The sequence below is a fragment of the Bufo gargarizans genome, chromosome 2 (assembly GCF_014858855.1).
Source record: "Bufo gargarizans isolate SCDJY-AF-19 chromosome 2, ASM1485885v1, whole genome shotgun sequence".
Lineage (NCBI taxonomy): Eukaryota > Metazoa > Chordata > Amphibia > Anura > Bufonidae > Bufo > Bufo gargarizans.
The window spans coordinates 100702975-100847153 of record NC_058081.1 but is presented as its reverse complement, the minus strand read 5'-3'; the positions used below and the strand labels follow the sequence as shown (position 1 = coordinate 100847153).

The 144179-nt window shown below is 44.8% G+C and overlaps 2 protein-coding genes across 2 annotated transcripts; both read right to left on the bottom strand.

Moving 5' to 3' along the window:
- Window positions 1-64212: 64212 nt before the first annotated feature.
- LOC122927458 (pyridoxal phosphate binding protein) lies at window positions 64213-87904 on the bottom strand. The gene is made up of 8 exons (XM_044279327.1): window positions 87768-87904; window positions 86338-86445; window positions 85014-85049; window positions 83213-83288; window positions 78978-79112; window positions 78743-78885; window positions 77735-77833; window positions 64213-65903 (listed from the first exon to the last, which is right to left on the bottom strand). Exons 1-8 carry the CDS (start codon window positions 87855-87857, stop codon window positions 65832-65834), a joined length of 759 nt encoding a protein of 252 aa, XP_044135262.1. The 5' UTR covers window positions 87858-87904; the 3' UTR covers window positions 64213-65831.
- A 5335-nt stretch (window positions 87905-93239) lies between these two features.
- On the bottom strand, window positions 93240-129228 carry ERLIN2 (ER lipid raft associated 2). The gene is made up of 12 exons (XM_044279326.1): window positions 129100-129228; window positions 122920-123037; window positions 118820-118901; window positions 117149-117195; window positions 115948-116009; window positions 114382-114507; window positions 112306-112379; window positions 104048-104106; window positions 103225-103316; window positions 101947-102036; window positions 100709-100788; window positions 93240-96877 (listed from the first exon to the last, which is right to left on the bottom strand). Exons 2-12 carry the CDS (start codon window positions 123024-123026, stop codon window positions 96677-96679), a joined length of 1020 nt encoding a protein of 339 aa, XP_044135261.1. The 5' UTR covers window positions 123027-123037; window positions 129100-129228; the 3' UTR covers window positions 93240-96676.
- Between the last annotated feature and the right edge of the window lie 14951 nt (window positions 129229-144179).

Sequence of the window (144179 nt, the reverse complement as noted above, 5' to 3'; positions counted from 1 at the left end):
GAGGTCTTCTTCCAATAGTGATAATATTTGACAAGGCTGCCACAAGATTTATGAGGGAGCTGCAAGCAATAAAGTGGAAGCTCAGTGAATGCACATGGACGTGGAGACAGATGGCGATGAAATAAGCCTATCCGGGGGCATACCGGTGCAGATATCCAGGATTCCAACCCCAGGACTGGAAGGTTTTACTTATGATTGGTGATTTCAAAGGAGCAGATTGTAAGGACCTGTCAGTGCTTCTGACATGCCTGTGTCAGTAAAGGAAGAAATGCAAATGCGCTCTTATGCCACCAGATGTAAGGCAGCTATCCTATAAGTCAATGTTCAGCTCTTAAAATAAGCCTTGAGACATGACTTGGATATTAAATAAGCCAGCACCTCATCTGCAGACAGCTGTTTCGGGGTGATTGCCCCTCATCAGTGCAGAGCAGAGAGTTTAAGAGCTGAACATTGACTTATAGGATAGCTGCCTTACATCTGGTGGCCTTAGAGGCAGAGCTTGTTAATAGCTCATTTGCATCCCTTTCCTCCCAGAATTCCAGAGGAGCATGTATGGCCTATAAGTCTCCTCACACTGATTAAGGTGCTCTCTCCCTAAGGAGAGTTAGTTCCCCCCCTTGCTCTGACACAGGCCTCTCACCTAGTTAAACCAGTACTCTCTGCTCTGCACTGATGAAGGGCAATCACCCCGAAACAGCTGTCTGCAGAGGTGCTGGCTTATTTAATATCCTACTTTTTCACATTTGCGGACAAGGATAGGCATTTATTACAGGGGATCTGTGGGGGAAAAAATGGATCCTCCAAAAAAAAGTTTTTTTTGCGGACGCACAATTTGCTGATGCAAAATGTGCATGAGGCCTAAAAGATCCAGTCAGCTGACAAATGAGCACTTACCCGATTCTCAGCTGATCATCCTCCCGGGGCACATGTCCTGCCTTTCTTTCTTAGCAATACCCTGGTATGACTGAATACAGATTTCCTTCTGTACAGAGTAAGGGCTCATGCACACGACCGTATGGCTTATCCATTGTTATGCGGTCCGTTTTTTACGGATCCGTTGTTCCGTTTCTTGTTTCCGTTGTGTTTCCGTTTCCGTTCCGTTTTTCCGTATGTGTTCCTGTTTTTGCGAACCACATTCACTTGAATGGAGCCAAGCACCGTGATTTGCGGACAAGAATAGGACATGTTATATCTTTTCACGGTACGGAAATACGGAAATACTGAAACGGAATGCACACGGAGACACTTCAGTTTTTTTTGCTGAACCATTGAAATGAATGGTTCAGTATATATACCGCATACTGAACTAAAACAACAGCCAGTATACTGAACGCAAAATACTGTTGTGTGCATGAGCCCTAAGAGTTTTCGTCCGCTTTCACACGGTCAGTATGTGCTCAGTATTTGGAAGGCACAACCAGGATCAGCAGGGGCATACACAGATCTCATAGGGCCCCACAGCAAAGCTTGGTATAGGTCTCGCTGCACCACCAGTTTCCCAATGTGCATGCGTCAAACATTCACAGGCAACGTCCTGATGTCTGATGAATTTACAGTCTTTTTCTTTATTAAAGGATGACATTTAAATATAAAAAATTGTAATAAGAACAAGTTGCCCTCAGCCTCACCCACGTTATCCGACTTCTATGTCAGTGAAGTATAACTTGTGCTTCAAAAATATGGTGCTCATTTTGAATATCATATTTTTCAATATATCTACACCAGACAACTGCAAATACAAAGATAAATCTCCTACTTCATCTATTACAAAGCTGTCTGCCTGCAGCCACCACTAGGGGGAGCTCAGTGCATGGAAATATATCATCTGTAAAGGAAGCTGTAATCATCTCTTTGCACTTAGCTCCCCCTAGTTGCAGCTAAATGCCAGTGGCATAGTTAAAAGATGTATTTTCTAGGAGATTTTTTTTTTTATTGGGTCAAATTGGGTTAAAAATAAATAAATAAGAATGTCACACAGGAAATGGATGAGATTGTAGCCAACGATTGGCTAAGCTGGCATGTCCATCCTTTGTGTTGAGGTGGGATCAAGAAGTGGAGACCAAGTAAGGCTAGCTATGGTTAATTTTAATTTTTAACCTATTTTAACCCCCCTCCAAAAATTGGGAACTTGCATAACTTTTCTTTATTCTTTATTATTTTTAACAGCATGGATGGATCTCTTGAAGGTAATCTTTCAGCTCCAAAACACCCTGCAAACTAGAGTAAGCTGTGTATAGTGTAAGTGGTACCGAGTCCGATTATGTAATTGTTATCTTCATACTCACTTGCAATCAGACACTGCGCTCCCACAAACAACAACCACAAATTTCAGGAAAAACTTGATTCGCAGTAAAGCTGAATATCCTTGTGCTCTATGGTAACAAATAGTTTTTTCCCCCTAAAATAACGGCTACACGTGTTATAAAGTGAAAGTAAGAAGCCCAGGAAAGCGATATGACCCATAATGCTGTGCAGCCAGCCTATCAGCAGATAGAAATCCCCTGTGATGTCACTGCTCTATAAAAGTCTCAACTTGCACAGTGAACGCCATTTCACTGCGAACATAGCATAGGGAGAGACGTTGCAAGCGCTAGGGACAGTGTTACAAAGCTTTTAATTGTAGAATATTAGATAGGGAGACTGCAGAGACAAGGTAGGGAGATCATAGGTAGAGTTTTCAGACACTGCAGGGAGAGCATAGGGAGACTGCAGGGACAGTGCAGGCTCAGTGTAATCGCCCTATGCATCTTGTTCATCTGCTCCACCATTTATTCTTAATTTGTTCTGTTTTCCATAGACTTAATGTGCATCAGACTCATTGTCAACAGGTGGTCTAATATATAGGCGCATTTATCTAGTTTAACTGCTGCACCATTCATACTTAATCTGTTCTGTTATACATACACTTACTGTGCATAAGACTCTGTGTCAACAGGCGGTCTAACATATAGGCACGTTTATCTAGTTCATCTGCTGCGCCATTTAACACATAATCTGTTCTGTTATACATAGACTTACTATGCATCGGACTCATTGTCACCAGGCGGTCTAACATACAGGCGTGTTTATAGAGTTCACTTGCTGCACCATCAATACTTAGTCTGTTCTGTTATAGATAGACACATTGATTAATAGATTAGCAATTCTATTAGGCCCTTAGTCACAAATTGGGACGATACACTTGTCTCATTCTATTGTTTGTGGTGTGTCCACATTGATTAATAGGTGAGCAATTCTATTAGTCCCTGATTCACTAATTTGGGGTGATACACCTGTCTCATTCTACTGTTTGTGGGGTGCCAACATTGATATTTAACTGCTTCTGTTATCCAGTTACTGTAATGTAGTGTTACAGAGCGGTCTTATTTAGCATCCTGTAGGCAGTCCAAATAAATTAATTCTTCACAGAGCAGCAAAGGGTAGACACACGACGATCCCTTCAGTGCAGCGTGTGTGCAGCCCCGGACATGTAAGGGCATCATAGAACAGTTAGTGGTGAATGCCACTTGGCATTCCAGGAAGTTGGACGCCTAGGGTCAAATAACTCCTTGTATTTTGGTTAAAACCAGATGGGCAGAAGTTGCTGAATCGATCAAACATGGCAGCTGGATTATTGCCCTACGAGAGGTGTGTCATTTGTTATCGGAATAAACCACACAAATCTCTCCACCCACTCAACCCAAATTCATCGTAGCTAATACATTCTTTTATTTAAAAAAATTGTCTGCATCGTAATTGCAATAGTTTATGGTCAGAACTACAGCGGTATTACCAGACAAATTGCTCCACCAACTGGACCCAAATTCATCATCCGTAGGCTACCACGTTCTGATTTGGAAAATTTTATTCTGCATCACTCTGACAGCCACGGCAAATTTTAAACTAATTCTACATCACTGTGCAGTGCAACAAATATTTGTAGAAGGGTCGTTGATTAAGGGAGTTATTCTGATTGCCTGATTTTTTTTACGCTTAAATGGAAAATGGACTTCTACCTCACAGTTTTTTTTTTTTTGCCTTCCTCTGGATCGTCCTGCAGGATAACAGGCTGAACCGGATGGACAAATGTCTTTTTTCAGCCTAACAAACGATGTTACTATGTAAAAGCTAGAACCAGTCCTGTACCATACATAGGTTTAGAGATCTCCACACTTATTGCTCCAACCACTCTGCTAGATCAGGGGTACTCAACTGGTGGACCGTGGTCCGAATCCGGACCTGGGACACCAGCTGTCCAGACCCACTGAGAAGAGAGAAGCAGCAGAGAAAGGACCTGCCATACAGCCAGTAAGGGGAAGAACAAGGACAGGACCTGTGAAGTGTTCCAGCCAATCGATGTGCTGCACACGGGCAGCTTTACCCAAACTACCAATCACTGGTCGGGAGGGAGGAGTTGGCTCCGCCTACAGAGTTTCTGCCCTGAATTAGTCTGTGATGGCAGTCTATGGATGTGCACAGTAGGTTTATTCAGCTCCTGCACTGGAGAAGTGGCTTCCACATGTAAGGAGGAGAGGTCTCCACCAGACTAGGGCTGAAGGGGAGAGGATGGCTGTCCAGCACTGGGAGGAGGAGGAGAAGTCAGTGTCTGCACCAGGTCAGGGCTGCAGGAAAGAAGATGGCTGTCCAGCACTGGGAGGAGGAAGAGAGGTCAGTGTCTGCACCAGGTCAGGGCTGCAGGAGAGAGGATGGCTGTTCAGCACTGGGAGGAGGAGAGGTCAGTGTCTGCACCAGGTCAGGGCTTCAGGAGAGAAGATGGCTGTCCAGCACTGGGAGGAGGAGGAGAAATCAGTGTCTGCACCAGGTCAGGGCTGCAGGAGAGAAGATGGCTGTCCAGCACTGGGAGGAGGAGGAGAGGTCAGTGTCTGCACCAGGTCAGGGCTGCAGGAGAGAAGATGGATGTCCAGCATTGGGAGGAGAAAGAGAGGTCAGTGTCTGCACCAGGTCAGGGCTGCAGGAGAGAAGATGGCTGTCCAGCACTGGGAGGAGGAGGAGAGGTCAGTGTCTGCACCAGGTCAGGGATGCAGGAGAGAAGATGGCTGTCCAGCACTGGGAGGAGGAGAGGTCAGTGTCTGCACCAGGTCAGGGCTGCAGGAAATAAGATGGCTGTCCAGCACTGGGAGGAAGAGGAGAGGTCAGTGTCTGCACCAGGTCAGGGCTACATGAGAGAAGATGGCTGTCCAGCACTGGGAGGAGGAGGAGAGATCAGGGCTGCAGGAGAGAGGATGGCTGTCCAGCACTGGGAGGAGGAGGAGGAGGAAGAGAGGTCAGTGTCTGCACCAGGTCAGGGATGCAGGAGAGAAGATGGCTGTCGAGCACTGGGAGGAGGAGGAGAGGTCAGTGTCTGCACCAGGTCAGGGCTACAGGGGAGAAGATGGCTATCCAGCACTTGGAGGAGGAAGAGAGGTCAGTGTCTGCACCAGGTCAGGGTTGCAGGAGAGAAGATGGCTGTCCAACACTGGGGTTAGGAGGAGAGGTCAGTGTCTGCACCAGGTCAGGGATGCAGGAGAGAAGATGGCTGTCCAGCACTGGGAGGAGGAGAGGTCAGTGTCTGCACCAGGTCAGGGCTGCAGGAAAGAAGATGGCTGTCCAGCACTGGGAGGAAGAGGAGAGGTCAGTGTCTGCACCAGGTCAGGGCTGCATGAGAGAAGATGGCTGTCTAGCACTGGGAGGAGGAGGAGAGATCAGGGCTGCAGGAGAGAGGATGGCTGTCCAGCACTGGGAGGAGGAGGAGGAGGAAGAGAGGTCAGTGTCTGCACCAGGTCAGGGATGCAGGAGAGAAGATGGCTGTCGAGCACTGGGAGGAGGAGGAGAGGTCAGTGTCTGTACCAGGTCAGGGCTACAGGGGAGAAGATGGCTATCCAGCACTTGGAGGAGGAAGAGAGGTCAGTGTCTGCACCAGGTCAGGGTTGCAGGAGAGAATATGGCTGTCCAACACTGGGGTTAGGAGGAGAAGTCAGTGTCTGCACCAGGTCAGGGATGCAGGAGAGAAGATAGCTGTCCAGCACTGGGGTTAGGAGGAGAAGTCAGTGTCTGCACCAGGTCAGGGCTACAGGGGAGAAGATGGCTATCCAGCACTTGGAGGAGGAAGAGAGGTCAGTGTCTGCACCAGGTCAGGGTTGCAGGAGAGAAGATGGCTGTCCAACACTGGGGTTAGGAGGAGAGGTCAGTGTCTGCACCAGGTCAGGGATGCAGGAGAGAAGATGGCTGTCCAGCACTGGGAGGAGGAGAGGTCAGTGTCTGCACCAGGTCAGGGCTGCAGGAAAGAAGATGGCTGTCCAGCACTGGGAGGAAGAGGAGAGGTCAGTGTCTGCACCAGGTCAGGGCTGCATGAGAGAAGATGGCTGTCTAGCACTGGGAGGAGGAGGAGAGATCAGGGCTGCAGGAGAGAGGATGGCTGTCCAGCACTGGGAGGAGGAGGAGGAAGAGAGGTCAGTGTCTGCACCAGGTCAGGGATGCAGGAGAGAAGATGGCTGTCGAGCACTGGGAGGAGGAGGAGAGGTCAGTGTCTGTACCAGGTCAGGGCTACAGGGGAGAAGATGGCTATCCAGCACTTGGAGGAGGAAGAGAGGTCAGTGTCTGCACCAGGTCAGGGTTGCAGGAGAGAAGATGGCTGTCCAACACTGGGGTTAGGAGGAGAAGTCAGTGTCTGCACCAGGTCAGGGATGCAGGAGAGAAGATAGCTGTCCAGCACTGGGGTTAGGAGGAGAAGTCAGTGTCTGCACCAGGTCAGGGCTGCAGGAGAGAAGATGGCTGTCCAGCACTGGGAGGAGGTGGAGAGGTCAGGGCTGCAGGAGAGAAGATGGCTGTCCAGCACTGGGAGGAGGAGGAGAGGTCAGTGTCTGCACCAGGTCAGGGCTGCAGGAGAGAAGATGGCTGTCCAGTACTGGGAGGAGGAGGAGAGGTCAGTGTCTGCACCAGGTCAGGGCTGCAGGAGAGAAGATGGCTGTCCAGTACTGGGAGGAGGAGGAGAGGTCAGTGTCTGCACCAGGTCAGGGCTGCAGGAGAGAAGATGGCTGTCCAGCACTGGGAGGAGGAGAGGTCAGTGTCTGCACCAGGTCAGGGCTGCAGGAGAGAAGATGGCTGTCCAGCACTGGGAGGAGGAGGAGGAGGAGAAAAAAATACGGAATTGAGCAATCAGCAGGTGGTGCTATACAGATACCTTTTATTAAATAGCTCATGGGTTATACAAAATTTTTAGTTAAATGCAATTACAAAAGTATTCAGATCCAGTTGCTGGTTTGAAAAGTGTAGAATATCTTTAATGACACGACGCCTTAAGTATAAATGTCCTTATTTTACTTTTACATTATTTTACTTTTTACTTTATTTTACTAAAATTTGAACGCCCCTTTAGACCTCATTCACACAACCATATTTTTGGTCTGCGTCCATTCTGCATTTTTTGTGGATAGGAGGCAGACCCCTTTATTTCTGCAGTCGTGCCAAAAAAATGTGGACGGCACTCCGTGTGCTGTCCACAACCGTATGCCCATTCGGCAAAAAAGATAGAACATGTCCTATTCTTGTCCATTTTGCAGACAATAACAGGCATTTTGAAAATAGAGTCCGCGAAAAGTACAGGATGCACACGGCCAGTATCCATATCTTAAAATACATAGGGTCTTGTGCATGAGGCCTTATTCTACACGAAAGGAGAAAGGTAAGGAAACGAGCAGATGCATCTGGAGACGACCAATGAGTGGCAGACAAATGCTTTGTCAAGTTTTTGCCTCCTCCTCCTAGGGCTATTCTTCTGCAATCTCTTCCCTGCTCCCTTGCAGTTCGTAAACTCTGAATTCAGTTTGTACAATCACTCGGCAATCCAGAAAGCCAACAATTTACTATTGGTAACAAGACACAAGTTGAGCCGAAGAGAGGAAACGTGAAAGTCAGCAGGAAGCACAAATGTACAGATTAAGAATTCACAGGAAACAAAAACACACAGATTGCTTGCAGGGTCAGCGCTGGTTCATAAGAAACCTCCTGCTATTTAGCAGCAGTTGGAAATATGTTGAATTCTTTATAAGAGCCTGATTGTTGTGGTGTGACAGGCAGAGATATGAGGTTAGTCTGGACATCAAGTGGTCGGTGAAAGCACTTCAGATGCCAGGCTATTAACACCCAGAGATCATAACAGAGGGAAAGCTGGGAATGACTCATTAACAAGATTAGCGATCAGGGGCGTAACTATCATTCATAGGGCCCCATAGCAAAATATGATGGGACCCCCATCATGTAGTGTAAGAAAATTAAAACAGCAGCATAAATCTGTATAATAACCTGCATTATAGCAAAAAGCTGCCCCATAAAAAGTTACAATGTTCTTGCACTTGATTGGGCCCCTTAACCTCTGGGCCCCATAGCTAGTGCTATGGCTAAAGTTATGGTTATATTTATAGGAGTTCATATACTGATTGCCAGTGATGCCACTAGGATGGACCACATGGGGCCTTTGCCTTTCATGCTAGAGTTGACCAATTTTGGGTAAAATTGCAGCTGTCCCTTCCAGTCAAGCTGGGGTTGTGTCATCTCAAGCATTGGTGGCATATCGGTAGGATATGCCACCAATGTCTGATAGGTGTGGGTCCCAACTCTGGAACCTGCAGTTATCCCTAAAACAGAGCCCAAAAAGTGAAGGAGAGTGGACCGCGCACTTGGCTAAGTCCCATAGAAATGAATGGAAAGTGCCCTGCGCAAGCGCGGCCACCGTTTCATTCATTTCCATAGGGATGACAGTCTCCTTCATTTTGAGGGCTCCATTCTAGAGATAGGGATGAGTGACAGAGGTTGGACCCGCACCTATCAGACATTGGTGGCATATCCTAGCGATATGCCACCAATGCTTGAGATGACACAACCCCTTTAAACTCATCATATTTGTGAATATATGATTTAGAAATACTGTCAGGAGTTGTTTATGCTATATGTGGCTATATGTGGTCGTGATGTGAATTGCAGCCCGTGGAGGCTTTTGCTCATGCATACGACCGTTGTTGTTTTGCGGTCGGTTAGCTTATTAATCACCAAACACATATGGGCAGGGCATTACATTTCTATAGTATGGATCCACAAAATACGGATGAAATACGGATGACATACGGATGTGTTCCGTGTGCGTTCCGTATTTTTTGCGGACCGATTGACTTGAATGGGGCCTCAGACCGTGATTTGCGGACAATAATAGGACATGCACTACTTTTTTGCGGAACGGAAATATGGAAACGGAATGCACACGGAGTACCTTCCGTTGTTTTTGCGGACTCAGTAAAGTGAATGGTTCCGCATACAGTCTGCAAAAAAAACGGAACGGAAGCGGTAAGAAAATACGTTCATGAGCCCTAATGGTGAGACATTGGAGTCCTTATTAAGGTTTGTGTGGGCATATCTGTAAAGCAGTACATGGAGCGGCACATAGTTTTTTATGTTATTATGTTAACATAGAACACACCTCCAGCACAGGGAGTTTATATTACAAATAGTGCTTATCACCCAAACATGAATGCTGACCAGACAAGACCCCAGACCAGATCCCCCTAAAGTAATACATAGCCTAACCCGATTAAATGCAGACATTATACCCCTAAATGAATAATAATAATAAAAAACAAGACCTAACAAAAATAAATCAAGATTCCAGGCCAGGCAGCCAAAACTAATACAGACCCCAGACAAAATTAACGCAACGGAACCACCAGGACACCATCTGCAACCAGGAGACCACTACAGGTACATCGGTCACTTACAGTAGACAGGAGGGGCTGTGAAGCTACCCCTATACTGAGCCTGATGTAGGGCAATCTGTAAGCCTGCCCCCAGTGCACTGGAGGAAGCAACGCCTGTGGCACTGACTGTCCATTTTTACAGTACTCCATTGATTAAAAGAAATTACCTCCTGCCCACTTCCCAAACCTATGTCTATTTTAACAAAACTGCTGACAGACTCCCTTTTCATGCGTAAAAACCATCTCAAAGAAACTGTCTTGTTGTCTTAGGCTTCGTTCACATCACCGTTCAGCCTTTCCATTCTCCTGCTCCGTTTAGACAATAATGGGGTCTGTTAGGTTTCTGCTCAGAAGAAGATTTTTGAAGCGGAGACAAAAGTCCTACATGCATAACTTTTGTCTCCGCTCCAAAATCATCTTCTGAGAGAAAACCTAACATTACAGTCTATGGGGTCCTTAGGTTCCGTTCAGCTCAGCTATGTGCCAAATCCGTCCTTTCCATTCTCCTGCTCCTAAATGGAGCAGGAGAACGGAAAGGCTAAACGGTGATGTGAACTCAGCCTAAGGCAAATGTCTCATTAAGCCAACCACTTTTTAGAACTGAAGCATGTACAACTGCTAGCCAGCCATTGGCTGGTGATGATTAGGGTGGGTGGCCAACTTGAGGTACTTAAGGCACCTAAGATATGTTTGCAGCAATCTAGACCAAAAACAAGAGGGTGTAAGGGGTTGGATACTGCTACAGTGGCAGCCTGTGGTCACCACTACTCTGCTCACCTGTGTGCCCAGTGTGAACCCTCCCCCTGTTCTCTTTTTCTTGCCGACAGACCAAGCTGCCAGGGTAGTTCTGTCCCTGCAAACAAGGATTTTCTTGCCACCACAGCCTGTGCCCATAGGCCAAACAGGGGTCAACAGACACCGGTGCAGATCAGTGAGTTATCAGGCAAAACCATAGTCAGAGACAGATTGAGTTCAGGTCAGGCAGGGGACATGCACTCCGATAAACAGTCCGAAGCCACAGTGGGCAGCTCAGGGTCAGTATGGAGATCAGTCAGAGGTCAGGTTAGGCAGCAAAGGGTCAAATCCAGAAAACAGGCAGAAGTTAGTACTTGGCCAGACAAATGTAATCAGCACACCTTAGCAGGAAGCTAAGAACAAGAATCCATTGCTCAGACACCTTGCCACAGGGGAAAGCGCCAAGGTTGCCAGCCATTGGCTGGTAAAGATTAGGGTGTGCTGGCCTTTTAAGAGCCAAGGGGAGTGGGTGCCCTATGGGCAGAGTGAGGCAGGCTAAGCTGGAAAACAGGTCTTTGTGGAGAGACAGAATCACCCCGGCAGCTGGGCCCACTGGGGAAAAGAGGAGAGTAGGAGGCAGGTTAGCACCTCCGGGACTCGGCACACAGGTGAGCAGAGCAGCAGTGGTCGCGGGCCACTACTGTACCACCATATGAATCTCTGGTTCTACAGTGTATATGTGAGGGACTATTTTGTATACAGGGGAGGAAGGGCTTAACAAGAGATAACTGGAAGGCCTCATAGGAGATGCAGGTACTTGATGAGCTGCTGCCCACCAAGAGAACAGAAAAAAAAATCCTCCAAATATGTGAGTAAAAAAAGAGTTTTAAAATGGTTGGATAACCCCTTTAATAATGTTTATACACAAATATTGAAAGGTTTAGTCTATAATAAATGTCCCCAAATGAAAGCTTGGAAATGATCCTGACTTGTGGGGTCCACAGGGTTATATACAGGGTGGCTAATGACAATGAATAGAATCTTGGAAATCACATCTTACTTACAGTACGCTCTGCTCTGGTGTGAGCACAGTGACCTAAACCCACAAAATACTCATCTCAATTTAGATTCTTAACCAGAATATAAGGTCAGGTTTACTCCACATCTAAATTCATATGTGGCACATGAAGAAATGCACAGATTTAATTACAGGGGATTTGTAGCACGTTAGACATTTGACATTTTGTCCAGGATTTTGTATTTTGGAAGCACATATTTAAAGTGTTTGTGGAAGCTTCCAAGGTCTTAACCCGTCTGTTGTCTTCAGATGTAATTACTTGGTCTATACCACTAACAGGCATATGTTAAAAGCAAAACACTGAAATAAGCTATGCAGACCGCATACTCCCATCTACGGATGCTGGTTGGCACAGTTAATATGGCCGCTTTATTCCCTGCACCAACCTCTGTGATATCCTTGTGTCATTAAAGGGGTTTAAATATTAAATATTGATGATTTGTCCTAAGAATAGGTCATTAATGTTAGATTGGTGGGGGTCTCACTCACAGCACAGCCACCAATAGCTGCTCGGAAAGGCCGTGATGCTTAGACGAGCGCTGCAGCCTCTTCATAGTATACTTAGCGCACTGCTATACATTGCAGAGCAGCTGGACTTGGTATTGCTGTTCAATCCCATTCACTTGAATGGAACTGAGCTGCACAAAGGTCATGTGACCAGTGGATGTGACATCACAGGCCAAGGAAAGGCTGCAGCGCTTGTTCAAGTGTCATGGCCCCCTCCAACAGCTGATCGGACCCCCACCAATCTGATATTGTTGACCTGTTTTGAGAATAGGTCATCAGTCTTTTGAGGAGCATTATTGTAGAATCTACTGGGGGCACTAAAAAGGGGCATTTTGAGCTGACACACATTATGGGGAGACTATAGGGACATTAGCTCAACTGGAGGCACTAAGAGGGGGTATTTTTTGTGCTGACACACATAAGGGGGCATTGACAGACATTATGGGAGCACTAAGAGGAGTTATTTTTGTAATGGAACACAGAAGAAGGGAATTCTTGTACTGGTATGTACCATAAAGGGTCTTTTTTTACAGGCACACATTTTAAGGAGGCATTTTTTGTACAATCACACATTATAAAGGGGCATTTTTTTGTACAGGCAGGATGTTCAGAAAGTGGGAGGATTATGGAAAAGCAGGAAACTAAGATGTCTTATTGTCAAACTCTGCAGAGACAAGAGATAGCTGAAAGAAATCATCATGGTGGTCTGGCCCGAATTGAGAAGATGAGGAAAAAGAACATCTACATCAGAGGAGACATCACTGGATGAAAGAGGTATGTGACACTGTATTAGCCTGTATGTTTGGTATTGCTGTATGTAATGTTAGGAGGGAATAGGTTAGGTTGAGGCGTAGTTTCAGTTTTCGCCTCAGGCAGCAGAAAGGCTAGGTGCTCCACTGCCTACAAGATTTCCCGATCAAGGCAAAAGGGCCTTCTGAAAAATATACTAACAAAAGTCCCAAAAATGGAGGAAAATAACTCCCAAAATACTAATAAATGATAACACTTTAACTGCTGTAATATCACAGAAAATGGGAACTGGGAACAGTGGAATGATGTGTTTGATGATAGGAAGTCCCAGCAGCTACGTGTTAAGCACTGAAGTTAGATTGTGTATACAGTGCGTTCTGAAAGTCTTCAGACCCTTTGTCTTTTTTCACATTTTATTGTGTTGTAGCCTTGTGTTATGGAAAATCAAGTTTTCCGCATCATTCTGCACTTAATACAACATAATGCAAAATGAAAACTGAATGTTAGAAATTTTTGCTAATTTATTCAAAATAAAAAGCTAAAATCTTGCATTGACATAACTATTCAGACCCTTTACTGAGTACTTGATGCATCTTTGGTAGCAGTTACAGCCTCCAGTCTTCTTGAATATGATGCCACAAGGTTTCTTCTCTGCAGATCCTCTCAAACTCTGTTAGGTTCGATGGGGACCGTCGGTGGACAGCCATTTTCAGGTCTCCCCAGAGATGTTTTTGGGGGTTTAAGTCAGGGCTCTGGCTGGGTGGGCCTTGCCATTCAAGGTCATTCACAGAGTTGTCCCTAAGACACTCTGTGTTTGTCTTGGCTGTCTGCTTAGGGTTTTTGTCTTGTTGAAAGGTGAATATATGGGCGCTTTCAACCGAGAGTATTGAGATCCATGCATTTTACACAAGCATAATACGCACGGATTCCGGGATGCATAGCATTCGATAGTTATCCAGATATGTTGCGTAAAGCATCCTTTCATTTTTGCGTATTTTTTTGCCTTTCAAACTATTGCGTGTTTTAAGCGTTTTTTTGTGTGGATGTTGTGTGATTTTTTTTATTTTTATTTAACATTGCTGTGAATGTGTTTCAAATCCGGAAGCAAGTTTTTGAAGTTGAAGCGTTAAATTGGTATTCTTTGAGTTAAAATATTCGGTCAACGCCTTAGTAATTGCATCACTTCCTCTATAGAAGCACACACCAGATTAAGTACTTTGTTTTGCATAATAAATATATTGCTTGTAAAGGTGTATATACATGTTCGAAATTTGGGTAATTACACAAATGACAACATATTTGTATAAAAACTTTATTTAGAAAAATATTTTTATTTTCAAATAAAAAATAAAAGAAAAACACACGTTAACAGTATACTGCTGATCTAAAGGTTTGGACCCATCTTACAATAAAACGCTTTATACTTATTTTGTTTAATGCTGTCTTTACATGCATCTGGTGTCACGACCGCTATCCCAGCAGCAGTCGTGTCGCACCAGACGGAGGGGAAGGGGGACCCTTATCTACGGATGGGAAATAGAACGGTCACCCCTGACTAACCCTAAGCTGGCACCTGTCTGCCCTGATACCCTAGACGGGGTGTGAACCCGTGCGGCGAGCAGGATGCCTAAACCCTCAGTCACCCTAACAAGACTAGACTGGGGAAAGGCAGATGGGAGCACTAGTCACCATCACTCACGTCTAGGAGAACAACAGGGGAAGACAGCAACAAACAAACAAACAATCAAACTTAGATAGACTTATCCAGTCACGAGCAGAGAAGGTGATCCCAATAACGACAGTCCACACCAGACCAGAGCTCCACGGCAATACCATCAAACGATCTCCTTCAAAGGTCAGAATAGCACTGGAAGTAAGGACTATATCTGGCAATGACTGCAAGTGAAACTGAAACTAATATAGTAGCTGGGAGTGGCAGACAGGACTCACCTGAGAAGGATGCCTACAAACTCCCAGTCAGGACAAAAAGGTTCACAAGGCAAAACCCGGATGACATACCCTGAACCACGGAGCAAACTCACAAGCTATCGCGAGTAGCAAGTCGCTGCGACCTTCTCCTCCCAGACCTGTCTGGATCAGTCACAGTCATGACAGTACCCCCCTTTCTACGAGGGGCCACCGGACCCTCAAGACCCGGCCTCTCCGGATGGGACCTATGAAAAGCCTGAATAAGTCTGTCCGCCTTTATCTCTGATGCTGGCACCCACATTCTCTCTTCGGGACCATAACCTCTCCAGTGCACCAGGTACTGAAGAGAGCGGCGAACATATCGTGAATCAACAATCTTTTCTACCTGAAACTCAAGACTGCCATCAACAACTACCGGTGGAGGCGGTAGTGGCAATGGTTCAGGAGGTTCTACATATCTCTTAAGCAGAGATCTGTGGAAGACATTATGGATCCTTAGAGTCTGAGGTTGCTCCAGACGAAAAGCCACCGGGTTAATGACCTTAATTACCCTATAAGGACCAATAAATCTCGGACCTAATTTCCACGAGGGAACCTTCAACTTGATATTTCTGGTAGACAACCACACCAAGTCATTCACCCCAAGGTCCGGACCTTCAGAGCGCTTCTTATCAGCCGCACGTTTGTATCTACCACCAATTCTCTTCAAACTTTCTTGCACACTCTGCCACACTGATGAAAGTGAAGACGGAAATCGTTCCTCCTCGGGAATCCCAGACGGCCCCCCCTCACTAAACGTACAAAACTGAGGATGGAAACCATACGCACCAAAAAATGGTGACTTATCTGTGGATTCTTGACGATGATTATTAATGGCAAACTCGGCTAACGGTAAATAAGATGACCATTCCTCCTGATTTTCGGAAACAAAGCATCTCAAATATGTCTCTAGGTTTTGATTGGTACGTTCAGTCTGACCGTTGGACTGTGGATGGAAAGATGAAGAAAACGACAGATGAACCCCTAAACGAGAACAAAAAGCTTTCCAAAATTTAGAAACAAACTGGGTACCACGATCCGAAACAATATCGGAAGGGACCCCGTGAAGCTTCACAATGTGGTCAATAAAAACCTGAGCCAGTGTATTAGCATTAGGCAATGCGGTAAGAGCAATAAAGTGCACCATTTTACTGAATCTGTCAACAACTACAAGAATAACAGTCTTCCCAGCTGATACTGGTAGATCCGTAATGAAATCCATTGATAGGTGCGTCCAAGGCCTGTTGGGGATGGCCAGAGGTAAAAGACGCCCTGCTGGACGAGTATGATCTACCTTAGAACGAGCACAGGTAGCACATGCCACTTAGGCCACCAGAACCGACGAGACACTAATTCAGAGGTTGCCTTACTACCTGGGTGTGCTGCCAGTGTGGAGTTATGGTGTTCTTTTAGTATCTCCAGGCGTAAATTTTCTGGCACAAACAGTTTACCCGAGGGGCAGGAGGCCGGGGCGTCCCCCTGAGCTTCCAACACCCTCCCCTCTAAACCTGAGTGTAATGCAGAGACCACCACCCCCTTTTGCAAAATAGGCTCTGGTACCTCAACATCACCCCCTCCAGGAAAACTTTGAGACAATGCATCCGCCTTAGTATTTTTTGCCCCCGGGAAATAGGTTATTACAAAATTAAACCAAGTAAAAAATAACGACCACCGAGCCTGTCTAGGGTTGAGACGTTTAGCAGACTCCAGATATAATAAGTTTTTGTGATCAGTAATCACTGTGACGGGATGAACCGCCCCCTCCAAAAAATGACGCCACTCCTCAAAGGCCAACTTAATAGCCAAAAGTTCCCTGTTGCCAATATCATAGTTCCTTTCTGCAGTAGACAATTTCTTCGAAAAGAAAGCACACGGACGCCATTCACCAGGGGACGGGCCCTGAGAAAGTACCGCTCCCACCCCCACCTCTGATGCATCAACCTCTACAATAAAAGGAAGCGAGACATCTGGCTGTACGAGAATAGGGGCCGAGGTGAATCTCTCCTTCAGAGATGTAAAGGCAGTTTTGGCTGCATGTGACCATTTGGAAAAATCGGATCCCTTTCGGGTCATGTCAGTCAGTGGTTTGACCACCAAGGAATAGTTCTTTATAAACTTTCTATAAAAATTGGCAAACCCCAGGAAACGTTGCAATGCCTTCAGGTTCTCAGGCAGATCCCAGTCCATAATCGCCCGGACTTTCTCTGGATCCATGCGGAAACCTGAATCTGACAACACATACCCCAGAAATTGCAGTTCTTTTACGGCGAACACACATTTCTCTAATTTAGCAAACAATTTGTTGGCCCTTAATATCTGCAGCACTTGTCTCACATGGATCTTATGTGTCTCCAAATCCGGAGAATAGACCAGGATGTCATCAAGATATATCACAACAAATCTCCCGATAAGGTGACTAAAAATATCGTTGACAAAATGTTGGAACACCGCAGGCGCATTAGTAAGACCAAATGGCATGACCAGATTTTCATAATGCCCTTCTGGAGTATTAAAAGCCGTCTTCCACTCATCCCCCTCTTTGATGCGAACCAGGTTATAGGCTCCTCTGAGATCCATTTTAGAGAACCATTTAGCACTAGCAACCTGATTAAAGAGGTCGGGAATGAGAGGAAGAGGATAGGGATCTCGGATAGTTATCCGGTTTATTTCCCGGAAATCCAGGCAAGGACGCAGGCCCCCATCTTTCTCCCACCTGCAGCCACGGGTGAAGAAGAGGGTCTGATGTGTCCCTTAGCCAAACTCACCGAAATATAATCTTTCATAGCCTTCCTCTCCGGGCCGGAAAGATTGTATAACCGGGTTTTAGGTAGTTTTGCCCCAGGTACAAGATTAATCGGGCAATCATATGGACGATGAGGTGGTAACCCCTGACAACCCTTCTCAGAAAACACATCCATAAAATCTGACAGAAAGGCAGGTAGAGATGTTACAGAGAGTGTAGAGAACCTACTACTCAAGCAGTTGTCCTTACAATGATCACTCCACTCTACAATCTCCCCGGCCTGCCAATCCACCACTGGATTGTGGGTCACCAGCCAGGGAAGCCCCAATACAATAGGAGCCGGAAGACCGTCCAGGACATAACAAGAGATATGTTCTTTATGGAGGTCCCCTACCTGCAGATGGATATTATGGATGAACTGAGTTAACTCTCTCTGAGTAAGAGGGGAAGAGTCGATGGCAAAAACAGGAATAGTTCTGCGTACCGGTTCCGGAGTAAAACCCAGAGCCTGAGCAAACCGTGAATCCACCAAGTTGACCCCTGCCCCACTGTCCAAAAAGACGGAACAGATCTCAGTCTTATTGCCCGCCTCAACGGTAGCGGACAACAAAAACTGAGACATGCGTATGGAGGAAACAAATACGCCCAGACTGTTATCCTCCGCACAATCTGGGGACTCTAGTTTTCCGGCGGCTCCTTTGTTTGTGGTCTCTTGGGTTCTGAGGGACATACCTTTACAAAATGACCCCTCCCCCCACAACGAAAACAAACCTCTGACCTACGGCGGACCTTAGGAGGATTCACCCGTCTAGTGGCGCCCCCTATTTGCATTGGTTCGACTGGATCATAACAAACCGATCCCTGCCCTATAGAGGCCTCTGTAGAATTTAATAGTCTCTCCCTGAGTCGTCTGTCGATTCTTATGGACAGAGACATAGCAGCCTCAAGAGACCCAGGGACCTCGTATACCGCCAGCGCGTCTTTTAATTTTTCAGACAACCCCTGGCAGAACTGACTCCTAAGGGCCGAGTCGTTCCATAATGTATCAGTAGCCCACCTACGGAATTCGGAACAATATAGTTCAGCAGACCGGTTCTCTTGCCGAAGTCTACGTAGCTTAGACTCAGCCAGTGAGACCCTGTCCGGGTCATCATATACGAGACCCAGGGCTTTAAAAAACTCCTCCACTGATCGTAAGACCGGAGAGTCTGATGGTAGGGAGAAAGCCCAAGCCTGCGGATCTCCTTGCAGGAGCGAAATTACAATGCCCACCCGTTGTTCCTCACCGCCGGAGGACCTAGGGCGTAACCTGAAGAACAATTTACAAGCTTCTCTGAAGGTTACAAATTGGTCTCTTCCTCCTGAGAACCTATCAGGTAAAGCCACTTTTGGCTCAGGAGTACCCTGGTTTCCCGTACAGCACAGTTGCTTTTAATCCTGCCACTTCAAGGGATAACCCCTGTAATTGTTTCGCCAAAACCGTAACCGGATCCATAGTGGAACAGAGAAATACAAAGCAAAACAGCAAGCAAAAAAAAAAAAAAAAGAAATTTTCACTTTTTTTTTTTTTTTTTTAAATGGCCAGATATACTGTCACGACCGCTATCCCAGCAGCAGTCGTGTCGCACCAGACGGAGGGGAAGGGGGACCCTTATCTACGGATGGGAAATAGAACGGTCACCCCTGACTAACCCTAAGCTGGCACCTGTCTGCCCTGATACCCTAGACGGGGTGTGAACCCGTGCGGTGAGCAGGATGCCTAAACCCTCAGTCACCCTAACAAGACTAGACTGGGGAAAGGCAGATGGGAGCACTAGTCACCATCACTCACGTCTAGGAGAACAACAGGGGAAGACAGCAACAAACAAACAAACAATCAAACTTAGATAGACTTATCCAGTCACGAGCAGAGAAGGTGATCCCAATAACGACAGTCCACACCAGACCAGAGCTCCACGGCAATACCATCAAACGATCTCCTTCAAAAGTCAGAATAGCACTGGAAGTAAGGACTATATCTGGCAATGACTGCAAGTGAAACTGAAACTAATATAGTAGCTGGGAGTGGCAGACAGGACTCACCTGAGAAGGATGCCTACAAACTCCCAGTCAGGACAAAAAGGTTCACAAGGCAAAACCCGGATGACATACCCTGAACCACGGAGCAAACTCACAAGCTATCGCGAGTAGCAAGTCGCTGCGACCTTCTCCTCCCAGACTTGTCTGGATCAGTCACAGTCGTGACATCTGGATACAACACTTCTTAAAGGGATTGTCTCACTTCTGTAAATAGCATTTATTATGTTGAAAAAAATAAGATAAGACACTTACTAATGTATTGTTATTATCCATATTGTGGCATTTGCTTTATGTTTTTTTTCCCCATCACATTATACACTGCTCGTTTCTATGGTCATTACCACCCTGCAATCTATCATTGGTGGTCATACATTAAGAAGTGCCTTGTATTAACAGTATCTACATTATAAAAGCCACTTCTTGAAATGAGACAACCCCTTTAAGTTACATATATTGTGTAACCAATACTATGCTGACAATACAGCAGATATATACAGCATGTTTATTGCATATGTATCTCAACATGTTTTTGTGTGAAGGGCATTGACACTAACCCAAAAAGGCTACATTGCGCTCTCTCAAGGTACCTTTATAGTTTGCACAGCATTAGCTTTAATAATCCAAATGAAAATAAAGTAAAAATAAAATAGCCGCGTAAAGGATGCTTTCAGAAATGCAAATAATATGAGGAGTTATGTTTCACTCTTAACATCCTAAATTTTTCTCTATTAAACATTAGAATAATGCGGCACAGGGCTAGCAAGTACTTGGACATTAGAAGACTTATCAGATCTACTTGGTTTAGAAGACTGTTGTTTGTGAAGCTTCTGGAGTAGTAGATCTGGAACAATTTGCAGATGCATACAGGGTATCTAATGCAGAATGTATGACACTTGCAAGATATGACTGAGGCGCATGTTGATTTGGATCCATACTCAAAGTACTTGACCCTGTGGGAACGTCTTGCCTTATGTTGAAAGATGGTCTGGGAACAAATGTGAACACACATTTATATTGAACTGTTGCGCTTGATATGAAGGAAAGGAAGTGTACATTGTTGTGTCCTGTATCTGTTATGTGTCTCCATGTTAGATGATGAATATCTCTCATCAGGTGGATTGTAATATGAGTGTCTTGCCATTTGTTGTGTATTTGTTACCCCAGAAAGATTTGATCTTGTGGATCTAAACATTTTTTCTACAATCTCTAGGTGGGTAGGATGTGTGATAGATCTTTGTGTAGTTGTTGTGTTTGTACAACTGTATTCACCAAGTGGTGGCACCCTTAAAGAATGCAAGTTTTGTTGTTGGCCATATGGTGTATGTTGTCTCATTACTTGAGCTGCAGTACAATCTGTGTATGGAGCAGAAGGTCCAAAAGTATATGGAGGGTGTTCAGGATCACTGTAAGGATGAGGGACAGGACTAAGTCTACTTTGTGGTCCAGAGTCACAATATGCCCTATTAGATGGAGCAGATAAATGTTGGGGTGTTAAATGTTGCACAGGAAAATTTGGCCTAACAAAATCATTTGGCTGTGTATCAGATTGCACACACATAGGTGGACGATTTAAATGCCATTGTATTACATAATCCAGTAGACCCATTGGAACGTTAGGAGGAAGGGAAATAATGGCACACTCCACACGTGGACGCAAACCATCAGGATTTTGCCTGATATATGAGGCTACACTACGGCAGAATACATCTGCGTGATCCTCCCTAGCAGAGTGGGCTATAAAAGTTGCTACCTGTCCATCAAATTCATCCCCAGTATCATGACCACATGACAATATGGGTGTTCTACGTGTGGGGCTTCGTGATGGTTGAGGTTGCATTGAGGTGGAAGGACGATCAGCCGCCGATAACATATAAGGTTTGTCATGATGGCAATAAACCAGGGCCAGGTTGTGTAACATTAGAGCCAGAAGCTTGTGTGGAGTCTTGGGAATCCCTCTGAGGTTGTTTCTTGGCCACGGTCAGATTCCTCAGTAGTTGGTGGTGGCACATTGCTGTCATGACTAAAATTGTATATATCATTATTACCAAAGCATTAACAATACAGGTTTAAAGTAAAACCAAAAAAACTTTCTCTTGTAACTCCATGCACAGTCTCAAAAACATCAGCTGCTGTAAACACATGTAAGGGCGCTTAGTTCATGGAGCGGAACCACTTCTTCCCTCTTGATTTAAAATTTCCTTGCAAAATTGATCGAGAACACTACGCCATCTCATCGTCACAAGTTTGGCTAAAAAAAATATATACATTTTATAATTACACCGATATATACTTACATGTGTACACTTGCAGTGGTGTACATAGAGAAGTAAGGGCTCCATTGCAAGGATCAAACCAGGCCCCCCCAGACAGGACAGAAAGATTTCCGCCAAGACCCCTTTCAATGCCATTTTTTCCACTCCTTAGTTTGCTAAAAGTTGTTCCTTTAGAGGGTAGAGTCCTGACCAAGTTTTCACCCCCAGTAGAAGAGGAGATGATCCCAACTGGGCCCCCTCTTGCCCTGGGCCCCATAGCAGTCGCATGGTTTGCCGCTATGGTAGTTATGCCCTTGTACACTTGTTCTTAACTATCACTTAAATCGTCCCACTCAGGATACATGTTTTTCAGTATGGCATCGCAGGCTGCATCTTTACGCAGGCGATCTAGGTAGAGAGAAGATAAGGAGTCCCATAACTCGGGATGACTCTGGACCTCATTTATCAGCTCCTCCACATTGATGTTCATCCTCCTGTGTTGTGCCATCTTCCTCCTGTGTATCGCAGAGGTGTATTTCCTGTTTCCTGCTTTGACAATAGACCCGCCCCACTTAAATACGCAGGTTTAAATCCAGATGAAATACGCTCTACATCCGGATTACAGACGTTACACACTTAGTGTAAAGTTGTCCCATTTACTATAATGGGCATATTTTCATTGAAATCAGCACTAAACTAGGACATGCTGCGGATTTTGAATACTGACAGAAATTATGAGCCCATGTGAATAACTCTATTCATTAATATTAGCAGCGGATTCTGGAACATAAAATCCGGACTATATATACATTGCAAATACGCTCGTCTGAAAGCGGCCTATCTCTGTACTCTGCTCCATTCAGCTTTCCCTCAACACTGACTAGACTCCCTGCCCCAGCCACTGAAAAAGACCCCACAGCATGATGCTGCCACCACCATGCTTCACTGTAGGGATAGTATTGGGCAGGCGATGGGCACTGCCTGGTTTTCTCCAGACAAGACACTTATAGTTGAGGCCAAACAGTTCCATCTTGGTTTCATCAGAGAACCTTGTTTCTCACAGTCTGAGATTCCTTTATCTTCTTTTTAGAAAACTCCAGGTGTGCTTTCATGTTTATCTTACTGAGGAAAGGATTCTTTCTGGCTACTCTGCCATAAAGTTTAGATTGGTGGTGTGCAGCAGTGATAATTAACATTCTGAAAGTTTCTCCCATCTGTGAAGCCCAGCCAGAGTGGCCATTGGGTTTTTAGATACCTGTCTTACCATGGCCATTTTCCCTAATTACTTAGTTTGGAGGGGCAGATAGCTCTAGGAAGAGTCCTGGTTCTTCAAAACATCTCCCATTTAAGAATTATGTGTTCTTGGGAACTTTCAGTGCAGCAGAAATTTTTTGTACCCTTCTCTAGATCTGCATCTACACACAACCCTGACTCTGAGCTCTACATCCAGTCCACTTTCCTTGGCTTGGTTTTTGCTCTGGTGAAAGAGTGAGGGGTGCTATGATTTTCATCATAGTATAATATGGCTGTGTTCAGAATGACTGTCCATGTAATACATGCCACGGCCAAGTCCACCAGAGTAAGTGGCACTACTTCTTATTGACTTTCTGGGGGTTCCAAGAAGGATGACCAAATGACCTAATAGAACATATGGACATAAGGTATCTATAGACCTGCTGAAAATTAGGCTGATCCTATAAGAATTAATCCAAATATTTTTTAAAGTGCTTAAGGCTGGGGAATCACAATGCTTTTTATGTATTGGATCTGTCGCACTTTGTGTTAATCACAGTGCAGGTTTTTGGCGCATTGACCCTAATATGTGGGGGACGAGCAAACAGCATGTGCAGTAGGAACGCCTTCATTCATTTGCGATCTTCCGTAGGTAGGAGCAGAGCTAACAGGCAGACATAGAGTGTTTGGCTGGAACGTGGTTGTGTAACGAGCAGCAGCCAGGGTACCCTGCTGACATGGAATGTCTGGTCACGCAGGATGGGCTGTGCTTTTTTTTTCTTAACCATGCCCAGGCCCTCCTCCTCTGAGGGCAACCCAATTAATCGTGGTTTGATAATGATTAGGCGAGAGCCAGCGTGTGTTTGTGTACAGGCTGGGCTCGCCATTCAGGGAATGAAATGTCCCCTTTGTTTATTTAAAGGATATTAAAACAAACAGCACATGGACAGAAGACCACCCATGGACGGAGAAGAAAACACCGACCCCAGAGGGAAGAAGCCGAGGAATAACACACCCAGGGCTCTGTGAGATGGACTAGTGGGTCAGAGTTAAACTTGTGTAAACTGAAGGTCTGCTAGAACAACATTCCAAGACACACATACATCCAGCAGAACACGCGTGTCAGGGCATTGACCCTCAATGTAAAACCACTGGTACACAGGGCACCCATCCAGGACCCATTCACATAGCGGAAACTGAAGATGAAATTTTGGTGTGCACACCACTCAAAATTCCCGTGGTAGCCATATTGTTTTCAGTGTTTGAGAAGGCGCAGTAGAACCACTACCGTCTCTCTTGTCACTAACCATAGCACCGTACATTGTATAGCGGCTGTCGCAGCTCAGCCCCATTCACTTCAATGAGGCTGAGCTGCGCCTAGGCCATGTGACCGATGAACATGACATCACATCGCTTAAGGAAAGCTCCGAGAAGGCGGCAATGCTACTGTGAGCTGCCGATGCCTTCTCAATCAGCTGATCAGCGGGAGTCCCGGGTGTCGGACCTCCACCGATTATATACTGATGACCTATCCTGAGGATAAGGCCATCAGTGTTAAACTCCAGGAAAACATCTTTAACTGCTTTTTTGGAATAGAATAAAAAAAAAAAATCCTTCTCATTAATAGGAGGTTGCAGTGTTACTCTATGGTGGGCTCTACATGTCACTGATGGCTATAAAGGGGCATTCCCATCAGGACATTATGGCATGTCCACATGTCTGATTGTCCTACCTCTACAACACACACACCTGTTTCAAGAACGGAAGCCCATCTCGTGCTGCCATGAATAGAGAGATGGCAACACATCCACAGCTCTCCCCATTTACTTTTATGTCAGTTCTGACTAGTGAATGGAGATTCTCCCTTCCCAACAGCCTGAAATGGGACTCCGTTCTGTGGGACCCACACTTATTAGACATTTATGGCCTGTCCCATGGATATATCATAAACGTCCAGATGGGAATACCCCTTTAAAGATGTTCTAACAAGTAGAACACTGGGGTTGAGATTTACTAATCTTGTAGATTGCGTAAGCTTAGACCTGCACCAAATATATCATGTCTAGACACCTGTCACGGAGGGTATTACAGAAAACTAGAAGACACAAATCAAGATCCGACTGACTTGATCCAAAACTAAGGAACAATAGGTAGAAAATTGCATACCCTCGTTCCTCGACTGTATGACACCTGAACACCCTATAATAGTGAGGGGACACGACCACCGGCTACCTACACTAAAGAAATAAAGAAAACAGACTTATCTTGTGGATGCAGCAGTAACAGCTTCTAGCATCAGCACACTCCAGGAAGTTGTATAAACCGCAAAGTGATGCAGTATGGGAGGGGATTTAAAGGGATGCAATCAGTGCAACTAGATGACAGCTGAGAGAGGGAAACGAGATGACAAAACAAAAGCAAAACAAAAGAACCTCAGGCAGGAGGTTCTGAAGAACATCTATCAGAGCTTCTCAGATGTCTGGCGGTGACAGTATCCCTCCTTCTACGAGTGGACTCCGGACACTCAGAGCCCACCTTCTCAGGATGGGACCTATGGAAAGCCCTGATGAGACTTGTGGCCTTAATGTCCGTCACTGGGACCCACATCCTCTCCTCAGGACCATAACCCTCCCAATGAACGAGGTACTGGAGAGAACCGCGGACAACATGGGAATCCACAATCCTAGAGACCTGAAATTCAAGATTACCATCAACCACAATCGGAGGAGGAGGCAAAGAGGAGGGTACAGTGGGTTGGACATAAGGTTTTAATAGGGACTTGTGAAAAACATTATGGATCTTCCAAGTCTGAGGAAGATCAAGACGGTAGGCAACGGGATTGATGACGGGCAAAATTTTGTAAGGCCCAATAAACTTAGGACCAAACTTCCAGGAGGGAACCTTCAATTTGATATTCTTAGTAGGCAACCATACCAGATCACCAACATTCAGGTCCGGACCAGGCACACGTCTCTTATCCGCCACACGCTTATATCTCTCACTCATGCTCTTTAGATTATCCTGAATCTTTTGCCAAATAGATGACAAAGACGAGGAGAATCTCTCCTCATCAGGTAAACCAGAAGCCCCCTCTCCAGAGAATGTCCCAAAAAGCGGATGAAACCCATATGCACCAAAAAATGGTGACCTATCAGAGGACTCCTGACGACGGTTATTTAAAGCAAACTCAGCAAGAGAGAGAAAAGAACACCAATCCTCCTGATTCTCCGCCACAAAACAACGCAGCTATGTCTCCAGATTCTGATTGACGCGCTCTGTCTGGCCATTCGACTGCGGGTGGAAAGCAGAAGAGAATGACAACCGAACCCCCAAGCGAGAAAAGAAGGCCTTCCAGAATCTGGAAACAAACTGCGTGCACCTATCAGAGACTATGTCTGAAGGGATACCATGCAGTTTGACAATGTGATCAATAAATGCCTGCGCCAGCGTTTTAGCATTGGGCAAGCCAGGAAAAGGAACAAAATGAGCCATTTTGCTAAAATGGTCCACCACCACCAGAATCACCGTCTTCCCCGAGGAGAGAGGCAGGTCTGTAATGAAATCCATGGACCCGATGGCCGTGAATGAGGGACTTTGGCACGAGCGCAGGTCTCGCAGGCTGCCACAAAACCCTCAACCGACTTACGAAGAGCCGGCCACCAGAATCTCCGAGCAATGAGATCCACTGTGGCTCTACCCCCCGGGTGCCCAGCAAGGACAGTATCGTGGTGCTCCTTAAAAACCTTGTGTCGTAAAGTGAGAGGCACAAACAACCTCCCAGGAGGACAAAGATCAGAAGCCTCTGCCTGGGCTGCCTGAACCTCTGCCTCCAATTCAGGATAAAGAGCAGACACAACCACCCCTTCAGCCAAAATCGGACCCGGGTCTTCAAAGTTCCCTCCTCCCGGAAAACAACGTGACAGGGCATCCGCCTTCACATTCTTAACCCCAGAGCGGAACGTGACATCAAAATTAAACCTTGAAAAGAACAAAGACCATCTGGCCTGTCTCGGGTTCAGACGCTTGGCTGACTCCAAGTAGGCCAGATTCTTATGGTCAGTAAACACGGTAATAGAGTGTCTGGCTCCCTCTAGCCAATGGCGCCATTCCTCAAAAGCTAACTTGATGGCCAACAACTCCCTATCTCCTACATCGTAATTTCTCTCTGCGGAGGAGAGTTTCTTTGAGAAAAAGGCACACGGTCGCCATTTGGCAGGAGAGGGACCTTGAGACAAGACCGCACCCACACCCACCTCAGAAGCGTCCACCTCAACTATGAAGGGCAGAGAGATATCAGGTTGTACCAAGATAGGAGCGGAAGCAAAACTCTCCTTGATACTAGAAAAGGCCTTACGCGCCTCTACCGACCAGGAGGAAAAATCTACCCCCTTTCTAGTCATATCAGTGAGTGGTTTAACAACAGAGGAATAATTCAAAATAAACTTCCTGTAATAATTGCCAAAACCCCAAAAACGCATCAGCGCCTTCTGATTCTCAGGAAGCTCCCACTCAAGCACAGCGCGGACCTTCTCGGGGTCTATGCGAAAACCAGAAGCGGAGAGAAGAAACCCCAGAAATTGAATTTCTGGAACCGCAAACACACATTTTTCCAGTTTAGCGTACAATTTATTCTCCCGCAGGATGAGCAAGACCTGACGTAGGTGGTCCTTATGAGTTTTGAAATCAGGAGAAAAAAATCAAAATGTCATCTAGATACACTAGTACAAATTTCCCCATTAAATGATAAAAAATGCTGTACACAAAATGCTGAAGGACGGCTGGAGCATTCATCAAACCAAAAGGCATAACCAAATTCTCAAAATGGCCCTCAGGGGTATTGAAGGCCGTCTTCCATTCGTCTCCTTCTCTGACCCTGACCAGGTTGTATGCCCCTCTTAAGTCCAACTTAGAAAAAACTTTAGCCCCAACAATCTGGTTAAACAGGTCTGGGATCAGAGGAAGCGGATAAGGGTCACGAATTGTGATACTGTTCAGCTCCCTGAAATCCAGACATGGTCTTAAAGAACCATCTTTTTTCTTAACAAAGAAAAAAACAGCGGCAACAGGTGACTTTGAGGGTCGTATGTGTCCCTTTCTCAGGCTCTCAAAGATATAAGCACGCATAGCGACCCTTTCAGGTTGGGAGAGATTGTATAAACGAGATTTAGGCAGCTTGGTGCCTGGGATAAGATTAATAGGGCAATCGTACTCCCTGTGAGGGGGCAGCTCCTGAACACCACTCTCATAAAACACATCCGAAAATTCAGGGAGAAAAGATGGTACAGTCTTAGTAGAAACCTCTGAAACAGATGTCGTGAGGAAATTCTCTCTGCAAAAGTCACTCCAATCATTTATTTGCCTTGCTTGCCAATCAATAGTGGGGTTATGTTTAGTGAGCCAGGGTAGCCCCAACACTAGAGGAGTAGGCAACCCGCTTGGGACGAAACATGACACATCCTCAACATGAGTATCACTCACAATCAAACGGATATTGTGAACTATGCCCTTTAACCATTTCTGAGAAAGTGGAGCGGAATCAATAGCAAAAACAGGAATATCCTTTCCCAAAGTACATACCTGGAAACCATGTGTTATAGCAAATTGATTATTAATGAGATTGACAGCTGCTCCACTATCTACAAAAATCTCACAAAAAATTTTCTTGCTCTCCAGTGCCACCCTGGCAGGTAGGACAAAACGAGAACTACAAGAAAACGGAAAACCTTCAATTTCCGCATCAACCTTGCCAATATGGAACGTTTTTAGAGGATTTTTTTTTTTTTGTTTCTTTATTACTCTCAAAAAACTGCCTGAATCTCCTAGAGGGACAAACATTTGCCAAATGATTTATACCTCCACAACAAAAACAAACCCTCCTCTGAGAGCTGAATCTTCTATTGTCAGAGGCAAGCAAACCCAGCTGCATGGGCTCCTGTTCAGAAGGGATTGAGAGAGACTGAGACCCCTGCACACTGAATGAGACCGCCGCACTGTCCTTGGACTGAGTATGACAGGAAGGAGTGATCTCTCCTCTCTCTCTAAGACGCCTGTCAATACGAACGGCCCGAGACATGGCAGACTCCAAAGAGATAGGTCTCTCATGAAAGGCAAATGCATCTTTCAATCCCTCTGAAAGACCATGGCAAAATTGACTTCGGAGTGCAGCATCATTCCAACCAGTATCAGCTGCCCATCTCCAAAATTCTGAACAGTAAATCTCTGCGGACTGTTTACCCTGGCATAAAAGACGTAGTCTAGACTCAGCCAGAGCAATACGATCTGGATCATCATATATCTAACCCAGGGCTAAAAAAAACTCATCCACTGAACGGAGGGGCCGTGCCCCCACCGGCAGCGAAAAGGCCCAAGACTGAGCGCCATCCCTGAGCAGCGAGATGATGATCCACACCCTCTGCTCCTCATCACCAGAGGAATGGGGAAGTAGGCAAAAATGGAGTTTGCAAGCCTCTCTAAAACGAACAAAATTCTCACTACCCCCGGAGAACGTATCCAGGAGCGAGATCTTAGGCTCAGAACAAACTCCATGAACGCAAGCTGAACCGGTCACCTGAAACTGATATACAGTTTTACGGAGATCTGCTACCTCCAATGAAAGACCCTGCATGCGTTCAGTCAAAAGTGAAACCGGATCCATGCTTGAGACGGTTTTGGCGGTTTATAATGTCACGGATGGTGTTACAGAAAACTAGAAGACACAAGTGAAGATCCGACTGACTTGATCCAAAACTAAGGAACAATAGGGTAAGCCCTGTAAGAGCCCTAGCTCTCTCCCTTACTGCTCAGCCAATGCAAAAATCTCAATGGTAGAAAATTGCATACCCTCGTTCCTCGACTGTATGACACCTGAACACCCTATAATAGTGAGGGGACACGACCACCGGCTCCCTACACTAAATACAGAGTGAGTCAGGGTCACCTAGGATCAAGCCCACAGGCAAACAGAAATAAAGAAAACTGACTTATCTTGTGGATGCAGCAGTAACAGCTTCTAGCATCAGCACACTCCAGGAAGTTGTATAAACCGCAAAGTGATGCAGTATGGGAGGGGATTTAAAGGGATGCAATCAGTGCAACTAGATGACAGCTGAGAGAGGGAAACGAGATGACAAAACAAAAGCAAAACAAAAGAACCTCAGGCAGGAGGTTCTGGAGAACGTCTGTCAGAGCTTCTCAGATGTCTGGCGGTGACAACACCTTTGTCTAACTTTATACCCACTTTTGGTTGGATCACTTTGCAACAGAACTTTTATCAAATAATATATATAAAATATATGTCCCACAGTAATAGTAATAATGACTGCATGGAGAAGAAAAACATACATAACTTTGCTCAGACGTAAATTCCTAGGTACTGCGTATATGCATGCAACACGTTGGTTTATGCATGTACATACGTAGTCCCATCGCATAAATATAATACAATGGTTTGACCACTTATTGTGATCCCCACTCACGGTTTGTTGATTGTGCCAGATGTGATCAGGATATTCCGGCCACTTGAGTGATCAGGGGGGTCTGTGGTGGTTACCGTTGTCTGCTGAAACAAATTGGTTCCAGGTAAAGTTCAGTTGCTGAATAGCTTGAGTCAGTAGGTCAGACAGGTAGGAGGATGTCCCTAATAGACTATTTTTCTCCTGCCTAAAAGCGGAGAGGTCTCCCGCCTAAATGCGGGAGAATCACCCCCTGCGGGGCGACCCCACTTCTCGGTGGCTGTCCCTGCTGTTCTGGCCCTGTTGCTGTCTCCTAAAGCTGGCCTGTTAGGATGTTTCTTCCAAACGTATTTTCCTTCTTTCAACGGTATTTCCCGACGCGTTTCCTCTGCCAGATAATGCTAACAGATTCATCAGGGGTGTAATGGATAGTTTAGGTGGTATAATAACCGTCAGCTCGATCGCTTATTTGGTGGTGTCCCAGCTAGATTGCAGTCCAGAATGAGGTCTGTGACTACCCCCTTATATATACCATTATATCAGGTCTAATTAATGTGTTTAATTGCTCACGTACCCTCTCGATGACCTTCCGCTGGCCAGAACTATGGCCGAACTCCTCGGAGAAGGAAATAAAAATATCGGGGAAGGCCCTTTCAGTAACTTGAAACCCAAAAGTATAAAATTTCCACCCCCAATCGAATCAAATACGATTGACCTTTTCCAGCATATAGTAACGAAAGAACTGGAAAAATTGGACCTAAAAACAATCCAGAGCAAAATGAACCTAAATAAACTTGAAACCGAGGCCATGATCAAAATACAGGAAGATCATGACATAATACTAAAACCCTCAGACAAAGGGGGGAATTTAGTGGTCATGGATCATGCCATATATCAACAGATGTGTAACTCGATTCTAAATGATAAAAATTGTTACAACATCCTCGAAAGGGACCCCACTATGGAATTCAATACTGACCTGGAGTCTTTACTTATACAAGCTCTTGATAACAAACTAATATCAATTGATGAACTCAAATTCATGCTTATCCCCTATCCTCAGACTGCTACCTTTTACACAATCCCCAAAATTCACAAAGGACTCACACCACTTAAGGGACGCCCCATAGTATCAGGGATAAACTCGATTACTCAAAACATCAGTGTATACGTTGATAAGATATTAAGGTCCTTTGTGACAGCACTCCCATCGTATATTAGGGACACCCCGGATTTACTAACCAAAATTGATGGGTTACAGCTAGAGGATGGGATACTACTAGCCTCAATAGACGTTGAGGCGCTCTATAGTAGTATCCCCCACGATCTGGGACTACATGCAGTCGAATATTTTTTAAAAACTAGGGGTACTCAATTTATAGCCCATAATGAGTTCACTTACAAGCTGACCGAGTTTGTTTTAAAACACAATTTTTTTCTCTTTAACTCCAGGTTCTTCCACCAGCTCAGGGGCACGGCAATGGGGAGCCCCTGTGCCCCTACTTATGCCAACCTGTTCCTGGGCTGGTGGGAGGATACCCTGGTATTCACGGAGGATAGCATTTGGACGTCGAGGATTGTCTTCTGGGGCCGCTATATCGACGACATTCTGATATTCTGGAGCGGCTCCAGAGGACAGTTCTCGGAATTTGTAGCTTACCTTAATAACAACAAAATAGGTATGCACTTTACCTCAGAGGCCAATGAGCACAGTTTGGCTTTCCTGGATTTACACATCTCCCTAAATAACGGAATGATTTCCACCAAAACATACAGGAAACCCACAGCTACAAACAATTTATTAAGATGGGAGAGTCATCACCCCACAAGTCTCAAATGCGGTATACCCAAGGGTCAATATCTTCGGATTAGAAGAAATTGTACCCGGAAGGCAGACTTTCACAATCAAGCCAATGACCTGAGAATCAGATTTAGCCAAAGAGGATATCCGTCCCAACCACTACAAAGAGCCTTTAAAACGGCATTAAATGCAGAAAGAACGGAACTATTGTCTCCTAAACAAAAATCCACAGTAGATCACAAATTCCGTATCATAGGTACTTACGATAACTATAATAGACAAGTCAGGGATATCCTTCAAAAATATTGGGATCTGCTACTCACTGACCCTGATATAGAGGATACCATTCCCCCTTACCCGGCAATCACATACCGTAGAGGAAGATCATTGGAGGACAGATTCGTACACAGCCACTACTCACCGATTAAAAAATCTGGAACCTGGTTAGACAGGAAACCCCTAGGCATGCATAAATGTGGGACCTGCATAGCCTGTCCACATATTATAAAGACAAAAACCTTCACCAGTAGTGTCACTAATAAAACATACACCATCAGGGATTTTGCAAACTGCAAAACCACGGGGGTGGTATACTTATGCACATGTACTTGTAATCTTCAGTACGTAGGCAAGACCAAAAGAGAACTCAGGAGGAGGATTGGAGATCATTTGGGAGATATCAGACACCAACGGGACACCCCAATTGCTAGACATATTCAGATCTGTCATGATGGAGACTCCAGGGTATTAAAATTTTGTGTCATAGAGGTGATTCGTCCATCTCCCAGAGGTGGCGACCTCAACAGAAAAATATTACAGAAAGAGACTGAGTGGACTTACAGGTTAAAGACAGTTAGTCCGCTCGGCCTAAATGAGATTTTGTCCTTTGGATGTTTTATTTAGGCCCGGCGCGTCCAGAAAACTCAAATCCACCTGACAAGTGTAAAGATAATAATAATAATACACATACGGAACAGGAACCATACTATATCTACCGAGATAGGTAATAGTCACAACTATCAAGAAGCAGGAGGGTTGGGAATCAATAAAGGCCCAGGATATATCATGAATTATGTTTATAATGTCTTAATTCCAGGACCGATTTCCCTCCCACTCCCATAAAAGTCCCCCATTTATGCACCAGTATACCCCTCAACATAGATATACCTGAGGCCTTGTGTGTATTTGTTGCTATATGTATATGTTGCTGTGTGTATGTGTGAGTACATGTATGTACACGGATATATGTATATATATGGATGTATGTATGTGTGTATACAGAAGTATATGTAAAAATAGACAACAAGAAGAAATTGAATTGGACCGGGATATAGAAAGATTGTTTGATATGGAACCAATATGACAGACCATATCATCTATATCTGGACTTTCTCCAATACTGCACATATACACAGATATAAACAAATATGCTTTGTTCACTACCGGGCATACTTGATGGAAGGAGTAAGATATACATCTCTCCTCTCCAATCACCTTGACGCTTTAATATGACGTCAATGCGCTCCACAGTAACATGGATCATTATCCAGCGACGCCGATGCGTCTCACACTAAACGCGTGGCGTCATAAGTATAAGTATCAGCTGACTGGACGCGCGACGTGCACGTGGTGCGCTCCACGGGGCCTGGTAAAACAATGCACAATGCGCATGCGTACAGTGACGTATTTCCGTATCCGCCTCTAACCCAAATGGAACGCACGCCGGAAACAAAAAGGGAAACGAGGAAAAAAGAAAAAAAGAAAGGGTACGTGAGCAATTAAACACATTAATTAGACCTGATATAATGGTATATATAAGGGGGCAGTCACAGACCTCATTCTGGACTGCAATCTAGCTGGGACACCACCAAATAAGCGATCGAGCTGACGGTTATTATACCACCTAAACTATCCATTACACCCCTGATGAATCTGTTAGTATTATCTGGCAGAGGAAACGCGTCGGGAAATACCTTTGAAAGAAGGAAAATACGTTTGGAAGAAACATCCTAACAGGCCAGCTTTAGGAGACAGCAACAGGGCCAGAACAGCAGGGACAGCCACCGAGAAGTGGGGTCGCCCCGCAGGGGGTGATTCTCCCGCATTTAGGCGGGAGACCTCTCCGCTTTTAGGCAGGAGAAAAATAGTCTATTAGGGACATCCTCCTACCTGTCTGACCTACTGACTCAAGCTATTCAGCAACTGAACTTTACCTGGAACCAATTTGTTTCAGCAGACAACGGTAACCACCACAGACCCCCCTGATCACTCAAGTGGCCGGAATATCCTGATCACATCTGGCACAATCAACAAACCGTGAGTGGGGATCACAATAAGTGGTCAAACCATTGTATTATATTTATGCGATGGGACTACGTATGTACATGCATAAACCAACGTGTTGCATGCATATACGCAGTACCTAGGAATTTACGTCTGAGCAAAGTTATGTATGTTTTTCTTCTCCATGCAGTCATTATTACTATTACTGTGGGACATATATTTTATATATATTATTTGATAAAAGTTAAGTTTTAAAGTAGGAAAAGAAATCAGTGATACAGTTTAATTGTTCCTACAACATATTTATCTTTAACCATTACTGTGAATTGCACTTTGCAACAGAATTTAACATAAGCATTGTGGTGCAATCTTCCATTAACCACTTCAGCCCCGCTAGCTGAAACCCCCTTCATGACCAGAGCACTTTTTACACTTCGGCACTACACTCCTTTCACCATTTATCGCTCGGTCATGCAACTTACCACCCAAATGAATTTTACCTCCTTTTCTTCTCACTAATGGAGCTTTCATTTGGTGGTATTTTATTGCTGCTGACATTTTTACTTTTTTTGTTATTAATCGAAATGTAACGATTTTTTTGCAAAAAAATGACATTTTTCACTTTCAGCTGTAAAATTTTGCAAAAAAAACGACATCCATATATAAATTTTTTGCAAAATTTATAGTTCTACATGTCTTTGATAAAAAAAAAAAATGTTTGGGCAAAAAAAAAAAATGATGGTTTGGGTAAAAGTTATAGCGTTTACAAACTATGGTACAAAAATGTGAATTTCCGCTTTTTGAAGCAGCTCTGACTTTCTGAGCACCTGTCATGATTCCTGAGGTTCTACAATGCCCAAACAGTAGAAAACCCACAAATGACCCCATTTCGGAAAGTAGACACCCTAAGGTATTCGCTGATGGGCATAGTGAGTTCATAGAACTTTTTTTTTGTCACAAGTTAGCGGAAAATGATGATGATTTTTTATTTTTATTTTTTTCTTACAAAGTCTCATTTTCCACTAACTTGCGACAAAAAATATAAAATTCTAGGAACTCGCCATGCCCCTCACAGAATACCTTGGGGTGTCTTCTTTCCAAAATGGGGTCACTTGTGGGGTAGTTATACTGCCCTGGCAATTTAGGGGCCCAAATGTGTGAGAAGAACTTTGCAATCGAAATGTGTAAAAAATGACCGGTGAAATCCGAAAGGTGCCCCTTTGCCCACCTTGGCTGCAAAAAAGTGTCACACATGTGGTATCGCCGTACTCAGGAGAAGTTGGGGAATGTGTTTTGGGGTGTCATTTTACATATAACCATGCTGGGTGAGAGAAATATCTTGGCAAAAGATAACTTTTCCCATTTTTTTATACAAAGTTGGCATTTGACCAAGATATTTTTCTCACCCAGCATGGCTATATGTAAAATGACACCCCAAAACACATTGCCCAACTTCTCCTGAGTACAGCGATACCACATGTGTGACACTTTTTTGCAGCCTAGATGCGCAAAGGGGCCCAAATTCCTTTTAGGAGGGCATTTTTAGACATTTGGATCCCAGACTTCTTCTCACACTTTCGGGCCCCTAAAAAGCCAGGGCAGTATAAATACCCCACATGTGACCCCACTTTGGAAAGAAGACACCCCAAGGTATTCAATGAGGGGCCTGGCGAGTTCCTAGAAATTTTTTTTTGCATAAGTTAGCGGATATTGATTTTTTTTGTTTTTTTCTCACAAAGTCTCACTTTCCGCTAACTTAGGACAAAAATTTCAATCTTTCATGGACTCAATATGCCCCTCAAGGAATACCTTGGGGTGTCTTCTTTCCGAAATGGGGTCACATGTGGGGTATTTATACTGCCCTGGCTTTTTAGGGGCCCTAAAGCGTGAGAAGAAGTCTGGAATATAAATGTCTAAAAATGTTTACGCATTTGGATTCCGTGAGGGGTATGGTGAGATCATGTGAGATTTTATTTTTTGACACAAGTTAGTGGAATATGAGACTTAGTAAGAAAAAACAAACACAAAAACAAACAAAAAATTTCCGCTAACTTGTGCCAAAAAAAATGTCTGAATGGAGCCTTACAGGGGGGTGATCAATGACAGGGGGGGTGATCAATGACAGGGGGGTGATCACCCATATAGACTCCCTGATCACCCCCCTGTCATTGATCACCCCCCTGGTAAGGCTCCATTCAGACGTCCGTATAATTTTTACGGATCCATGGATCGGATCTGCAAAACACATGCGGACGTCTGAATGGAGCCTTACAGGGGGGTGATCAATGACAGGGGGGTGATCACCCATATAGACTCCCTGATCACCCCCCTGTCATTGATCACCCCCCTGTAAGGCTCCATTCAGACGTCCGTATGATTTTTACGGATACATGGATCGGATCCGCAAAACACATGCGGACGTCTGAATGGAGCCTTACAGGGGGGTTATCAATGACAGGGGGTGATCAGGGTGATCACCCCCCTGTCACTGATCACCCCCCCTGTAAGGCTCCATTCAGACGTCCGCATGATTTTTACGGATCTATGGATCGGATCCGCAAAACACATGCGGACGTCTGAATGGAGCCTTACAGGGGGGTTATCAATGATAGGGGGTGATCAGGGTGATCACCCCCCTGTCACTGATCACCCCCCCTGTAAGGCTCCATTCAGACGTTCGCATGATTTTTACGGATCCATGGATACATGGATCGGATCCGCAAAACACATGCGGACGTCTGAATGAAGCCTTACAGGGGGTTATCAATGACAGGGGGTGATCAGGGTGATCACCCCCCTGTCACTGATCACCCCCCCTGTAAGGCTCCATTCAGACGTTCGCATGATTTTTACGGATCCATGGATACATGGATCGGATCCGCAAAACACATGCGGACGTCTGAATGGAGCCTTACAGGGGGGTGATCAATGACAGGGGGTGATCACCCCCCTGTCACTGATCACCCCCCCTGTAAGGCTCCATTCAGACGTCCGCATGATTTTTACGGATCCATGGATACATGGATCGGATCCACAAAACACATGCGGACGTCTGAATGGAGCCTTACAGGGGGGTGATCAATGACAGGGGGGTGATCAGGGAGCGTATATGGGTGATCACCCCCTGTAAGGCTCCATTCAGACGTCCGCATGTGTTTTGCGGATCCGATCCATGTATCCATGGATCCGTAAAAATCATGCGGACGTCTGAATGGAGCCTTACAGGGGGGTGATCAATGACAGGGGGTGATCAGGGAGTGTATATGCGTGATCACCCGCCTGTCATTGATCACCCCCCTGTAAGGCTCCATTCAGACGTCCGCATGTGTTTTGCGGATCCGATCCATGTATCCATGGATCCGTAAAAATCATGCGGACGTCTGAATGGAGCCTTACAGGGGGGTGATCAATGACAGGGGGTGATCAGGGAGTGTATATGGGTGATCACCCCCCTGTCATTGATCACCCCCCTGTAAGGCTCCATTCAGACGTCCGTATGATTTTTACGGATCCATGGATACATGGATCGGATCCGCAAAACACATGCGGACGTCTGAATGGAGCCTTACAGGGGGGTGATCAATGACAGGGGGGTGATCAATGACAGGGGGTGATCAGGGAGTGTATATGCGTGATCACCCGCCTGTCATTGATCACCCCCCTGTAAGGCTCCATTCAGACATCCGCATGTGTTTTGCGGATCCGATCCATGTATCCGTGGATCCATAAAAATCATACGGACGTCTGAACGGAGCCTGACAGGGGGGTGATCAATGACAGGGGGGTGATCAATGACAGGGGGGTGATCAGGGAGTTTATATGGGGTGATCATGGGTGATCAGGGGTTCATAAAGGGTTAATAAGTGACGGGGGGGGGGGTGTAGTGTAGTGTAGTGTTTGGTGCGACTTTACTGACCTACCTGTGTCCTCTGGTGGTCGATCCTAACAAAAGGGATCACCAGAGGACCAGGTAGGAGGTATATTAGACGCTGTTATCAAAACAGCGTCTAATATACCTGTTAGGGGTTAAAAAATTCGGATCTCCAGCCTGCCAGCGAGCGATCGCCGCTGGCATGCTGGAGATCCACTCGCTTACCTTCTGTTCCTGTGAGCGCGCGAGCCTGTGAGCGCGCGCGCCTGTGTGCGCGCGTTCACAGGAAATCTCGGCTCTCGCGGGAGGACGCGTATATGCGTCCACCCAGAAGAGCAGGGCCGCCGGCAGGATGCAATCCTGCGTACGGCGGTCCTGGAGTGGTTAAAGGGGTTCTCCGGGGATAAAGAAAATGAAAATATGTAAATATTACTTTATTAAAAATATATTCTCAAATACCTTTCATTAGTTATAATGGCTCGTTTTGTCTAGGGAGCAATGATTTGGAGAAACAAAATGGCCACTGTCCTATTAATACACACATAACCTGTCCTAATCACACAGGAGGACAAGTTACTTTACAACACTGAGCGAAAACATTAGTAGACTAATTTACATATCTATAAAATCACTTTTTTAACCATAAAAAGCACACAGAGCTATGGGGACTGGATATTGCGGATGTGCTAGCGGTGATCTAGCAGCCCATGTCCTCAGCTCTATACCCAAAATCCAGGTGACAGGTTCCCTTTAAGTATTTTAATTTTCTTATTTCCCAGAGAACCCCTTTAATCCAGACAGCTGGGTGAGTTGGAGACATTTTAGCGATATTTATGACAGTGTCTAGGTGCACGCACATTAATAAATGTATGCTATTGTGTTCATGGAATGCAAATACATCTAGGGGCTCATGCACACAAATGTATTTTTGGTTCGCATCTGAGTCGCATTTTTTGAGGGTCAGATGCAGACCAATTGACTACAATTGGGCTGCAAAAGATGCGGACAGCACACCGTATGTCCGTCCGCAAAAGAATAGAACATATTCAGGTAGGATAGACAAGGATAGGAAAGTTCTACAGAAGGTAGGACGTTCCTTTACACAAAATGTGGAAAACATGAGGCCGTTATCCGTTTTTTGCAGATCCGCAATTTGCTTTGTATATGAGCCCTAATACTGAGGTAAAGATTCATGCTGGTCCCGTTAATTGCAACACTTGCCAGACAGATCTCTGTCCCAACCGCCATACACATGTATGCCCGGCCCATTTGAGCATGCATGTGTTTTCAAAAGGAAGACTAAAGTAAGCCTGTGCTAGACACCTCTGGTGGGGGCTTATCTCCTAAAAATAAAAGAATGACTTGTTGAAATCCAACAGGCGATCCTTCATACAACCGGCATCTGCTGTTGGGAAGCATTACACACATTACACTGGTCCTGCCAAAATCACTGGGTGGGCTGACATACATGTAATGTGTAAAAAAAAAAAAAAAACATAACAGCTCTCCCAAAGCAGCAAATGCTAAATCCATACATAAACTAATACCACATTTCATATGATAAATAAACATGAGGTTCTTAGCTATTATATTGTGATCAAAACATATGTGTACCCACCCACTACGGAAAGGTGACCTCAGACCAGGCAGGAACCTACTCTATTTAATATCTATGCCGTATGGGCATCTAAATTCAAGAGACCAGGACCACATATATACTGTGTTTCTACAACTGTTACTGCTATATGCCATCAGGCATCCAATAAGAGGAAGATTCAGCAATATGTATCACACTAGTTAAAGGCAACCTGTGTAATAGATGGGAAAATAGGAGTGCATTCAGACTTGGAGGCGTCCACATGGCCTCAATTAAAGAAAAAAACATAACATAACACAGCATTCTCAAAGCACTAACTGCAAAATCTATATGTAGGGTATGTATTAATGTCTTAGTTATAGGTATTAAATAAAGTAGGTTCCCGCCTGGGCTGAGGTCACCTTGCCGTGGTGGGTGGGCACAGATATTATGCAATTAAAATATATTTGCTAAGAACCTGATGTTTATTTATCATATTAAATGTGGCATTAGTGTATATACAGGTTTTGCAGGTAGTGCTTTTAGTACAGTTAGCCCAGTAATGGGATGTTCTTTCTTTAATTGTGGGCATGTACATCCACGTATCTATTTATTATATTGGGCAGGATGTTTTTTTTATAATTTTTCTGTCTTTTTTTATACATATGTAAGGGTCATGCACCATGCGGATCAGATGCGGACCCATTCACTTCAAGGGGCTGCAAAAATGCAGACAACACACCGTGTGCTGTCTGCCTCCATATGTCTGTGGCATCCGCAAAAATATAGAACATGTCCTACTGTTGTCCGCATTACCAACAAGGAAAGGACTGTTCTATTATGGGCTGGACTTTGCCGGTATCCGTGTTTTGAGGATCCGCAATTTCCGGACTGCGAAACAGGCAACGGTTGTGTGCATGAGCCCTATGTATGGCCAGCTTAAAAGGTACTGGGGGATTATGTTTTCATATGAACTACTAATTCTGGACACAAAAAGGTGTCTCACAGGCAGGGGTTTGATTTGGCATCCAAACTACAGCAGCCTTGACTCATAAGAAAATTCTGACTGATGCCTATGTAAGCGGATGGTAAAATTCCCTTCCCCCCTTTCATGGCTTATGCTGCCCCGTCTGCTATTTTCTAGTCATGTCCAAAGCAGCTTATGACTGAAAATTACCGCTAATTGTTCCCAGGCATCTTTTTATGCTATTCCAACAATTCTGTCCTTCTATTTGCTCTAAGATGGTTCTCCCTATCTCGCTTCGTCCCCCTAGTGGTGGAAGAGGGCATTACATGTTCCATATAGCTATCATAAAGAAATGTTTATTAGGAAAACCACATTTTTGAGACATCTCACAGTCACAAACACTAATATTGGCCATCTGTAGCACGTAAACTGTAGGCTATTATACGTGATAAAAGGTAGCATATGTTAACATGACTGCTTGATGGCATGAAGTGCTTATGTGTCTTTTACTGTAGCACACTAATGTAGCAGAGCTGAAATTTTCAGTGAACCATTTCTTAATATTTCAAATGCCAAATGACTTACCGGGTGTGGGACCTCTGCCAATCAGATATTAATCGCGTTCTCAGGCATTGTTTACTAAATAAACAAAGAAAAGGCGCACCCTAGGGTAAAAACGTATGTGTAATTAGAGAAAGTACTCCAATTGGAGGCTCGCCTTAAGGTTGTGCGAATAATAGGCACAACACTACTGTAGACGTATTGGGAATAAATTTAGTCCCCAGAAAGCAGTCGATGTGCAGCCACGGATGTAGATCTCCTTAACGCCCTAAGGACCAGGCCATTTTTTGCAAATCTGACATGTGTCACTGTATGTGGTAATAACTTTAAAATGCTTTTACTTATCAAGGCCATTCTGAGATTGTTTTCTCGTCACATATTGTACTTCATATAAAGTAAAAGTGGGGCACTCTCTTAAGTAAAGGGATCTTTATTGTAATAATATATAATTAAAATTGCAGTAGGGTTAATATAACAATAGATGAGCAATAAAATTGATATTCAATAAAAATAGTACAAGTAGCAAGTGAAATTACAGTCCTATTAAAATTGTATTAAATAACAACATAAGTTGATCCCAAAAATTAATAAATTAATGAATAAATTAATCCATTGTTTTCCACTCTGGTAGTAGTTTATGCATATGACAAGTCAATTGATATTTGTAATTTGTTTGGATATCAAAGTTTCCAGATATATCAGTCTCTTCATATACTTCAGTCTATGACTGAATGCAAAGTTCTCCTAATAGGAAATAGTCACCTGCACTTCAATGAATCTGCAACGTTGTGTGCATAAGGTAACAAAAGTTCAAGATGATGTAGCTATTTGCTTGTTGCGAATGATGTTAAGAAGCTACTGATGCGTACAGCGGCGTCCCGCTGTAATGTTTCAACAAGCGATCGCTAAAATTCAGTATAATCTTACCCGGAGGTTTGCTGGACAGTGAGCCCTCGACTCGGCACGTTTGGTTGATGTAGTCCCGGTCTCAAGGGTTACTGCTTGGATTCAAAACTTGGCGCCACTTGGATTTGTTTGGTCCACGTGTTTCTGGCGTCTCTGATGTCGCAGTTAATACGTTTTGAAGAAAATCTTTTTCACAAAGCAGTGTCCAAATCTCCGGAGTTATACAAGCCTTGTTTCCTTTAAGGGGGAACTTGTACCAGACGCGTTTCGGGGATTTATAGTATTGACCCCTTCCTCAGTGGTTAACATCCCCCTTCTATTATCCCATTTTTATAGTGGTTACAGCATGTATGAAGGACTGGTCTGGAATATTACTTTTTCCAGGATTGGGATCCAAATGATAATTCTTTCCAGCTTAAAATTTAAATATGTCATTAAATATCACACTTCCAAACGATAGAATAAGAAATGCTTATATACAGTTAATCTCCATATAGTCAGGAATCGACCAGTAGAAAAAACGCACCGGTGCCGCATGCGGTTTCAGTGCGGTTCCGATGCGTTTTCTTCAAAATTTCGATTTTTCCAAATATTTCATTGAAATAGTTCACTTGGTACCTTCTATAACGAATTTAAAAGATAAAATACTTAAAACATTCAAGATTTATCAAAAAACATTCAAGATTTATCAAAAAACTTTAAATGGGCACTAATTCAACATTGACATAGTAGTACATGAGGACATTCATATATTATAAAACAAAAAACGCACCAGAATCGCAGAGGTCTTGAACATCCGTTAATGATGCGGTTTTTCTAAAAATGAATCCCCAAATTCTTCAACAGGTTTTACAAGGGTGGTTCACATCCGATTATTTTCAAACATTAAAGGAATACTAAAAAAGCGTAATCATAGATTTAAAGAGCATCAAAGCCATTAACACGTTCCAGACATATCGAAAGTGAATTGTTTTGTTCTTTCCTTTCTCTCAATGGTGGTAGAACAGTGGGGGTAAAGCAGTAGGGTAAATGCCAAGTGTAGAGGAGAAACTGGACCAATATATAATATAGTCCAGTTAGTCATCGACAGATGGCATCCACCCTATAGGAAACCAAATAGTTCAAAGTCTGCGTTCAATCCTAACGGTTGTAACGTGTTGAATTCATAAATTCGTTTTGTTTCCAACCGTGACATTTTTTCTAAATGGTTTCCCCCTCTCCAATCCTTTTGTACCCTATCGATGGCTGTAAATTTCAATCCTGAAGGGTCTTGATTGTGTACTGTTTTAAAATGGGATGATAATGAGTGAGTTTCAAATCCCTTTTTTATATTACTAATGTGTTCTGCAATACGCTTTTTGAGTGTCCTTTTAGTCCTTCCTACATATTGAAGCCCACACGGGCATTCGATTACGTATATCACATTTTCCGTGCTGCAGGTGAGGAATTCATCAATTTTATGGCTATAATTGTTTGTATTTGATATGACTACATTTGTTTTTTTAGGGAACGAAGTAATTTTACAATTATTGCATCTTCCGCAACGGAAAAATCCCTGAATATTTGCCCAAGATTGGACCGTGGTAATACATGGAATCTTTTTCTGAATAGTAGGGGCTATTTTGATATTTAAATTGGGCGCTTTAGTAAATACAATTTTCGGTTTGGATGGTATTATAGTATTTAATACTTTATCTTTTTTTAAAAGATGCCAATGTTTATGGATGATCGATCGGACCTTCCCAAACTCTCCATTGAAAGGTAAAATCAGACGTGAACTAGAATCGGTAGTTTCAATTTTTACAGCTTTTTTTTCTTCAAAAAATTTCTGCCTATCCATCTCTTTTACTTTATTAAGAGCAGCATCTAAAATTTCTATGGGATATTTTTTATCCAAAAATTGATCAGTCATAATTTTAGCTTCTTTTTTAAATTCCTCATCCTGTGTGCAATTACGTTTAGCTCTTCTCAATTGTCCTTGTGGGATGTTAATTAACCAATTAGGGAGATGACAGCTGTTAAATAAAATATAACTATTGCATGCTGTGGGTTTAACAAAGGTTGTGCATTGTAGTTTACCGTCTTTATTGGAGATTTTTAAGTCTAGGAATTCTAATGATGTTTTGCTAGTCTTTCCTGTGAAAGACAAGTTCCACTCATTATTATTAATATCATTTAAAAACTGATTTAAAGAGTCCCCGTCTTCCTGCCATATAAAAAATACATCGTCGATGTATCGTTGCCAGAGCACCAGATTCGTCCCCAGCTTGGGTTGGATATTTTCACATTCCCACTGTGCCATAAATAAATTTGCATAGCTGGGGGCGAACCTGGTGCCCATGGCTGTGCCCTGCATTTGTATATAAAAATCTTCAAAAAAATTAAAATAATTGTGTTTTAGAATAAAATCTATAGCGTCCACCACGTATTCTATTTGTTTTTGATTTAAGGTGCCTTCTAGTGATAGTTGGGATGTGACAGATTTTTTGCCCTGTTCGTGCCTAATTACGGTATATAATGATTGTACGTCAAGGGTACCCATAGTCCAATTATCTTTGAACTCCAAGGATTCTATAATTTTGATAATTTGAGTGGTGTCCTTGACGTATGAAGGGACTTGTTTTACTCTAGATTGTAGTGTCACGTCTACAAATCTAGATAAATTTGACGTCAAGGAGCCAATCCCGGATATAATTGGGCGGCCAGGTGGATTGGTTTTGTTTTTATGTACCTTTGGCAAACAATAAAAAACAGGAATACGTGGGGATATATTTGTTAAAAAGTTAAATTCATCTTCATTTAAAATACCTATGTCTTTACCTCTACTACAAAATTCTTTTAGTTCTGTTAAGAAAGTTTCCGTCGGATCATTCTGAAGTTTTCTGTATGTGCTACTGTCTGAGAGTTGACGTAGGCTTTCAGAATTGTATTTTTCTAAATCCTGTATCACTATTGCGCCCCCCTTATCAGCGGGGCGAATAACGATACTTTCTTCTTTTTGCAATTCTTTTAATGCTTTTACCTCTGCATTGGTTAAATTATTCAGTTTAAACCTGGTTTTTTCTTTTAATTTCCGTATGTCATATTCAACACATTTTTTGAAACTAGCCATCTCTTCGCTAGTTTCATTTCTGGGGTATTTTTTTGATGGTTTCTTAAGGTCAGTATGTTTAAATTCATTATTCACCATTTCCCGATTAATAGGGTTCTTAATAAAATATTTTTTTAGACAAAGACGTCTCATGAATTTTTCTACACCAATGAATGTTTCAAATTTATTAAGTTTATTAGTCGGAGCGAATTTAAGACCCTTATTTAGTAAAGTGACTTGTGCGTGTGTTAACATTTTTCCACTTAAATTGATGATAGAGTCAAATTTCATTTTTATTTATTAAAAAATACCAAATTTACCCAAAATGTGGAAAAGTAGCACATTTACAAATTTCAATTTCTCTACTTTTATAATAGATAATAAGCAAATCTAGAAATTTTTAAGAAAATTTCCAAAACCCACATTTTAAGGACCAATTCAGGCCTGAAGTCACTTTGTGAGGCTTACATAATAGAAACCACCCAAAAATGACCCCATTTTAGAAACTACACCCCTCAAGGTATTCAAAACTGATTTTACAAACTTTGTTAACCCTTTAGGTGTTCCACAAGAATGAATGGAAAATGGAGATGAAATCTCTGAATTTCACTGTTTTGGCAGATTTTCCATTTTAATCCATTTTTCCAGTAACAAAGCAAGGGTTAACAGCCAAACACAACTCAATATTTATTACCCTGATTCTGTAGTTTACAGAAACACCCCATATGTGGTTGTAAACTGCAGTACGGGCACATAAGGAAAGGAACACCATATGGTTTTTGGACGGCAGAATTCACTGGAATAATTTTAAGCTGCCATGTCGCATGTGAAGACCCCCTGATGCATCCCTAGAGTAGAAACTCCAGAAAAAGGCCCCATTTTGGAAACTACAGTTTTGTTTGTACTATTTTAGGGTACATATGATTTTTGGTTGCACTATATTACAGGCAAGGTAACAAAAAATAGCTGTTTTGGCACCGTTTTTATTTTTTTTATTTACAGTTTTCATCTAACAGGTTAGATCATGTGGTATTGTTATAGAGCAGGTTGTTACTGATGCGACAATCCCAAATATGACTTTTTTTGGTTGTTTGTTTTAGTTTTACATAAAGCATTTTTGGATTTTTTTTTGTGTCTCCATATTTTGAAAGCCATAGTTTTTATATATTTTGGGCGACTATCTTATGTAGGGGCTCATTTTTTTCAGTATGAGATGATGGTTTAATTGGTACTATTTTAGGGTGCATATGACTTTTTTATTGCTTGCTATTACACTTTTTGTGATGTAAGGTGACAAAAAATGGCTGATGACATTGTTTTTTTTAAAAAAATTTACGTTGTTCACCTGATGTGATATTTTTATAGAGCAGGTTGTTACGGATGCGGAGATACATAACATGTATACTTTTTTTATTTATTAAAGTTTTACACAATAATATCATTTTTTAAACAAAAAAAAAATCATGTTTTAGTGTCCCCATAGTCGGAGAGCCATAGTTTTTTTTTTTTTGGGGCGATTGTCTTAGGTAGGGTATCATTTTCTGCGGGATGAGATGAAGGTTTGATTGGTACTATTTTGGGGTGCATGTGACTTTTTGAATGCTTGCTATTACGCTTTTTGTGATGTAAGGTGACAAAAAATGGCTTTTGACACTGTTTTTTTTTTTTTTTTTCAGTGTTCACCTGAGGGGTTAAGTCATGTGATATTTTTATAGAGAAGGCTGTTATGGACGCGGCGATACCTAATATATATACTTGTTTTATTTATTTAAGTTTTACACAATAATATCATTTTTGAAACAAAAAAAAATCAGGTTTTACTGTCTCCATAGTGTGAGAGCCATTGTTTTTTGGGCGATTGTCTTAGGCATGGTATAATTTTTGGCGGGATGAGATGATTTTGAAACAAAAAAAAAATCATGTTTTAGTGTCTCCATAGTCTGAGAGCTATATATATATTTTTTTTTAAGTGATTGTCTTAGGTAGGGGCTAAATTTTTGCGGGATGACGTGACAGTTAGATTGGTACTATTTTGGGGGGCAAACGCCTTTTTGATCGCTTGGTGTTGCACTTTTAGTGAGGTATTGTGACAAAAAAATAGCCCTTTTAGTACAGGGGTTAGGTCATGTGATATTTTTATAGAGCAGGTGGATACAGACGCGGCGATACTTAATATGTCTACTTTTCTTTTTTTCCTTATTTTTTCCCAATTTTTTTACTTTATTTGGGGGAAAGGACGCTTTTTTTTTTGCTTGAAACTTTTTTTTTCACTTTATTATTTTTCCCACTCTGGGACTTCAACAATACAGGGTCTGATCCCTGTTTCAATGCAGCACAATAGATCTGTATTGTGCTGTATTGAACTGTTAGTGTCTTACATTTTAAATACATAAAGGGAATCAACAAGGTAAAAGAGGAGAGAATATTTAAAAGAAGAAAAACTGCTACAAGAGGACATCGTTTTAAATTAGAGGGGGAAAGGTTTAAAAGTAATATCAGGAAGTATTACTTTACTGAGAGAGTAGTGGATGCATGGAATAGCCTTCCTGCAAAAGTGGCAGCTGCAAATACAGTGGGGGAGTTTAAGCATGCATGGGATAGGCATAAGGCCATCCTTCATATAAGATAGGGCCAGGGGCTATCCATAGTATTTAGTATATTGGGCAGACTAGGTGGGCCAAATGGTTCTTATCTGCCGACACATTCTATGTTTCTATGTTTCTATTGTAAGACGCTAACAGTTGCCTAGGAGCCCCAGACTGGGGGCTGGGCCTCTTAGGCCTCCGTTAATGCCGAGCCCCAAGCCTTCGGAATGGCTTGGAGCTGCTATGGCAACCATCGAGTCCCCGCCACAGCAGGTCGGTGAGGGAGTGCAAACCGCGGCATATGAGGGGTTAATCCACCGGCATCAGTGTTATCACTGATGCTGGTGGATCTCTGCCGCTGATCTCGGCACCGCAAGCGGCGGGGGGGAGGAAGGACCGCAGGGCGAGAATGCTCGTCCTGGGGCACTAAGTACCGGCCTTTTAGGACGAGCATTCTTGTCCTGGGTCCTTAACGTGTTAAATAAGTGTGCCTGTGACCTCATGGATAATTATTATACAGATACAGGAGCAACCATCCTTCAGCACAAACTAACCGACCAGTTGCTTAGCATATGGGGCATACATGCAGCTATATATACACACAATAACAAAAAGGCACCTGAAACAGAGGTTAAAAAGGGGGGTAGGGGCGGTCCCAGGGTTCAGGAGCAACCCCAGGACAAAACCCTTGAAATCAACAAAAATTACATATTAAATAATAAAGATGGAAGTCTCCTGGACAATCAGATATTATATGTCTATTTGGGCGCGATTATTTCAAAGTTTAATAGGTGGAAACATCGTATTTTCAGCCCCTGCTATTACTGGGACATTTTTTCATAAAGCGAGGGTCACGTGATTGCACTTGTGGGTCACGTGAACACGATGCGATCACGTGATACCGCCAGCTCCATGGAAACATGAGGCTCGAACACCAGCAGGCACAGAGAACCCGGTGCTCGAGTGAAGCCAGCAGCAGAAGCTGCCGTAAGGACAGAACGTTCTAGGAAGCCATTATACAGCTAAAGTATATGCATCATTATTATTATGTGGAACTGGGGAAAATATAAAGAATATATAAAATAACACAGGGGTGACACCAGTTCCATATTAGAGCCCCTACATATTAAAATGCCACCACATATAATTGGGGCAAAAAAATTCCATACAACCATATTTTGACAAATTACAAAATGAATTATTATAAAAATATGATTGTATAAATAGACAACTGATGATTTAATTACATAAGTAGAAACATAAATAAATAAAATTACCTGAATAAAAAATACAGTACGTTTTTTTTTGTGTACTGCGACAGTACACCAAAAGTGATACCTTCTGGAGCAAGGACATGACCTCAGTAGATAGATATGAAATCTGTTATTAGTGAATGACAACGCGTTGTAGCGCTACAAGCTCCGTCACGGACCCCACAGACCTGAAAAAGGAGTATATTGACTCCGAAACGCATTGTCATTCACTAATAAAAGATTTCATATCTATCTACTAAAGTCATGTCCTTGCTCCAGAAGGTATCACTTTTAGTGTACTGTCGCAGTACACAAAATCCCCACTTACTGTGTTCCATATCATTCCTCTGGAGAATTGGCTACTCCACCTACGAGGATTGAGAGATACCGGCTGCACCGACCCCTTATTCTCACGAGTGTTGTGCCTACGTATGCACAACACCGAAAGGTGAGCGCAACCATTGATGTCTAATTTCCAAACATTTTTTAATAATCATACTACCCAATGAGCGCCTTCCCATCTTCTTTTGCCATATTTGCCGAATAAAAAATGGTATTAATAAATATATAGTAATGTCCATTAATTAGATGATAAATGAACAGATAAATAAGCACATGCATAGTAGAACAGATGCTTTCCGATGGGACACAGAATATACCACATAATATAAGGAATATAACAAATAATTAAAATCAAACATTTTTGGGGCATGGGACCCAAGGTATGTGACACATACTGAAACAAGTTATAACACCATTAAAAATCACCACTAAAGATCTAACGATTTTGGTAATATTTATTCATCCCGACCCCATTGTCACAAATTTATTTCAAAGGCTTCATTCAGGTCATTTGTTTTCAAACAATTCAGCTTGAAAATCCAAAACCTCTCACGTCTCTTTAGGGTTTGACTAATATTACGACAATTATTCACTATTTGTTCAATGGGCGTCACTATGAAACCCAAGAAACTCCCCTCATGTTGTTCAGCAGCGTGGCGAGAGACACTATGTTGTAGAAACTTTTTCTTGATGTTAGACCTGTGTTTGTTCAGCCTGTTTCTAAGGGTCTGTATCGTGCAGCCTACCGTATATATTGCAAACCCCATGGGCACTCCAATAAATATATTGTATTTTGTGACCCGCAATGAAGGTGATTTTTGATCGGGAAGGATTCTCCAGTGGAATTACTGAAAAAAGAAGGAGAAGAACTTATAGTAGTACAACAAAGACATCTGGATAGGTTGCATCTTAAAGAGAAAATTTGTGTAGCAGCACAATGATAGAAAAATAGGGTAAATACAACCTTTTAGTGGTGGTGCCAGCAGTGTTGGGTGCCAGTCTGAAGCTCCCCCAGCAATACGTAGAACTTGTAAGGAGACCACAGCACTCACTTGTCTTCTATAATCCAAACTTTATTCACCAACTTAGTGTGACGTTTCAACCGTCATGTTCTTTTTCAAGCAATGAACATTGTGAACAAAATCATATATATATACCCTCCCAGAGGGCCACATGACCAAATCAAGTAGGCTAATTACCAATTGAATATGCTAAATGTATACCGCCCAACCGTGCAATTCAATTTGCCTCGGTCAGAGTATACAAAACACCCATTCATTATAATATAAAGTGTAACCCATAATAGAAATCAAAACCATGTGCTTACTGCATTTCCCCATGCAATCCTGTGGAGCATATCCTAGAAGGTGCCATCCCGAACGCTTCCATGTGTTCAAAGTTCACGCTCTAACTTGCATCCCTCCGTTCAAGAACTGGAACCCAACACTGCTGGCACCACCACTAAAAGGTTGTATTTACCCTATTGCTGCTACACAAATTTTCTCTTTTCTATGACTATGACAGTCTGGTAGCGCGCACATGATACCACATTCGGACATTATTTTTATTGTGGCCTGAAGTGGGAGTCAATAATGGATTCACCAAGTAAGTCAATATATTCCAGTGAGGAGGTGACACGAATTCTGGACGCGCAGTGGGTGATGGTTCTTTTTTAAACAAACCTACTAAGGACCTAATCATAAGGAAATGGGGAATGGAGATTAAACAGTATATTAAATATGAACTGCACCTTTCCACCTTAAAAGAATATTATGTTGCTGAACGGATACCAAGAGGATTGAGAACACACCTGAGACCCCTCCTATTACCAAGGAACTCTGAATTTTGTGATAAATTTGCACAGATATCAAACTGCTATTCTATGGACATAATGTTATTAAACATGGAGTATCTCCAAAAGGAATTAATTAAGAACAAGAAAAGAACAGAGGTACTTGAACTCCAATAAAAGTCCATGATAACAGCTCAGGATTTTACTGCAATTAAACAGCAATCAGATAAGGACCTACAGGTGTATCGCACCAATATTGAGACCTCAAAAAGACAGAAATGGTTTCGGGATCAAGAGTATTATTTAAAGAGTGATATATACAAAAAATTCCCAAATGAAGGCGGACAAAGAAAAAAGATTCAGGGACGACAGAGATACACGAGACACCAGATGAAGAAGACCTACAATACAGATACAGAATCCTCTGGGGACATGAATGAGGAACAGCATTTTTTAGAACAGAGAATGAACCAAGGAGACAAAGATCAGCAAGGAGAGGAGGACGCAAACACCACAGGTACAAGAAACGACATTATGAGGATGACACGCTCAAGGAAACCACCACTGGACAACAGAAGTCCACTCTACAAGTGACTTCAAGGCAACAGGAGAAACAAGGAAAATGAAAGTAGTCAAAATTGGTGGTAAATATATCATCATTGACTTATCTAATGAGGAACTGTCTCTGTTACAAAAGGGACTGTCCTTCTGTCCAACTACTGAAATGGACTGGTTTAATTGTGAGATAGATCTATACAAATTATTTAGGTGCATTAAGTTGCGAGTTTTCTTTGGGAATCCTCCTAGTGGAGAGACATGTAGTAACACTCAAGAGGGCAGGGAGTCTAGCAAGATAAGATTTAAAGATATGGGTCTACATCTACAAAGTGATTTCCAACCCCCAGTATTTAAAGATGCTGTTAACACATATATAGATTTGGTAAAAAAAAAAAAGGTATAGAAGAAATTAAATCTGAGACTAACACACAGGACATAAAAAAAGAACATGAGTCAGAGGGAAAGTAGAGCTTTAAGAACACTATGCAATAGGAAAGATGTCACCATCAAGAAAGCAGATAAGGGTGGGGCTATGGTCATAATGGACACCAGACCCTCACCCCTAATGTTTTAGATGGTCAGCTCAGCAGCAGACCCTCACCCCTAATGTTTTAGAAGGTCAGATCAGCAGCAGACCCTCACCCCTAATGTTTTAGAAGGTCAGATCAGCAGCAGACCCTCACCCCTAATTTTTTAGATGGTCAGCTCAGCAGCAGACCCTCACCCCTAATGTTTTAGAAGGTCAGATCAGCAGAAGACCCTCACCCCTATTATTTTTAGATGGTCAGCTCAGCAGCAGATCCTCACCCCTAATTTTTTAGATGGTCAGATCAGCAGCAGACCCTCATCCCTAATGTTTTAGATGGTCAGATCAGCAGCAGACCCTCACCCCTAATTTTTTAGATGGTCAGCTCAGCAGCAGACCCTCACCCCTAATGTTTTAGATGGTCAGATCAGCAGCAGATCCTCACCCCTAATGTTTTAGATGGTCAGATCAGCAGCAGACCCTCACCCCCTAATGTTTTAGATGGTCAGCTTAGCAGCAGGCCCTCGCCCCTAATGTTTTTGAGGGTCACCAGCAGGCCCCTTTTCCTAATGTTTTTGAGGGTCACCAGAAGGCCATCAATTATAATTTTTAGGGTGTGTATGATGCCCTCCTTTATGTGTAATAAAGTGTGTATTGGAGTGCCGGTTCCTTGTAATTTTTGGCAGCCCTATTACTTAGCGCATAGGCTTTATAAGTGTAGGAGTCCCACTACCTGAACAATTGTACCACAATGTGAATGAGGCCCTCCTTTATGTGATATACAGATTGTATCGGAGTGCCTCTTCCTTGTAATTTTTGGCAGCACTTGCACTTTATATACTGTACAAGTAAATATAAGGAAAGAATGTTTCCTAACAATTTTTCTTCTAAAATCGATGTTATCTTCCGTTCTGTGCGTATTATTGTCAGTCTGTAAAAGTGGCGTACTACTTGGACAACATCGTTCCCAGCAGCGACCTGGGAGTCCAAGATGCATCCAGACATCCTCCCCATGCTGTTCCCGAACTATTTCAGTGGTGTTTCCATCAATTTCTGACCTTTTCATGTGAACCAGACACCCTCCCCTCTTCAGAGCAGGGGATGCCTGGTTTAATGCTCGGGTTCTCCCATTGACTTCCATTGTACTTGGGTGCTCGGTAGAGCACCTGAGCATCCTGAGGTGTTCTACTCTAGCACCTGAGCACTTTGGTGCTCGATCAACACTACTGGCCACCCCACCAAACTAAGTAACCAGTGGAGAAAGGCCTTGGTAAGAGAACTGACCAAGAACCCTATGGTCATCCTGGCTGAGCTCCAAAGACTCTTTGTGAAGATGGGAGAAACTTCCAGAAGGTCAGTCAACCACCACTACAGCACTCCACCAATTTGGGATTTATGGCAGAGTGGCCAGAAAGAAGCCTCTCCTCATTAAGGCTAAGGCTTTAATGTGTCTTTTAGGCTAGGGCTACACAATGACATCTGTCAGGCGACATTTTTTCACACCAATGTCTCGCAACATATTTTGTAATGCTAGTCTATGGTGCGACAAGACAGTCGCACAAAAATCCATCTTGGATGTATTTTAAGCAGTCATGTCGCAGTACGACACCATTGACTAGCATTACAAAAAAAAAGGTTGTGCGACACATGTCATTGTGTACCCCTAGCCTAAAAGACATTGACCCTAGGCACACAGCCAAGACAACACAGGAGTTGTTAAGGGACAACTTTGTGAATGTCCTTGAGTGGCCCAGCAGAGCCCTGACTGGAACGCAATCAAACTCCTCTGGAGAAATCTGAAAATGGCTGTCCACTGACGGCCCTTATCCAACCTGACAGAGCTTCAAAGGATCTGCAGGAAAGAATGGCAAAACAATCCTCAAATCCAGGTGTGCAAATCTTGTGACATCATACCCAAGAAGAGTGGAGGCAATCGCTGGCAAAGGTGCTTCAACTAGGTACTGAGTTAAGGGTCTGAATACTTATGTCAACGCAGGATTTTAGTTTTTCTGTTTTAATAAATGTTCAAAGATTGTGAACATTTAGTATTTTCTTGGGGTATTGAGTGCAGAATGATGGCTCACTGTTCAGCACTGGTGCCTTGCAGCGCTGGGATCCTAGGTTCAAATCTCTATGGAGTTTGTATGTTCTCCCCATGTTTGCGTGGGGTTCCTCTGGGTACTCCTGGCTTCCTCCCACACTCCAAAGACATAGTGATAGGGAACTTAGATTGTGAGCAAAATTGGAGACAGCAAGAAATTATAATGTCTATAAAGTGCTGTCATGTACTCTGGTCAGTGGCGTACATAGAGAAGTAAGGGCATCATAGCAAGGAAAAAAACAGGCCACCCACACAGGATACAAGAGTTTCCGCCTAAACCCCTTTCCATTTTTTTCCACTGCCTCATTTGCTAAAAGTTGTTCCTTTAGAGTGTAGAGTCCTGACCAAGTTTTCACTTCCAGTAGAAGAGGAGATGATCCCAACTAAGACTGGGCCCCCTCTTGCCCTGGGCCCCATAGCAGTCGCATGGTCTGCCGCTATGGTAGTTATGCCCCTGACTCTGGTCATATAATACAAATGTCCTTTTACTGTATATCTAAAGTGGTTTGGGTAATCTGTTGAGCATTTTATCCACAGTCTGGCAGAAATTGAAATTCTCAAATTCCCAACCATGGTATTTTCTTACTTGTCAATGGGTATAGCTACAGAGGTAGCCGTGGGTCCTGGTGACTTAGGGGACCCAAAGCGTCTTAAGACACCGATACCATAAATGAAACATGGTAGATGGGCCATCTGGAGGTTCAATGGAATGGACACTAAAACAAACAACGTTCGTGTGCATGTAGCCTAAGTCTGATCTAAGTCTGAGGTGGAAACACAAAGTAACAAATCCGTAATATTCTGCTTGAAGGTCAAGTGTGTCTGTGTGTGATTGCTCCATGAGCAGTGACGGGTAAGTGACGCCTTTCATTCCCCTCAGTGTATTTATATAGCTGGACCCTTAAGAATAGACCCTCTATACAAGATGAAGCAATGGCGGAAGAACAGAAGGGATCATTGTAACAGCTCAGGTCCACACTGGATAATTGGGGTTTTATTTTTGCCACTCCTGGGTGGCATGGTGCACAGTGCCTTATTCCACAGCCTTAGGCCCCTTTAACACGTCCGCAATTTCGTTCCGCGAATTTGGGACCCATTCATTTCTATGGGGCTGCAAGATGTGCTGCCCGGATACGGAATTGTGGACCCGCACTTCTGGGTCCACACTTCCGTTACCGAAAAAAATAGAACATGTCCTATTCTTGTCCGCAATTGTGGACAAGAATAGGCATATTCTATTAGTGGCGGCGATGTGCGGTCCGCAAAATGCGGAACGCACATTGCCACTGTCCGTGTTTTGTGGATCAGCAAAACACGCTACGGACGTGTGAATGGAGCCTTAATCACTGAAGAGACACAACTGTACATGGAGCCTTATGTATAATTCAGCTCCTCGTCAGTGGCTCAGGCTGCGTCTCTCCCATACTGAAAGGGGTGGTGACAAGTTTTAGACTGTGTTCACAAGTGACTGAATAGCTGGGGGTTTGCAGTCGCAGATTTTTGTGCGGCGAATACACAGCGTGGCACAGTACCAGCAAAGCCTGAGTTTTTTTTTTTTTTTACAGAACCTGCAGTGTAAATTGACCTGCAGTGTGAATTTGAAATCTCCAGCATGTCCATTGATGCTGCAGTTCTCCCCAGCGGATTTCACACTTTGCAATGGAGAGGGTGAAATCCGTAGCAAAAACCACTGGGGATTTTTCTGCTACAATTTCCGGTAGATGTGGACAGATCCTTAAAGAGAGAGCATTACTGAAGGGCTCCTGTTCCCCCATCCTAATGGAATCGACAGGTCAAGCATGCCCCCTAGCGCTCGATTCACTCTCTATGGGATTGCCGGAGACAGTCGAGTGCTATCTCCGGCAGTGCCATACAGAATTAATGGAGCAGCAGGGGGCATGCTTGACCTGCCATTCCATTACAGACCCCCCATTCTTGAGATCCATGGGGGCCCCAGTGTTGAGAACCTCACTGTCTTGTAGATAGAAGGTGGCACAATCCTTCGAACATTGCAACTTTTCTGACTTAGGCCCCTTTCACACGAGTGAGTATTCCGCGCGGGTGCAATGCGTGATGCAAATACATTGCGCCCGCACTGAATCCTGACCTATTCATTTCATTAGGGCTGTGTACAGAGCGTTGGTTTTCACGCATCACTTGTGCGTTGCCTGAAAATCGCAGCATGTTCTATATTCAGCGTTTTTCACGCAACGCTGGCCCAATAGAAGTGAATGAGGCCACGTGAAAAGTGCGGATGCGATGCATTTTTCACGGATGGTTGCTAAGAGATGTTGTTTGTAAACCTTCAGTTTGTTATCACGCGCGTAAAAAACGTATCGATGCGATAAACACTGAACGCGATCGCATACAAAATGGAATGAACTTGCTTGCGAAATTACACATTTTTCAGTGAACGCACCCGGACCTAATCCGCTCACGCTCGTCTGCAAGGGGCCTTAAACTGACTGGTGATAAAAGCACAAGTTCACTACAAAGTGCATGGAGAGCTAGGTCCAGTTTAAAAGCGCAAAATTATTTTACTGTGATTACTAAATGACTTGTATGAATCAGAACTGGGACCCGTTATTAAACGCAGTTGATTAAAAAAAGGTAACAATCACCTTGAAAAGATAAGCATCGCCATCTAGTGGCAGCCTTCGAGAATACATCTATCCTCTGAGTTGTAATACAAAATCTCAGTCAATGGTGGTGCGACTAATTGAGAGTTATGACCTCTTTGGGAGAAAAGCCCAGAAAAGAAAGGATGCGATCTATGGACAATAAACATTCTGTTCCTTCTACTGTAAAACCAGGCCTCATTCATTACTGAGAAGAGGGTCAGACAGATGCAGCGAGTCCCAGACAATTACATAGCAGCACACTGTTCCTACATTACAGGAAGAAGGGCGTACCGTACAAAACGCTATAAAATGCGTTATATTTTTTTTTCCTTTTTACAGTTCAGCAGACGCCGGATATTGGACGGCCGTGGAATGGAAAATGATTTTTAACTAAAAGGAATTCAAATAAGGGAATTTATTAAATTGGTTTTGTGAGATTTTTTAGGAAACTTCTGCAAACAAAATGACAATAAAAAATGATATATCTATAAAGCAATGATTGTATGCAAACTATTTGGCGCAGCTCACCCTTGTGTTATTACTGCATCATCTATGGTCTTCCTTCCTGTCTGCAAGTGTATGTACCGCACCAGAGCTCAATGATGAAGTCCCAGAAGGGGCATTCAGGACAAACGGCGCACATCTCCACAGAACATCTGGCGCTGCGAGTCTTCCTTCCTTTTTTATATACCAGTATTTTACTGTACTGTTCACCGGTACGCTGACCTGGACATCAGGGAAGCGGCGGATAACGCAACGAATACCTTCTGCGCCTTCTTGTGATGCTGTCATGCAGTAGATCATGAAGATGAGCATCAGTACAGACGCAGATACCATTTTCCTTCCGGTGCCCTTTAAAAAAAAACTGAAATGAGCAGAGGCAGATTTTTACATGTGCATTAGGCCTCATGCACACGACCGTGACGTGTTTTGCGGTCCGCAAATCGCGGATATGCAAAACACGGATGGTGTCCGTGCGCGTTTCTGCAATTTGCGGAACGGCACGGACAGCCTTCAATATAAATGCCTATTCTTGTCCGCAAAGCGCGGACAAGAATAGGACATGTTATATTTTTTGGGCGGGGCCACGGAACGGAGCAACGGATGCGGACAGCACACGGAGGTGCTATCTGCATCTTTTGCGGCCTCATTGCCCCCATTTTTGGCGGCTCGGATGCGGACCAAAACAATGGCCGTGTGCATGAGGCCTTAGGATGTAGTTATGGCATTTGGCTAGATGGCGTGAGATCAGCAGCAGAGACAGTTTTTGCAAGAGCAGGGGGGGATTAAACGCATTGTGTTTTTTTATATATATATATTTTAAAGCATTCCTTGCCCATTGAAAGAGTCATTTATATCCTGGACAACCCCTTTAAGGGTCCATTCAGACATCCGTAGGTGTTTTGTGGTCCGCAAAACATGGACACCGGCAATGTGCATTCCGCGGACCGCACATCCCCGGCACTAATAGAAAATGCCTTTTCTTGTCCGCAGTTGCGGAAAAAAATAGGACATGTTCTATTTTTTTCATGAACGGAATTGCAGATCCGGAAATGCGGAAAGCACAAAATTGCGGACGTGTGAATGGACCCTAAGCGTCTAACAGGTGTGACTTCATTAGTGTGTTCCTTTAGTGTCTCCAAATGCATCTGCTGAGACAGTGGCTATCCGATACCAGGGTGTCACGACCTATCGCTGACGGTGTTGTGCCTGGGGTTAAAAGGTCACAGCGGGTGGCTACTCGCTCGGTTTCAAGGGATCGCTCCATGACCTAGTGGTGGGAATGGATTCCGGTCCAGGTTTTCCTGCTTAGGTTTGCTATAGTCCCATTTAGGAATCTGTAGCTTTTCCTTTCAGCTATTCTCTGTCAGCCACTATATATTCTCCCTTTCTCCTTCCCTTGTTGCCAGATCTAGACCTTCCTTCCAGATCTTCTATTCTGGCCTCTGGTGGAGTTGGAGTTGCTGTGGAGCTGTTGGATCTCCGGTTCTCTCCTGTTGTTGTCTCCCTTCTGAGATTGCTTGTGGCGTTTGTCCTTTCGCTAGGTGTCAGTGGTGAGGACTAGTGCTCCCATCGCCCTACTCACTACCTAGGGCTTATTTCATTGTAAGCCAGGGACGAGGCACGTGATCGGCGTACGGGTTAGCAGCCCATCTAGGGACGTCAGGGCAGCCAGGTGCCAGTGCTAGGTGAGTTAGGGGTCACCACTCCTCCGTCTCCCTAGTGAAAGGGTACCCTCCACATCTGTTACCTGCCATATCAGACGCGATACAGGGATAATCAACCTGCGGTCCTCCAGCTGTTGCTAAACTACAACTCCCAGCATGCCCTAATAGCTGTAGGCTGTCCAAGCATGCTGAGAGATGTAGTTTTGCAACAACTGGAAGGCCGCAGGTTGGGCATCCCTGTACTATACAATGCACAGGAAAACATTACACGCAATGCTTCTCTGTCAAGTGCCAACGACACTGTACTAGCGTAGGTCACATATCACTCTGTGGTCAGATTCACTGACAGCTAACAGATATCTTAAAAACAGAAGAAACATATTACGGTATATATCCTGAGATGGTAACCCTTCCAGTACAATCAGACCTATACTTTCAAAGCTATATCCTTCAGAATACTCCACGGTAGGATACAGTCACTAAGGGTATATTCAGAATTGGCAGCTCCATAGATTTGAATATTCCTGTTCGGTGGCAACCATGTGGATTTTTTCAAGCCCCCTTTCAGCTGAATGGGATATTACAGACATTTCTGCAACAAATCTGGTGTGTATGTATCCCATGGACAAAAATCAACTAGAAGACAGACATGAAGGGGGTCTGTCAGCAATCTACAGCCAGGTCCATATGGATTTGGGCAGAGACAACATTTTCCTGATTTCTGTTCTGTACGTTACCACAATGGATTTTGAACACATTTCAGATGCCGGTGAAGTTCAGACTTTCAGCTTTAATTCAGTCGGTTGAACAAATCGATTTCAGAAAAATGTGAGGAACCAAAGGAATTTTTTAACGCAATCCCTTCATTTCAGGGGCTCAAAAGTAATTGGACGAATTAAATAATTGTAAATAAAATGTTAATTTCTAATACTTGGTTGAAAACCCTTTGTTGGCAATGACTGCCTGAAGTCTTGACCTCATGGACATCCCCAGACGCTGCATTTCCTCCTTTTTAATGCTCGGCCGGTCTTTACTGCCGCAGTTTTCAGTTGCTGTTTGTTTGTGGCCCTTTCTGTCTTTAACAAGTGAAATGCTCTATTGGGTTCAGATCCGGTGACTGACTCGGCCATTCTAGAATATTCCACTTCTGTGCTTTAATAAACTCCTGGGTGGCTTTGGCTTTATGTTTAGGGTCACTGTCCATCTGTATAATGAAACGCCGACCAATCAGTTTGGCTGGATTTGAGCGCACAGTATGTCTCTGAAAGCCCCAGAATTCATCCGGCTGCTTCTGTCCTGTGTCACATCATCAATAAACACTAGGGACTAGGGATCGACCGATTATCGGTTTTACCGATATTCAGGATTTTGAAAGTTATCAGTATCGGCATCTATTTTGCTGATATTCCGATAACGAATCGGGAACACGGATCGCGCTGCTGTCAGCCGATCCATGCTCCCTCAGCAGCACAGGGGAGAAGGAAGCAGTGTCTCCCTCCCCTCTGTACCGCTGCCACCAATGAAAGGAGGGAGGACAAGAGGAGAGGGGATCCTGTGGCCACTGCCACTAATGATTAATACAATGAAGATAACTCTCTCATTAATTCACATACAGGAGGCGGGAGCCGTCTCCCGACCTCTATGAGCGGTAGCTGCGAGGTTAACTGCCGGGGATCGCAGCTACCGCTCAGAGGTCAGGAGCCGGCTATGTGATTCTGCAGCCAGCTCCCGCTTCCTGTATGTGAATTAATGAGAGAGTTATCTTCATTGGTGGCGCAGTGCGCCCCCCCCCCAAGTATTAATCATTAGTGGCAGTGGCCACAGAATCCCCTCTCCTCCTCCTCAGTGGCAGTTCCCATCGGAGCCCCAGCAGTGTAATCCTGGGGCTCTGATCAGTTACCATGGCAGCCAGGATGCTATTGAAGCCCTGGCTGCTATGGTAAGCTCCCTGCTGCTGTGTGCACAAAGCACAGCACAGCAGGGACAGTGTGAAGTCCTATTCACCCTGATTGATCTCTATCAGGGTGAATAGGACAAGGGTTCTAATCCCTAAGGGGGCTAAAAGTTAGTAAAAAAAAAAAAAAAAAAAAAATATTAAGTATAAATGAAAAAGATTTACAAAAAAAAAAAACACATTAACAATAAACATTCATTTTCAGCAGATTTGTGTAGGATTCTTTATTTATTTTTTTTATGAAAATTGACAGAATATTGGTATAAATTATCGGCTATCGGCCTGAAAGTTCCCAGATTATCGGTTCTAAAAAAATCAATATCAATCGATCCCTACTAGGGACCCAGTGCCACCGGCAGCCATCACACTGCCTCCGCCATGTTTTACAGATGATGTGGCATGCTTTGGATCATGAGCTGTACCAGGCCTCGCCATACTTTTTTCTTTCCATCATTCTGGTAGAGGTTGATCTTGGTTTCATCTGTCCAAAGAATGTTCTTCCAGAAGTGTGCTGGTTTTTTAAGATGTTTTTTTTTTTTTTTTAGCAAAGTCCAATCTAACCTTCTTATTCTTCAGGCTGATGAGTGGCTTGTACCATGTAGTGAACCCTCGGTATTTACTTTCATGCAGTCCTCTCTTTATGGTAGATTTGGCTATTGATACACCTATATCCTGGAGAGTGTTGGTCACTTGGTTGGCTGTTGTGAAGGGGGTTCTCTTCACCATGGTAATTATTCTGCGATCATCCTCCACTTTTGTCTTCCGTGGGCGTCCAGGTCTGTTTGCATTGTTGAGGTCACCAGTGCTTTCTTTCTCAGGATGCACCAAACTGTAGATTTTACCACTCCTAATAGTGGATGGGTTTTTTCTGTTTTCACAGATAAAGGTTGGCTTGTTTCACCTGCATGGAGAGCTCCTTTGACCGCATGTTTACTTCTCAGCAAAATCTTCAAAATGCAAGCACCGTACCTTAAATCAACTCCAGGCCTTTTATGTGCTTAATTGAGAATGAAATAATGAAGAAATTGCCCACACCTGGCCATGAAACAGCCTTTGAGTCAATTGTCCAAATACTTTTGGTCCCTTTAAAAACAGATAAAGGAGCTAAAACTCCTAAACCCTTCATCCAATTTTAATGTGGATACCCTCAAATGAAAGCTAAAAGTCTAGACTTTATGTCCATTATATAATTATAACTTGAATATGTTTTAGTAAACGGGTAATGTGTGTCAGTGTCCAAATACATATGGACCTAACTGTATATAAAGATCTGTCCAGAATTAATTCATTAATTACTTATTTGTACAGCCACCTTACAGTGTACCCCCAGTTATAAACACTTTCATAAATTAATATTTATTTTCTATATCTTATTAAAAAATTGTACTTCCTTCTAGGCTTCTCAGGCTGCTTTCCTCCTCCTTCTCTTCACTCAGCCTCTTATTGCTAGTAGCACCGGCCTCACAAACAAATGTCTATGGAGAGAGGCAGAGGGATGAGGAGACTGCTGCCAGCTAGTAAGCGATTTATTACCTCACGCTGAACAGTGGTAGAGTGATATCTTACGAAAGTACTAATGCTGCATTTACGTGCAGCGATTGAGCACACAATTGCCTGCTTGTTGAGAAGGAGTGATGGCTACTGCTATTGCTTGTCCTCATACAGCTGCATTGTTTCTTTCAGCGCACTCTGCTTCCCAAAAACGATAATATAGGTGGCCGCATGATCGACTGTCTCACCCGATTAATGAGCAAAATTGATCTGCGGCAGCTTTAGGTGCGCAGATTATTGGGAATGAGCGTTTGTAGGAATGTTCGTCTCCAATAATCTGCCCAACAAGCAGGCAGAGTAAACACGCCCTAAGTTTAGCAGCCTCCTGCTCCTCTCTGCATAGATTTCAATGGTAAAAGAAGGAAAGAACAAAGCAGCATGATAAAAGCAGATGGAAGCCTTTTTCTTTAATAAGATATATTACAAAGTTTCTTATATTCACATGCACTATTCATTTATGAAAAGTTATATTTTAATTGGAGGTACACTTTAACAATCAACATAGTATCAACACTGGAGAATGAAAGCTGGAGCTCAAGAAAAGTGGAGCAGTTTGCTCACAGCAACCAGATTCCAGCTCTCATGTTTAAGGCTACTTTCACACTTGCGTTCGGGGTTCCGCTTGCGAGTTCCGTTTGAAGGCTCTCACAAGCGGCCCCGAACGGATCCGTACAGCCCAAATGCATTCTGAGTGGATGCGGATCCGCTCAGAATGTCTCAGTCTGGCTCCGTTCCGCTCAGCAGGCGGACACCCGAACGCAGCTTGCAGCGTTCGGGTGTCCACCTGGCCGTGCGGAGCCAAACGGATCCGTCCAGACTTACAATGCAAGTCATCGGGGACGGATCCGTTTGAAGTTGACACAATATGGTGCAATTTGAAACGGATCCGTCCCCCATTGACTTTCAATGCAAAGTCTGGACGGATCCGTCTGACTAACTTTCAGACTTAGAATTTTTTCTGAAAGATAATGTAGACGGATCCGTTCTGAACGGATCCCATCGTCTGCATTATAGGAGCGGATCCGTCTGTGCAGACACCAGACGGATCCGCTCCGAACACAAGTGTGAAAGTAGCCTTACTCTGACTGGATGCTATAGGCAACTGCTTCCCTTTTCCCATGCATCAACCTTTCACTATTGAAACCAAACAAGTAATAAACAACCTGACAAAAATAAAACAGGAGCTCCATAGTAAATGGACACTTTAATAAACAAAAATAGAGACTTTCGTGTTAGAAATTATTTGCCCACATAGAGAAACAACATTTAAGTCTGAGTTTTTACACACAATGGGGCAGATTTATTAAAGGGGTTGTGCAGTGCCAGGATATTTACAGCCTATACTTAGGAAAGGTCATCAATATCAGATCAGCAGGGGTCCGACGCCCAGCACACCTGCCAATCAGCTGGTTGAAGGGGTTGTAGCGCTCGCGTGAACACTGCGTCTTCTTCACTGTTTAACTGCATGCCGTGCTGTCTAGCGTGTAGCGGCGGTGCAGTATAACTACAACCGTTTCTTCCCTTCACTTGTGGGGTGAGCAGTTGTAATTACACGTGAGCATCCCCATAGTAACAGACTACAAATCAGCTCTGAGTAGTCTGACATTTATTCTTGTTTCCATCTGTATCCTGCCTCTTACTAACGTAACCTAGAGGACAGATGGAAGGCAGCACCAGACTACACTGGATTTATCTGTAGTCTGTTGCCACGGCGATGCACAAGTGCTGTAGACACACAACAGTAGGACTTTTTTATAACGACTATTTTTAAGTTGAATAAAGATTTCATTTTAGAAGCATTAGCGCAACAAAAAAAAAACTTGGACAATAGGCATGGTCACCACTAGTTTGTACAAATGTTGTTGTCCAGCTTTTCAGGACTCCTGAAAGGCAGCTCTAACTACTCATCATCTCCAGTCCCATGTGATTTCATAACTAGGCAGAACTAATATCCAGGTGTCTTCAAACACTGAGTGACAACCTATATAGGAACTGTAATGATGGCCACATGTAGTGCCACCCAGCACCCCCAGAAATCATTAGAGGAAAACAGAATGTCATAGCAACTCATTCAGTGAAGTTTTTTAAAATCATTTTATCATAAAGAGGGAATGCTCTGTGAGGGAACACATGACTTCTAGAAACTGCACCACACCGGTCCATGGGTTGTGTCCATTACTGTTGCTCAGCTCCAGTGAAATGAAAGGTCCTGAGCTGCAATACCACAAACAAACCTGTGGACATGTGCAGGGCTGTGTCCCGAAGATATTTTTTATAATGCAGGAGAACGCCTTGAATTTCTTTGGAGTACTGCAATGTTCCCGGTTCACTCTGCTACTGCGGATGCAGATTTTACTTTCTTAGTGCTTCCTAATATGTTAAAAAAGCAGAGAGATACATAGGCAGAGAGGTAGGACATAGGTCTATTGATGCTGCTCACATCTCCCAGATGATGAGGAGACTCAGTTACTATGATGATGGTTGGACTTTAATCAGACTTTGTACACACACCAATCCTCCCATGAGAAGACCACGTCTCAGAAGAACATCGATAAATTAATTCCTCCACAGCAATCAAGCACCTGGTGCTGCTCTGCTAAAAATTATGCAATGACAGATTTGATGACATCGTCAATATACATTCACAAAGCACATCACTACTACACAATCAATGTGTTCTCTGTGCACTATTACATAGCAAACAGTTAGATGCCCTGTACATAGCTGGTGCCATCGGCATCTCACTGCTCGCTGACAGAAAAGCTTTGGATTTTCTTGTCTGTGCTAGTGACTCTTGCTTCTCCTTTTAATGGTTTGGATAGACGCGTTCTCCAAAAATGGTGCTACCAACACGAACATTGGTGGAGCCCACCTCAATCTGAGAAATAAAAAGACATATAGTCAAAGACTTCATAAATAAATACAGTGTCCTTAGTATGGTTTGGGATTGTGTGGTGCCCACAACAAGGGAACCATTACCTCATAGGAGTAGACTATGGTCAGAGAGTCCTATTACTTGCCCCTCTCTGTCTATAAGGCAACTGGAACATTCTCCATCTGCTTGTCAGTCACCTAGTCACCTTAAGGCCTCTTTCACACGGGCGTTGAGGGAAAATGTGCAGGTGCGTTGCGGGAACAAGTGCGATTTTTCAGCGCAAGTGCAAAACATTGTAATGCGTTTTGCACTCGCGTGAGAAAAATCACGCATGTTTGGTACCCAAACCCGAACTTCTTCACAGAAGTTCGGGCTTGGGATCAGTGTTCTGTAGATTGTATGATTTTCCCTTATAACATGGTTATAAGGGAAAATAATAGCATTCTGAATACAGAATGCATAGTAAAATAGCGCTGGAGGGGTTAAAAAAATTAATAAATAAATTTAACTCACCTTAGTCCACTTGATCGCGAAGCCGGCATCTCCTTCTGTCTTCATCTTAGCTGTGTGGAGGAACAGGACCTGTGGTGACGTCACTCCGGTCATCACATGATCTTTTACCATGGTGATGGATCATGTGATGACCGGAGTGATGTCACCACAGGTCCTGTTCCTCCACACAGCACAGAAGACAGACAGAAGAGATGCCTGGCTGCGCGATCAAGTGGATTAAAGCGAGTTAATATTTTATTTTTAACCCCTCCAGCGCTATTGTACTATGCATTCTGTATTCAGAATGCTATTATTTTCCCTTATAACCATGTTATAAGGGAAAATGATAATGATCGGGTCTCCATCCCGATCGTCTCCTAGCAACCGTGCGTGAAAATCGCACCGCATCCGCACTTGCTTGCGATTTTCATGCAACCCTATTCATTTCTATGGGGCCTGCGTTACGTGAAAAACGCACAAAATAGAGCATGCTGCGATTTTCACGCAACGCATAAGTGATGCATGAAGATCACCGCTCATGTGAACAGCCCCATAGAAATAAATGGGTCGGGATTCAGTGCTAGTGCAATGCGTTCAACTCACGCATCCCATCCGCGCGGAATACTTGCCCGTGTGAAAGGGGCCTAAGTCTTCACAAAACCTCAGCACTCTTTCAGACCAATATGGATTGATCTCAATTAGCTCATATCCGCCAAACCAGAGGCTCGCCCAAAAGGAAGAGTGAACCAGTAGATGGCAGTTTTGGGGTTCTTGCTCCTCATCAGATACACCCGCTGGGTAGGGATGAGTGAACTTGTGTTTTACAAGTTCAGATTTTATTACAATCCCGATATGGATTCCGCTACCATGGGCCATAACGGAATTCTATCAAGGAATGCCTTTAACCCCTTAAGAACCAAGCCATTTTTCACCTTAAGGACTAGGCCATTTTTAGCAAATCTGACATGGGTCACTTTATAATGGTAATAACTTTAAAACACTTTTACTTATCCAGGCCATTCTGAGAATGTTTTCTCGTCACATATTATACTTCATGACACTGGTAAAATGGAGTTAATAAAAAAAAATACCAAATTTACCAAAAACTTTGAAAAATTAGCAATTTTCAATTTCTCTTTTATAGTAGATGGTAATAACTCCAAAAATAGTTATTACACATATGTCTACTTTACATTTGGATCATTTTGTGAATGCCATTTTATTTTTTGGGGACGTTAGAAGGCTTAGAAGTTTCGAAGCAAATCTTGAAATTTTTCCGAAAAAACAAGATTTTTGTATAACTTACCAGTAAAATCTCTTTCTCGCTCTTTCCTTGGGGGACACAGAAGACCTTGGGTATAGCTCATCTCCCTAGGAGGCGTGACACTAAGTGAAAACTGTTAAGCCCCTCCTCCATCAGCTATACCCTCAGCCTGGAGAGAGAGACTGCCAGTTGCGTGTCCAAGTAGTGAGAAAAGGCAAAGTCCAACAAGTGGAAACAACAAGCCAACTACCCAACGGGTAAACAAAACTCGGAAACCGTGCAGAAAAAAAACAATGAATGGGTGGGTGCTGTGTCCCCCAAGGAAAGAGCGAGAAAGAGATTTTACTGGTAAGTTATACAAAAATCTCGTTTTCTCGCCCAATTTCCTTGGGGGACACAGAAGACCTTTGGACGTTCAAAAGCAGTCCAAGAGGGGAGGGACCACAGCACCAAGGCGAAGCACCCGAAGGCAGCAAGGAAATGCCACCTGCAAAAAAACAGGCGGCCCAAGGCACTCAGGAGAACCTGGTAAAGAGTGCAAGGAAGACCGTGGCCACCCTGCACAATGACATGGCTGAAGCCCAATGCCTCCGGCCCCGGAGGCACCAACCGCTCTGGTGAAATGAACGGTGACACCAAAAAAACAGAACCCTGCCCTTGAGCAGTAACCACAGCAATAGCCATTTGGTTAAAGCGGAAGAAAGCACCCAGGAGCCGTTAACCTTGGCGCGGACCTCCTGGAAACAAGAGACCGAGCGTCGACAAGAGTCGGAGATGTCCAAGCAAAAAACTGCAGACACTTCAAGTAACAGAGTCCCAGTCGCAGGTCCAGGCCAGACTGCAGAAGACCGAATCATGGGAAGAGAAAGGCAGAATTGGGTGAATGCCCAGCTTCCTAAAGAACCCCAGGGAAGACCCTAAGTCAGACAACAGAACCTGGACGAAGCACGGCCGGGAGCGAACACTAGCGTGCTCGCTGGACTCGTCTGGGCAGACGGGAGGAAACCCAATGCGAGTAAGCGCAGATCAGTGACACGGGCAAAAAGGTTGGGAAAACTGGTCCCGTCAGCCCCCGAGCAACGCCGTCCCGAATCCACGCGGAGTGGGGGAGCAGATGGACAAACGGAAGGAACCGAAAGGGACCCGGCCAGTATCCAACAGACTCCAGGACAAGTCAGGCTAAAGTCCTTGTCGTTGTAGCCACCACAGGAAGGTGTTCTACAGTCCCGGTGTGGGGGCTTGAAGGGTAATCTTGACAGAAGAAAGTAGGCCCGCCAGTTTACCGAGAAGGTAAAGTCCAAGCAGGACCATCGCCCAGAATGGTAAAAGTAATCTGCACCCAGCGGGAGGACAGAATGCGGCAAACCCGGTAATAGGCACACAGCTAGTACAGCCAGTGTGAACAATGGAGACAGTACGAAGTCATAAGGAACACCGGGACCATCCATATGAACAACCATGGTCTCCCCAGGGGGGAGGGCAGTGAAGGAACAGCCCCTGAAGCCTGGCCGGGGCAGAAGCCACATCGGAGTAAAACTGACCCAGGAGAAGCCAAAACAGAGCCGTCAAGAGAAAAATAGCCGAGAAGACGGATGACACCCTCCAACCGCAAGGAGGAGTGGGCAACAGGGAAGCCACAGGACCGCTCAAAAGCAGAACTCCGCTACTCCGAGATGTCCGGCTCACCAATTCGCAGAAGGTGAATACCCTAATGAATCGAAAGTGGAGGTCCCTGAGACCTGGGTAATCGAGCAACCAAGAGAAGTTGGGCGACCTGCTCGAAAAGAGCGGCTAGAACCTGGTAGCAAAACAAACTGAAGCACGGAGGGTGCCAACAGGAAGGACTCAAACCAAAACGCATCCAAGAGGAGGAATGGCAACAGGCGAGGGAACCGTAATCCCGCCAGAGCCAACGTAGACTGTGAGGGACGCTGGAGACAGCACTCTCGACCATGTGACCGCTTGCGCTGGGAAGCAATGCCACAGGGTAACTAATGGGTACGCATCTAGGAACCACAAACACTCCCCAGGCGGAAGGGCCAACGAATATGGTGGATACCGTCACAACGGAACACCAAATATACCCTCCGAACAGAGAATGGATACCACCCAGCTCGCTGCAGTAGAGAGCAATAGAGCCCGTCCAGGCCAGGTGAACAGAAAGATCTCTTCAGAGAAGAGTGCCAGGCCGGCGGCAATCACTGTATCCCAAGAGAAAAACGTCAAGTCGCAGGAAGAATGGAGGCATACGTACAAGCAGCCCCATAAGCAGTGAGAAAGCCAACCCACCTACGGAAGGAGAAGGCATACACGGCCCAACAACGCACAGAGTGCACAAGAGTGTCCGCCCACTGCGAAATAGTCATACAGCAAGGAGGGCCAGCCACAGAGTCCCACAGAATCCACGGAAGTGCAAAGTGCAACCGGAAGGGGGGGACATACACAAGACTAGTATGGCATGCGACGGAACGCAAGCAGTCCGCCCAGAAGAGAGGGCAATGTACTTGGCAAACATTGCGGGCAGCAAGCGTGCAAAGCCCGCCCCACAAGGGGGTGATGCCCAAGACCAGTACCTACTTCAGAGAAGTAAGACATACCATATTCCGCCCAGAAGAGGGCCATGCACATGGCCACACCGCATCCAGCAGGACGTCCACCTAGTGAAAAGGGGACATGCACAGGGTTATCCTAGCATTAAGTGAGTGTGCAATAATCCACCAAACACCGAATTTTGTGAGAGTACAACTACTCCGCCAATGAATGGGGACAAGTACAAGTCCAGCACAGCATATACAAGGACAGTTGTGAGTCCTGTGAGCGTACAAAAGTCCACCCATGGAATGAGGGGTGGTCACGCACAAGGCCAGCACCGTATCCCATGGGAGTGCAAGCATTCCACCCATCTTAGAGGCCAGCAACGTATCTGGTGAGAGTGCAGTATGCTGCCCAGAAGGGGGAGCCATGCCCATGGCCAGTATTGCAACCAGGGAGAATGCGAGCACCCCGCCATGGATGGGGGTCAGGCACCTGGCCAGCAGCACACTGGCGAGAGAACAAACACAGTCAGTGAGAGTGTGTGTATGTTGCCTGAGGAAAGGAGACATGCCCATGGCCGGCAGCGAATCCAATAAGAGTGCCGTACACCGCCCATGGAAGGGGGAACATGTATATGGCCGGCAGTGGATTTAGTGAGTTGCAAGCATCCCACCATGGAAGGGGGTCATGCACGCGGCCAGCAACTTACCGGCGAGAGAACGACCCCAGTCAGTGAGGGTGTATGCATGGCGCTTGAGGGAAGAAGGCATGCCCAAGGCCGGCAGCGAATCCAATGAGAATGCAGCATACCGCCTATGGAAGGGGGTTATGCACATGGCCGGCTGCCCAGCACCATAACCAATGAAGTGCAGTATTCCGCCCCTGGAAGGGGGTCATGCACAAGACCGGCAGCGAATCCAGTGAGTGCAGCATTCCGCCTATGGAAGGGGGTCATGCACAAGACCGGCAGCGAATCCAGTGAGTGCAGCATTCCGCCTATGGAAGGGGGTCATGCACAAGACCGGCAGCGAATCCAGTGAGTGCAGCATTCCGCCTATGGAAGGGGGTCATGCACATGGCCGGTATCAAATCCAGTGAGTGCAGCGTTTCGCCTATGGAAAGGAATCACGCACATGTCCGGCAGTGAATCCAGTGAAAGTGCAGCGTTCCCCTATGGGAGGGGGTCGTGCACCAGACTAACACCGTATCTGGTGAGAGTGCAGATTCCACCTATGGAAGGAGGACATGCACAAGACCGGCAACGAATCCAGTGAGTGCAGCATTCCGCCTATGGAAGGGGGTTGTGCACATGGCCTGCAGCGAATCCAGTGAGTGCAGCGTTCTCGTGCACATGGCCAACACCGTATTCGGTGAGAGTGCAGTATTCCACCTAAGCGGGGGGGTCATGCACCAGGCAAGTCTGCAACCCGAGAGAGTGCAGTATCCCGCCTAGGAAGGGGTTGTCTGCACATGGCAGTTACCATAGCTGGAGGGTGACGAATTCTGCCTACAGAAAAAAAGAGAGCGCATGCACTTGGCCAGCGCTGTATCCCGGAGAGGGCAAGAACCACTTAGAAGGTAAACATGCACCAGCCGGGGAGTGCGACATCATGCCGCTCATGGAAGGAGCACGCATACAGGCGGCGCTACCGAGATAAGGCTGCAGCGTCCTGCGCAGCGCACAAGAAATCCATTAGTTAACCAATTTATGCATTTCTAAATAAAAAATAGCCTCACTGAGGCAGAAAGAAGTGCCACCATACAGGTGCCCAGCATAGAAGTAGAGGGGGGGGGGGGGGGGGGGGGGGCGCCAGCCATATAGGCCCATCGGGAGCCGCCGGTACCCGAAGGGTTAACAGCCAACCAACCTGGAAGGGAGGAGGAGGCGGCGCCGCGATCCCCTGGGGGCGGGGAACCTCCAGGCGGGAAGAATTCGCGCCTGAGAAGTTCCCGCCCCCTCCAACAGAGGCCGGAAGTTTGCGGCCTAGCAGGCCGTGAAGCCGGGGCCTAAATTTTCTGCGGCACCCGGCTGACTGGGGCCGCACAGGAAACCGGAGCGGACTGCCTGTACAAACCGGCCGCGGAAGCCCACCCCGCGGACCGGAAGTCAGGGGCCCGGGTGGAGCGCCGGAATGCGGCCCAGTAGGCCCGAAGCCTGGGCCAAAATTTGCGGCGCCCGGCCGACCGGAAGTCGCCGACGGCCGGCCGGAATCGTTGGAGCATCGTGCTCAAGCCAAATGCCGGCCGCGGGAGTCTACCCCGCAGGCCAGAACAGTCGGGGGCCGGGAAGGAGCGCCGGAGTGCGGCCCAGCTCGGAGGTGCGGCCCAGCAGGCCGGGAAGAAGCGCCGGAGGTGCGGCCGAGCAGGCCGGGAAGTAAAAACTCAAGCAGCACTGCCGTCAGGAAAAGGCCCCCGGTCCAGAGCAGCGCATCGGTGAGGGGATGGGGGGACCCTGAGACCGGGTGCCCGTGCGGATGCGAGCACAGCGTTCCCAGGAGGGACGCTGATAAGTGAAGGGAGGCGATGTGGCTGCCTATTCGCAGCATTCTGCTGCTAAAATGTCCCATGAGGGCCAGAAGGGAGGAGAGGGAGCAGGGAGTAGAATGTCGCCCCGCAGCACCCCAGGGGCCAGCCTAGGTCCAGCAGTGACAGAAGGGTCCAGAGGCCCAGTATGGGGGGTCAGGCACGCAGGAGACCAGGGTGGGGGGTGGGGGACGTAGGGCTGGAGAAGCCACTCTCTCACCATAGTCGTCTTCACCCTCGGTCCATTCCAGCAGGGTCGCCCCTTCAGCTACTGGCACCGTAGTGGCAGGACGCTGGGAGAGGGACTTGGCGTGCGGGCGACCCTTGCGCTGGCGGGATGTAGGGGAGCTGGGCTGCCCTGATCCACCTTGTCTTCTGTGGGGGAGGCAGCAGTGCGGGTGACTGGCACTGGCGCAGTTCAACCCCGGGAGAAACAGAGAGGTCTAGTGCGTCTCTGTTGTCCCTGATGACTGGAACAAAAAGAAAAGAAAAAAGTAAAAATCAAAATTTAAACAAGGAGAAAACAGCCCTGCAGAGCAGGGAGTGTCTTGCCTCCTTGGACACTAAGCAAAAACTGGCAGTCTCTCTCTCCAGGCTGAGGGTATAGCTGATGGAGGAGGGGCTTAACAGTTTTCACTTAGTGTCACGCCTCCTAGGGAGATGAGCTATACCCAAGGTCCAGTGGCGACTCTAGGAACAATATATAGGGGGGGCACAAAGATACCACAGTCAAAAATGGGGGGGCAAAAACAAAATAAGATTACAAAATACGAGAGAGTTGCGGTCTGCAGGGATACAGTTATAATAAAACAATTTACTTACAAAAGAAGCTATTCAGTCGTCTGCTGTGCTGTCCTCTGCTTGCTTCCACGGATTCTTTCCCCTTCTTTCTGTCTCTCGTCAGTGCACAGGCGCACTGTTATGGTGGATCTGTGGAAGACACACTGTTATGGGGGATCTGTGGATGACACATTATGCCTCTCATTAGCCCTCATTATGCCTCTCATCACTCCCATATCAGCCCCCATATAAGCCCTTATGCCTCATTAGCCCCCATTATTCTTCTTATTAGCCCCATTGGCCCCCATTATGCCTCATTAGCCCACATTATGCCTCTAATTAGCCCCCATTGTGCCTCTTATTAGCCCCCATATGCCTCCAATTAGCTCCATATGCCTCCAATTAGCCCCCATATGCCTTCAATTAGCCCCCATATGCCTCCTATTAGCCCCCATATGCCTCCTATTAGCCCCCATATGCCTCCTATTAGCCCCCATATGCCTCCTATTAGCCCCCATATGCCTCCAATTAACCCCATATGCCTCCAATTAGCCCCATAGACCCCATATGCCTCCAATTAGCCCCCATATGCCTCCAATTAGCCTCCATATGCCTCCAATTAGCCCCCATATGCCTCCTATTAGCCCCCAATTAGCCCCTATATGCCTCCAATTAGCCCCTATATGCCTCCAATTAGCCCCCATATGCCTCCAATTAGCCCCCATATGCCTCCTATTAGCCCCCATATGCCTCCTATTAGCCCCCATATGCCTCCTATTAGCCCCATAGACCCCATATGCCTCCAATTAGCCCCCATATGCCTCCTATTAGCCCCCATATGCCTCCTATTAGCCCCCAATTAGCCCCCATATGCCTCCTATTAGCCCCCATATGCCTCAAATTAACCCCATATGCCTCCAATTAGCCCCATAGACCCCATATGCCTCCAATTAGCCCCCATATGCCTCCAATTAGCCCCCATATGCCTCCAATTAGCCCCAATTAGCCCCCATATGCCTCCTATTAGCCCCCAATTAGCCCCTATATGCCTCCAATTAGCCCCTATATGCCTCCAATTAGCCCCCATATGCCTCCTATTAGCCCCCATATGCCTCCTATTAGCCCCCATATGCCTCCTATTAGCCCCCATATGCCTCCTATTAGCCCCATAGACCCCATATGCCTCCAATTAGCCCCCATATGCCTCCAATTAGCCCCCATATGCCTCCTATTAGCCCCCAATTAGCCCCCATATGCCTCCTATTAGCCCCCAATTAGCCCCCATATGCCTCAAATTAACCCCATATGCCTCCAATTAGCCCCATAGACCCCATATGCCTCCAATTAGCCCCCATATGCCTCCAATTAGCCCCCATATGCCTCCAATTAGCCCCCATATGCCTCCAATTAGCCCCCATATGCCTCCAATTAGCCCCCATATGCCTCCAATTAGCCCCATAGACCCCATATGCCTCCAATTAGCCCCCATATGCCTCCAATTAGCCCCCATATGCCTCCAATTAGCCCCCATATGCCTATTAGCCCCATATGCCTCCAATTAGCCCCATATGCCTCCTATTAGCCCCATATGCCTCCTATTAGCCCCATATGCCTCCTATTAGCCCCATATGCCTCCTATTAGCCCCATATGCCTCCTATTAGCCCCATATGCCTCCTATTAGCCCCATATGCCTCCTATTAGCCCCCAAATATGCCTCCAAATGCCCCCATACATCTCCAATTAGCCCCCAAATATGCTTCCTATTAGCCGCATATGCCTCCTATTAGCCGCATATGCCTCCTATTAGCCCCCATAATGCCCCCAGCAGCCACATTTTTTATAAAATTAAAAAAAAAAAACACTTACCTCTCCTGCTCCTGGACGGACGCCGCCTGCCATTTTCTCCCTCCTCAGTCGACTGTGCGTGCTCTAAACTGGCGCGCACAGCGTGAGGTCACAGAGCGACCTCACGCTGTGCGCAGCCCTGCACAGCCGACAGCCGAGGACCAGGAAGTGGTGAGTACAGAGCGTTCACCACTTCCTGGTCCTTCTGTACTAATGAGCGCTTCCTTAATGGAAGCGCTCATTAGTATTCACTCGGGGGAATCAGCGGGGGGGCACCTGGGGGGGCAAGGAACAACATAGGGGGGGCAATTGCCCCCCCTCGCCCCCCTCTAGCGACGCCACTACCAAGGTCTTCTGTGTCCCCCAAGGAAATTGGGCGAGAAATTACAAAACCCACTTTTTAAAGGACCAGTTAAAAGGTCTGAAGTCACTTTGTGAGGCTTACATAATAGAAACCACCCAAAAATGACCATTTTAGAAACTACACCCCTGCGGGTATTCAAAACTGAATTTACAAACTTTGGTAACCCTTTAGGTGCTCCACAAGAATTAATGGAAAATGGAGATGAAATTTCAGAATTCCCCTTTTTTGGCAGACTTTCCATTTTAATAAAAAAAATTCTGCTAAGGGTACTTTCACACTAGCGTTTTTGTTTTCCGGTATTGAGTTCCGTCCTAAGGGCTCAATACCTGAAAAAAAACTGATCAGCAGATAATGCATTCTGAATGGAGAGCATTCCGTTCAGTATGCATCAGTTCAGTCGCTCTTACGGTGTTTGCCCGGAGAAAATACTGCAGCATGCTGCAGTTTTCTCTCCGGCCAAAACTCCCGAACACTTGCCAGAATGCTGGATCCGGCATTAATTTCCATTGAAATTCATTATTGCCCGATCCGACCCCAAGTGTTCGGGCAAAACAGATCCGTTCTTTCCGGCCGCTCATGCGCAGACCATTAAATCTGTGGAAAAAATAAATACCGGATCCGTTTTTCCAGATGATTACCAGAAAGACGGATCCGGTATTGAAATGCATTTGAGAGACGGATCCGCATCTGGATCAGTCTCAAAAATGCATCCGTTTGCGTCCAGATTGCCGGAACTGCCTGCCGGAATCCTCTGCCGCAAGTGTGAAAGTACCTTAACAAAGCAAGGGTTAACAGCCAAACAAAACTCAATATTTATTGCCCTGATTCTGTAGTTTACAGAAACACCCCATATGTGGACGTAAACTGCTGTACAGACACACGGCAGGGCGCAGGAGGAAAGGAGCAACATGTGGTTTTTGGAGGGCAGATTTCACTGGGATAATTTCAAGTTGCCATTGCCATTTGAAGACCTCCTGATGCACCCCAAGAGTAGAAATTCCCCAAAAATGACCCCATTTTGGAAACTACGGGATAAGGTGGTAGTTTTGTTGGTACTATTTTAGGGTAGATATGATTTTTGGTTGCTATATATTACAATTTTTGTGAGGCAAAGTAACAAAAAATAGCTGTTTTGGCACAGTTTTTATTTTTTGGTTTTTACAATGTTAATCGGACATGTTAGATCATGTGGTATTTTTATAGATCAGGTTGTTACGGACTCGACAATACCAAATAGGACTACTTTTTATAGTGGTTTGTTTCATTTTTACATAATAAAGCATTTTTGTAACAAAAAAAAAAATCATGTTTTAGTGTCTGCATATTCGGGGCGGGCCGGCCGGATTTGACAGGAGGGGTGGCCGTAACCATTGGAGACGAAAAACAACGATCAGGTAAGAGGGGAATTATTTTCTCAAAAAGGGTGGGAATTGGGTAATTAAATGCATTTACAAAAATCACTGTCAAATCATTAACAGATTTAACAGTGATCATTGTGATGGGAATACCCCTTTAAGTTTCTCATAAAGCAAGATTCTATTGATCCTCTGAATAACTACTGAGATAGTCAAGGGTATAAGATGCAGTCTAGACAGCACCATATATACTCTGTGAAGTACTTTTACCGATGTCTCCATTAATGTCACTTGCCAGAACTCCTTGCTGGTTGCTGTAGAACACTCACACCACTGCCCCAGTGTAAGGGTCTCCCCCAAATCCAGTTCCCAGCCATACACAAAGACCAATTTTGTATCAGAAAGGGACAAATTTACCACAGAATAAATAAAGAAGAAGATACCCTTTCTAAGCGGGTGTGTTTTTTAATGAGAACCAGGACCCTCCAGGGTTGTGTATGCATCCGCTCATCCAGCCAAAGAGCCATCTACCACTCTTCCTTCAGTCTGGCGGACATGCGCTACTTGCATACTTTTTCCCCATGGAGCAGTGGCTAAGAATAAGTATTAATACAATGAGAACCTGCAAGATAGGAGGTATACAGTACCAGGCTGCCATGTATTGTATATACTCACTGCATGTTCAAAGTCTGATGACATCCCCATGCTCAGCTCCACTGCATCTACCGGAAGTCCCAGCTTCTCACAGACTTCTTCACGCTGTTTCAGGAGCAACTGTATATAAGGAAGGGGGTAAAAACACAGATGTTCAAAGACCGGACGGAGAACTGCTCCAGTATCTACTATGCTACACCGTATGTCCATTTCTGTCCGGCAAACCCAATGTACAGCGCTATGCATACTCACCACTGGTCTAGATAGAGAACATAGATATAATTGAATGCCTAACCATGACCTAAAAAGGGTAGACTCATGAAAACAACTGTCATCCCATAAGGACATCATAGGGGCTCACCAGCCACAGTAAAGAGCGGACTTCCCTAGACCGGTGCAGCTTCCCCTAGAGATAACAGCTAGGCTAGCTTCAATTAAAAGAGAGGCAGCCGTATACTGAACTTCTAATTATCTGCTTCATTCATGTGAACCTAGACTAGACCAAGTGACATTGTAGGATGGACCGGCCTGCAGTCCTACTCTGCTTAAGGGTCGATTTACACAACTGCATTTCTGGTTCTGCAATTTTGCGGATAGGATGCAGGCCCATTCATTTCTATGGGGCTGCAAAAGATGCGGACAGCACAACGCATGCTGTCCGCATCCGTAGTTCCATTCCGCGGTCCCACAAAAAAGATAGAGCGGACAAGAATATGCATTTCGATCATAGGTCTGGCCGTGTGTGGACTGGAAAAGACTTAGTCATGTAAATGGACCTTATTAAGGTGTTTTCCAGGACGTGTCCTTAGCTAAGGCAATCAATATCATCTCACAGGGGTCTGAATCCTGGCACCCCTGCAGAGCAGACAGCACACTGGTACTGCCCCATACATTGTGAAGTGGCCGTGCCTGGTTACTACAGCTATACCCCCATTCACTTGTATAAGAATGAGGTGCAGTTACCAGGCATGTCCAATACATGGTATAATACATTTAAAAAATTATGGAATTGTTTCACAGCCTGCCTACCTGGAAGTCAGGGTTGGGGCCTTGTGAGAGGTCATAGCCAAAGCTTCCAATGGTCATCAGACCCACAAACTCCAAACCTGGGCACTTCTCCCGGATATGTTTTACCAACTCAACTGTGTCTGATGGAGGGAGGCCATGTTTGCCTGAAAGACAAGATATATCAGACCTGAGGAGGTGACAGGCAGCAAACTGGTCAACACCATTAGGTGAAAGGGTTCATCAAGAAGTAAGTTACTTTCTTCACTGCTGGTGTTGACTTGAACCATAACCTTCAATTTCTCAGCTGATCCCTTTCTCTGCCAAGAGGCATTGAGCTTGTCCGCAAGCTTCGCAGAATCTATGGTCTCCAAAATGTGAAGGTTTGGAACAGCTGGGAGGAAAGAAAGATGAACAATATGAACAACAGAGACCACAAAAGAGCAAACTGAACCAATGGTGAGACGGTGGGTGCGTCTCAGACTACCTTAGACTCCCTGTAGGCACTGCAACCAAACTGTGGACCCAGATCACAGCTCTGCCCTAATGGGCTGCAATCAAAAAGGGATCAAAGCACAGGGAGTGATACATCATCTAAAGAGAACCTGTCACCATGAAACACAGTGAAATCTGAAGCATGTTACAGAACATGAGGAACTGAGCAGATTGGTATATAGTTTTGGAGGAAAAGGTTCGGCAAAACGTGCAATTTATCCATTTATATCTCTGCTTTTTCTGAGCTTGGTTGTACACAGGGCAGTCTTATCACTGACAGGCAGCTATCTCTATATACACACTTAAGAGTATGCTATCACTGATAAAAGCCGATGGGCCAACTCGAGATAAAAAAAAATAAAAAATAAACATTTTGACGTTTTATTTAAGCTTTTCCGACAAAACCATATATCTGCTCAGCTCCTCCTGCTCTACAACATGCTGCTTGCAGATTGCGCTGAATTTCATGGTGACAGGTTCTCTTTAACCATAAGGGGTGCAGAGTTTACAATCAAAACCTACATGTATATTTGCTATTCTTGTACCGTGACATCCCTGTGTTTATTATCCCTGTACTGTGACATCACTGTGTTTATTATCCCTGTACTGTGACATCACTGTGTTTATTATCCCTGCACTGTGACATCACTGTGTTTATTATCCCTGCACTGTGACATCACTGTGTTTATTATCCCTGCACTGTGACATCACTGTGCTTATTATCCCTGCACTGTGACATCACTGTGTTTATTATCCCTGCACTGTGACATCCCTGTGTTTATTATCCCTGCACTGTGACATCCCTGTGCTTATTATCCCTGCACTGTGACATCCCTGTGCTTATTATCCCTGCACTGTGACATCACTGTTTGTTATCTCTGTACTGTGACATCACTGTGTTTATTATCCCTGCACTGTGACATCACTGTGTTTATTATGCCTGCACTGTGACATCACTGTGCTTATTATCCCTGCACTGTGACATCACTATTATCCCTGCACTGTGACATCACTGTGTTTATTATCCCTGCACTGTGACATCACTGTGCATATTATCCCTGCACTGTGACATCACTGTGCTTATTATCCCTGCACTGTGACATCACTGTGTTTATTATCCCTGCACTGTGACATCACTGTGTTTATTATCCCTGCACTGTGACATCACTGTGCTTATTATCCCTGCACTGTGACATCCCTGTGCTTATTATCCCTGCACTGTGACATCCCTGTGCTTATTATCCCTGCACTGTGACATCACTGTTTGTTATCTCTGTACTGTGACATCACTGTGTTTATTATCCCTGCACTGTGACATCACTGTGTTTATTATGCCTGCACTGTGACATCACTGTGCTTATTATCCCTGCACTGTGACATCACTATTATCCCTGCACTGTGACATCACTGTGTTTATTATCCCTGCACTGTGACATCACTGTGCATATTATCCCTGCACTGTGACATCACTGTGCTTATTATCCCTGCACTGTGACATCACTGTGCTTATTATGCCTGCACTGTGACATCACTGTGCTTATTATCCCTGCACTGTGACATCACTGTGCTTATTATGCCTGCACTGTGACATCACTGTGTTTATTATACCTGCACTGTGACATCACTGTGTTTATTATACCTGTACTGTGACATCACTGTGTTTATTATACCTGCACTGTGACATCACTGTGTTTATTATCCCTGCACTGTGACATCACTGTGTTTATTATCCCTGCACTGTGACATCGCTGTACTTATTATCTCTGTACTGTGACATCACTGTGTTTATTATTCCTGTACTGTGACATCACTGTGTTTATTATTCCTGTACTGTGACATCACTGTTTATTATCCCTGCACTGTGACATCGCTGTACTTATTATCTCTGTACTGTGACATCACTGTGTTTATTATTCCTGTACTGTGACATCGCTGTGTTTATTATCCCGGCACTGTGACATCGCAGTGTTTATTATCCCGGCACTGTGACAACGCTGTGTTTAATATTCCTGTAGTGTGACATCACTGTGTTTATTATCCCGGCACTGTGACATCGCTGTGTTTAATATTCCTGTAGTGTGACATCACTGTGTTTATTATCCCTGCACTGTGACATCGCTGTGTTTATTATCCCGGCACTGTGACATCGCTGTGTTTATTATCCCGGCACTGTGACATCGCTGTGTTTATTATCTCGGCACTGTGACAACGCTGTGTTTATTATCCCTGCACTGTGACATCGCTGTGTTTATTATCCCTGCACTGTGACATCGCTGTGTTTATTATCCCGGCACTGTGACATCGCTGTGTTTATTATCCCGGCACTGTGACATCGCTGTGTTTATTATCCCGGCACTGTGACATCGCTGTGTTTATTATCCCGGCACTGTGACATCGCTGTGTTTATTATCCCGGCACTGTGACATCGCTGTGTTTATTATCCCGGCACTGTGACATCGCTGTGTTTATTATCCCGGCACTGTGACATCGCTGTGTTTATTATCCCTGCACTGTGACATCGCTGTGTTTATTATCCCTGCACTGTGACATCGCTGTGTTTATTATCCCTGCACTGTGACATCGCTGTGTTTATTATCCCTGCACTGTGACATCGCCGTGTTTATTATCCCTGCACTGTGACATCGCCGTGTTTATTATCCCTGCACTGTGACATCGCCGTGTTTATTATCCCTGCACTGTGACATCGCCGTGTTTATTATCCCTGCACTGTGACATCGCCGTGTTTATTATCCCTGCACTGTGACATCGCCGTGTTTATTATCCCTGCACTGTGACATCGCCGTGTTTATTATCCCTGCACTGTGACATCACCGTGTTTATTATCCCTGCACTGTGACATCACCGTGTTTATTATCCCTGCACTGTGACATCACCGTGTTTATTATCCCTGCACTGTGACATCACCGTGTTTATTATCCCTGCACTGTGACATCACTGTGTTTATTATACCTGTACTGTGACATCACTGTGTTTATTATACCTGTACTGTGACATCACTGTGTTTATTATACCTGTACTGTGACATCACTGTGTTTATTATCCCTGCACTGTGACATCACTGTGTTTATTATCCCTGCACTGTGACATCACTGTGTTTATTATACCTGTACTGTGACATCACTGTGTTTATTATACCTGTACTGTGACATCACTGTGTTTATGATCCCTGTACTGTGACATCACTGTGTTTATTATACCTGTACTGTGACATCACTGTGTTTATTATACCTGTACTGTGACATCACTGAGCTTATTATCCGTTTACTGTGACATCACGGTGTTTATAATTGCTGTACTGTATTTGCTACCTTTGGGAGCTCCTCTGTCTTCACTTCCTTCCCTGCCTTCTCCTTGCAGTGTCTGGTGAACAAGCACATCAGCCTGGTCTCTGCTCCTGGTGTGGGGGAACTTCGACCTTTAGTAGTGTTGTGCCTGGTCTGGTGTATTGATCCACAAGGATTCATGTGGTGACCTAGACGGCATTACACCAGGGAGTGCCCCCTCTCCTTTCTCTGTTATGTCAAATATGATGATAAAGGTTCCATGAACTGTATGAAAAGTTTGGAGCCCCTTCACAGATTCCAAGTCATAGCACTGCATGCACCTGCTGCAGAAACAGTCCCATTCAGATTTCGGCTATACGTGTATCGTGAAGTGGGAATGATATAGGCCCATTAGATACCAACACAAATGGGGTAAGTCTTACCATGAACGAGAAGCTTGATAAGACACACAAAAAAGGTCATGACTTGCCCTCCCATTCACATCCATAGGCTCAGGCACACAGCAGTATAACAGATCTTTGTTGTGTGGATCTATAACAGTGGTCAGCAACCTTTGGCACGTCAGATGTGGTGAAACTACAACTCCCAGCATGCTCCATTCACTATGGGCTGCTGTATTGGATAATTGAGGTATACGGTGTCTCCTGGAGGCATACAGGCAGCTCACTACCCAACGGCATCTCTCCACACTTACCAACTAACTTGTTGATGTGGTTTTTCTGCAGATGCCCAATGAAATGCCATTTAATCTCTGGGCAGGAAGACAAAATCTAGAATGAAGATCAATAATACATTATAACACAAATCATTCAACTGACTATGGCTGTCTCACCATGTATTGTGAGCAGTAGTATACCGAGCAGAGCTCACGTGGGCTCCACAGCAAGGAATCCTGAGCTCCACCAAAGGTAGGAGTACCATATCCACAATGTGTGAAACTGCTCTCTGCAGAAGGAAAGGGACTCTCTTTTTAGTGTCTGTGCCCATAAGGAGCCTCAAACAGGGCTCAGGTACTAGCCAGAGCAGGCACGTCTGTACACAGCACTGTTTTGCAGATGCCGATTCTCAGTACAGTGACATTTCTCTGTTTTAGCTAACCTGTGGGAGAGCTTCAGCAGTACTTACCCTGTGATCACATGACCTTCTGCAAGCTTTTCCGCTGAATTCTTGACCGGATAATGTCCATGCAGCAGAACAGGAAGAAACAGGAGCACATCCGGTCACTTTGGGCGGTCATGTGATCACAGCCGAGAAAGGTAAGTATCGCTGAAATTCTCTGCCCTTCACAAGTTAGGGTGAAACAGAAAAATGTAGGTAAAGCCCCAGCAAACCCCATTAAAAGGGAACCTGTCACCTCCCAAGCCGCCAGCAGTGTATTTCTAATCCTTTCTTTCTGAAGGCCGATGCGGCTAAAGTACTGAAAACGTTGTTTTATCCCCTGCCCGGCGCACTTCTCCACACATGCTTGAAGCCAAGGGGGCAGTGGCCTCATTGCTTCAAGTCACGGTAACCACGCCCCCTTCGCTTTGACTGACAGCGCTTATGCACGACACTTCGGCTGCCTTTGCCGAACAGCCGGCTGTCAGTCACAGCGAAGGGGCGGGGAAGGGGGCGTGGTTACCGTGACTTGAAGCAATGAGGCCGCTGCCCCCTTGGCTTCAAGCATGTGTGGAGAAGTGCGCCGGGCAGGGGATAAAACAACGTTTTCAGTACTTTAGCCGCATCGGCCTTCAGAAAGAAAAGGATTAGAAACACGCTGCTGGCTACATGCAGGTACTGCTGGTGGCTTGGGATGGTTTTGGGGAGGTGACAGGTTCCCTTAAAGATAATGAGGCAGATTTACTAATACTGTCAAATATGAAGACTGTAAAAACCTAGGGCACGTTCACATATGCAACAGAGAGCAGCCTGCCAGATTTCACCAGATCAGACATTGCCAGACAGACCACGGCTGGATCCCCATGGACTATAGATGGGGTCCGCCCATGATCTTGCTGCTTTCTGGCATAAATGCCTGATTTTGGCTGACAGACAGAATTTGTGCCGGATCAGGCATGCCACAGATGTGAGCGTACCTTCAGACCAGAGAGCCTAAAAATGTGCCAGATTTATCACAGTGGCTGATGCTGGATGATAGATCTGGTGCACCTTCAGACTGTCTACCACCTATTAGTTAGCTCACTTTGTGCCAGAATTTTGAATTTGCACATTGTCATAACTTAAACCACATTTCCAGTTTGGCACAGTCAGAATTCTGGTGCATTTGGATCCGTAAAACTCCTCCATTGTCACCAGGACACTGATTCACCTTGTGGAGACACGGCAGAAAGTATTGAGTCATGTTTAATGCTCTTTAGAAGCACATACATTGCCTAACAAGGTAACCCCCGTGTAAGTATGGAGAGCTGCCTTCTCCACTGTTCCATGCACAGCAAGCAGAGATCTTGAAACAGAGAGGAATTGGAACAGAAGGTATAGCAATGGAAATATCTTACATTAGCATCTGAGGCCTTTTCAACCAGTTCTTGAGCCTAAAAAGAAGAATCAAATAAAATCAGTAAATACTTCAGATATTGAATGTCATTGTGTACATTTTGTGACATAAAAAAAAGTTGTTGGGCAGCAATGTACTACTATACTGGGGGCCCAAGATACAAGTACTAAGACCCCAACTGGCCGAAGATCTTCTCTAGCAGGCTGCTTCTGCCCATGTCCCAGACAGCAGATCATGTCATCATGACCAGCCCAGGAACCTTGACCCCATGGATCTACAGACCCAGAGAAGCCAGGTAAAGAATGTAAGGGTGGTGTGGGGACCTCCACTTTAGGCAAAAGTTGGATTTTTTTTCTATTGGCTGGTCGGTCATTAAAGGCGTTTTCAAAGATCTTTATAATTATGATCTATCCTCTGGATAGGTCATCAGTATCTGATCAGTGGAAGTCCAACACCCGGGACCCCAACGGATCAGCTGTATAAGAAGACAGTGGCGCTCCTGTGAGCTCTGGGGCCTTCTCTCAGCTCGCCTCCGCACGGACAGGCGGACAGCAGAACGCTGCTTGCAGCGTTCGGGTGTCCGCCTGGCCGTGCGGAGGCGTGCGGATCCGTCCAGACTTACAATGTAAGTCAATGGGGACGGATCCGTTTGAAGATGCCACAATGTGGTTAAATCTTCAGGCGGATCCGTCCCCCATTGACTTTACATTGAAAGTCTGGACGGATCCGTACGAGGCTATTTTCACACTTAGCTGTTATATGCTAAAATAATGCAGACGGATCCGTTCTGAACGGAGCCTCCGTCTGCATTATTATGATCGGATCCGTTCAGAACGGATCCGATCGAACGCTAGTGTGAAAGTAGCCTTAGATAACTCGAACCTTGTACGCCGAACTTGAAAACACAAGTTCGCTCATCCCTAGTTCCAACTGATTTGAATGAGTTATTCAGGCTTAAAAGGGTTTTCCATGATTTTTATACTGATCATTGGGGGTCTGACACCCAGGACCCCCGCCGATTAGCTGTTTGAGAAGGCACTGGCACTCCTATGAACCCTCCGGCCCTCTCCATGCTCACCAAGCACAGTGCTGTACATTGTATCGCAGCTCAGTCCCATTCACTTGAATGGGGCTGAGGGTTTTCTGGGCCACGTGATCGATGAACGTGTCCTCACTGGCCTAGGGAAAGCTGAGAGAAGGCCCCGGAGCTCACAGGAGTGCTACTGTCTTCTCATACAGCTGATCGGTGGGGGTCCCGGGTGTTCACTCATCCCTAGTTGGAACAAATGGTCAACACCCCAGGAGAAGATCCTATCCATACTTACATAGTTCTCCCCAAAAAAGCGCTGGCCTTGATTATAAGCCTCAATCACCATGTTGGCCGGCTTGGTCTTGCTTACCGCCACCAATCTGGGCTGGACAGCAGGAAGGCTCTACAAAGACAGACATCAACCATTATACAGGCATCATGTCCTGGAAAGAAAACACAAACCAGTGGTGGAGAGGACAAGGACACCAGTACTGTGCGGCATCTTGGAGGGTTTGGGCAGCCTTATGTCAGGACATGTAGGAATGCTCTGTTACCATTTATTACATGGATCCATTTTACATTACTGTGGATTTATCAATGCAGCAATAAAAATGGTATCTGGTCCGAGCGCCATATTTATGACACCACACTGGTTTTCTTGGGGCTGAAGTCAGAGGGCGGTGAGAAATGTCTGCATAATGACGGGACAGACACCGTCTAAACCCCCACAAAAATGGCATTGAATCCCTCTAAATGCAAAACAACCACAAAGACGAGACTGCGTCACTTGCTCCACTTTGGTGCGTTCTGAATACACAATTTGGTTCTAATAAGTTAATAGAATACCGCTGCGGTGGGCATGGTTCTCACCACATGGCAAATACATCCTATGGCAAGACCCTCACCCACATGCTGTATATAAATGTTTGTTGGGGAGAAAGCAACAGAAACAGCGTCTCAGTATAGGGATATGGTACGAAAGATACCACTGAGACCAGTAATTGGCTGCAACAGCCACATACGGTACGCAGGGAGGCCGTGGCTGCAGCAGTCATATACGGTACGTGGGCAGGCCGTGGCTGCAGCAGTCACATACGGTACGTGGGCAGGCCGTGGCTGCAGCAGTCACATACGGTACGTAGGCAGGCCGTGGCTGCAGCAGTCACATACGGTACGTAGGCAGGTCGTGGCTGCAGCAGTCACATACGGTACACGGGCAGGTCGTGGCTGCAGCAGTCACATACGGTACGTAGGCAGGTCGTGGCTGCAGCAGTCACATACGGTACGTAGGCAGGTCGTGGCTGCAGCAGTCACATACGGTACATGGGCAGGCCGTGGCTGCAGCAGTCACATACGGTACGTGGGCAGGTCATGGCTGCAGCAGTCACATACCAACACGTCAAGGTGCTATCCTTGCCACTGATACAATGAAATCCCAACTGCGCCCCAGTCAATGGTGTGTGCCGGGCACCGGCGGTATACATGGCACAGTCTGCTGTCTTCTCTCTATAGAACCCTGGGTCCCATATACAGATGTTGCGTCATTGTAGTGACCTGTACACGATGTACCCGCTACGCCCTCAGCGTGGGCCCGGTATTTGGGAAGGTTCACAGAATGAAAGGTCGGCATCGGCAACCATGGCTGTGGAACTACAATTCCCATCATGCTCCGGGATGCGGCGGCAGCAGCAGCAGCATAGGATCGTAATGAGAGGTGCCGCTCACCGTGGGTCTCCTGGCGGCAGCATGCTGCACCTTCTCCCGCACCGAGCTGAGCGCTTTCCCTATCTCCTGTGACATGCCTGCTCTCCACATTCCCTGCTGCTGAGAGCTAAAGGACCTGCGGTGACGTCATGACCATGTGATCCGTGCCGTGAGTGGGAGGAGCACGTACCCAGGCTCGGAGGGTCACGTGACCCCCTAGCGTCTGACGTGTTGGTCTCCTGCCTGCTTGCTAGTGGCATAAAGTAGCTGAGGGTTTAACCTCTTCACAGCCAGGCAGTTTGTAGCTTTGGTGTCCGTATTTCCCAATCTTAGGGCTCATGCACACGGACGTATTTTTTGTGGTTGGATGCAGACCCCATCACTTCAATGTCCATTCTGCCGCACCTGCAGAAATATAGAACATGTCCTATCCCCGGCCGTATTACCGACAAGGATAGGACTGTTCTATTATGGGGCGGACGGTTATCACCTAATAATGTAGACTTTCTGACCCGTCCGTAAGAAGATGCGCCACATGTATTACAGCAGCGCACTCAGTGCAATAGATTTGGCGCATCTTGCCTGAAGTAAGACACTTTATTTTACACGCTTTGCTTACTTTAAACCATTAAAATCTGGTGCACGCCGATAATAAATCTGCCGCAATTCCGTCTCCACTTACCTGAGCCAGAAGGGAGCGCTCGCCTCCGCCATGTTGGACTGTGATGCCGATCCGTGTATCAACCCCACAAAAACATCCGGGTGCGCGTGTCTCAGGAGGCGCACACATGAGCGGCCCCCCACCGCTCGCTCCTTCTCTCCTGGCTTCTCCATATTCGGCTTCATAAAGATCTATATGTCACCAAAACCTTGCTGTAAAGAATCTGGCTTTTTATTTTATGCTGAGAATTAACTTTGTAATATGGATTAACCCTTTTCTTATCCAATAAAGGTGACTCATTGTGCATTAGGTGTGCCGCAAAATTATTGTTGATTATTAACCTTGATCTAGACTGCGGCATCTATGTTACTATGTTAAATACTATATTACTTTATTATAAATACAGTATATTCTCAAATACTGTTCTTTAGTTATAATGGCTCATTTACTCTAGGGAGCAATCATTAGGAGAAATAAAATGGCCGCTGCCGCCCTATTAGTACACATAGAACCTGTCCTAATCACACAGGAGGACATGGTACTTCACAACACTTGAACTAAAGAGCTGCCTCATCCTCCTCTCTGCTTGTCAGGGATTATGATCATGAATACATCTGATAAGATCTTCAGATGAGTCTCTGTAGGAATGGAGTTCATGAGGAGATGAAGTACAGAGAGGACGGACAGGACAAACTGTGGTAATGGAGACTGCATACAAGAGCTGCTGCTCATTATCCACACCCCCTCCCTGTACTTCGTGTCTTCTCATGACCTCTATCCCTACAAAGATTCAGCTGAATCTCTGGGGAATTTAGTTCATGAGGAGACATGAAGTACAGAGAGGAGATGGGGATGTGGCTAATGAGCAGCAGCACTTGTATGCAGTCTCCATTACCAGTCTGTCCTGTCCATCTTCTCTGTACTTCATGTCTCCTCATGACCTCCATACCTACAAAGATTCAGCTGAACGAGGAGACATAAAGCACAGAGAAGACAGACAGGACAGACTGTGGTAATAGAGACTGTATACATGTGCTGCTGCTCATTAACCACATCCCCACCTCCTCTCTGTACTTCATGTCTTCTCATGAACTCCATTCCTACAGAGACTCATCTGAAGATCTTATCATCTGTATTCAGGATCATAATCCCTGACAAGCAGAGACGAGGATGAGGCAGCTCTTTAGCTCAGTGCTGTGAAGTTACTTGTGACCCCCTTGTAACCTGTGTGATTAGGACAGGTTTTGTGTGTACTAATAGGACAGCGGCCATTTTATTTCTCCTGATGATTGCTCCCCAGACAAAACAAGTCATTATAATTAATGTAAGGTATTTGGGAATATATTTATAATAAAGTAATATTTAAGTATTTTCTTAATTCCCAGAGAACCCCTTTAACCAATCCCAATCATGAAGGGGCTCGCCCCTTGGTTTTTCTTTTAAATAGTACATCCACACAATATAATTTTTCACAGCAAAATCCTCAACAAATCTGTTAAATTCACATCAGGTACATGAAGATTCCCCTACGGATTTCATGCTGTCCACTGGAAAGGGTGAAATCTGCAGTGTGAACTGACACGCAGCAGGTTTACAATCCACACCACAGGTCAGTTCACACTGCAGGTTTATTCCTAAAATCTCATCCACTTTGTTGGTAGTGTAATACACGGCAGATTAACCGTACCCAAATCTACAATGGGAAATCTGCAGCATAAGTGTCCCGTGAATAAGAGGGTGAAAACTGCGCCAAATTCTGGCACAACGTACTTGTCATAATTAGCTAAGCATGGCTGTAAGGAACGCACACCGTATGCCTCATTCACATGTCAGTGTTCGGTCAGTGATTTCCACCATTGACCGTGAGCAAAAAGAAGGATTGGAGCCTCCACAGACAAAGTCTAAGGGAAAGATCTGCTCCTGTTCTGTGTTTAGAGCGGCACCTGGTTTTGGCTCAAAATCACTATAGAAATCACTGACCGAACACTGACGTGTGAATGAGGCTTTAGCTATGCATCTTCTTCAGGTCTCTGCTGGGGCAGGTGTGTCCACGACACATTCACAATAAGGAAAGTACAAATGCCATATTTTTTTAATTAATTTTCGGTTCATGTTGTGGTAGTTACTGAATTGCGTTATGGATTCCGTTACCACGGACCATAACGCATTTCCATGACAGAATGCCTTTAGAGGTCTTCCGTTATTCATTCCGTCATAATAGAAGTCTATGGGCTGCATAACGGAATGCTATGGAACGTTATGCAGGAGAGGACTCCAGCATAACGGAAATGGGACGGACCCATTATGCAGCACATAGACTTCTATTATGACGGAATGAATAACGGAATGCCTCTAAAAGCATTCTGTCATGGAAATGTGTTATGGTCCGTGGCAACGGAATCCATAACGCAATTGAGTAACTACCACAACACGAAATGAAAACGAATTTCAAAATATGAAATTCGCTCATCCCTATTCACAATGCTTTAGGAAAGTTTTCAGACTCTCCCCCCCCCCCCCCCCCCTCCCACATTTTGTTGGTGCGGTCTTGTTCTCAAATAAAAAAAAATCCCCCCATCATTCTGCACTCAATACCCCATTATGAGAAAGTGAAAACAGAATTTAAGAAATATTAGCAAATTTATTGAAAAGGAAAAATAAGATTTTGCATGGACATAAGTATTCAGACCCTTTGCTATAACACTCAAACTTTAGCTCTGGTTGATCATCTTTGAGATGTTTCTACACCTTGAAGGCTCATGCACACAAACTTATTTTTTTTCCCATGTTTCATGTTCCGTTTTTTTTTTGTGGCCTGTATGCTAAACCATTCACTTAATCGGGACCACAAAAAAAACGAAATTACTCCGTATGCATTCTGTGTTTGTATGTCCGCATGGCAGTTCCACAAAAACGCATTACGGACAAGGATAGGACTGTTCTGTTAGGGGCCGGCCCTTCCACTCCGCAAAATGCACACGGCCAGTATCCGTGTTTTGCGGATCCACAAAACAACCAACTGTGGTGTGCATGAGCCTTGAGTGAAGTCCACCTGTTTTAAATTCAGATGATGGGACATGATTTGGAAAGACACAACCCTGTCTATATAAGATCTTACAGCTAATAATGCTAATCAGAACAAAAACTGCCTGTAGAGCGCAAAGACAGGATTATGTGGAGGCACAGATCTGGAGAGGGGTACAAAAATGTGTGCAGCACTGAACGTTCCCAAGAGCACAGTGGCCTCCATAAGTCTTAAATGGAAGAAGTTTGAAATAACTAGGACTCTTCCTAGAGGTGGTTGCCCACCAAACTAATCGGGGAAAATGATCCTTGGTAAGGCCTCATGCACATCACCGTATGCATTTTGCGGTCCGCAAACAATAAGGATGAAGTCCATGTGCATTCTGTTTTTTGCGGAACGGAACATCTGGCCCCTAATAGAACAGTCCTATCCTTGTCCGTAATGCAGACAACAATAGGACATGTTCTATTTTTTTGTGGAACGGAATGCACACGGAGTAATTTCAAAAACGGACATGGAAAGACAATACGTTCGTATGCATGAGGCCTAAGAGAGGTGACCAAGAACCCAATGATCACTCTGGATGACCTTCAAACATCCGGTGTACAGATGGGAGAAACTTTTAGAAGGTCAACCATCACTGCAGAACCCCACCGATCTGGGTTTTCTGCAGAGTGACCAGCCTCTCAACAGTCAAAAGATATGAGGGTTGCCTAGAGTTTGCAAGAAAACATCTGTGAGAAACAGGATTCTCTGGTCTAATGAAACAAAGATTGACATTTTTGGCCTCAATTCTAAGTGTCATTTCTGGAGGAAACCAGCCAGTGCCTATCACCTGCCCAGTAGCATCCCTACAGTGAAGCATGGAGGTGACATCATGCTGTGGGGGTGTTTTTCAGTGCTTGGGACAGGGAGACTGGTCAGCATCTCTCAGTGTCCTTGAGTGGCCCAGCCAGAGCCCTGACTTGAACCCATCAAACATCTCTGGAGAAACCTGTAATGGCTCTTCACAGACAGTCCTCATCCAACTTGACAGAGTTTGAGAGGATCTGCAGAGAAGAATGGCAGGAAATCCCCAAATCCAGGTGTGCAAACCTTGTGGCATCATACCTAAGAAGACTGGAGGCTGTAATCGCTGCCAAAGGTGCTTCAACTAAGTACCGAGTAAAGGGTCTGAATACTTACTGTATGTCAATGCAATATTTTATTTTTTCCTTTTCAGTAAATTAACAAAGATTTCAAACATTCTGTTTTCACTTTCATTGTGGGGTATTGAGCGAGGAATGATGTGGGAAAACTTTTTTAGTTTTTATTTTAGCACAAGTCCACAACATAACAAATAGTGAAAGGGTCTGTAGACTTTCCGAATGCACTGTATATCATAAGAACATTACAGATAGACCATGCAGCGCTAACATACCGCCATATGACAGACAAAAAACAAAGCAAAATAGTGGCATACTATGGAAGTAATCTCCCCTACTTCTACATACCTCAGTTTTCATTTTCAGGTATTGGTGCTGTATAGATCACTGTAGGGTGACACTTGTGTGCAGTGTGAATGAGGCCTAAGGATAGGGTTGTTATAATAGACCTAGACTTGCTAAGAAACAGAAGTGCTACACTTCCCTCTGCCATGTGCTGTACGGAAGGGCCTACCTGCACAACCCCCTGAACCGCATACGGTACTCATCATTCATCCTTTGCATTGTCTTACAGGACTTAATTACACTTCATACAGGAATACATTTAAAGGCACAGTGTGACATGGTCATAAAAACCTAGAGGTAGCGACACAACAACGCGGTGACATCTCTGTACTTTATTGATTTGACATCAAGGTCTCGGCACAGTCCGTATGGTTACATTTAATGGCGTCTCTCAAGTCACATATGTCAGTGTATTTACTCTGGATGAGAAGGAGAGGCTGCAGAGGTTCCCCCGTCTTGAACTGCACCCATATAAGACACCTGAACATGCAGGTATAAAAATACTACTGTAGAGAAGGACAAGCTCCAGCCGCAGGACCTTCCAAACAGAGAGCAGATACAATGGAAATGTGGAAGTGACGCCATGGAGGCATACTGAAAACTGGAGGAAAAAGACATTTATTTGAGGTTTTAGGTCAGTATTGTGGTGTAAAAACGTTGCAAATTTTGGTGCATTCCATACAGGTTGAATGTGGACCCATCCACTTCAATGATACGGATGCTGTTTCCATCTGCACATCTGTTCCGAGGGCCCGAAATAAAAAAAATAAATAAAAAAAAATCGAACATGTCCTATTCTTGTCTATATCACAGACAAGGATAGGACTTCTCTATTGAGGGCTGGACGATCCGTTCTGCAAAATGCAGAACCCCCACCGCCGGTGTCCATGGTTTGCGGAGCGAAAACTGAAAAAGTCGTATGCATGAGGCCTTACTATCATTTATTGCAGAAACTGGAAGTGAGGGTAGGTTCACAGTTGTGTTATCAGATCCTAGCCAGATACTGCAGTTCACCGCCGGATCCCATTGTCTATAGTGATATCTGATCCTGAGGGCTGGTGTAACACTTCATCCCTTTCTAAGTTTTTCCTGCCCAATGGCACTCCTGCAACCAGCCCTAGTCACCAGAATGGGGCATCGCTGCAGTCCTCCGCATACCACGTGCCAGGGGCACAGCATCCCCTTATTTTCTCAGGAACGGTAGGTGTCCTAGAGGTCAGACCGCCATGGATCCTAATGTGATGCATATCCTAGAGATGACAAACTGTAAAAGGCGGCGGATTTCATTCACTTCTCGAAAATGAGTTTCTTTTGGTTTCTGCGTCTGGTTTTCTTGCACTAGTTTTAATAAATCTCCCTCAATGCGTAATCATCGCTGTAAGGCCTCATGCACACAACCATGTCTGGGTATCAGTCCAAAAACCTCGGATCTTCCATGTGCAATCTGCATTTTTCTCACTCCCATCAAGAGAAATGATTGCTCTTGGCCGCAATGTACTGTGGACCTGCAGAAAAAAATTACAGACGTGTGCACGGCCCCATAGAAATGAATGGGTCAGTGTGCTATGAGGTCTAAATTATATATGTATATATCCTGTATATATTATACAGTACATCAATCACTACTCCAACGAAGGCAGTGTCGCCACAGTCTGTCCTGGTACAGAAAAGCAAGATTTTATTAGTCTGGGTCTTAAAAAATAAAAATAAATTCAGATGCGGCAGACGGCAGTAGATTTATAACAGTATATCGTTTCTCAAGTTTCTTCTATACAATCCTCTGGTTGAGTAAAACACTAATAAATTATTACATTACCTAAAACCGATGTGTGGTTTTGTACATTAGCTCTAATTCTATACACGTCCCCCCCCCCCCTATGGGGCACAGACATTAAAAGCGCCATCTAGATGTGAACGGAGATTGGATAGGAGCAGCATTATGCCCAATACATGGAGTAGTGGATAATACACGGTTCATTTATCACATGGCGATCGGCTAGAATACTGATCCATTTAAAGAAACGTACAGCGCCCATCCATAGAGGTCCATTAGTCAGTGTCCTTTTGGCCTCCATCTGGCTGCTATATGACGGTATACTGCTTTTACAAAAACTAATAGTATTCGATATAATGGAATCCGAGATCAGCAACCTTCTGCAATCTAGCTGCTGTTAAACTACAACTCCCAGCATATACACTTACTTGGCTGTTCTTGTAACGCCCATAGAAGTGAAAGGAGGATTCTGAGAGTTGTAGTGTCAGAAGAGCGCTGGAGGTTGCTGATCCCTGTGGCATCCAGTCTAGAAGTCTATAGGTGCCATACCTGGAGGGGGTGCAGAGCCGTGTGGGTATGGCCTCGTGGTTTACTCACACAGGTTGCAGTTTGTGCTGCGATTTTCTAAAACAGTTTGCAGTAAATCACAGCAAAAACCACGACGTGTGAATAAACTCCTAGAATTACCCCTCACTGAGAAAACATTCTCCAAAAAGTTGGTGTTCTGCAGAGAAATGTGAAGCGATGTCTGCCTATTGGACCTGACACATGGATGTGACTGTAGCTCTCCACTTGTAGTGCTATTGCTCTCTTACACATGACGCTTTTCACTACAGTGTTTGCCTGCCCTTTCTTCCTCCCTCCAAAACTATAGGACAACATCATTGCCATTCTGCCAAAATAGAAGAAAAATAAAAAGCCACCAAGGAAAAAATCTTCCATGTGTGAATAGGGTTTTGGAAAACACTGAAAGAACAACATCTGAACATACTCTAAGATTAATAATCTAAATGCTAGCAACACCGCTGGCTAATTTTTACATTGAATTGCAGGTATAATAGGCAAAACAAATTGCTGTTGGATTTAAAATGTTGTGCCGCTTGGCTTCTGCAGCCTGCATGTATTCCAATACATAGCCAACTGATGAATGCCACTCAGGGTCAATTCCGTCACACGGGCTCTCTGATGGCTCAATCTCCAGACCCTAATTTAAGCCAAATTATGATCAACGACACATGAGGGGCTGAAGATTGAGCTGTCAGAGAGCTGATGGAATTGACAGTAACTGCCATCCAGCAGCTTGTTATGTGTTGTAATACATGCAGGCTGCAGAAGCCAAACGATGCAAAATTAATTACAAAATAGTTTTTAGCCCATAATATCTGCAATATGATAAAAGATGATCCAAAAGGTGTCCATAGCCTAAAATCCTGTTTTATAGCAATCTACCGTGGAAGCAGTCTAGTTCCACTGTGTGGCTGAAGCCTACACAACTTGGGGCAGGCGTGAGCTATAATGTGCCTGTGACGGAACCTTGGAAGCTATGCTACATCATCCCCTACCTAGGTTTTCAGGGCAGCTGGCTGATTTGGTCCCATAAGTAATACGACAGATTGTATTTTTTCACTGTATGTTCTCTGTAGCAGACTCGGAAATAAAAATGAAATATATATATTGGTCCTTTGTCACACACTGATGTGCTGTCAGGGACAGTGTGCTATAGTAATATCGCATCAGTGGAAAAATCTCACCGAGCACCCTGAGCATCCAACACAATACTCACAAACATTCATTTTGTTAAAAAATAATAATAATAATCATAAAAAAAAAAAACAACCTGAAAAGACAACCTCATCTAGGGCGCGTCAATGCTCATTTTAGAGGCTGCAGATCTATAGAAAAATGCTGATTTAGTGTCGCAATTTTTATATATTTTTTCCTTTTTTAATCGTAAAAACAAATATATTTTTCTTTATGTCCTCACGATTGGGGTTCATCAAATAAAATGGAGTTTTTGAGCTTAAAGGGGTCCTCCGGAGGTAGGTCACCTGAATGGGCATTGGTGCTTGTAGTGCTGGTCTCCATAAACATGTTTGGGATGTCGTTTCCAAAATAGATCTTACTGTTGGCAGCGATGGCTTGGTATTTGATAAGTTGTAGGTATTCAGGGGTTAATTTAAGCTGCAAGAGAAAGATAAAAAGAAAATAAAGCAGGCGAGACGGCAGAAGGGCATAGGAACGAACGGAGGTACTTACAGGTGAAACTCGAAAAATTAGAATATCCTGCAAAAATCCATTAATTTCAGTAATGTGAATTAAAATTAGAATTTTGTGAAAAGGTTCATTATTCTAGGCTCAAAGTGTCCCACTCCAGTCAGCTAATTAATCCATACCCCCTCAGCAAAGGGGACCTCAGAATTGTGACTTTGGGGTTTCATAAGCTGTAAGCCATAATCATCCAAATTATAACAAATAAAGGCTTGAAATATCTCACTTTGCATGTAATGAGTCTCTCATATGTTAGTTTCACCTTTTAAAGGGTTTCTACCACTTGCAGATCACATATTTGGTGATCAGACACTAGCGATCCGCTAGTGTCTGATGTAGCTTACAAGCTAATTATTACCTTAATCCGTTCGGCCCATACCTCAAAAAAAGCACTTATATCTTTATGCAAATGAGCCTCTAGGTGCTATGCAGGCGTTTTTCCAGCACCTAGAGGCTCCGTCTACCTTGCAGTTTGCCGCCCAGCGCCTCGCTCCAGCACGCCCATCTTCAACTCTATTCGATCCTCCCCCTGCTTCTGCCTTCCGAAATCTCGCGCCTGCGCCGTTCGTCGCGGCATTCGGCGCAGGCGCAGTCAATGTCTGACCGCTCCGTGCTCAGACATTTCCACTGCGCCTGCGCCGATGACATCGGCGCAGGCGCAGTGGAAATGTCTGAGCACGGAGCGGTCAGACATTGCCTGCGCCGAATGCCTCCGAATGCCGCGACGAACGGCGCAGGCGCGGGATTTCTGAAGGCTGAAGCAGGGGGAGGATCGAATACGGTAAGAGATGGGCGTGCTGGAGCGAGGCGATGGGCGGCAAACTGCAAGGTAGACGGAGCCTCTAGGTGCTGGAAAAACGCCTGCATAGCACCTAGAGGCTCATTTGCATAAAGATATAAGTGCTTTTTTTGAGGTATGGGCCGAACGGATTAAGGTAATAATTAGCTTGTAAGCTACATCAGACACTAGCGGATCGCTAGTGTCTGATCACCAAATATGTGATCTGCAAGTGGTAGAAACCCTTTAAGTTGCATTACTGAAATAAAAGAACTTTGCATGATATTCACATTTTTCGAGTTTCACCCGTATGTATAGAGGATCCGTCGCCTCTCCTGACGTCAGTTTTACTAAATACTTGTATTCCCCATAATGTGACGATATGAGTGATGACAATCTCTGTACAGTGCTACAGTATAGGGAAGCACTATATAAATGAATAAAATAAAGAGCTTTAATGGTGGAGACTTTAGGCTGATACCCAAGGGGAGTTGGAAATATTCTCCCAGGCTGGGAGGAAGTATTTCAGCCTTCCTCCTACCCTGCATCTGGCGTCATTGTTTTGATGACTTTTGGGAGGAGTCTAAAGGGGTTGAATAAAAAACCTCGACCTCTTCCCGAACACCACCGGGGAGAAAAATCTTTTCTTTTCTGGTCTTGTCTGCCCCTAGATGTAGGAAAAAAAAATAGTCTTTGACGAAAATTCCTTTGCTCAGAGGGAAATCCCTTCTTTTTGTCTGTGGCCTTTTCTAGGATGTTGTCCAGGACTGACCCGAACACCCTATCACCTTCGCAGGGGATGCCGCAGAGCTTGTTCTTAGATGCCGCATCACCTGACCAGGACCTAAGCCACACCGCCCTTCTGGTGGAGTTTGAGAGGGCCGCAGATCTGTCTGCAATTTTTTTTTTTTTTTAGAGTCAACCGAAGCGTCGGGCAAAAATTTTGCCGCCTGTTTAAGAACTGGCAGAGATGCTAAAATATCCTTTCTAGGGGTTCCTGTTACTAGGTGTTCCTCTAGTTGGTTTAACCAGATAGACATGGACCTGGCTGTATAGGTTGAGGCTACGCTAGGTCTAAGGATGGACATGGAAGCCTCCCATGACTTTTTTAGTAGGGCCTCGCTTCTCTTATCCATCGGGTCCTTTAGGAGACCCAAATCCTCAAAGGGTAAAGCCGATTTTTTTGTAATTTTTGCTACGGGGGCATCCACTCTAGGACATTTGTCCCAAAAGGACGTATCTTCCTCTGAAAAGGGATATTTTCTTTTTAGGACCCTAGATACGCTCGGTCTCTTTTCCAGATCGGTCCATTCCTTATTAATTAATTTTTATAATATTAGAGTGGAGGGGAAACACCCTCTTCCTCTTTTCTCCTAAGCCCTTAAACATTAAATCCTGTATAGTTTTGGATTGTTTAGACTCCTCTAGGTTTAGGGTTGCTCTAATGGTCTTCAATAATGCTTCAGTGTCCTCAATGGAACAGAGAGGCTTCCCGGATTCGTCTTCAGAGGAAAGAGGCTCAGACTCCGAGGGGAGCTCCCCTTCATCAAAATCCTCTTCCTGATATTCCGACTCTAAAGTAGCAGACATCTCGGTCATGGAAGTAGAAGGCTTCTGGGACGTGGTAGCTAGTCTTTGATCCACAGCGCTGCCTACTTCCTCTTTAAAATTATTTCTAATATTGTCCAATAAGGAGGGGGACTCTTCCGAGACAATTTTTTCCAAACATTTTGAACAAAGGGGTTTCTTATAACCTGACGGTAAGGCTTTTTTACAAATGGAGCATTTTTTGACTCGCTGAGATTCTGTGGACTTCTGAGCTTCCCTGACCTATAGATATAAGTCAGAAAACTTGCTTTTTTAAAAATTTTTAGGGGAAATGATGTTTCTTTCCAGCGCCTGTGAGCTTGCGCTCACATGACCCGCGACTTCCTCTCGCGATACTCAGCCAGGAAGCGCTGCCCGGGGCTGCCTCCACCGGAGGACTTGTGCCTGGGAGACAGGGAGAACCGCACCGCAGTCCCGCGATCCTGCTCCCCCTATTCGACCTGCCGGCGATCTTTCTGATAGGGAATAGAACGAATTCCCACCAGTGAACTCCACGTTAGCTCCCAGAGGGACAGGAAACAACTGGAGCAGGTAAGGGGAGGGGAGTATTTAAAGATCTCCACGTTGTTTCCTGTTCTGGGGAGGTGGGGTATCCTCCTGTCGTGCCGCTGGGGGGGCGTTTGGAAAAGAGGTTGTTAATGGCTACCAAAGACAAACAGTGAATTTCTTGGAAATACAAGGAACCTCTCTCATCCTAAAGTCTCTTGATTTTATTCATTTATATGGTGCTCACCTATACTGCAGCACCGTACAGAGATTGTCATTATTAACATCAGTTCCTATTTCATTTTCTTGCATTGTGTTCTAGTTTATACCTGCGTCTATGGTCCCTGATTATTATCCCCTGATGTTTGAGTTTTAGTCCTTGATACTGGTTGATCATCTGTAGGTAGCAGTGGGACTATTCTTTGAAGTCAGCTTTTTTATTTTATTTTTTATCATGTTCTCCCTACATCACAATGGTTTTCAGTGATTTCTAGTTGTCACTTTACTCACAAAATTCTAGGAGGAATAACAGAGGAACACAGAGTTTCAGATCACACACCTAGGTTTTGGATGAAGGTTTGTTTTTAAGCCAAAGCCACAAGTGGTTCTCATAGGACGTATACTTTTTCATCCCGCTGGATCCATTGCTGGCTTTGGCTCAAAAAACTGCAACTAAAACAAGAAGTGTACCCAACCTTACAGTAATTACTCTGCTCGAAGGAAACCATATGCACAGAGATTGTAGAAAACACACGTTGTGGAGCGATGACCATGCACAGTGTGGGGAGAGCTGATAAGAAGGAAGGTCTTCATAGTACATAGCTGTAGTCAGGAGTGCACCACCATGTAGTGTGATCAATGTGCAACTTTACCTTATTGGAGTCCGCTAATCTCTGTGCTGTGTAAAATTCCGCATCGGCCCTCGCCTTCTCTCGAGCTAGGTAAGCAGAATCTGCAGGACAAGAGCATGTGAGAGACCAACCTATTATAACACCAAGTGGCACCATTAATTTGGGCTGGCTCATGTTCAAGAAACCACAGCTTTATGTTCTTGGTAATCATACATGTTAAAGGGCATCTGTCAGCAGCTTTGTCCCTATGACACCGGCTGACCTGTTACATGTGCACCTGGCAGCTGACGGCATCTGTGTTGGTCCCATGTTCATATGTGCCCGCATTGCTGAGAAATATGATGTGTTAATATACGCAAATGAGCTCCTAGGAGCAACGGGGGCGCCTAGAGGCTCTGCTCTCTCTGAAACTGCCGCACCCCCTACACTTGAATTGACAGGGCCAGGCAATGAAAACACCTAGCCATGACTTCTCCTAAAGTCTCACACTGCGCCATGCACTTCAGTATACGGCGCAGGTGCAGTACAGGAAAGTGGCTCACAGTACAGAAGAGAACTTCCTGTACTGCGCCTGTACCAGATACTGAAGTGCACAGCATAAGACTTTAGCAGAGGTCAGGCATGATCACATTGACACTGCCTGGTCCTGTCAAAGTGGAGAGCGTGCAGCAGTTGCCGAGAGAGCTGATCCTCTAGGTGTAACGGCAACGCCCCTGTTGCTCCTAGAGGCTCATTTGCATATATCAAAACATCATTTTTCTCAGAAGTGTCGGCACATATGAACATGGGACCAACACAGATGCCTTCAGCTGCCAAGTGCACATGTAACAGGTCAGCCAGTGTCATAGGTACAAAGCTGCTGACAGATGCCCTTTAGGGCCCTGCATTGATCCCTTCCTCAGAGTCATCGTTCTAAGATATGTACCACTCCAGATAACACTTGTATCCACAGTCAATCATATACAAATGATCAATCAAGTCCTACATACAAGAACGGTCATACGGCATACCTTCCCATGCAGTGATACAACCTCTCATAGGCCATACATAAAGAGGAGAAGCCTGCACACTAGATATCAGGCCTGCAGTGTGCCGTTATATTGCACAATAGCCTCTCACCAAGCGATGCTTGAAGAGGAGAATAAGCAGATTGTTTCCGTATGTTAACACAAGCGGAGTCTGGAACCCAGGACAGGATTAAACAAAGTCCTGGATAAAGGAGGACCACAGACATGGACCATACTACTAGACTGTGTTACCTTCAATCTCAGAAATCCTCTTCTCAGTTTCTTTCTCCATAACCTTCTGTCCATATTTAATCTCGGCAACTTGGGCCAATTTCTCTGCCTCTGGGGAGGAGAATCGGACAAGATTAATCGTGTGTGAACAAACTGCAACCATTTGTAGAGCAATTACTACATAAGTAGAGCTAATCCTTGAGGCACATTGCTTGTGGAGGTTCCTTTTCCTCAGTACTGTGGATCATTAGTGTAATCACCGAGTTGTTACCACGTGTTGTATGTGCTGTACGGTGTATGTCTGCTGAAACCGGATTCTCATGGGGACTCATCTGCACATATCTTAGGACACATCACTTGACCATTCACTACATGGTGACCGAGAACCCATCAGAAACTATCATTCAGTAGGTCAGGTTATGTTATACACATTTTTACATTCATGCTTTACGTGCCCATATTGAATAAAAATAATAAAAAAATAAAATAAAAATCAAGTCCCCACTGAGGACACACAGTAGCAGAAATTTTCAGCTTTGCTGTGTAGAACTGGACACAATCCGCAGAGGGGGGATTTAAATGAAATATATCACCAGGGAAAGACTTTACTTAAATCAGGCTTTAAATTTTTTTACCATTAGAATTCATTCTTCATTAAAGGAGTTGTCCAAGTTATTTGTATTGATGACCTATCCTCAGGAATAGGTCATCAATACGGATAAGCGTATTTCATATTTTGAAATTTGTTTTCGGTTCTGGTTGTGGTATAATGTGAATTGCATTATGGATTCCGTTACCACGGACCATAAGGCAATTCTATGAGGGAATGCATAACAGAATGCCTTTAGAGGCATTACGTTATTAATTCCGTCATAATAGAATTCTATGGGCTGCATAATGGATCCGTCCCGTTTCCATTATGCTGCAGTCCTAAATTTAGGTTTCCTTGGGAGTACTGAAAACATGGCTGGATTATACTACGGCATCCCCGAGGATACTCAAGGATGCTGTACACAGGTACCGGAGAGAATTATTGACTGCATGGCGGCCGCTCCATCGTCTGCGGGATTATTCGTACAAACATGTCAGACTAAACGGGCCACCCAGGGGATCATTTTTTAATGAAACAAGCAAAACTTTCCGACCCGGCCGAGTGTATTTTCTGCAGACAGAAGTCTGCCATTGTGGTTAATCGTTTGTGCTAGTTTTTAAAATAATAGTTCTCAAACAATGTGCATTTCGGCCATCTTTTATATCAAATTTATGGGCGCATTTACTGTAGGCATTCAGGTCACCCACCGATTACTGCCTTTTTCCTCTCCGTTTCTGCTTCCTTCTCCACCACCTTCTGTTTCTGTGCAGCAATGAGGAGCTTGGTTTTCTCACTCTCCCTGAAAAATCAGAAATGACATTTATTCTCAACTTTCGGCTGCACTTTTCTTTAAGAAACTTTTACTAGCAGCAATTAAAATGGCTATGACCTACACCGCGAGGAGAACACAGAAACTACATGAACGTGTTTTAGTAAGGGGAATTAGTTGTGATAACTACGTTCCCACCCTTATACTCCTCCACCGTGCAGGACATAATGTACTTGTAAAGATATTAATTGGCTATGTGCTCAAAGAGCATGTGTCAGCAGGATCAACCCTATTACATCAGTTGTAATTCCTAGCAAGGTTGAGCCTTCTGATTAAACGCATAGCTTTCATATGCAGATCCACTGCTTCATAAGTACATGTAATCCATATGCAAATGATCGGTAAAGTGCACTGAGGGCGGGCCAAACCACTCTGTGTCCCCTTGCTCCTCCCTCCTTGATTGAAAGGATCAGGCGAGACGATAATGCAAGAACCTGGCCCTGTCAATCAGCAAAGAGCTGGAGGGGCTGACAGAAAACAGAAGAGGAGCATAAGTGCACAGAGTAGCTTGGGCCCGCCCTCAGTGCACTTAACTGCTCATCTGTATATGGTTTAAAAACTAATTATCCCCAGAATAAAGCCGTGGATCACTAAGTGAAAGGTATTATTACATTCAGCTGAACTAGCTCTACAAGACATCGTGGCTGGTTTAATAGGGTTGATTGTGCTGACAGATGCTGTTTAATGTAGACAGAACTTACATGAGCTCATAGTTTCTGCGGATGGATTCTGGAATATTTGGCTTTGTGACTCGGACAGCCTGGAAAGAGAGGGGACAAAAAGAAGGATGCAGAAGATCAATAGTCAGATCCATTATAGAACAGAAAAAACACAAGTCAAAAGGGTTTGTAATTCTTAGAAAGGGATGTCATATCGCTAGGATCGGCCAGGACCACCAGCCATCCTGAGAATGAAGGAGTTACAGCGCTGGTTTAATGCTAAGTCACGTACTAAGTTTCCACTTCCCTAGCGAGAAATCATCACTTCATAAGATGGAAAAATCCTCTATTAGGAAATATACATTTTATTGAGATGAACGTTCCTGTGAAAGACCTGCCATGTGCAATGTGGACTTCTAATATGGATTACAGATCAGGATGCCATTTAGTCCACTGCGTTTTCCCAAGGCATCATCCAGTAACTTACTTCTGGCCAACAGGAGAACCAGTCGGTGATCACAACATATGGACCCATCAGTGCAGACATAAACAGGCATCTTCTATTTAGCAATTATTTTGGTGTTCTGGAGAAAAGTTGCCCAAACTCCACATCAAGGGGAAATGACACTTTCACTAATAAACCCTCACTGCTTCCAATACTACTGACTTTGTCTCCATTATACAGCTTATGTTAGGGCTTCTCACTCAACCTTTTCTGTCCCGCATCAGGTTCTTCTGTGATCATTTGTATGGTCTTGTGAATGAAGCCTTACATCTAATATTCAATAAAATACAGTGAAACCTCTTTGGGAAGACCACTCACTTACACAGATCAGATTTCCTGCATCAGTTCCACTATGTATCATGCATAGTGGTCATCTTCTTTGAGCAGACCACCCAACTTTTTAATACAATTTTGGGTGGTTGTCTCAACGAGGTTTCACCATATTCAGATTTTTGTTTTCAAATTGTCAATACATTGTAAGTTTATAGTGATTGTTAAGATATGCAGTCCCTACAGTGATGCTTGCAAATTTGAGGACCCTTCAAAACGTTCTATATTTCTGCATATATTAAAACTAAATGTAGACCTAAAACTACATTGGATTTTCAGAGAAGTCCTAAAAGTAGATAAAGATAATCAAATCAAACAAATGATTGAAATATTAGACTTGGTCATTTATTTATTGAGGAAAATGATCTAATATCACGTCTGTGAGCGACAAAAGTATGTGAACTTTTAGGATTAGCATATCATTTGAAGGTGAAATTATTCGGGTGTTTTCAATCAATGAGGTAACAGTCAGGTGTGGGTGGGCAACCTTTTATTTAACCACCTCCGGACCGCCTAACGCAGATGTGCGGTCCGGAGGTGGCAGGGCATCGCACAGTCACGCATATACGCGTCATCTCGCGAGACGCGAGATGACGCGAGTATGCGCCCGCGCATGCGCAGTTCGCGCCGCATTTCGTTCAGGACCATTTCGTCAGCAACCTGCCAGCCAATGATCGTGGCTGGCAGGTTGCTGATTTTTAAAAAAGCCAATCACAGAGCCATATAGCAGATCATATTTGTAAATATGATCTGTTATATGGCTGCCTGCTCCTCTGCTGGTTCTTTTCGTCGGTTGGATCCAGCAGAGGAGCAGGCTTCACAGTGAGTAGCACCAAACACTACACTATAGCCCCTGATCACCCCCCTGAACCCCAATTAACCCTTTGATCACCTCTTTGATCACCCCTGTCAATCACAAGTGAAAAGAAAAAAGTGATCAGTGCAAACTGTCACTTTTTTTTTCCACTGGTATTGACTGTTAGGTTTCAGTATAGTTTAGGTCCCTTGGTTAGGTAGTTAGCGATCAGTTAGCGCCCAGCCCACCGCACCGCAGTCCGTTATTCGCTGATTAGCGTATCGCTAATCAGCATTTGTACTTTTATAGTATCTGGAAGTGATCAAAACTGATCACGGTCAGATCTATAATAGTACTAGTGTCACTTTAGTTCGCCCTCCACCCAAAACGCAGTGTTTGCCCGATCAGGCCTGATCGGTCGCCCACACGTGCGTTCGCCCACACCCGCCCCACTGCAGTGACAAAAAAAAATAATTTTTTTTTGATCACTGCACATTCACTTTACACGCACTGCGGCGATAAAAAAAATCAGTTTTTATATTTTTTATCAACCGCAGCGGCCTCCGGTACTTCGCTAGCCTCCCCTTTGTAAGACAGGCTTGCTTTTTTTTTTCTTGGGTAGTCTCAGGGAATACCCCTAAATTTAGTTGCCCACATGTCTAACAGGGGGTATTCTTCTGAAGAGGCCTACAGGCTTCTGACCCAGTCGGATGAGGAGTGGGAACCCTCATCTGATGAATCCAGCGGGTCAGAATACGAACCTGTAGAAAGCAGTGGCTCTCTGACCCAAAGTTCGGACGAGGAGGCTGAGGTCCCTGATACCACCAGGCGTACCCGGCCCCGTGTCGCTAGACCGCAGGTTGCGCAGGATCCGCTTCAAGAGCAGCAGAGTGGGGCTGGTGCTGTCGGATTACGTGGTGAGGCATACACCAGCAGCCCAGCCCTCCCTGGACCTAGTACCAGCACTGCCGTACAACCTGGTGAAGTAGCGAGCACCAGAAGGGCAGTTGAAGCTGGTACGGTGGCACGTGCAGTAGTGACCCCGTCGCAGCCACCGCAAAGACGTGCCCGTAGAGCCCCTAGAATCCCAGAGGTGCTGGCAAACCCTGATTGGCAGTCCCCAACTTCAGCCGCACCTGTAGTTTTCCCTTTCACTGCCCAGTCTGGAGTTCGGGTTGAGACGGCTCAGATCGGTTCGGCCCTGGGATTTTTTGAGCTGTTCTTGACTGCGGAGCTTTTAGACATAGTTGTGGCCGAAACAAACAGGTATGCCACACAATTTATCACCGCTAACCCGGGAAGCTTTTATGCCCAGCCTTTCCGGTGGAAACCAGTCCAAGTTTCCGAACTTAAAACTTTTCTGGGCCTCCTCCTCAACATGGGCCTGACAAAAAAAGCATGAATTGCGGTCATATTGGTCCACAAACCCGATTCATCACATGCCCATGTTCTCTGCTGCCATGTCCAGGGCACGTTTTGAGGCCATCCTGCGGTTCCTGCACTTTAGTGACAACACCGCCTCCCGTCCCAGGGGCCACCCTGCTTTTGACCGGCTCCACAAAATTCGGCCCCTCATAGACCATTTCAACCAGAAATTTGCAGATTTGTATACCCCAGAGCAAAACATCTGCATAGACGAGTCCCTGATACATTTTACCGGGCGCCTTGGCTTCAAACAATACATCCCAAGCAAGCGCGCCCGGTATGGGGTCAAATTGTATAAGCTCTGTGAAAGGGCCACAGGCTATACCCACAAATTTCGGGTCTATGAGGGAAAAGATCAGACCCTGGAGCCGGTCGGTTGCCCTGACTACCTGGGGAGCAGTGGGAAGACAGTTTGGGACTTGGTGTCACCCTTATTCGGCAAGGGGTACCATCTTTACGTGGACAATTTTTACACAAGTGTGGCCCTCTTTAGGCATTTGTTTCTAGAACGGATTGGCGCCTGTGGTACCGCGCGAACTAGTCGCGCGGGCTTCCCCCAACGGCTCGTTACCACCCGTCTTGCAAGGGGGCAGAGGGCCGCACTGTGTAACGAAGAACTGCTCGCGGTGAAATGGAGAGACAAGCGTGATGTTTACATGCTCTCCTCCATTCACGCAGACACAACAATACTAATTGAGCGAGCAACCCGTGTCATTGAAAAGCCCCTCTCAGTCCACGACTATAACCTCCACATGGGAGGGGTCGACTTCAATGACCAGATGTTGGCTCCGTATTTAGTTTCCCGACGCACCAGACGCTGGTATAAGAAGGTGTCTGTATATTTAATTCAATTGGCTCTGTACAATAGTTTTGTTCTCTACAGTAAGGCTGGGAGAACTGGATCCTTCCTCAAATTTCAGGAAGAGATCATCGAGAACCTCCTGTATCCAGGAGGTTCCGTGGCCCCAACCACCAGTGTAGTTAGCCGTCTATGATGTTGTGTCTGTAGCAGGAGTGGAATAAGGCGTGACACCCGCTATTTCTGTCCTGACTGTCCGGACCACCCTGCCCTATGCTTTGGAGAGTGTTTCCGGAAGTACCACTCACAGGTACACTATTAGCATAGGGATCATCTCACCAGGATAGGCACACAGGGCTATTAGGGCCCATTCACTCACAGCTGCTGCAAACGTCTCCTTTCACATGGGACAAAGTGCATAACGCACTTCGCCACATCTTTGGGCGATTTGCGCTTTGCACATTGACCCATGGGGAAGGAGAGGTTTGTTCTATAAAGGTAAAAAAACAAAACAAAAAAAAAAAAAAAAAAAACACACCAGTAAGCAAACACGTTAATGTTCAGTTAAAAAAAGTTAAAGTTACATGTTCTGTTGCAAAGTTAATAAAATTATTGCGTTGCGGCCTGTTTTTTTTTTTTTTTTTCTTTTTTTACCTTCCAGGTGGACCAACCGATTGACTAGCTGCAGCACCGATGTGCATTCTGACAGAAGCATTGCGCTGCTGTCAGATTACACGCAAGTCGGTGTATGCGGCGCTGCAAGACGGGATTTTCTCCTCTGCAGTGACAGATACGTTTGCCGAGGCATACGAGCTGAGGAGGAGGCGGCGTTCCTATGCTTTGGCAAGCACTTTGTATATATATATAAAAAAAAATTAAAAAAATCCCGGCAATGATTTATTCATCCACATCGATTGATGTGAATGGAGAAATCTGGTTTGCCAGGGCATACGAGCTAAGTGGGTATGGATGTAGGGCGGAGCTCCTATGTCCTGGCAGACGCCTTTCCCCTCCATTTTTTTTTTTTTGGCAGAGATTTTTTCATCCACATTGATCGATGCGAATGAAGAAATCTGTGCCGTTCATTTCTTTCTTTCAGCCCAGAGGCTGAACGGAAAAAAAAATCTCATTACCTGTATGCTCAATATAAGGAGAATAGCAGAAACTCCTAATGCTGGCCATACATGTAATGATTGCGGAGACCCTCAAATGCCAGGGCAGTACAAACACCCCACAACTGACCCCATTTTGGAAAGAAGACACCCCAAGGTATTTGCTGAGGAGCATATTGAGTCCATGAAAGATTTAAATTTTTGTCCTAAGTTAGCGGAAAGTGAGACTTTGTGAGAAAAAAAAAAAAAAATCAATTTCCGCTAACTTATGCAAAAAAAAAAAAAAAAATTCTATGAACTTGCCAGGCCCCTCATTGGATACCTTGGGGTGTCTTCTTTCCAAAGTGGGGTCACATGTGGGGTATTTATACTGCCCTGGCTTTTTAGGGGCCCGAAAGCGTGAGAAGAAGTCTGGGATCCAAATGTCTAAAAATGCCCTCCTAAAAGGAATTTGGGCCGCTTTGCGCATCTAGGCTGCAAAGAAGTGTCACACATCTGGTATCGCCGTACTCAGGAGAAGTTGGGGAATGTGTTTTGGGGTGTCATTTTACATATACCCATGCTGGGTGAGAAACATCTTGATCAAATGCCAACTTTGTATAAAAAAATTGGAAAAGTTGTCTTTTGCCAGGATATTTCTCTCACCCAGCATGGGTATATGTAAAATGACACCCCAAAACACATTCCCCAACTTCTCCTGAGTACGGCGATACCAGATGTGTGACACTTTTTTGCAGCCAAGGTGGGCAAAGGGGCACATATTCCAAAGTGCACCTTTCGGATTTCGCAGGCCATTTTTTACACATTTTGATTGCAAAGTACTTCTCACACATATGGGCCCCTAAATTGCCAGGGCAGTATAACTACGCCACAAGTGACCCCATTTTGGAAAGAAGACACCCCAAGGTATTCCGTGAGGGGCATGGCGAGTTCCTATAATTTTTTATTTTTTGTCGCAAGTTAGTGGAATATGAGACTTTGTAAGGAAAAAAGAGAAAAAAAAAAAAAATCATCATTTTCCGCTAACTTGTGACAAAAAATAAAAAGTTCTATGAACTCACTATGCCCATCAGCGAATACCTTAGGGTGTCTACTTTCCGAAATGGGGTCATTTGTGGGGGTTTTCTACTGTTTGGGCATTGTAGAACCTCAGGAATCATGACAGGTGCTCAGAAAGTCAGAGCTGTTTCAAAAAGCGGAAATTCACATTTTTGTACCATAGTTTGTAAATGCTATAACTTTTACCCAAACCATTTTTTTTTTTTGCCCAAACATTTTTTTTTTATCAAAGACATGTAGAACAATAAATTTGGCGAAAAATTTATATATGGATGTCGTTTTTTTTGCAAAATTTTACAGCTGAAAATGAAAAATGTCATTTTTTTGCAAAAAAATCGTTACATTTTGATTAATAACAAAAAAAGTAAAAAATGCCAGCAGCAATGAAATACCACCAAATGAAAGCTCTATTAGTGAGAAGAAAAGGAGGTAAAATTCATTTGTATGGTAAGTTGCATGACCGAGCGATAAACGGTGAAAGTAGTGTAGTGCCGAAGTGTAAAAAGTGCTCTGGTCATGAAGGGGGTTTCACCTAGCGGGGCTGAAGTGGTTAAAGAACAGGGATCCAAAGTCTGATCTTCACAACACATGTTTGTTGAAGTGCATCATGGTACAAACAAAGAATTTCTGAGGACCTCAGAAGAAAAGTTGTTGATGCCTCTCTGGGTGTAAAAGATCACAAAACCATCTCTAAAGAGTCTGGGCTCCACCAATCCATAGTCAGACGGTGCAAAAATGGAGAAACCTCAAGACTATTATTACCCGCCCCAGGAGTGCTCGACCAATAAAGATCAAGCGAAGAGCAAGGAGTGTAACAGTTCGCAAGATCACAAGGGAACCCAAAATAACCTCTGAGCAACTAAAGGCCTTTCTCATCAGGAAGACCATGAACCCAATAGTGTGCGTAGCAGGATTGCAAGGAGCAAGCCACTGCTCTCCAAAAAGAACATTGCTGCCCATTTGAAGTTTTCTAAAGATCACCTGGACAAGCCAGAAGGCTTTTGAAACAATGTTTTGTGGATGGCAGAGACAAAAATAGAACTTTTTGGTTTACATGAGAAGTGCTATGTTTGGAGAAAGGAAAGCACTGCATTCCAACACAAAAACCTCATCCCATCTGTGAAATATGGTGGCGTTACCGAGCCATGGATTCTTCCTGTTTTGCTGCATCTGGGCCAGGACAGCTTGCAGTCACTGATGGAACAGTGAATTCTGAATTATACCAGCAAGTTCTAAAGGAAAATGTCAGGACATCTGTCTGTGAGCTGAATCTTATGAGAATGTGGGTCATTAAGCAAAACAACAACCCTGGGCACACGTGTGGTTCTATAAAAGAATGGTTAAAGGAGAATAAAGCTAAAGTTTTGGAATGGCCAAGTCAAAGTCCTGACCTTAATCAACTAGAAACTACCGGAAACGTTTATTTGCCGTTTTTGCTGTACAAGGAGGTCACAGCAGATACTGAAGACAAAGGTTCACATACTTTTGCCACTAATGTGATATATTTTTATTTTTTTTCTAAAGAATAAATGACCAAGTGTAATATTTGCAACTCATTTGGTTGATTTGGTTATCTTTATCTGATGTAGTTTTAGGTCAAATTTATGCAAAATTCTGAAGGGGGTCACAAACTTTTAAGCACAACTGTTTATTAACAAAGAACAGATATTTTAGGCTACGTTCACACTAGCATTTTTATTTTCCGGTATTGAGATCAGTCATAGGGTCTCAATACCAGAAAAAAAACACTTCCGCTGTCAATGGGGACAAAACGTAACCGAAGAAAACTGAATGCTACAAAATGCATTCCGTTCATGACTGATCCGTCTTGGCTATGTTCAAGATAATACAACCGGATCCGTTCATGACGGATGCAGACGGCTGCGGTCCACATGCGGTGGGGCTGCTCCCCCAATGAAAAACACGCTACAGTGTTAGGGGTTGAGCAGCTCCCCCAGATTTGCCACTATATTTCTGTGTTTGCAGATGGCTGTATTATCATTAATGGAAGGGTTTTTCCTGAACCCTGCCGGATCCAGCAAAAACGCTGGTGTGAAAGTAGCCTACGTTGACTATTTCTTTATGGGCATCATGTGAGTATGGGACATTTATAGCATATCCTGCACATATGCATTTATAAGGTGCTCCTCCATAAACTCCCAGGCTGGCTATCCTGACGCACATGACATATGTCCTTCTTAGCTTGTACACATAAAACACTGCCATCTTTCTAGAAAACACAAGAGGATGGCACCTGTCACTGGCTGACTTTACCTGGATAATTAATCCTGGAGCCATTTCATTGAGGTCTTGCTGCAACGCCAGCTTGAGGTTCTCATCTATCTGATCTGTAGAGAAGAAATATTAAAGCACGTCAGAAACTAATCCTATTTTCTCTCAGTGGGAAAGAGACCCCTAAGGGCTGATACACACAACCACGATTGGCCTGGGAAACACGAGCCGTGTCTCGGCTACATCTCTCGGACCAGCAGCGGCTCCCTTGACTTCATAGTAAGTTCTGATACAGTCAGTTCCTATAGAGCAGGGGTGCACAACCTGCGGCCCGGGGGCCACATGCGGCCCTTGATACCATTCTGTGAGGCCCCCAACCATCTGGTAACAGACATGTATGCCTATGTCTTGTGGCTGCTTACATGTATTTCTCCCTTTAGATGGGAGTCCTGGAAGTGTAACTAGACATTGATGGTATATAATGTGTGTTCAATATGCCATAAGTGCAATATTTCAGTTGTTAATACACCTTTAAATTTTAATTTCGGCCCTCGTCATTGGTTCATTCTGGCAATGTGGCCCCCAACCAGGAAACGTTGTGCACCCCTGCTATAGAGCTACAATCAGATATGAACTGACTATCATAAACCACTATGATGCCGTCAGTTTGAGTCAAGAGAGATGCGTCCAAGACACGGCCCATGTTTCCTTAGTATTTCTTGTCTGAATCAGCCCTTAAGTCACATGTCGGGAAAGGGTTAATAGTAAGTCACATGTCGGGTCTTTAAAGATGGCGCCCGCCAGCAACCGGGTGCCTGCTGTTTCCTATAACAGACACCCGCGGGTAATGTCGATCGCGGACATTTAAACCATCAAATGTCATGGTATCTGAGCGCGTTGAAAACTGACTGGTCTATGACAGCAGGCTGATGCACAGTCTTTCCAAAATAAAAATAAAATTAAAGTTTTTACAAATAAAAAAGTTTAAAGCACCCCCCTTTCCCCAAAAACGAGAATATTATTATTATTTTTTTTATAAAAAATAAATAAACGCCCCTACTATCAAAATATAAAAAGTATTAATCCCATACGGAAAAAAGCAAAATGGAAAAAAAGGGTCAAAAGGGCCATCAAGGGTCATTTTTTGGTCACTTCTCCCATAAAAAAAATTAAACAAAAAGTCGTACACGCCCCAGAATGGTATCGATGAAATGTACAGATTCCCCCGCAAAAAATAAGCCCTCATACAGCTCCGCACACATAACTACAAAAAAAGATATAGGGGGTCAGAAAATGACAGCAAAAAAAAAAGTTTTGGTTTTTTTCTGCATCAAATAGCAAGGAAAAGTATACATATGTGGTATCGGAGGATTCATACTGACCTAGAAAATGAAGATCATAAGTCAGTTTTACTGCATAATGGATGCCGTAAAAAAAATATATATATAACTTTGGCAAAATATATATATATTTTTTTCTAATTCCACCACCTTTGGAATTTTTTACCCACTTCCCACTACATTCTATGCAATATTAAATGGTGGCATTAGAAAGTACAACTTGTCCTGCAAAAAATAAGCCCTCATATCATGTGAACGGAAAAATAAAAACGTTATGGCTCTGGGAAGGCAGGGAGCGGAAAAAACAAAAACGCAAAGTCCAAAAAACCTCCAGGGTAGAAGGGCTTGAAGCTATTTTCCATTGGTTGTGGACCAGTTGTAGGTACTAGTACTACATATCTTTTATATCAACCTAAAAGTGTTGCTGAACAACCATAGAATGCCCATTCTATGGTTGTTTTTTGAGCAACACTTTTAGGTTGATACGGTTGTTTTTCAGTTTGCCCTACCCTACGGCATTATAGTGAGGGTTTTTCTTTTGGTTTCTATACTACATATCTTTTAGTCTGGAGCTACATGCTGCAACTGTAAACTTACACATCAATCTCGCACAACTAATATTAATCTGTACGGAGACAGGACAGATGGACAATTGCCAAATATGTCCACCATTACGATCGAGCTAAACAATATGATGTTCCTGCCTCAGGAATAGACCAGCCTGACGTGTATCGCGGGCGTCATTGCACGGGTATGGGATACGACTGAGAACACTTACCAAAGAGTTCTATATAGACCTCCTGCAGGTTGTGGACGCTGCAGAACTGGTTGAGCTCATGGTGGATCTTGTTGAAGATTAAAGCTTTATCATAATCTGCAGTAAAGTTCTTCACTATATCATAAACTAGAGAAGGACAGAGAGAAGATGGACACAGTGAGATGCAATAGGAAGGACTGGACATTTCTGCCCTTCTCTGTAGCTTTGGCTCCCCTTTAAAAACATATTCTTACTATCGGTTCCTCATACAAGAAAGACCAGAGGCTCCTCCTGCCTCTTTAGAGCAATTTCCTAATTGGTATCTAATGCACAGCAAAAATGGCATCACTGAGCCTGGCAAGATCATCTAGTACAATTCTATAAAGCAGCATTATTGAGTTTTGACTTTGCACATGAAGAGTGTATATGGTGTCCTGGTGGTCCAGTATTTTATCTTTGAAAGAACATTCTCAGATCCTTCATCCCACGTGTATAGCCAGTTTAAACAAGTGTTAACATCCAAATCGGACTAAAAGGTATTGGCACAATTATTGGTCACCAGAAGATCATTCAATGGCTGTTCAACCATCAACCCGCCTCTATCTAGTTGTGCATCAGTATTTGTAAGACAAACCAGGGCTGGATCGTAAACGCTATGAACATAACGTAAAGATTTTATACTCCATGATTTCATGGGACGGCTTCTGACTTTAGAATACCGATGAAATCTGCAATGTGCGAATAAAGTCGGTTTCTAGCTGAGAAGGCAAGGACGTAAACTCTTCTGTGCGGATTTGACTCTTTGCAATGCAAGGGCGAGATCTGGGACAAAACTGCATCAAATCCGCACCCAAAAAAACAAGTAGCACCTATGGTTTTTGGTGCAGAAATGCGCAGAAATCAGCATGGAAATTCATGCGGAATTTCTGCAACACAGCCCACACCTGTGTGCAGGCAGCCTAAAGGAGCGTTCTAAAGAGGGATAGGATATGCCATCAATCCAGGACTGGTCAGAGATGAGAAGGGGACAAGTCTCAATTTCTCATGCACAGCTGGGTGGCCAGGAGAACCCATGTGCAGGGAATGCAGTGTTAAATCAGCCCCTTCAATCTCATGATTGTCTAAGAGATCGGACCCCCACTGATCTGAAAGTGAACCTGCCATGTGGATCATGCAGTCTGACCTTCCACCGCCATGTTATAGAGCAGGAGGAGCTGAACAGAATAATACCTGTAGCTTACTGATTGGCATCCTTTCCTGTATGAGCATGCGCAATCACCGAGGAGAACTGCCCACTGGACTCCTAACCACAGAATGAGCAATAAATGACACGTTATACTGAATATTTTCCCATGTGAACCTGTGTAGTAATCTGCTCAGCTCCTCCTGCTCTATAACATGCTGCCTGGTGACAATCCCCTTTAAAGTGATGGTGTGGACTCATGATATTCCATCACTTTACACAATTTGAGAACGCCTTCTAACAGGAATCTTTCCATTCCAGCCTTATTCTATTAGTAGCATGGCGCGTGGTGATCTACCAAAGGAGCAGGAAAGACCTGGCAAGTCCAAGTGAACACTACTTACCTGCACTAGATATGAGATAATTGACCACTTCTATCCGATCAAAATATATCATGACTCCACCACTAAAAGATATTAACATAAGAAAGATCATCTCCTGTGCGGGTATGCAGTCTGCCAACACTTCACAACATACATTACTTAACGTCACGGAGCATTAAAGGGAATCTGTCACCTGGTTTGACCATATTAACCTCTCACCATTGCCATGTGTAATAGAAAACCACCGCAGGAGATGAGGTATTTTATTTTTCTTATTTTCATGCTTTCATTTTGCTAAAAAAGTGATCTTTGTGTTATGCAAATGAACCCTGAAGGTGCCCAGAGGGGGGTAATTCTTCAGCCTCTGAGCCCAGTAACGCCCCCTGCAGTGCCTAGCCCGCCTTAGTTTAGAGCCCAAGCACGCCTCCTCGCTATGTAGTAACGTCCCGCAGCCTAGTTTAACGGCGCCGCCCCCCGTCAGTTAATTCATTCAAGCCAGGCACCTTGAATCTTCAGTTAGACCAGCTGAAATCTCGCGCAGACCGCTCCTGAGGGCAACAGCGATAAGAAGACGTCACTGGGCATGCGCAGAGCCCAGTGACACTTTTGAGGCTGTTGCCCTCATGAGCGGTCGGATCGCGCAGGCAGTAGGCAGTCCTGCGCCTGCGCGAGATTTCAGCTGGACTAACTGAAGATTCAAGGTGCCTGGCTTGAATGAATTAACTGACGTAGCAGAGGGGGCGGCGCGGTTAAACTAGGCTGTGGGACGATACTGCATAGTGAGGAGGCGTGCTTGGGCTCTAAACTAAGACGGGCTAAAAAATATTTTTCGTGGCACAACCCCTTTAAGACCCCTGCCCTCTTCTGCTGCCACTACATATGCTAGCAGGTCGATATCAACACATTACAGGTTCTGTTATGAGACTTATGACCGGTCAAACCGGGGATCCCATATATAAATTGTAATCATCTTCCATGGGTTGTGTTTGATGTTACAAATCATCTCCACTGAAGTAAATGGCAGCGAAATGAAATACCACACAACCTGAAGACAGGTATGCCGCTGTTCTTCGAAGAAAGAAGCCATGTTTTCCTACATCCAGACATGAAAACTGTTGGGGGTAGCATCACAAGGTGACAATAGTACATGATCTAGCTCTATGTGGCAATGGTCCCCATAACGTTTGAGCCAAATCCTATGTCACCAGTCTCCAGAGCTCACCTCGTGCCGCACGGGACGTTCTTCACCTCGTCTGTCTGTAACGTGCTCTAAGGAACAGATGGGACATGAGAGTAATCCGATAGTTACATCGGCAGCTGTAGTATCCACTAATCTATGGTAACCCAATCATCACAAACGAGCTGTTGAAATAATGTCGACTGAATCTCATTAGCGTGCTTTTATCCAATAGACATGTCGGCTGGACTGCGCACAAGTCAGAGAGCAACTTTCCTTTATTTCCATAAGGTGCTAATACCATCAGGGAAGAAAAGGCCTACCAATCTTGAGAATGAGGGGGAACGCAGAGCCGGAGAATTGCTCTGGCTCTGTCACCGGTTTGCCTTGGTCACCAGCTGTGGAGACAACTGCAGCCTGGTAGGAGTGCTATGGTTCCTTAAAGGGGTTGTGAAAGAATAGGGAAGGGGGTAGTCTGGCAACCCCCTCCCACACTGGGCCAGACCTGTAAAGGAAAGATTACTTACCTTCTTCCCGTTGCTGGCTCCCCACTCCTCTTCCTGGCCTGCAATGCTACTCAGGGCTCCCTCGATGTCAACATCCGGTCTAACATCGCCAGGGGGGAATCCTCTTATGTCATGATGCAAGGGATCCAGTCTCTGCCGTGGCTAGCGATTGGCTGCAGTGATGTCAAATCAGATGTTGACAGCAAGAAAGCCTAGAGGAGCACTGCAGACCAGGAGGAGGAGCGGGGATCCAGTGCCGGGAAGAAGGCAAGTCATCTTTCCTTTACAGGTGCGGTCATGTGGGGTGCTTTGCCAAGCCCCCCACCCTCTCTATTCTTGCACAACATCTTTAACTCTTTGGACCAATGGGGTTCCCAGAGGTTGGACTCCCGCAGATCATCAGCTTATCTTAGTGATAAGTCATCGCGTTATAGGATGGGAAAACGGATGTAACAGAACGTTGCAGATTGGTTGTGAGAGGTCATCTGACTTCACTGCATACTCCATCCTTTCACTGGGAGTCCAAGATCTGGAAAACCATAGTAATGGTTTTTGGGTTTATTTTTTTACACAATTATTTGAAACAATGGTTGGAGCCAAGTATACCGCATCGGAATTGGCATGGAAAACCGCCTCAAATCTGCCTCCCATTGCTTTCAATGGAAAGTAGTGACTGAAAAAAGGAGTGCCCTGCCCCATCTTGCTGCCGTTTCAGCGCTGAGTCCCCATTGAATATGGCTAATCAGAAACCAAGTCTCGGCCTAGGCTTACCGCCACGAGTTCCACAGCCATCTGATTTTTCCGACAAGTATTTTGCCCTTGTGAAGTAGCCCTTTTCAATCACCACTTTTCTCCCCTGCTGTTTCCAGTATCGCGCTCCAGTCCTTCAGCGCTGACGTCATTTTGGTGACATTCTGTGCATACCATTGGCCTCAGCCGTGTACAGCACTTGACTGCTGAGGCCAGACATTGGCTGCATTGGTGACATGGTATGTGTGGGACATCACCACTGCAGCCAGGAAAACAAACACCGACAGGGAGGACAGGAGCAGGACGCTGGGAAGTATCACTCCTTTTCCTATTTTATCACATTCACTGTTGCTGTGAACGATTTTATTTAACCCCATTAATGATAGATGGACCATGCTGGGAGATGTAGTGCGCAGCAGACTGATTCTGCAGAGACCAAGTTACTATTCATTATACATACCTGTACAGACTTGAAGGAGGTTATAAATGGGAACATTAAATGGAATCCGGGTCCACTCGTCGACGTGAGTAGTGCTCCACCCCTGGAGGAGAAAGGAGAATTGTTCAGTTTCGTATTTGTCCCTAACCACATGCAAATCAAGGAAAGGAGTGAGGAAGAGGAAGCCGGTCTCAACACGGAGTGCAAATTCTGCAGCTCATCTAGAGAGGGATTTTCGGCTCAAAGTAAAGATTTCAGATTTTTCTAATTTGTGCCAAATGAAAGAGCTTTGTAATTAGGAGTGTAATCAAGTCAATGGATGAGCAGCCGCTTTATGGATATAGATATATATATATATATATATATACACACACACACACACACACACACACACACTAGGGGGATGCATAAATAGCAATCCACCAATGCGAAGCGTTGTGATCATATACAAGAAGTTCAAACGCCCTACATCTCCAACTGTCAGAAGACAGGCCACAGCTATGGTGCTCCATAGACTGAATACAGACTGCTGCCAGCAGTAACCTGCATCCTGAGGATGGACTGGCAGGGCAACAATGGAAATCTGAAGTCCTCCCAGGCTTACGTGTGCATTGCTGGACCACTAACAATTACAGGACTATTCTCATGATACGTAAGAGCCCTTTACACGGGCCGAGAATCGCACAGATTATCACTAACGAGCATTCATAGTAACGCTTGTTAGCGCTGATGTGGCGGTGTAAATGTACCGCCGATTACCCAATGAATGAGTGGTTCATTTGTGCAGCACAGAAATCCTCGTTTCCCCGTGGCAGATTGCCCTGTGTAACACGATCTGCTCCCGGGAAACAACGAGACAGTATAAGGAAGAGCGACGGCATTAGTGATCACTCCTCCCCATACCCTGGAGGAGATCGCTGCCTGTAAATGCACCGGTCTCCTCCACCAGCCTCCTTCCTGACAACCTGCTTGTACATCGTCCCATGTAAATGGACCTTCAGTAGTGGCCTACTGCTCAGATCGGCCATCCCTTGTGATGAGTGGAGGTGTGACTGGCGGGATCCTCACCGACTCTTAGACCGTACTGGTTAAAGGGCATCTGTCAGCACCTGAACGTGATCACTAGCGTTGAGGGAACTCGGCTTTGTGCTTCATTAATGAAGCAGAGTTCAGCTTCGGATTTTGATACAGTATTTTATGTGAATAAATTAAATGACACGTGATAGAAGCGAGACGAAGTAACTCTCGTGATATTTGCTGACACTTCGGAAAGACCTCAGCGTAGGTCATACATTTTACAGTAGGACGGATCCAATATCCTTAAAGAGGGTCCGAACATTGTAAGATAACTATCTGGACAAGTAGAGCGGCGCCCAGGGATCTCACTGCACTTACTGTTATCCCTGGGTGCCGCTCCGTTCGCCCACTGTGGCCCCGCTAGCAATTACCATACAGCACGAGAGAAGGTAACGGGGCCACAGCGGGCGAACGGAGCGGGACCCAGGGATAACAGCAAGTGCAGTGAGATCGCTGGGCGCCGCTCTACATGTCCAGATAGTTATCTTACAATGTTCGGACCCATGAAAGGTCCTCTTTAATGTAGTCTTGAAAACATTCGGGTTCAGATACAGCAATCCAAACCAGATTCCCTCAACCCTTGTGATCACATTTTCACCGCCTCGCCCTGTCAGTCAAAGTGCAGAAGATGCGGCAGCTGCAGAGAGAGCTGAGCCTCGAGGTGTAATGGCAACGCCCTTGTTGCTCCTAAAGGTTCATTTGCATATATTACAACTTCATATTTCTCAGCAATGCGGGCACATATGAACATGGGACCAACACAGATGTCTTCAGCTGCCAAGCAGGTCAGCCAGTTTCAGAGGTACATGCCCTTTAACATTGCACAGAGACGACCCTGGTCACCTGCCATATAGTCATCCGCTGCATAGCCCCATGGACATGAATGGAGCTGTGATGCATAGTGGTGGCCAGGAACACCACTGTGTAGGGAATAGGCTGAAAATACCTCCCTTAGCTTTTGTCATCAGCTGCGGTCCCAGGAGATGGTTATGACGTATCACTAACAGTGATGGCTAACCTCTGGCACTCCAGCTGTGGTGAAACTACAACTCCCAGCATGCTCCATTCATTTCTGTGGAGTTCTGAGAACAGCCAAGCAAGTGTGCATCTTGGGGGTTGTAGTTTTATCACGGCTGGAGTGCCGGAGGTCAGCCATGACAGCACTAGGATGACAAGACCCCTCCAGGGAAGTCTGTGGGAGGGAATTGAGACACATGCTGGTCCCTAAAACATCAGGACTAAAACGTACTGAAACGTTCCAGAGCCGTCCACGATTGTCCTTCCTGCACAAAGGCAGCTCCCAGGAGGTGGAGTCGCCCCATCTTCAGCCCTCATGTACAGTCCTCTCTACTCCACAGAAACTGATGGTATTTTAGCTTTGTTTGAGGACATGCAAATGAAGGCAATAATTCCAGCATCTTCTTGGATGTGTTGCATGTCATGCCAGAAAGTGAGGCGGCCAAGCCAACATCCTGCCGGATCTGAGCAGTAAATCAATTGCCTCCACTGTTTATAACACTTGACTATATGAGAAGAACAATGTTAACCGTTTCATGGCAAACAAGACAGGACAGAGGGAAACCAAAGATATGTCATCCAAACGGCAACAGGGCTTCAGCCTGGAGACGTCTTAAAGAAGCACTCCCACAAAATTGTTATGCCCTGGCCCATTAGAAAGTTACATGATGTACACAATGTAGTAAAGGTGATCTTGGGAGTTATCCACTTCATTCTGATCCTCAGCTGTGTCATGTGACCGACACTCTGACCCTCCAGATGACACAGCGTCTTAGGTGCGGAACAGGAAGTCAGTTTCTCTATTCATTCCCGTCATACACACATCGAGGCTCTCATAGGAATGAATAGAGAGACTGACTTCCTGTCCACACACAAAACCTTGTGTCATTTGGAGAGTCAGTGTGTCGGTCACATGACATAGCTGAGGATCAGAATGAAGTGGATAACTCACAGTTACCGGTTAGAAGATTGCCAAGAAGATAATGGGTTGAATCAAAAGGGGCATAGATGCCCGTGATAAGAACATAGTCCTACCACTTTACAAATCACTAGTCAGACCACACATGGAGTACTGTGTACAGTTCTGGGCTCCTGGGAACAAGGCAGACATAGCACAGCTGGAGAGGGTCCAGAGGGGGGCAACTAAAGTAATAACTGGAATGGGGCAACTACAGTACCCTGAAAGATTATCAAAATTAGGGTTATTCACTTTAGAAAAAAAGACAACTGAGGGGAGATCTAATTACTATGTATAAATATATCAGGGATCAGTACAGAGATCTATCCCATCATCTATTTATCCCCAGGACTGTGACAAGGGGACATCCTCTGCGTCTGGAGGAAAGAAGGTTTGTACACAAACATAGAAGAGGATCTTTACGGTAAGAGCAGTGAGACTATGGAGCTCTCTTTCTGAGGAGGTGGTGATGGTGAGTATTATAAAGGAATTCAAGAGGGGCCTGGATGTATTTCTGGAGCATAATAATATTACAGGCTATAGCTTCTAGAGAGGGGTCGCTGATCCAAGGAGTTAGGGTCCATTCAAACGTCCGTAGTGTGTTTTGCAGATTCACAGATCCGCAAAACACAGACACCGGCAATGTGCGTTCCGAATTTTGCGGACCGCACATTGCAGGCATTAATAGAATATGCCTATCGCGGACAAGAATAGAACATGTTCTATTTTTTTGAGAAACGGAAATGCGGACCCGGAAGTGCGGGACCGCACGTCCCCATAGAAATGAATGGGTCCGCAATTCCGTTCCGCAAAATGCGGACTAAAATTGCGGACGTGTGAATGGGACCTTATTCTGATTGGAGTCGGGAAGGAAGATTTTTCCCCTAAAGTGAGAAAAATTGGCCTCTACCTCTTTTTTTTTGCCCTCCTCTGGATCAATTTGCAGGGTAAAAGGCCGAACTGTATGGACAAATGTCTTTTTTTCAGCCTTGTAATATCCACCTCCTACTGTGCATAAGTGGAAACCATATTCACATCGCCTCAGACTATAAATGCAGATGCCTCTTACCTATAATAGACCCCAATGTGTCCTTCCTCTATCTTGTGTATGGATGAAAGCAGGGCAGCAGCAGTGAATGCCACTGTAATGGCAGCTAGAGCTCCGATGTGGGACATCCTCCTGGGTCCTGTAAAAGAGACATAAGAGACTATCGTGAGCTTTACCGTACATACACTGAGGGTCCCACTTCATATAAGGCAGCTTTCTATTCACCTCCCCTCCATGTTTGCTGTCCCTAGTGATCAGCGCTCTTAGGCTACTTTCACACTAGCGCTTGATCGGATCCGTTCTAAACGGATCCGATCATTTTAATGCAGACGGAGGCTCCGTTCAGTACGGATTCGTCTGCATTAATAACTTAGAAAAATTTCTAAGTGCGCAAGCAGCCTGAGCGGATCCGTTCAGACTTTCAATGTAAAGTCAATGGGGGACGGATCCGCTTGAAGATTGAGCCATATGGTGTCATCTTCAAGCGGATCCGTTCCCATTGACTTGCAAGCAGCGTTCAGCTGTCCGCCTGGCCGTGCGGAGGCGAGCGGAGCGGAGGCTGAACGCCGCCAGACTGATGCAGTCTGAGCGGATCCGCTCCATTCAGACTGCATCAGGGCTGGACGGAGGCGTTCGGGTCCGCTCGTGAGCTCCTTCAAACGGAGCTCACGAGCGGACCGACGAACGCTAGTGTGAAAGTAGCCTTACCTCTGCCATGTCCTACACCCACGGCTCACCAGAAGGACTGCTCCTGACCAGACAGCCGTTTGCAGCAGTACCTGTTAATTCGCTTTCTGGGAAAGCTAGAAGAATATGGCCGCCATTACCTCAGCCGAGAATGTATGTGTTCTCAATAGGGAAAGCAGAATAAGCTGCAGCAGACATTGTCGCAGCAGATTATCCCCTTGAGAACAAAGGATCAGGCATGTTGGGATCCAACAGGCCACACTTTCTTACCTCTCTCCTATACATTAGATGGTTGGCCAGTCCTGACGAAATTGGCAAGTCTAGCCACATTCACTTAAAGGGGTTCTCCAGGAATTAAGAATACTTAAAATATTACTTTATTATAAATATAATCCCAAATACCTTTCATTAGTTATAATAGCTTGTTTTGTCTGAGGAGCAATCAGGGGAAATAAAATGGCCGCTGTCCTATTACTACACACAAAACTTGTCCTGATCAGACAGGGGGAGAAGTTACTTCACAGCCTACGTCACAACACTGAGGTAAAGAGCTGCCTCATCCTCCTCGCTGCTCTACTTGTCAGGGATTATGATCCTGACTACAGTTTAATATGATATTTAACTGTAATCTCTGTAGGAATGGAGTTCATGAGGAGACATGAAGTACAGAGAGGACGGACAGGACAGGTAATGTGAGGCTGTGGTAATGGAGACTGTATACAAGTGCTGCTGCTCATTATCCACATGCCCACCTCCTCTCTGTACTTCATGTCTCCTAATGATGTCCATTCCTGCAGAGATTCAGCTGAAGATTTTATCATCTGTATTCAGGATCATAATCCCTGACAGGCAGAGCAGAGAGGGGGATGAGGCAGCTCTTTACTTCAGTGTTGTGAAGTAACTTGTCCTCATGCGTGATCAGGACAGGTTTTGTGTGTACTAATAGGACAGCGGCCATTTTATTTCTCCTGATAATTGCTCCCCAGACAAAAGGAGCCATTATAACTAATGAAAGGTATTTGGGAATATAATATAGTTCTATTTTCATTAATTTTATTTTCTTAATTCCCAGAGAACCCCTTTAATGTGCATTACCAGCTTGAATCAAGCAATACTTGCACATAACTAAACAGATCCGTTACACTGGTGTCTGGTAAAGCTGGGTGACAACAAACATGGCCGCCCTTACATCCTCTATAGTGGATACCACTCAGCTTTCCCAGAACATAATGGAAAGTACAGCCTTTATTTCTTGACTCCAGAGGCAACGAACTACGCCATCTCCAAGCTGCACTCCTAAATACAGCCCACCAAGCCTCATCAAATTAAAGGGTTAAGCTAAAAGTGACGCGGCAGCTGGATTTACCTTACATTTCATTCTTTTACTTTATCTCAACCACACGCTGAGAAAACCCCAAAAATCAATAGCAGAGGCGTCAGTCTGCATCGATCGCATAGAGAATGAATGAGGTGACGGACGCCGCCATCCCTGCTCGCCCGCACTGTGTCGCCCTGGCATACTTAGGCTCATTTAATAATGGTGACCTGATAAAACAGCCTCCGGTGCAGGGTTTAAAAATAATTCTGTGCAGTTGCCATACAGTTCCTGTAAGGGCTCATGCACACGGCTGTTACCCGGCCGTGCCCATATAGTGGCCCACAAACAGCGGATCCGCAATACACGGGCACTGGCTGTGTGCACCACACATGCGGACTAATGAAATGGGACCCATTCAAGCAATTTTTGAAGTGCGGAAAGGACTATGGACCCATTCAAGTTTAATGGATCGGGATCCGTCTGCGGCATCCGCACGGATGTTGCCCGTGCATTGGGGACCGCAAATTGTGGTCCCCAATGCACAGAACGGCCGCGTGCATGAGCCCTAATTGTGAACTGATGGGAGCAGATCGGTGCCGGATTATCAGACGTATTCTGGATGACTATAGTAAAGATACGTTTACACGAGCCGATTATCGTGTAAATTACCGCAAAGTCAAATGAAACTGTGCGATTATCAAGTAGTGCTAAAGCAATGACCGATAGAGCGACAATCGGTAGATTTCTCGTTGGTTCAATCGTTTGTGTGGGCACACAGGTCAACTTTGAACGTTAACGATTTTGTATGTGTAAACAGGAACCCGTTCTCTGCGAGCACGATTACAGACGATCACACCGTGGGAGTGTTTAAGCACGATACAAAAAATTCGCTTTGTGCAAATTCACAAATGTGTCTGCTTTACAAACGATGGAATATGCGATCGAAATGACGGTTTTGTGAATGATAATCGGCACTCACTACACCGAGAAACGACTCGTTCGTCGATCAGTCGCACCGATCATCGCTTAGGCTCTGCTCACAATTCTGTCACGCCAGGTGTCTAACCGTCAGACAAGCATAGCCTATGGCGCTATTCCGCCTCGGAGAAAGGATGTCGGAGCTACAGGTCGATGAGATACCTTAGGAATGGTTGCAGGACAGATTCATCACATCTGCCGTGGTTCCTGGAACCCACGACACCAATGTGAGCTGAACCTTAGGTTGAATTCACACACGGCAGATTAGGCCTCAATGCCTCATGCACACGGCGGGTCGGCAATCCACGGCCGCTGGCCCCGTGCACCCCGCAAGCGGACCCATTCACTTGAATGGGTCCAAAATTCCAGAAATACGGAACACCGGAAGCACTACGGACTGCTTCCGTGGTGTCTCTTTCCGTAGTTCCGCACTGCAAAAAAATATGACGTGTCATATTTTTTCACGGTGCAGACATACCACGGACCCATTCAAGTTTAATGGGTCCGGCCCGCTGCACGGATGTTGCCCGTGTGCTTGAGGCCTTAGTCAGATACATTTCTAGAACTGTTCAGGGCCTGCAGAAATCCATGGGCTCTCTGGCAAACAGCCCAATTCAGATGACGAGAGCTGATCTTAAGCCTCCGAGTGTGAATTTACCCTGATGCTCGCGTCACACATAAATGTGGTCTGGCGTTTTTTTTTCCAGCGTTAAAAATGTGTGCAATTTGTATGACTTTTTAAAGCATTTTAGTAGCATCTTGTACATCTGATGTCACTTGCTCTGTAGATTAACGCTACAGTCAGTCGGCCATTTCCATTCTGCGGTCCACAAAATTGGGATGTTGACCGTGTGCGTCCTGCACTTCTCACAGGCTCCATTGTCATTATGCCTATTCTTGTCCACAAAACAGACAATAGGACATTTTTATCATTTGCAGCACGGCCACGTGGATGTGGACAGCACACGGATAATATCATGTGCTGTCCGCATTTTTTGTGGCCACATATAAATGGATGGATCTGCGTGTGATACACAAAAAAACCAGGATTGGATGAGGACCGCGTGCAACTTTTTTTTTTTTTTTTTTAAAAGGGTTCAGCTCTGAACCCGGACATATCCCCATTTTTACCCCCCCCCCCATTTCATGCTCCCACGCTCTCCCTTGCCCTGTGCTGTATTGCGCAGAACAAGGGCTTTTTTTTTGTTTATATCATTACACTGCTGGGCAGAGGCTTCCGCCCAGCAGTGAGCCCGGCTCTGATGGGTGGGCTTTAGCGCTAAAGCCCACCCATTAGTGCTGGTGACATCCCGGTTCACTGCTGGGCAGAAGCCTCCACCCAGCAGTCCCTATGGAGAGCCCGGTATGTCACCGGATCTCTCCATAAAATGCCTTTGTCCGGCGCAAATCAGCGCAAGGCAAAGGAGAGCATGAAATGCTCTGATGCTCATATCAGGGTAAACATGGGGATATGTCCGGGTTCATCCCCTTTAAGTGATGGGCTATCCTCAGGACAGGCCTTCACTAGCTCATCAGCAAGAGTGCAAGGTGTTAGACCCCCGCCAATCAGCTAGTGATAGCCTATGCTGAGGATAGCTCATCCTTTTACAGAAGTCGTGTAAAAAACAAAACACAAACATTAAAAGAAATGCAGACTGAAGGTAAGTTCACGTGTGTGACGTCTACTGACATTTTTTCGCACTCTAATTCACAATCAAAACACCAAAAGCAGCTTTCCATTGACTTCAGTGGGTAAAACACCACCAGGGCATGTTACTTCTTTGAAGTGGATTTTATCTGCGTTCCTCATTGAAGTCAATGGGGAAGGGCTAAAATAGCTACTGGTTTTTGGCAACATTTAGGCGGCCAAATACTCACTGCTCACAGAGGCAGACGAGTGTACGGATCTGCCACTGTTTTTACCCGTGTGAACATACCCTCAAAATGTCCCATTTCTGATCTATACTGGGCACTTGTGGGGCACATGATACTCTCCAGATCTCGCGTGATCGCCTCCACAACTGTACCATCCAGCGTGCAGTGGCAGCTCTATTACGACAACATGCGCTCCTATAGCCTCGCATTCTTCTCATCTTGTGGGATTCTACTTACAGTTTCCTCAAGAAACCATGCAATCCTAGCAGAGCGTCTCAGTGACAGGACGTGCGCTGGAATAATCTCCTGTTATTCCGGTAGGAGTCCAGGGGCCGCATGCATGGGCCATATGGCAAGGAGCTTTGTGTCATATGATGCCCATAGACTGCCCCTGACGAGACGTGTCCACAACCTGTGATACTTCTGCACCCGAGGTATGGAGCACATTTCATACCATATGGGGCGTGAGGTCCTTCTTACATTGTCACTTTTGGCATTACATTTTTTCCTCATGTGGTCTCCAATCCATTAGTAGAAAAGGCAGACGCTGCGGTCACAGTTACGTGGATCTCTGTGAGACTCATTAATTTACAGCCAAATACGACATTTGCCAGCGGTCCTATCATGGCCACCCTGGGTTACACACATTGGCACAAGTCAGCACGCTAGCAAAGTCGACTCACACAAAGGTCCTACTGAATTACAGGAGCTCGGGGTACACATAGCTTTATCTCCCCTGACATCGATGTCCACCGACCAGCTGTAAAGCCCATCTGTCAGCAGATCTGTACCTATGACACCGGCTGACCTGTTACATGTGCACTTGGCAGCTGAAGGCATCTGTGTTGGTCCCATGTTCATATGTGCCGGCACGTCTGAGAAAAATTATGTTTTAATATATGCAAATGAACCTCTAGGAGCAATGGGGGCGTTACCATTACACCTAGAGGCTCTGCTCTCTCTGCACCTGGTCCTGTCAATGTGGAGAGGGCACGGCAGTTGCAGAGAGAGCAGAGCCTCTAGGAGTAATGGCAACGCCCCCGATGCTCCTAGAGGCTCATTAGCATATAATAAAACACCATTTTTCTCAGCAGTGCGGGCACATATGAATATGGGACCAACACTGATGCCTTCAGCTGCCAAGTGCACATGTAACAGGTCAGCCAGTGTCATAGGCACAAAGCTGCTGCCAGATGCCCTTTAATCATGCACTGCTCTTTGCCCGACCCCACACTAAACAGTAAGTCAGCCATATGCTGCCCTTAGGAACAGAGGAGCACCCCATAACCCCAAAGATCTCTCGCCCTACAACATGGCGTCACACACGCAGCCCCAGGCCTGACCTTACTGCTCCTCCAGGTCACCGCTGATCTGTGTGATCCAAAGCTTTCTTTCTCTTCCACCTGCTTCACTCTCTTCCTGGAGTCGCTCGCCGAAACGTCATCAGCCTGCGTCCCGCTGAGGCAGCAGCCATCTTTGTTGTGGGCACGCAGCGCGGGTTGGCGATCGCAGTACCGGTAGGTAACCAGCAGGTGGTGCTGTAGACTGTAGGTTACAGAGTACACGTGCAGAACCTGCTCCACGAAGGTGAGCCGGCGCCGAGTGATGTACAGTCATGTCTATCAGTGCAAAGGCGGTCACAGGTTATTAAAAGCGCCTGAAATACGGACGACGTGGCTGCAGACGGATGTATGTCACCATTCGTGTAATGAGCTTAGAAGGTATTGTGTAGGCTTAACAGCAATTATAGCAAAACAACTCCGAGGACATAATGTAGACTGTTACAGAAACGTCCTCATGGTTGGAAATGTGCAGCTTTTTCTCTCAAAGGTAACACAGAAGTAGCATGGTGAGTGGCAGCTTCCCTCTGCTTTTAAAGGGGTTCTCCACCCGTCTGCTCTTTGCCCATTTGTGACCAAACTCTTTTCCCAGTATCCCTTTACAGGGGTTATCAAAGACCTAAAATCCCCCCCCAAAATGCCCGGCCCCTCATACTGGTCATACTTACCCCGCACCCCAGCCCCCGCGTCGCTTCTGATGCACCCAATAGCAGACCACGACGGGGACGACCCTTCCTGGCGTCAAGCGCGATGCTAAGGATTTATGTGCGGAGAATCCACTCTGAAATCCGCAGGTTTTCACAGGCAAATCTGTGCGGTCAATCCGCATTAATTGGTGCGGATTCGGTGCGGATTTTCCGCATGCGGATTTCACTAAGTGAATGAAGAAAATCAGGTCAGGAAAAATAAAATAAAAATTGACATGCTGCGGATTTTAAAATCTGCATCATGTGCATTGAGAATTTCAAATTCTCATAGAATACAATGTACATGACCTACGGTGCGGATTTTCCGCATGCAATCCTGATTGTGTGCATGTAGCCTTAGGGTAAATGCACATGTTCAGGATTCATGTGCGGAGAATCCACTCTGAAATCCGCAGGTTTTCACAGGGAAATCTGTGTGGACAATCCGCATCCATTCGTGCGGATTTAGTGTGGATTTCCGCATGCAGATTTTACTCTCCCCATTGAAGTAAATGGAGAAAATCCGGTCAGGAAAAATAAAATAAATTGACATGCTGCGGATTTTAAAATCCACACGGAAATAATCTGCATCATGTACGTGAGAATTAAGGGTTCTCCTAGAATACAATGTACATAACCTACGGTGTGGATTTTCCGCACAGAAAATCCGCACCCAATCCTGATCGTGTGCATTTAGCCTTAGGTTGGGTTCACACCTGAGCGTTTTACAGCGCGTTCCTACGCGCTGTATAACGCTCAACAAGGAGAAACCAATGATTCCCTATGGGAATGGTTCACACCTGGGCGTTTTACAGCGCGTACGATCGCGCTGTAAAACGCCCTACGCTCAAAAAAGTACATGAGCTTCTTTGGGGCGTTTTGTCGCGCGTTCCCGTACATAGACATTCGGGAACGCGCGACAATGAGCGTTCGCTGGTCTCTGTATTCGCGATTGTTAACGCCGGTACAATCGCGCATACAGAGTGCTCCTTTCGGAACGCTCAGGTGTGAACCCAGTGTAAAGGCTTGTCCAGACATAGTCTCCCCCCCCCCCCCCCCTCTCCCAGTCTGACATTGGGCACGGAGAGCCGCATCTGCTGAGGCAACCATCTAAGACCCAACGAGGGCGTGGGTATCACTAATAAAATAGGACTTGTGCACGATACATGCTCGGCATGGTACAGTTACTTCAGCGTGGCAGATCGGGCAGGAAAGCATGCATGAACCCCTTTAAGTGGCCCTGTAGCCTCAGCCTGCGTTCATCAACAATGTTTTGTTTTTTTTAGGTGTTTTTTCTTTTTAAAGATAGGGTGACACACCTGCATTGTTTTTGCTCATAAGGTGGCATTTTTTGTCTTTTGCAGATGCTGTAAATCTTGGAGTTTTGACATCTTTTCTATAGGGGAAAAGCACCATGAAGAAAACTCCAACTGCAAAAAACACCCGGGTCTCATGCACACAACGATATTTATTGTGGATCGGATGTGGACCCATTCATTTCTAAGATGTAGACAGCCCACCATGTGCTAAACACTTATAATTAGATATTACCACCAAAAACATACACTGGAAAGAAACCACCTAAAAAAATCCTTCGTTAAAAATCCTAGAAAAAAAATTACAATTTTTTAATTTTTTAATGAGAATAAACATTACACTATTTTATTAATAAGATTTAAATACATCAAAAAGCACATATATGGGTCACTTCAATAAAAATAATTAATTGATGTCTTTTCCCGTGATTATTCTGTGTGCTGGATATTTAGCAATGAATTTGTGCAATAAACTGTGGGGAAAAAAAGTGTGTAAATGTATAAAGCATAAATCAATAGTAAAAGTGCAAATGCAAAAAAATAGGATATGCTATGTTATACAAAATGAGCGAAATGGGTTGAGGTTCTTACAGGGTCCACATCACTGTCCAGGATGTCCCAGCCGAGTCAGTATTTTTACAGTTAGGTCCATATATATTTGGACACTGACAAAAATTTCGTTTTTATTACCTGTTAAGGGTACATTCACACGACCGTATGTGTTTTGCGGTCCGCAAATTGCGGATCCGCAAAACATTGATACCGGCCGTGTGAATGTAGCCGGCCCCATGATAGAATCTTTTTTGCGGGGCCGCGGAACGGATCTACGGATGCAGACAGCACATTGTGTGCTGTCCGCATCTTTTGCGGCCCCATTGAAATGAATGCGGAGCCAAAAATACGGTCGTGTGAATGTACCCCTACTAAAACATAATTAAGTTTTAGTTATATAATGAACATGGACATAAAGTCCAGACTTTTAGCTTTCATTTGAGGGTATCCACAAAACTGGATGAAGGATTTAGGCCTCTTTCACACGGGCGTCACATGTGAGGGTCGGACAAGATGCGGGTGCGTTGCAGGAAAATGTGCAATTTTTTTGCAACGCGTTCTTCACAGAAGTTCAGTTTTGGGATCGGTGTTGTGTAGATTTTATTATTTTCCCTTATAACATGGTTATAAGAGAAAATAATCGCATTCTTAATACAGAATGCTAAGTAAATTAGGGATGGAGGGGTTAAAAAATGAATTATTGAACTCGCCTCATCCACTTTTTCGCGCAGCTCAGCTTGTCTTCTTTCTTCTTCTTTGAGGACCTGGGAGGAAAAGGACATTTGGTGACATCGCTGCGCTCATCACATGGTCCGTCACCATGGTGACGGACTATGTGACAGACTATGTGATGAGCGCAGTGACATCACCTTTAAAAGGTACTTTTCCTCCCAGGTCCTCAAAGAAGAAGAAAGAAGACAATCCGGGCTGCGCGAACAAGTGGATGAGGTGAGTTCAATTATTTATTTTTTAATCCCTCCATCCCTAATTTACTTAGCATTCTGTATTCAGAATGCTATTATTTTCCCTTATAACCATGTTATAAGGGAAAATAATAAAGATTGGGTCCCCATCCCGATCGTCTCCTAGCAACCATGCGTGGAAATCACACCGCATCCGCACTTGCTATGGGGCCTGCGTTGCGTGAAAAACGCACAATATAGAGCTTGCTGCGACTTTCACGCAACACACAAGTGATACATGAAAATCACCGCTCATGTGCACAGCCCCATTGGAGTGAATGGGTCCAGATTTAGTGCGGTTGCAATGCGTTCACCTCTCGCATTGCACCCGCGCGGAATTCTCGCCCGTGTGAAAGGGGCCTTAGGAGTTTCAGCTCCTTTACATGTGGCATCCTGTTTTTAAGGGGACCAAAAGTAATTGGACAATCGACTCAAAGGCTGTTTCATGGGCAGGTGTGGGCAATTCCTTCATTATTTCATTCTCAATTAAGCACATAAAAGGCCTGGAGTTGATTTGAGGTGCGGTGCTTGCATTTTAAAGATTTTGCTGAGAAGTAAACATGCGGTCAAAGGAGCTCTCCATGCAGGTGAAACAAGCCAACCTTTATCTGTGAAAACAGAAAAAACCCATCCGAGAAATTGCTACACTATTAGGAGTGGCAAAATCTACAGTTTGGTGCATCCTGAGAAGGAAAGAAAGCACTGGTGACCTCAACAATGCAAACAGACCTGGACGCCCACGGAAGACAAAAGTGGAGGATGACCGCAGAATAATTACCATGGTGAAGAGAAACCCCTTCACAACAGCCAACCAAGTGAACAACACTCTCCAGGATATAGGCGTATCAATATCCAAATTTACCATAAAGAGAGGACTGCATGAAAGTAAATACCGAGGGTTCACTACACGGTACAAGTCACTCATCAGCCTCCAGAATAAGAAGGTTAGATTGGACTTTGCTAAAAAAAACATCTTAAAAAAAACAGCACACTTCTGGAAGAACATTATTTGGACAGATAAAACCAAGATCAATCTCCACCAGAATGATGTAAAGAAAAAAGTATGGCGAAGGCCTGGTACAGCTCATGATCCAAAACATACCACGTCATCTGTAAAACACGGCAGTGTGATGGCTGCCGGTGGCACTGGGTCCCTAGTGTTTATTGATGATGTGACACAGAACAGAAGCAGCCGGATGAATTCTGGGGCTTTCAGAGACATACTGTGCGCTCAAATCCAGCCAAACTGATTGGTCAGCGTTTCATAATACAGATGGACATTGACCCAAATCATAAAGCCAAAGCCACCCAGGAGTTTATTAAAGCACAGAAGTGGAATATTCTAGAATGGCCGAGTCACCGGATCTGAACCCAATAGAGCATTTCACTTGTTAAAGACAGAAAGGGCCACAAACAAACAGCAACTGAAAACCGCGGCAGTAAAGACCGGCCGAGCATTAAAAAGGAGGAAACACAGCGTCTGGGGATGTCCATGAGGTCAAGACTTCAGGCAGTCATTGCCAACAAAGGGTTTTCAAACAAGTATTAGAAATGAACATTTTATTTACAATAATTTAATTCGTCCAATTAACTTTGAGCCCCTGAAATGAAGGGATTGAATTAAAAAATTCCTTTGGTTCCTCACATTTTTCTGAAATCGTTTTGTTCAACCGACTGAATTAATGCCGAAAGTCTGAACTTCACCGGCATCTGAAATGTGTTTAAAATCCATTGTGTTAACGTACAGAACAGAAATCAGGAAAATGTTGTCTCTGCCCAAATCCATATGGACCTGGCTGTAGATTTTAATATAATGTATGCACTTTATGAAGGATTCATGGACGACTGCTGGTAATGTTTTAGCTTGAATTGATTTACTGAGTCAGCACATAATTCTTATTCCTACTTTGTGATAATTTTTTTTTTTGCACTTATACTTTTACAATTTATTTACACCCTTAAATAATTGTGTAATAATACGGTAATTTTCCTTGTTCCGTGGCTTAGCAAAAAAATATAGGGGCACATTTATTAAGAGCGCCATTTTAGATGCAAGTCTTAATAAAGGCCCTTTGCTGGCTGTGGATCCGTCGAAGTTATGAAAAGGCAGAGGCCTCTCTATAACTTCGGCGCATCCAGCACCAGTTTTAATTGTAAGACAGCTTCCTAACCATTTTCTATGCCTAAGGCCTCTTTCACACTTGCGTTGTCCGGATCCGGCGTGTACTCCACTTGCCGGAATTACACGCCGGATCCGGAAAAACGCAAGTGTACTGAAAGCATTTGAAGACGGATCCGTCTTCAAAATGCTTTCAGTGTTACTATGGCAGCCAGGACGCTATTAAAGTCCTGGTTGCCATAGTAGTAGTGGGGAGCGGGGGAGCGGTATACTTACAGTCCGTGCGGCTCCCGGGGCGCTCCAGAATGACGTCAGAGCGCCCCATGCGCATGGATGACGTATCCATGCGATCACGTGATCCATGCGCTTGGGGCGCCCTGACGTCACTCTGGAGCGCCCCGGGAGCCGCACGGATGGTAAGTATGCTGCTCCCCGCTCCCTGCTACACTTTACCATGGCTGCCAGGACTTTAGCGTCCCGGCAGCCATGGTAACCATTGAGAAAAAGCTAAACGCCGCATCCGGCAATGCGCCGAAACGACGTTTAGCTTAAGGCCGGATCCGGATTAATGCCTTTCAATGGGTATTCATTCCGGATCCGGCCTTGCGGCAAGTGTTCCGGATTTTTGGCCGGAGCAAAAAGCGCAGCATGCTGCGCTATTTGCTGCGGCCAAAAAACGTTCCGTTCCGGAACGGAAGACATCCTGATGCATACTAAAGGACGGACTGTCCATTCAGAATGCATTAGGAAAATCCTGATCAGTATTCTTCCGGCATAGAGCCCCGACGACGGAACTCTATGCCGGAAGACTATAACGCAGGTGTGAAAGAGCCCTAAAACAGCCATAGAAAATGGTGAATGAGACGGGTTTGCCGGACTGTCCCCACCCACGCCACGCCCACTATTTTAGAACTGGTGTGAGCGGGGCGAAGTCGCAGATAGCGACTAATTTAGTCCTATATCAGCTTAGCAAATGACCCCCTTTGAACATATCCTATTCTGTATTGCGGACAAGAATGGGCATTTCTACAATAGTCCGGGACGGGAAAGTGCAGGGTGCACACAGTAGGTATCCGTGTTTTGCAGATCTGCGGATTTTGGTCGTGTACATGAGGCCGTATTCTCTCATTTACTGATGTGTTTTTGTGCCAGTTTTTTTACCTAGAAAGTGCTAGTGTTTGTTTTCTAATGGCATTTTTTTGTATTAATGTATTTTTCCCACACTGATCTACAGAGGCGCGGGGTACACACTTTTCTATATTGAAGCGTATATGTAAATAACGCCTGTGATCAAACACCGTATATGCCCACAAATCTCCACAAAAATGCCTGAATTTTATGCTGTACAGGTCAGGCGTTTTTAGATGTGCGGCAGCACCCTGAGACTGGACTCGCATCATGTAAATCTATACATTTGATGTATAGATTTCTATGGGAAATGCTTCCAACATATAAAACTAATGGGCCCATAGAGCGCTAACAGAATTGTGCCAGAAGAGTGCCCAATTTTATTAAAAGGATGCCGCAAAGACCTGTGTTCTTATAGATATATGCAGCAGTAGGGGTATATGGCAAAACCTGAATACAGAACATGTAGCCTGAAATTAATGGGGGCGATTCGTTAAAGGGGTTGTCCCACGAAAAATACTCTACTTTATTCAAACCAGCACCTGGATCTGAATACCTAAGTAATTAAAATGTAACTAAACCTTTGAATGAAATTTTTATATGATGTCCCTAATGCCCTAAAAAACCTTTTTCCAATATACTTTATTTATTAATGTTGTATTTATCTTAGTGTTTTTCCTACCTAAAGTGCACCATTTACTGTGCGCTTAAAACTCAGTTCTGTCAGCGGTGTAGGGAGTGTGAAGTTTATGAATGGGGCCGCAGCAGTGCTGTGAGTACGGGCAGGAGCGCACATTGCTGCTCCTGCCTGTGACCACCGCAGGATTACTAACGCCTAGCATAGCACATGGGTACCCATGTACTATGCCAGGATTAGCTGAGCATATCACATGACCTAACCCCTCAGGTGAACACTGTAAAAAAAAAAAAAATGCTATTTTTGTCACCTTGCATCACAAAAATTGCAACACCAAGCGATCAAAAAGTCGTATGTCCCCCAAAATAGAACCAATCAAACAGAGAAAAAAAATGAATCCTTACCTAAGACAGTCGGTCAAAAAATAAAAAAGCTATGGCTCTCAGACTATGGATACACTAAAATATTATTTTGGTTTCAAAAATGCTATTATTGTGTAAAACTTAAATATAAAAAGTAGACATATTAGGTATTGCCTCGTCCGTAACGATCTGCCCTATAAAAAAGTCACATGACCTAATCCCACAGGTAAACGCTGTAAAAATAAATAAATAAAAACTGCGCCAAAACAACCAATTTTTTGGTCACCTTGTCCCATAAAGTGTAATAATGAATGATCAATAAATTATATGTACCCAAAACGTCAACTCTTCCTGCAAAAAACGAGGTCCTGCACAAGACGATCGGCAGAAAAAAATAATAAATAGGACGTTCAGAAAGTGGAGATACAAAAACCTAATTTTTGTTTTAAAAAATGCTTAATTATGTAAAACTGAAACAAACATCATAGAAAGTAGACATATTTGATATCATTGCGTCCGTAACAACCTGCTCTATAAAAATAGTGCATGATCTACCCTGTCAGATAAATGTTGTTAAAAATAAAAACGGTGCCAAAACATCAATTTTTTGGGTTACCTTGCCTCACAAAAAACATAACATAGAGCAATTAAAAATCATATGGGGACATTGCATCTAAAAACCAGTTCAGCTAACTCTGCCTTCCAAAAACCATATGGCGTTCCTTTTCTTCTGCACCCTGCCGTGTGGCCATACAGCAGTTTACGACCACATGTGGAGTGTTTCTGTAAACTACAGAATCAGCGTAATAAATATTGTGTTTTATTTGGCTTAACCCTTGCTTTGCTACTGGAAAAAATGGATTACCAAAGAAGTTAAATTCTGAAATTTCATCTCCATTTTCCATTAATTCTTGTGGAACACCTAAAGGGTTAACAAAGTTTGTAAAATCAGTTTTGAATACCCTGAGGGGTGTAGTTTCTAAAATGGGGTCATTTTTGTGTGGATTCTATTATGTAAGCCCCCCAAAGGGACTTCAGACCTGAACTGGTCCTTAAAAAGTGGGTTTTGGAAATTTTCTGAAAAAATTTCTTCTAACGTCCCCAAAAAATAAAATGTCATTTTCAAAATGATCCAAACATGAAGTAGACATATGGGGAATGTAAAGTCATTACTATTATATGAGGTATCACTATCTATTATCAAAGTAGAGAAATTGAAATTTTGGAATTTTTCAATTTTTGGGGGGTAAATTTGGGATTTTTTCACAAACAAAGGTGAAATATATTGATGCAAATTTATGACTATCACGAAGTACAATCTGTCACGATGTGTCACGAGAAAACAATGCCTTGGATAAGTAAGTGTTCCAAAGCTATTACCACATAAAGTGACACATGTCAGATTTGCAAAAAATGGCCTGGGCAGAAGAGCGAAAACTGGCCCGGGGTAGAAGGGGTTAATAAATAGTGTATTGGAAAAAGTTTTATTAGGGCATTAGGGACATCCTATTAAAATTTCATTCAAAGGTTTAGTTACTCTTTAAAAAATTTTGCATAGCCACTGAGCTATCCAATAAAATGTATCTGTATAGCGCCACCTGCTGTGTTTTTTTATTTTATTGTTTCGTTCTGCTCACTGAGAAAGCCGCACATGCTCAGTTTCATCCTTCAACTGCCTCCTGAGCTGTGATAGGGAGAGAGCTCCAGCAGAAAAGACACGCCCCCTTAGTTGCAGCAGAAAGGACACTCCCCTTGAGCTTTCAGCTTGTTATAAGTCTAGCATAGCAATGGGTGGGGAGATCTCTGGATCCACGTGAGGTACAGGGCTGGTTCTGGCTTTGTTAGAAACAGATTGGCATGTACTATATGATGTCTGATTTTCATTTTTTACATTAATTATGGGATAAACCTTTATCAAAACTTCTTTGTCAGTTTTCTGGTGTGGAAAAGTCACCAACTTTGGCGCAAGTCCCAGTTTGCAGCAAAACTTGCAACTTTTTGCTCCTTTCCAATACACTATCCATTGTTGTAAAAAGTGGGCAAAGCGTGACTGGGAGGGGGTGCACACGTTAATTGTGTTGGGCTGCGAAGGTGCTGGGGACCCTTGTTCTTCCGATAGGTGGGAGTTCTGGAAGTGGAACCTGTACTTTTGGTTGCTCTAAAATAGTCTTGCGAAAGCAAGTTGCAGACAAGTATTTGTGACACGTTACCATGTATTTTAATACTGGCATACCGCCTACTAAGCAATATGGCACCACTGCTGAGCTGTGGCTGTGTGTTGTTCACCTCCACCTATAATCGCGCCTCATAACTTCCTGTGTGGTGCTAATGTTGGAGGTAAGGATGACCGATGGTTGCTGGAGGTAAGGATGACCGATGGTTGCTGGAGGTAAGGATGACCGATGGTTGCTGGAGGTAAGGATGACCGATGGTTGCTGGAGGTAAGGATGACCGATGGTTGCTGGAGGTAAGGATGACCGATGGTTGTATCGGTTGGAATTTCTCAAAAGTTGGGATTGAGACTAACCTAAATTTTTCGTGATTTATTTCGGCAAATGAGAGAGAGAGACACTTATACACAAATATGTGTCTCTCATGCAAGTAGGTAAACAGTAAGGGCTCATGCACACGAATGTATTTTCTTTCAGTGTCCGTTCGTTTTTTTTTTGTGGACCGTATACGGAGCCATTCATAAAAAAAAAAAAATAGAACATGTCCTATTGTCCGCATTATGGACAAGGATAGGACTGTTCTATTGGGGCCAGCTGTTCCGTTAATATGGAATGCACACGGACGTCAACCATATTTTTTGCCGATCCGTTTTTTGCGGACCGCAAAAGACATACAGTCGTGTGCATGAGGCCTAAGAGGAAAACATCAGCAATGTGGGCGCTGTATTATTTTCACACAGCGGATTGGCAGAGATGCCTTCCTGCGTTTTTTAACATGCTTATGTAGCAAAGGCCTCACATCTGTAACTACTATTGTTCTTTCAGGACAAAAGCCCTTAATAAGAAAAAAGCAGATGAGAACATTTCTAGTTGCAAGGCCTTAGAGGGAAACTCTGGGGGGGGGGGGGGGTTACTATTTCTGTTATAGAGACAAGTTGATGCACTTTTGTAGGCTAGACAACGCTTCATCTGCTGGCGTCAAATAGCTTTAGGAAAGCTAATTTGAATATCTTTTCCAGCAACCCAGAGGGGGATCACCTGGCCTACAATACTGTTAAGAGGCAACTGAGCCAGTTTTCCTTTACACCAGTTTGATACACCTCCCGCTCCTGGTCCCAGCACCGCTGCAGCTGGTTCTACCTGTGGGGGAAAGCAGTCAATAGCAGGCAGTGACGGAGATGAGCCTCCCTAGCACCCACGATGCTAGGGAGGGCTCGTCCCCGTCGTCACCTGCCATTGGCTGACCAAGCCCTTCCCCCACTACACCAGATGTTTTCATCTGCGCACAGAGAGAACCAGGAGTGGGGAGCCAGGTAAGTAGATTTGGATAACCCCTTTAATGTTCCAGGAAGCAAACCATGACTATAAGACCCTGGTGGTATGGCGTATGTCCTGCTGAAAGTGTTGTTCTGCCATGGGTTAAGTAGCTGCCATGAAGGGATGACCTTCGATGGCCACAGTACTCAAGTAAGCTCTACTGTCCAAATGTCCATCCACAGGTATCAGACCCAGGGATTGCCAAGACAACCTTCTCCACACCATTACCCACCTTCACTGGAAGACAGGAAGGGTTCATTGATTCATGCTTCCTGTGCCAAGTTCTGACCATCGGCATGGTGCAGCTGAGGTCTGGATTCATCTGTTTTTGCACTGCTCAGGGATCTAATTGTTGCACCCTTTTGCCCACTGGAGTCTTGCCTTTCTGTTTCCCTCAGACAGCAGTGGCATCGATACTTGCTGTATGCTGTCATATCCGTCCATGCTAAAGAACGATAAGTTGTGTGTTGTAATTGGCACAATTTGCTGGAGGGCTCATGCACACAACCGTGATGGGTCCAGGAAACATGGTCCGTGTGTCAGCTGCTTCTCCCCTGATCCAAACTGACTGTATCATAGTAAAGCATAGATGCCGACGGTCCCCTTTGCATGGACGGTCCCTGATTGTCAGGAAAAGGGATGAAAATGGGTGGGGTTATCGCTAGCCCGTCCCATTTTTTCTTCCTGGGACAGCCCAAATTTTCAAGCAGATCTGGGCGGAGTCTGGGCATTCCTGGGTTTTGGATGCCCTGATTTTAGCCAGTCTCTATCTGATTGTGGGGCTATTGCAGTGTATTCCAACCATCATGTGAGTACACTGCAATCAGATACGAACTGTAAGAAATCACTAGGATCAGGGGAGCCACGGTCAGCCTGGGAGATGTGACCGTCACATGGACATGTGTATGAGCCCTGGCAGTGCACTGCTTCAACTGTGAAAGGGCGGGTGTCTAATAAGTGCCCATTCACAGGGAAAGGAGGGACGGTGGAGATGTCACGCTCCGCCTGGCTCCTGCAGGAGACATGCCATGCACACACATTCAATGAAAGTTGGCAGAACCTGGCAGGATTGTCCAACTTTTTAATGTGTTTGGGTATTCCAATTCTCCCCATTTTTTTCCCACAGGACATAGTGGATGCGGACCTGTCCCACAAATGCATTGCAATACCGGATCAGTCTCTCCGGTTGTCAGCCGGAAAAACTGATCCGGTTTTTATCTTTTTCACATTTTTAAAGGTCTGCGGATCCGTTTTTCCAGAACACTTGGGGCTGGATGTGACATTAATGCATTTCATTAGAAAATAATGCCGGATCTGGCATTCCAGCAAGTGTTTCGGAATTTTGGACGGAGAAAATACTGCAGCATGTGTCCGTCCAAAAACCGTACAGTGACTGAACTGAAGACATCCTGATGCTTCCTGAACAGATTGTTCTCCATTCAGAATGCATTAGGATAAAACAGATCCGTTTTTTTTTCCAGTAATGAGCCCCTAGGACGGAACTCAATACCGGAAAAGAATAACGCTAGTGTGAAAGTAGTCTTAGTTGGTCCATTTATCATAGCTGTACTCCTAAATTTTGTGGAAATTTATAATTTACAGACAGAGACTAATAGTCTTCTCGGAAAATAGATTAGAAGACATGTTGAAAGAGCGGTCTAATTTAAAATAAAAATGTCATTCTGCACTTCCGAACTGTCTCCCAGGACAGCCACCCGAACCAGCAGGAGCAATTAGTAATGTGAGGTGACCGAAGGCGCTGAACTAATGTGACACGTCGGGAGTGATAGAGATCATTAACGCAGGCAATGGCATGTTAGGTCTGCAGTGTTGTTAGATACGGCCTGGATAAGAGTATATGAATATAGACAAAGCGCTATCACTTACATCCCCCGTGTCATGTAATGTTAGCAGAGCAATTACCGCTACGTACTAGCGCCCGGTGCAGTATGGCAGCTGGACGGTACCGTGGAGGGGAAGAGATTTTCTATTTTAATACCCGCAATCACTCACATTCTGCTAATCCAGTGGAAGCTGGATGATATCACGGGGCTGACACACTTTGTTTATTTATTTATTTTTGGGGGGAGAAGCTTTTTTTGGCTTCTAATAAACATCATGAAATGCATGTGATTTGTAACCAGCATCTTTCTCAGGTGGACTTTTTTTTGTCACACATTGTTTTACTTGCATTTTGTTCCACTTTTTTAAAATTTCCTATAGAGTCTAAGGGCTCATGCACAGGAACGTATTTTCTTTCCGTGTCCATTCCGTTTTTTGCGGACTGTATGTGGAACTATTGATTTCAATGGGTCCGCAAAAAAAAAACGGAAGTTACTCCGTGGGCATTCCGTTTCCATATGTCCGTTCCGCAATAAAAAATAGAACACGTCCCATTATTGTCCGCATTAGGGACAAGGATAGGACTGTTCTATAAGAGGCCAGCTGTTCCGTTCCGCAAAATACGGAATGCACACGGACGTCATCCATATTTTTTACGGCTCTGTTTTTGTTGACCTCAAAATACATACGGTTGTGTGCATGAGCCCTAAATGTTATTTTAGGGAGCCTTCGCACGTGGCAGAAAGCTTCTGCTAGAAAATCCGCAACATCAAGATACCACCGTGTTATCATATGGCAAACTGATTCTGCAGGGGAAAATCTGCAACAAAATCCGCGCCCCGATTTTCCTGCAGCGTTTTCCACTGGAGAATCAGTTTGCCATAGGATAACACTGTGGAAGTCTTGATGTTGCGGATTTTCTGGCAGAATTTTCGCCCACGTGTGAAGGCTCCCTTACACAGAGCAGTTATCTGTCAGACGCTCCCGATCCCTCTCAGATCGTCTGCGGAGGTGACTGCTGCGTCTGCATGCTGCAGTCACCTCCACTGTATGGGGACAAGCAAACAAGTCACTGATCGATTGTCCCCATAGAAAATAATTGTTCCAGTGCTGCGGATCGCTGTCTATACACCACAATGTACTGCGCAGGAAGGATGATTTTCCATGAATTTTGTGAGATGCCATCCCCTGGTGAATGAGCGTTTGGTCGTTTATCGGGTAATTGCCGGCACCTTTTACACGGTCAGATTATCTGGAACAAGCGTTTATACAAATTTTCTTCCCCGACCGTCTCGTCTGACACATAATCGATCTATGTAAATTAAAAGGACCTTTAGGGTACATGCACACGTTCAGTATTCATGTGCGGATTCTCCGCACTGAAATCCGCAGGTGTTCGCAAGCAAATATGTGCGGTCAATACGCATCAATTGGTGCGGATTTGGTGCAGATTTTCCTCATGCAGATTTTACTAACCGCACCGCAGGTTAAAATCTGCGCAGAAAAAAATCTTCATCGTTTGCATTGAGAATTTCAAATTCTCATAGAATACAATGTACATGACCTACAGTGCAGATTTTCCGCACGCAATCCTGATCGTGTGCATTTAGCCACGCGGTCAGGATTCCTGGTGCAGTTATGGAGGCCAAAATCTGGAGCGGATTTATAAAACAAGTTGAATCTGTCCTTAAGGCCTCATGCACACGACAGTTTTTTTTCACGGTCCGCAAAAACGGGGTCCGTGGGTCCGTGATCCGTGACCGTTTTTTCGTCCGTGGGTCTTCCTTGATTTTTGGAGGATCCACGGACATGAAAAAAAAGTCGTTTTGGTGTCCGCCTGGTCGTGCGGAGCCAAACGGATCCGTCCTGAATTACAATGCAAGTCAATGGGGACGGATCCGTTTGACGTTGACACAATATGGTGCAATTGCAAACGGATCCGTCCCCATTGACTTTCAATGTAAAGTCAGGAGTCCCTTTACTTTCACACT

Coding starts and splice junctions, on each gene's coding strand:
- LOC122927458 (XM_044279327.1), bottom strand. CDS start 87,857: ATGTGGAGAGCAGGCATGTCACAGGAGATAGGGAAAGCGCTCAGCTCG. Junction 79,113..83,212: donor CCACATCAACAAGTTAGTTG/GTAAGTGTGGAG, acceptor CTTTCCTCCCAG/CTGTTCCAAACCTTCACATT. Junction 65,904..77,734: donor CATCAGACTTTGAACATGCA/GTGAGTATATAC, acceptor TTTATTTCTCAG/ATTGAGGTGGGCTCCACCAA.
- ERLIN2 (XM_044279326.1), bottom strand. CDS start 123,026: ATGTCCCACATCGGAGCTCTAGCTGCCATTACAGTGGCATTCACTGCT. Junction 104,107..112,305: donor CTCCAGGATTAATTATCCAG/GTAAAGTCAGCC, acceptor CTCTCTTTCCAG/GCTGTCCGAGTCACAAAGCC. Junction 96,878..100,708: donor GATTAGCGGACTCCAATAAG/GTAAAGTTGCAC, acceptor TTTCTCTTGCAG/CTTAAATTAACCCCTGAATA.